Source organism: Lissotriton vulgaris, unplaced genomic scaffold, assembly GCF_964263255.1.
Source record: "Lissotriton vulgaris unplaced genomic scaffold, aLisVul1.2 SCAFFOLD_2054, whole genome shotgun sequence".
Lineage (NCBI taxonomy): Eukaryota > Metazoa > Chordata > Amphibia > Caudata > Salamandridae > Lissotriton > Lissotriton vulgaris.
Window position 1 is genome coordinate 296,211 of NW_028251103.1, and position 144,179 is coordinate 440,389.

The window sequence follows — 144,179 nt, forward strand, 5'->3', positions numbered from 1 at the left end:
ACAGAGAAGTGTGCCATTCGCTCTAAGTCTTTACTACTTAGGGAATTGTGCATAACAAGTGTAACAGTAAATTATGCTTATGTAATTTAAATTTCACCTGTGCCTAATTAAGAGTCTCTGAGAGGCCATCATTCAATGGAGGTAAGGGCCCAGATGTTTCTGGGCTAGGCAGCTGAATTTATGTCACACCATTTCTTTTTTTCTCGAAGGGCAGCTGTAAGTCTAGTACCTCAGCCTCATCCAAGCCTCTCTTCTGTTGGTGGCCCAAGTGGCAAGTCAAGCTCCATCTTAGGTGAGGTATCAAGCCCACTGGTGTTCTGTAAGTCAAGGTTTAAGGTGTCACCAGTCTAATGAGGGGGTGGCAAGTAATCCCTTCACCCCCTCATCATCAATATACTGGGGTGCACCTGCTTTGACAAAACATCAGAATCAGAGGCAAAAAGATAATGGAGCCTCTGTTGATAGCTGTGGTGGATTAGAGGCACAGGATTGGAGTCAGGGTGCAAGACGACTGGTGATCCCAGCAGGCCACCATCCCCTTGAGTTTAGCAATCCCATTGGGTCGCAAATTGCAACCTGCCTCATTAATATTCATGAGGGAGGTCGATTTGTGACCCACCAGGAAACGCTAAATGAAACTCATGGAGTTTATACATTAGGAATAGCAATGACCTGATTGGGATTCACAGTAAATCGCAATTAGGTAATGGCTATTTCCAATATTGACACATGTGTCCCTCAGTGTTCAAAGCTCATCTTGATCTCTCTCTCTGGTGCGATTGTGCAGGAAAGAAGTTTGTTTGAGAACAGTCATAGCACATAAGCCCGCCTCGTGGGACTGAGGAAGCCACTCCCATCTACGTCACAGACTTTACTCTCTCTGTGCTAATTTAGTCATCAACGCTCGAAGGTATCATATGTGTGATATCCTGCGGGTGTGGGTAAATGAATGAACAAATACAAACTTCGAGCAGTAAAACTGCTTCAGCAAGCGTGATTCTGCCTCCCAGAGCTTGGGGTCGTCGGATCCATCTCTCTACTCTTGTGGTGAGTGTTTCAGTTCTTGTCCATAACTGCCTGTAAGAGCTGTTTCTACTGATGACGAGACCCGGATATCTCACTCCTTCTTCCAAGACACAGGAAGGTGCAGCCCCATCCTAGAAGGTTATGGCTGAGTGGGGGCAGCTCCGACTTGCTCCAGTAGATGTGAATACCTAAGTATGCCCCAAACCTGATCACGTCACAGCACTGGTGCACAGGGCAGAGGTTCCCAAACTGTGCACCGCCGCACCCCAGTGCCCCTGCCTGACTTTGGCTGGATGAGCCCAGCTCCAGGCTGAGTGCAGAAAACAGCAACTAGATGCAGTGACCACACAGCCCGAGAGCAGGCACATATAGTGAAAAGAGAGAGTAGACATATCCCTCCATTGCACGCTCTATTCTCCATTCCTTCATCAGAACTTTCTTCAGGGATTAAAAATGTAATGGACTATTGGTCAAGGGATTTACAGTTCGATAACGTTTGGGAATCACTGCCATGAAGTGATCAGAGATTATAGGAAGTTATAATTGACGATCTTTTCAGCAAACACTATGCAGCAGCGCCGCCCAGTGGCAGAGATGGGTACTCTGCAGCCTCCTTGGTGCCAGTGATCAGACGTGGGGCTCCTTAGTGCAGATGTAAGGTCTCGGGAGTCCACACGAAGATAGCCACACGGCTCGGTATCCAATGAAAGCGCACTCCCCGGAGTCTGTTATTGAACATCTGGAAAGAGAGAGACAAGGTCCGCAGTGAGACTGAGGCGGGCAGAGGCGAGGATTCAAAGCAGCAAGTGAAAGACATGGAGACTTTAAAGAAAGTGGAGACAATGGAACATAAATCAGTGCAGGTCATGGGTAGGGAGGTACACAATGTAGTGGGAATGTAAATGTAAATGTATAGGCATTTATATAGCGCACTACTTACCCGTAGGGTCCCAAGGCGCTTCGACCGCTGCGAAACCCTTCCTGGCTTCCCTGAGAGATGGTCCCTTAATGGGTATCTCCAGGGTGAGAACAGGCATCCCCGGCGGTCTGGTGGGGCCGTTAGTGAAGATGAGGCAAGCTAATGCCCAGAGTTGCCGAGTGTGATCGCTGATCAGAGTGGGCACCGAGGCGAGAGAATTATCGAGTCCGCTGACCCTGGTCCAGAAACCTGCCGCGCATCGAACCCTGGTCCCGGGCCGTCCTCTGCTCTCGGGTCTGCCGCCTCTAACCAGTGAGCCACACTACTTCACTCAGAGGGAGGGACTCAGTATTGAGAATGAAGACATAAGTGAATACTTGTTCTTATATACACTGCTTTTAAACAACGAAGGGAATGACTGAGGAGAGGGGTAATCTTTCAAAAGAACTAAAATCCCCCTGGACCAGAAAAACATCATGACTTAAAACACATTCTGTATCTTGTTTCTTGTGCCCTAAAGTAACCATAACTCGTGCCCTCGCACTGCTTATGACCTCACATATTACATCACTCATGACATGTTCTGTGATATCATTAAGGACAACACTGTGCATGACGGAACTAAGTTACAGTTACTCTATTTAACTTTAACTGTTGAATTTAAATGGTTTAATTTCTTTAAAATGTTATTTTTTAACTAACATTTTCACCTAACCATAAAGTTCCTTTTAGTTTTTGCTTTAAAGTAAGATATTATTACCTTACCCAACAGTAGCATCCCCTTAATATTTGGTATTCGACTCAATATACGCACACACACAAACACACACACACTTCTGTCTCCCCCACATGGGAGTTACTCGTAATCAATTGAGTTTGAAGAACTCAGGATTAAGAACGAAGACTGATGAGTGAATACTTTTTCTTCATGTGTATGTTGACTGGGATGTAGAATATCTTGCTGAGATTCAGCTTTGAATTATAGCGGGGGAACATCATCTACCTGAGGCCACACATCATCCATGAGATGAAGCGTCACAGTTTCAGTGCTATAGCCCTTCCTGAAGACACACATTGTCCATGATATGAAGCATTGTAGGTCCAGTGTTAAATCCCTACCTGAAACCAGATATCATCCATGATATGAAGCGTCACTGTTCCAGTGCTATTCCCCAACGTGAAGCTAAACTCAAAGACAACTTGTAGGTTTTTTCCAAAATATGTTGGCTAAGTAAGTTACAATTTTGGCTAGAATCAGAAGGTTGGCGTCATACACCATGCTTTATTATATTTTACCCTCTTCAAGGCGCTGCATGCCCTGGGCCCCCCATGCATTACCCCTCTCTTCCAGTGGTACAAGCCATTGCGAGCTCTAAGATCAGCCGAGCAGTGGCTGGCTGTAGTCCCTAGAGTAAGGAAAGTCCGCTGGGGAGGCAGAAGTCTCTCCCGGGGTGCCGCCAAGGCATGGAATGCGCTACCGTTAAGCCTCAGACAGATCCCCGACTTGCTCAATTTTAGGAGGGCCCTTAAAACTTGGCTTTTCACACACTAACTCCCTTGCCCGTGCCCTCTAGCAATCAGTCAGCGCCAGGACACCTTCGGGTAACAGCGCGCTTTAAAAATTTCAAAAATAAATAAATTATATAAATTGCCTGCTCTCAAGTAAAGTCACTTATTACGCTGTGAAGATTTTCCCCTACTCCCTTCCTCCACCCCCTTCTTCCCCACAGTTGGTATTCTCCTAGAGTTAGACCAGAGGGTGCCTTAGCATGTTGGGGCGGGGGTATGTGTAGAGAAGCTTGTGGTGGACCATTGGAGAGCAGTGAGAGGCAGGAGCCTGGGTGTATGGTGGACAGAAGAGATCGAATAAAAAATGGAACTTACCTGCATGAAGTCTATTCTTTACAACAATGGCGACGACTGGTCTGCGTAAGGGAGCAGGGCAGATCTCCTTCCCTTCCATGTGCCTCAACCACCTCAGGTCCAGCTGTTCTTATTTATTGCCTTGTGGCTCACAAGGTCAAAGTACTCTTTTACCTATGGTGCTGCCTGCCTTCACTCTTTGATCTATGAGCCTTTTCGCCTCCGGGAGTTCCCTTTCTTTGGGAGCTAAGGCTGGACTCCTCTGTGGATCTCCTTGGATTAAGCTGTCCTCTTCAAACAAACCATCCCTTCTATTACAGTGACTCTGGATCTTCGCTCTCTCTTTTGCCCTCCCGGTGTGTCTTGTGGAGACTAGCTGTCTGTTTTTGAGAGGCCTCCCCTTCATTTGGTTTCATGCTCTTTCTGGCAGCTCCATTTTGTGACAACCTTGTTGGCCTGCAAGCTTCTCCCTCATCGCGTTTCTTGGGGGCGCTCCTCCATCAGGGACAAACTCTCTGATCAGCTTCTTGCATTGCTGTGGAGCACTCACCGACAAGTCCCGCCTGCATGTCCCAGAAGCCTCCTTTCCTCTTCGGTGATACACACACCTTCTGAGGCATTGCCGCAGCGGAGGTCAGGCAGCACGCCCCAACCAGACCTTTTCTGCTAAGTCTTCAGTGATACGCTCATCCTTATTTGAGGTGGGTCCTCATTTTGAGGCAGTTCTTCTTTAGCTTGTCACCAGTGCTTTCGGTGATATGCACACCTCTTCAGTGTCTCACCAGTGTTATTGGTGATACGCACACCCCTTACAAATATATATTACAAAGATTCTTCTATTTTGTGAGGCGTGTCTTCCCTACCTCTTCGGTGATACGCACACCCTATCGCGGTACAACAAAATAAAATAACCTGATTGTGTTATGTGCGTCAGCCTTGGGCAGTTCCTTCAGTTTCTGAGGTGTGTTACTAAAGTCCTTGTATTTTGGTGATACGAAAACCTTTAACTTAAGTACTTCTAAGGATAATAGTATCTCTGCCTCACCAATTACATATATAACTTTTCATTTATTTTTTGTTTTCCTTCTTCACTTTCTTTTGGGCCATATTGAGTGCTGTATTTAGTAACAATGGCTGCTAAAATGGCTCAACCTCCACCTTTCCTAAATGAGTTAGGAGAGCCTAACACTGCATGGAAGGACTGGGTAAAAATCTTCCAATCCTTCTCTATAGGAATTGGTGAGGAAAAGTTCAGCCCTATAAGGTAACCACATATATTGCTTCATAACCTAGGTATACCTGGAAGAAAGATTTTTGACACTCTACCAGATCCTATGCAAGGTCTTAATGCCGAAAATGAGGATAATGATGTATATAAAGTTTGCTTACTTGAATTAAAAATAAAAAAAACTTTGGTGATAAGATTAAAATAGTCTGTTGAACACCAAATCTTTTTCTGCAGGACCCAAGGAAAACAAGAAAGTTTTACCAGCTATGTAGCTATCCTAAGAGGCTTAAATAAATTATGCTAATTTGGTGAACTCAATGATTGTCTCGTAAGAGATCAGCTAGTACAATGCAGAAACAACTCCAAAATACAAAAAAAATTGTTACAACAACAACCTAATCCAGGCGAAGCTATTGAAATAGCAAAGTCCATTGAACGTACTGCCATGTCTTTCAAAGAAATAACATGCTCCCAACACAGATCTTGAGCAAGTTTCAGAAATTGCCAATCTGTCTATTGATGACACCGTATGTAAAATAAAACCAGACAGGAATGCCAGCCTCGTTCGTGAAGCAGAGATCAGTAAACGCAAATGTTGCCGCTGTGGAAGTAGTAGCCACTTAGCTAACTGTTAGAAATGGGATTTCTGGTTGGCTAAGGCTTGCGCCAAAGCCAGGGAGAAACCACTACTCTAGTCAGGGCGGGGAGTTACATGCTGAAGATAACCCCTGCTCATCCCCTTGGTAGCTTGGCACGTGTAGTCAGGCTTATCCCAGAGGCAATGTGTACAGCGTTTGCGCAACACACATACAGCAACAACATACTAGGCACACCATAAAAGGAACTCCACACAAGGTTATGTATAAAAATAGCCTTTGTATTATCATAAACACATTAGAGTAGTAATCACACAATATACACTGTGCCAACTGGCACTGGGCAATATTTACAGGGGATTATATACACATGACAGGGCCAATTGGGCCACTGTCAGAACCATCTCAAAGTGAACATATAAATGTAGAACCAATAATAAACGTAGAACACAACCAGTAATTACTGGCAAACACTGGACTCAGCATCATCCTGCAACATAAATCATATTATGCATTCAGTATCACATCAGGCGTAAAATAAATGATGTGCCAACCTCGTAAGCCTAAACACATTCGACCATAAACTCCTAATCACAAATCACATTAGAGGCATAATTCACAGTAGAAAATAACCTCACAACCACAACCACAGTATGCAAAGCCTCTTAATCATAAACCAGCTTAGAGGCATAAATCACATTTCCTGTGCACCAATTAAATCACATTAGCGCCTGGCGCCCTATCAGCCTAACAGTCCCCCTGGTCAACTGGCCTTCTCATAGGGCTCAAATATCCTATGTCCATAATGTCAGGGCAGCTGCCAATGCAGCAAAATCAAAAGTGTGCAATTGCGCTGGGGCAGAGGAGTGTACCCCACTCCTGTCTCACTCAAAATGGCCCCAAAGAAACTATGGCCTAAACATTCCAGCTGCCGCTAATTGCCATGCAGCTGTGATGACGAGATTAGGCACTGGCACCGGCTGTGCCCTGAGAGCCCGCCTGGGACTATATAAACAAATATGCTGCCAAACCAGTGCAGGTGCCCTCTATCAGGCGGGGCAGCTGTAAACAAAGTAAAGGGGCCCTTTAAACAACTGTGCCTCTAATATGGGAAATATGGCACTGGCATTACATGTGCCGCCTGAGCCCTTCTCTGTGACTCTCAGAAAACAAAAGTGCAACTGTGATGCAGCTGCCCTCCAGCAGGTGGGGCAGCTGTACAAATTGCCAAAACGGGAGAAACGCAGGCCCCCCTGGGCCCTCTGGACTTTCCCGGGCGCTAACAACAATGTAGCCTACGTCAGAGCGGCCCGCTCTCCTGCAGGTCCGCTCAGGACAGGAAATTACCGGCAATGTGCCTCGAATGGTACCCCAACGGGGTAGAAGCTCCCACTCACCGGGGATCCTCTTCTCCTCGGCTGATCTCCGGATCTTCTCTGGCCTCCTCTGGACTGGGGACAGGAGCCCGGGATCTTCTGTAGCCGGCTCGGGGCTCTGTGGTGTCGATTGGCCGCCACTCAGCAATGCTGCTCACTGGGGCTGCTCGGGGACGTTAGAGTGGAGCCAGCTACTTCACCCAGGCCCTCTCCTGGGGCTCTGGACTTCCCTTCTCAGACATGTGGGTCTCTCCCATGCTCAAGGGAACCCCGTTCAGACTTCCGTCAGCCCAAGGTAGGCCCTGCCCACAACCAGGCAGCTTGCATGGCTTTCGGGTCACCGTGCTCGATCGCGGTGGCTCCAGTGAAGATTTCCAAATGCGAGATGGGCGCCCGCTCGCTGGAGTAACATCAGTAATGTGGGGTGGGCACCTGCGAGGTAAATAAAATCCAAAGCGGGGTGGGCTCCCGCTATAAAATAACGATAATTTGCGGCATAAAAGCGGGACGGGCTCCTGCTACTCTCCCCAACATTAGGGGAAATCCCCATGTCGGAATTCCCTCTGGAAAGATTGCAGCTCAGAGCTTTGGAGCCCTTGTGCTCCTTTTCTTTGGCAGATCAAAATAAAGCGCAAGAGGTCCCAAAAAGTCCTTAGGGATCAAGGTGAAAATGCTGGGCCCAGGGAGGCACACCCTCATGGTAGTTCCTTCGGGGCCCAAGCAGAAGCATGCCACAGCAGGTTCAGCAACAAGCACCAGCACACAATCATGGGGTCACAGCCCCTTTACTTATACCCATATTCTCTTTGTTCTGCAGCACATGGCTTGGCGGAACCAGATGCAAGTGGTTCAGGGGGAATTGGAGCACTTTGTTTACCAAGCTCCTCTTCCCCTTTGTCATGTGGGGGCTCGGTGATCATACACACCACAGGGGCAGAGCCAGCATTGTCCAGGCTAGGCACAGATCTATTCAGGGTCAGGGGAGTACTCCTCCCACTACTCCCAATTTAGATGTCCCATTCAGCCTAGTGCTGAGTCACTCTGCCCCTTGTGGAGCCACACACACCTTCCAGCACCTGTCACTCAAAAGCCAGACGTGCAATTCACATCAGGCAGGTAGACACACAGCACACAGAAATGCCAACTTCTAAAAGTGACATTTCTCAAATAGTCATAAAAAATCTGCGCACACCATTGCACAGCATTTATTATTACAATTCCAAATATACAAAACTCGACCACGCTGCTCCTCCCATATCAGGAATTACCACTGACACACTGATCAGGGAATCCTCAATGCATTCCTACGGGAGGGCAGGCCAATCTCACATAATGTAACATAGAGAACACATGCATGTTACACTGGACAGCAGTGCTAAAGTGCCCAGAGGCCTAAAACCACCAACACCATGTCAGAAATAAGGTAGGGAGAAAGGCAAAAGTTTTCGGGGTGACCCTGCAAAAAGCGCCAAGTCCAACACTAACCATCCCAGTTGCCAAGCTAAGTCCAGTATCTGCAGAAAATGCAATAAGAGAGGACATTTAGCAAGAGTTTGTTGGAGCTTTTCAAAAAAGCACAATGATGTAGATAATTCTACAAAGGTAAAGTCACAAACTATAAAAAAAACAAATGGTGTTCCAAGCACAGAAGTGTAAGGATGTTAACCAATTAAGTACCCTGAATGTAAAGTAGGTTTAAATGGCAAACAAATTAAACTGTTCGTGGATTCGAGCTCTCCATTCACTTTTATTAATGTTACTGATTTCGAGGCCATAAATATTTACGAAGATGGAATCTTACTATCTGCAGACATTACCTAAGCTGTTACACAGAGAATCCTATTCCTCTTGAGGTATGATCAAAACCTATATCACATTTAAAGAACGATCAACCCTTGGGAAAGTATATCTAGTGGAAGAAGCGTTGAACCTTCTCTAGTGGCAATATCAAAAAGAAATAGGAATTAAACTAGACACTAACAAGCCAGAACAGGCCCTAACGATAGACTGTTCCATCACAGGCAAATCAGTGTGCATCCAATTCCCAGAATTGTTCACAACTAAACTAGGCCTACCACAAATTCTAAAATGAATTAAAATTGAGATTTAATGCCAAACCAGTTGTTCATAAAACCCATACCCCATCCAATGTGGGAACCCCTTAAAATGGAATTGGCCAGAATAAAGACCTTGATATCATCCAACCTATAGATTGCTCAGAATGGGTAGCTTCATTAGTTATAACTAAGAAAACCCAAGGGGAAGACATTAGATTATGCATTGACCTTAGAGACGTTAACAACAGCATTTTAATTGAAAGGCACCCGTTGCCTTGCAATAACGAGTTTCTAGGCACGATGGGGGAGTCAACCCGCTTCAGCATCCTAGACCTTACCATGGTATACCATCAAGTAGAATTATACCCAGATTCCAGGGATAGGTCGCATTTACCACACCCATGGGTACATTCATGTTCTGCAGGATGCCATTCGGGTATATGGGTTAGCCTCAGTGGCTGCAGTATTTAAAAAAATTATGCAACATATTTTACAGGGCATAGCAAAACATGTTTCCAAGATTACTTTTTAATATATTGTGCCACCACTGAGGAGCATGATGTACTGCTAATGCAGGTTCTGTCCAAGTTCAAAGAGATGGACCTAACTTTAAAGGAAGATAAATGCCAGATAGGTGTAGGCGCTGTTGAATACCTTGGGCACACCATCTCTAAGGATGGTTTCAAACCTAAACTGAGTCTACTTGACGAAGTAGAGAAAGCCCATGCCCCCAAATCCAAACAAGAACTTGTCTTTCTTAGGTCTTGCAAAATATATGGCGAAATATGTAAAAAGTTTTGCAGACTTAACAAGTAACCTCAAATAACTCACATAATACCATGCGCCATACAGATGGCAAAAAGAACACCAGTCCTCATTTGAAAAGATAAAATGTGCTATTCTCTCTGATCCTTACTTATGTAAGTTTGATCCCTGCAGGAAAACTATTCTTACCACAGACACCAGCAACAAATGACTTGGGCCCACATTATCTCAAATCATCAATAGTAAAGAACCCATAGTGACCTTTGCCTCGCGCACCCTTAGTAACTCTGAGAGAAACTACTCCGTGGTGGAGAAATCACTTTACATTGTATTTATGGGGGATCAAATTCACAGTTCCTACAGATGACAAACCACCTATGTTCATGTTCAGTCCTAAAGGATCCCTTAACAGCAAACCACGGGTTCCCAGATGGGTGCTGGGATTGGAACGTTTTTGCTTCAAATTAGAATATGTCTCTGGCAATCTCAACAAAGCTGCAGAGTTCCTATCCAGGGCGCCTTTACGGATAGAGGAGACACCTGAATACCCCATCTTGGAAATCCATTCTTCCGCGATAAGCCCAATAGAATGGGCAGACCACTTTGTTCAGGATGAGACCCTAGTTCAACTCAAAGCTTACGTTACAAGGTTGGCCAAAAGTACGTAGTGAAGTCAACAAGGAAATTAGTACATTTTGGAAAGTTTTCCATGAAATCAACCTGCACCAGGACTGTATACGGATAAATGACAATACAATACCTACCATAGATCTCGTACACAAAGGTCACCTAAGGAGAAGTTTGACGAAAACAAGACTCAGAGAACGCTAATGGTTTCCACACATGAATTCATTAGTGGAAGCTAGAATGTGGACCTAGAGGATCTCTAGGATCATCCCTTGTTGGGCACACTTTGCCATTATCTTTCTAAGAAGAAAAGATTTCCATTCTTTTGGTTTGTTGTTCATCAGAGTAAATTTATTGATTGTTGACGTATTTTATTAATTTTCCATGATTTTTCTACTTCTTGACATGTTTAAAGTACAGGCAATGTCATTCTGTCTAATCATATCCAATGCATTTCGGGCATTATGAGGTCATGCCCTTCATCAGGGAAATAGACACTGTAAAAACGAAAATGGGGTAACATTTACTAATCTAAAAAAATAAAAAAAAATTGCATCACAGTTAAAATAGTGCATCACAGTTAAAAAGGTGCATACAAGTCAAACGTGCAATGTGATCGTATGGGAGTGGTATACAGGCAAGGATATACGTGCAAGGGTACGGGAACGCAGTTACTTACATGCCTTTCTCCATGTAAGTTTCAAATCTGAAAGGAATGGGGAGGATACTGTTAGATTGTATCACAGATATTAGCGCAAACGTGGAAAAACGGGGGATTTGTACGCGAGTCAAAAAGACCGCGTGTGTATCTCATCGAAACTAACCTGGTGGAAGACAAGTTCGGTTTGATGTTTGTTGTTCTTTGCGCCGTAGCGGTTCAAACGTAGCAGCGGCTGCCAAAGGGTCAGTCCGCGCTTTCCTTATTTTGAAAAATAGCGGTCATGTGGGGTATCACGTGATACAAGTTAGTGAAAAAAAGACTACAGCGTTATGGCGCTCTTGTCAGACGATTATATTAATCGGTGTTTCAATCATTGTGGGAACTACTGGGAAAAATGCTATGGTGGTGTTTCTGATACATAGGGGAAAATAAAAATGAAAATAATATTAAGAAATACTATAAAAAAACGATCATAGGGGCCACGAACTTGTGGGGTCCTAATACCAGGATCGACACAGTGATCGGTTGTGCTATAGGTGGAGGCTAGGGAGAGTGGTGGAAAATGTGGTATGTGTGTACATATGTCAGGTATTATGGAACCTACAACAGTATACACAAGCAACAGTCTGCAGAGCAAATATTTTAAAGGTAACACGAAAATTCAATTCTTTCATTGAGACCCATTGGTTTTTGGGTAAACAATTTGTAAATCCAGTAATTCTCTCTTCTGAGTAAGAATTTCGTATTGTCTCTTCCCTCAATCTTCTGGATAGTCTCAAGAATGATGTACTTAATTTGAGAAGCATTGTGTTGCGCTTCTAAAAAATGTGATGATAGAGCTGATTTGGTGTTCTTCAGACGGATGTTAGATTTGTGTTCAATTAAGCGTGTCTTAATGCGACGCTCTGTTTTGCCCACGTACATTTTCCCACATGGGCATCTGATTCCGTATATCAGGTTGGACGATTCACAGGTGCCATTTACCTTTAATTTGATGGGGTAACCTTGTGTGGGATGACATATTTCGTTGCCTCTAATGATATTGTTGCAACTGCCACAATTCAAACAAGGTTTGGTGCCTGAGTATGTGGTGATGTCAGGAAGTTTGTTCCGGAGGATTTCCCCCAAGTTCTTAGCTCTGTTGAATGCAAAGATAGGTTTAGAGTTGAAAGATTGTTTAAAATCCGGTTCCATATTCAAAATTGACCAGTGTTTCAGGATGGATTGTTTGTATTTTTTACTTGCAGTAGAGTATTTGGATACAGCTACAATCCGTGTTTGCTCAGTTTTTTCTTTTGGAGTTAAGAGTTTGGATCTGTCCGTGTTGTCGATTCTGATTCTGCTTTCTTCCACTAGGGTTGGTGGATAACCTCTCGAGGTGAATTTCTTGGTCATTTGTTTGAGTCTAATTTTCAATGTTTGTTCATCCGAACTGATTCGCTTAACTCTAGCCATTTGCGAAAATGGTAAGTTCTTGATGAGGTTTGGTTCATGGAAACTTGTGAATAGAAGCATATTATTTCTATCGGTTGGCTTTGTATATAGATCCGTTTTGAACCCTTCAGGGGAAATTGTTATCTTGACATCTAGAAAATTGACCTCAGTGTCCGATATGTCCCATGTTAATTGGATCCTTTGGTCAATGTCATTGAATTTCTTCAATTGTGTATCTAGGGCTTCCTTAGTGTTAGTCCAAATTAGGAAAAGGTCGTCAATATACCTCACTATCATCTTGAGATTATCTGTCCATTCGGGTTTAGAGAAGATGTGTTGTTGTTCATACCATTGCATGAATATATTGGCATATACGGGTGCCGCCGAATTGCCCATTGCCATGCCCGTGAGTTGTTGGTACCAAGATTGTTCAACTTTAAAGTAGCTGTGGTAAAGAATAAACTGCATTAGTTCCATGAGAAATGTTTGGAAATCTATATCAAGATCAGAGTTCAAAAGGGCATTCTCCAAGGCTTCTATGCCCATGTCATGCGGTATGCTCGTATATAGGCTACGAACATCAGCTGTGCATAAGATTAGGTTGTCCGTTTGGTTGACTGTTATCTTTTGTAATTTCTGTAGAAATTGCGTAGTATCCTTAATATAAGTTTGCATTGATTGTACTGGTTTTTGCAAATACTTATCAATGAGTTGGCCGATAGGTTTATGGAGGCTACCTATAGTGGATACTATCGGTCGCCTCGGAGGGTCATAGGTGTTTTTATGAATTTTGGGAACCATCCTTAGTGTTGGACTTTTAGGGTTCAACGTTGTTAAGAACTGTTTTGTTCTGTCCGTGATGGTGCCTTTTTTATGGGCTTCGTCAATGATGATTTTGAGTGTTTTTGAATATTCCAGTGTCGGGTTTTGATTCAAAATTGTATAGGTTTGGGTATCTGAAATATGTTCCATCACTTTTGAATTGTACATCTCTGTGTTCATGATAACAATGACTCCCCCTTTGTCGGCTTTGGTGAAGATGATACTGTTGTCGTTGGCCATTCTGTGTAATGTATCAAGGTCGTTTTGCGTTATGTTTCTTTGTTTGGGTTTGGTATGTTTCAACTTCTGTAGATCTTGTCGTACTAGATTTTCAAATAAGTCTAATGTTTTGTGGCTCATTGGAGCTTGGAAAGAACTTTGGGGTCGTAAGCCCAATAGTTGGTCTTGTTCTGTTTGTGGTCGCTTGGGTACTATGTTATCGAAGAAGTGTCTCAATCTGAGTTTCCTCATGAATTTAAATAAGCTCACCTCTAATTCCAAGTTGTCTGTGCTGGTAGTAGGAACAAAGGACATCCCCCTTTGTAATATTTGTAATTCGTGTGAGTTGAAATTTTTGTCACTGATGTTAATCACTAGTTGTTCTGGGGTTGGTTCTTTTTCTTCATTTTCTCTTTCTCCTTGATGTTGGCCGATGTGCTTCGTGTGGTCGGTGGATCTCTTTCTTTGTCCTTTTCTAATGCTTCGCCTGGGTCTCCTTTTTGGGCTTGACCCTGTTCTAAAAAAGGATTCGGTTCCATAGGTTTACTTGTGGTGGGTTCTTCCATAGTTGTTTTTTCTTGGGTGGTTCAACTTGGTGGAGGTCTACGTGATTTTTGGGTGGTGTCACTATCCGTGGATGATGTGTCTGTATTCGAATTGTACGGCTTATTTCTTCGTTTCTGCGCATAGATGTCTGCCCATGTGTAGACTTCCCCTAAGCGGTAATCCAAAGTGTCCCTCTTAAATTTGCGAATTTTTCTTTCGTTGATCTCTTTTGTGTGACGGTCTATTTGGTTTTTAATTTCCTCTAAGGTCGTCTTTAATTCATCTTCCGACATCATTTTGGAAAGTTCTGATGAAGTTTTTTCTATCTCCATGCTCAGTTCCTCCAAAATTGTAGACAATTCTTGTATGATCAGAAGGATCAGGTCTAGGGAGCATTTATTTAAAATTTCATACCAGCGCTCCTGGAATTTTTTAGAATGTTTGCATAAGGATGGTTTCAAAGCGATTCTTAGGCCTCGTGGTATGCGTGAATTTCGATGGTATTTTATGAGAGTACTGGCGTGTAGTTGTTGATTCGTTTTCCTTTTGGAAAGGTACAGCAATTGTTTGATATTTTGCTCTTTAGATCGGCTCGTGGTTTCCTGTGTGAGTTCATCCCTGATTAATGAGTAGATTTGATCAGCATCTTTGGTTTCAAATGCGAAGGTGGAGGCACGGGCCTCTGTACTTTTAGAGATGTCCTCGTAGTTGCTCATTCTTGTGTTCTAGTTATGTTTATATGTGCGTGCGATCCTTCCTGTGGACACTCACTGGTTAAATTACAATTTAGAAATGGATGGATGCACAGCTGGTTATATGTAACAAAAAGTTCCTTTTGAATTGAAGGGTTGTTAGTAAGTTTTTGTAGGTGCTCCACAAGGTGGCGCCAGGGGTCCGATGGCGTCGAGTAAGTAAATGCTAGAATGTGGACCTAGAGGATCTCTAGGGTCATCCCTTGTTGGGCACACTTTGCCATTATCTTTCTAAGAAGAAAAGATTTCCATTCTTTTGGTTTGTTGTTCATCAGAGTAAATTTATTGATTGTTGACGTATTTTATTAATTTTCCATGATTTTTCTACTTCTTGACATGTTTAAAGTACAGGCAATGTCATTCTGTCTAATCATATCCAATGCATTTCGGGCATTATGAGGTCATGCCCTTCATCAGGGAAATAGACACTGTAAAAACGAAAATGGGGTAACATTTACTAATCTCAAAAAAAAAAAAAAATTGCATCACAGTTAAAATAGTGCATCACAGTTAAAAAGGTGCATACAAGTCAAACGTGCAATGTGATCGTATGGGAGTGGTATACAGGCAAGGATATACGTGCAAGGGTACAGGAACGCAGTTACTTACATGCCTTTCTCCATGTAAGTTTCAAATCTGAAAGGAATGGGGAGGATACTGTTAGATTGTATCACGGAGATTAGCGCAAACGTGGAAAAACGGGGGATTTGTACGCGAGTCAAAAAGACCGCGTGTGTATCTCATCGAAACTAACCTGGTGGAAGACAAGTTCGGTTTGATGTTTGTTGTTCTTTGCGCCGTAGCGGTTCAAACGTAGCAGCGGCTGCCAAAGGGTCAGTCCGCGCTTTCCTTATTTTGAAAAAATAGCGGTCATGTGGGGTATCACGTGATACTAGTTAGTGAAAAAAAGACTACAGCGTTATGGCGCTCTTGTCAGACGATTATATTAATCGGTGTTCCAATCATTGTGGGAACTACTGGGAAAAATGCTATGGTGGTGTTTCTGATACATACGGGAAAATAAAAATGAAAATAATATTAAGAAATACTATAAAAAAACGATCATAGGGGCCACGAACTTGTGGGGTCCTAATACCAGGGTCGACACAGTGATCGGTTGTGCTATAGGTGGAGGCTAGGGAGAGTGGTGGAAAATGTGGTATGTGTGTACATATGTCAGGTATTATGGAACCTACAACAGTATACACAAGCAACAGTCTGCAGAGCAAATATTTTAAAGGTAACACGAAAATTCAATTCTTTCATTGAGACCCATTGGTTTTTGGGTAAACAATTTGTAAATCCAGTAATTCTCTCTTCTGAGTAAGAATTTCGTATTGTCTCTTCCCTCAATCTTCTGGATAGTCTCAAGAATGATGTACTTAATTTGAGAAGCATTGTGTTGCGCTTCTAAAAAATGTGATGATAGAGCTGATTTGGTGTTCTTCAGACGGATGTTAGATTTGTGTTCAATTAAGCGTGTCTTAATGCGACGCTCTGTTTTGCCCACGTACATTTTCCCACATGGGCATCTGATTCCGTATATCAGGTTGGACGATTCACAGGTGCCATTTACCTTTAATTTGATGGGGTAACCTTGTGTGGGATGACATATTTCGTTGCCTCTAATGATATTGTTGCAACTGCCACAATTCAAACAAGGTTTGGTGCCTGAGTATGTGGTGATGTCAGGAAGTTTGTTCCGGAGGATTTCCCCCAAGTTCTTAGCTCTGGTGAATGCAAAGATAGGTGTAGAGTTGAAAGATTGTTTAAAATCCGGTTCCATATTCAAAATTGACCAGTGTTTCAGGATGGATTGTTTGTATTTTTTACTTGCAGTAGAGTATTTGGATACAGCTACAATCCTTGTTTGCTCAGTTTTTTCTTTTGGAGTTAAGAGTTTGGATCTGTCCGTGTTGTCGATTCTGATTCTGCTTTCTTCCACTAGGGTTGGTGGATAACCTCTCGAGGTGAATTTCTTGGTCATTTGTTTGAGTCTAATTTTCAATGTTTGTTCATCCGAACTGATTCGCTTAACTCTAGCCATTTGCGAAAATGGTAAGCTCTTGATGAGGTTTGGTTCATGGAAACTTGTGAATAGAAGCATATTATTTCTATCGGTTGGCTCTGTATATAGATCCGTTTTGAACCCTTCAGGGGAAATTGTTATCTTGACATCTAGAAAATTGACCTCAGTGTCCGATATGTCCCATGTTAATTGGATCCTTTGGTCAATGTCATTGAATTTCTTCAATTGTGTATCTAGGGCTTCCTTAGTGTTAGTCCAAATTAGGAAAAGGTCGTCAATATACCTCACTATCATCTTGAGATTATCTGTCCATTCGGGTTTAGAGAAGATGTGTTGTTGTTCATACCATTGCATGAATATATTGGCATATACGGGTGCCGCCGAATTGCCCATTGCCATGCCCGTGAGTTGTTGGTACCAAGATTGTTCAACTTTAAAGTAGCTGTGGTAAAGAATAAACTGCATTAGTTCCATGAGAAATGTTTGGAAATCTATATCAAGATCAGAGTTCAAAAGGGCATTCTCCAAGGCTTCTATGCCCATGTCATGCGGTATGCACGTATATAGGCTACGAACATCAGCTGTGCATAAGATTAGGTTGTCCGTTTGGTTGACTGTTATCTTTTGTAATTTCTGTAGAAATTGCGTAGTATCCTTAATATAAGTTTGCATTGATTGTACTGGTTTTTGCAAATACTTATCAATGAGTTGGCCGATAGGTTCATGGAGGCTACCTATAGTGGATACTATCGGTCGCATCGGAGGGTCATAGGTGTTTTTATGAATTTTGGGAACCATCCTTAGTGTTGGACTTTTAGGGTTCAACGTTGTTAAGAACTGTTTTGTTCTGTCCGTGATGGTGCCTTTTTTATGGGCTTCGTCAATGATGATTTTGAGTGTTTTTGAATATTCCAGTGTCGGGTTTTGATTCAAAATTGTATAGGTTTGGGTATCTGAAATATGTTCCATCACTTTTGAATTGTACATCTCTGTGTTCATGATAACAATGACTCCCCCTTTGTCGGCTTTGGTGAAGATGATACTGTTGTCGTTGGCCATTCTGTGTAATGTATCAAGGTCGTTTTGCGTTATGTTTCTTTGTTTGGGTTTGGTATGTTTCAACTTCTGTAGATCTTGTCGTACTAGATTTTCAAATAAGTCTAATGTTTTGTGGCTCATTGGAGCTTGGAAAGAACTTTGGGGTCGTAAGCCCAATAGTTGGTCTTGTTCTGTTTGTGGTCGCTTGGGTACTATGTTATCGAAGAAGTGTCTCAATCTGAGTTTCCTCATGAATTTAAATAAGCTCACCTCTAATTCCAAGTTGTCTGTGCTGGTAGTAGGAACAAAGGACATCCCCCTTTGTAATATTTGTAATTCGTGTGAGTTGAAATTTTTGTCACTGATGTTAATCACTAGTTGTTCTGGGGTTGGTTCTTTTTCTTCATTTTCTCTTTCTCCTTGATGTTGGCCGATGTGCTTCGTGTGGTCGGTGGATCTCTTTCTTTGTCCTTTTCTAATGCTTCGCCTGGGTCTCCTTTTTGGGCTTGACCCTGTTCTAAAAAAGGATTCGGTTCCATAGGTTTACTTGTGGTGGGTTCTTCCATAGTTGTTTTTTCTTGGGTGGTTCAACTTGGTGGAGGTCTACGTGATTTTTGGGTGGTGTCACTATCCGTGGATGATGTGTCTGTATTCGAATTGTACGGCTTATTTCTTCGTTTCTGCGCATAGATGTCTGCCCATGTGTAGACTTCCCCTAAGCGGTAATCCAAAGTGTCCCTCTTAAATTTGCGAATTTTTCTTTCGTTGATCTCTTTTGTGTGACGGTCTATTTGGTTTTTAATTTCCTCTAAGGTCGTCTTTAATTCATCTTCCGACATCATTTTGGAAAGTTCTGATGAAGTTTTTTCTATCTCCATGCTCAGTTCCTCCAAAATTGTAGACAATTCTTGTATGATCAGAAGGATCAGGTCTAGGGAGCATTTATTTAAAATTTCATACCAGCGCTCCTGGAATTTTTTAGAATGTTTGCATAAGGATGGTTTCAAAGCGATTTTCAGGCCTCGTGGTATGCGTGAATTTCGATGGTATTTTATGAGAGTACTGGCGTGTAGTTGTTGATTCGTTTTCCTTTTGGAAAGGTACAGCAATTGTTTGATATTTTGCTCTTTAGATCGGCTCGTGGTTTCCTGTGTGAGTTCATCCCTGATTAATGAGTAGATTTGATCAGCATCTTTGGTTTCAAATGCGAAGGTGGAGGCACGGGCCTCTGTACTTTTAGAGATGTCCTCGTAGTTGCTCATTCTTGTGTTCTAGTTATGTTTATATGTGCGTGCGATCCTTCCTGTGGACACTCACTGGTTAAATTACAATTTAGAAATGGATGGATGCACAGCTGGTTATATGTAACAAAAAGTTCCTTTTGAATTGAAGGGTTGTTAGTAAGTTTTTGTAGGTGCTCCACAAGGTGGCGCCAGGGGTCCGATGGCGTCGAGTAAGTAAATGCTAGAATGTGGACCTAGAGGATCTCTAGGGTCATCCCTTGTTGGGCACACTTTGCCATTATCTTTCTAAGAAGAAAAGATTTCCATTCTTTTGGTTTGTTGTTCATCAGAGTAAATTTATTGATTGTTGACGTATTTTATTAATTTTCCATGATTTTTCTACTTCTTGACATGTTTAAAGTACAGGCAATGTCATTCTGTCTAATCATATCCAATGCATTTCGGGCATTATGAGGTCATGCCCTTCATCAGGGAAATAGACACTGTAAAAACGAAAATGGGGTAACATTTACTAATCTCAAAAAAAAAAAAAAATTGCATCACAGTTAAAATAGTGCATCACAGTTAAAAAGGTGCATACAAGTCAAACGTGCAATGTGATCGTATGGGAGTGGTATACAGGCAAGGATATACGTGCAAGGGTACAGGAACGCAGTTACTTACATGCCTTTCTCCATGTAAGTTTCAAATCTGAAAGGAATGGGGAGGATACTGTTAGATTGTATCACGGAGATTAGCGCAAACGTGGAAAAACGGGGGATTTGTACGCGAGTCAAAAAGACCGCGTGTGTATCTCATCGAAACTAACCTGGTGGAAGACAAGTTCGGTTTGATGTTTGTTGTTCTTTGCGCCGTAGCGGTTCAAACGTAGCAGCGGCTGCCAAAGGGTCAGTCCGCGCTTTCCTTATTTTGAAAAAATAGCGGTCATGTGGGGTATCACGTGATACTAGTTAGTGAAAAAAAGACTACAGCGTTATGGCGCTCTTGTCAGACGATTATATTAATCGGTGTTCCAATCATTGTGGGAACTACTGGGAAAAATGCTATGGTGGTGTTTCTGATACATACGGGAAAATAAAAATGAAAATAATATTAAGAAATACTATAAAAAAACGATCATAGGGGCCACGAACTTGTGGGGTCCTAATACCAGGGTCGACACAGTGATCGGTTGTGCTATAGGTGGAGGCTAGGGAGAGTGGTGGAAAATGTGGTATGTGTGTACATATGTCAGGTATTATGGAACCTACAACAGTATACACAAGCAACAGTCTGCAGAGCAAATATTTTAAAGGTAACACGAAAATTCAATTCTTTCATTGAGACCCATTGGTTTTTGGGTAAACAATTTGTAAATCCAGTAATTCTCTCTTCTGAGTAAGAATTTCGTATTGTCTCTTCCCTCAATCTTCTGGATAGTCTCAAGAATGATGTACTTAATTTGAGAAGCATTGTGTTGCGCTTCTAAAAAATGTGATGATAGAGCTGATTTGGTGTTCTTCAGACGGATGTTAGATTTGTGTTCAATTAAGCGTGTCTTAATGCGACGCTCTGTTTTGCCCACGTACATTTTCCCACATGGGCATCTGATTCCGTATATCAGGTTGGACGATTCACAGGTGCCATTTACCTTTAATTTGATGGGGTAACCTTGTGTGGGATGACATATTTCGTTGCCTCTAATGATATTGTTGCAACTGCCACAATTCAAACAAGGTTTGGTGCCTGAGTATGTGGTGATGTCAGGAAGTTTGTTCCGGAGGATTTCCCCCAAGTTCTTAGCTCTGGTGAATGCAAAGATAGGTGTAGAGTTGAAAGATTGTTTAAAATCCGGTTCCATATTCAAAATTGACCAGTGTTTCAGGATGGATTGTTTGTATTTTTTACTTGCAGTAGAGTATTTGGATACAGCTACAATCCTTGTTTGCTCAGTTTTTTCTTTTGGAGTTAAGAGTTTGGATCTGTCCGTGTTGTCGATTCTGATTCTGCTTTCTTCCACTAGGGTTGGTGGATAACCTCTCGAGGTGAATTTCTTGGTCATTTGTTTGAGTCTAATTTTCAATGTTTGTTCATCCGAACTGATTCGCTTAACTCTAGCCATTTGCGAAAATGGTAAGCTCTTGATGAGGTTTGGTTCATGGAAACTTGTGAATAGAAGCATATTATTTCTATCGGTTGGCTCTGTATATAGATCCGTTTTGAACCCTTCAGGGGAAATTGTTATCTTGACATCTAGAAAATTGACCTCAGTGTCCGATATGTCCCATGTTAATTGGATCCTTTGGTCAATGTCATTGAATTTCTTCAATTGTGTATCTAGGGCTTCCTTAGTGTTAGTCCAAATTAGGAAAAGGTCGTCAATATACCTCACTATCATCTTGAGATTATCTGTCCATTCGGGTTTAGAGAAGATGTGTTGTTGTTCATACCATTGCATGAATATATTGGCATATACGGGTGCCGCCGAATTGCCCATTGCCATGCCCGTGAGTTGTTGGTACCAAGATTGTTCAACTTTAAAGTAGCTGTGGTAAAGAATAAACTGCATTAGTTCCATGAGAAATGTTTGGAAATCTATATCAAGATCAGAGTTCAAAAGGGCATTCTCCAAGGCTTCTATGCCCATGTCATGCGGTATGCACGTATATAGGCTACGAACATCAGCTGTGCATAAGATTAGGTTGTCCGTTTGGTTGACTGTTATCTTTTGTAATTTCTGTAGAAATTGCGTAGTATCCTTAATATAAGTTTGCATTGATTGTACTGGTTTTTGCAAATACTTATCAATGAGTTGGCCGATAGGTTCATGGAGGCTACCTATAGTGGATACTATCGGTCGCATCGGAGGGTCATAGGTGTTTTTATGAATTTTGGGAACCATCCTTAGTGTTGGACTTTTAGGGTTCAACGTTGTTAAGAACTGTTTTGTTCTGTCCGTGATGGTGCCTTTTTTATGGGCTTCGTCAATGATGATTTTGAGTGTTTTTGAATATTCCAGTGTCGGGTTTTGATTCAAAATTGTATAGGTTTGGGTATCTGAAATATGTTCCATCACTTTTGAATTGTACATCTCTGTGTTCATGATAACAATGGCTCCCCCTTTGTCGGCTTTGGTGAAGATGATACTGTTGTCGTTGGCCATTCTGTGTAATGTATCAAGGTCTTTTTGCGTTATGTTTCTTTGTTTGGGTTTGGTATGTTTCAACTTCTGTAGATCTTGTCGTACTAGATTTTCAAATAAGTCTAATGTTTTGTGGCTCATTGGAGCTTGGAAAGAACTTTGGGGTCGTAAGCCCAATAGTTGGTCTTGTTCTGTTTGTGGTCGCTCGGGTACTATGTTATCGAAGAAGTGTCTCAATCTGAGTTTCCTCATGAATTTAAATAAGCTCACCTCTAATTCCAAGTTGTCTGTGCTGGTAGTAGGAACAAAGGACATCCCCCTTTGTAATATTTGTAATTCGTGTGAGTTGAAATTTTTGTCACTGATGTTAATCACTAGTTGTTCTGGGGTTGGTTCTTTTTCTTCATTTTCTCTTTCTCCTTGATGTTGGCCGATGTGCTTCGTGTGGTCGGTGGATCTCTTTCTTTGTCCTTTTCTGATGCTTCGCCTGGGTCTCCTTTTTGGGCTTGACCCTGTTCTAAAAAAGGATTCGGTTCCATAGGTTTACTTGTGGTGGGTTCTTCCATAGTTGTTTTTTCTTGGGTGGTTCGACTTGGTGGAGGTCTACGTGATTTTTGGGTGGTGTCACTATCCGTGGATGATGTGTCTGTATTCGAATTGTACGGCTTATTTCTTCGTTTCTGCGCATAGATGTCTGCCCATGTGTAGACTTCCCCTAAGCGGTAATCCAAAGTGTCCCTCTTAAATTTGCGAATTTTTCTTTCGTTGATCTCTTTTGTGTGGCGGTCTATTTGGTTTTTAATTTCCTCTAAGGTCGTCTTTAATTCATCTTCCGACATCATTTTGGAAAGTTCTGATGAAGTTTCTTCTATCTCCATGCTCAGTTCCTCCAAAATTGTAGACAATTCTTGTATGATCAGAAGGATCAGGTCTAGGGAGCATTTATTTAAAATTTCATACCAGCGCTCCTGGAATTTTTTAGAATGTTTGCATAAGGATGGTTTCAAAGCGATTCTTAGGCCTCGTGGTATGCGTGAATTTCGATGGTATTTTATGAGAGTACTGGCGTGTAGTTGTTGATTCGTTTTCCTTTTGGAAAGGTACAGCAATTGTTTGATATTTTGCTCTTTAGATCGGCTCGTGGTTTCCTGTGTGAGTTCATCCCTGATTAATGAGTAGATTTGATCAGCATCTTTGGTTTCAAATGCGAAGGTGGAGGCACGGGCCTCTGTACTTTTAGAGATGTCCTCGTAGTTGCTCATTCTTGTGTTCTAGTTATGTTTATATGTGCGTGCAATCCTTCCTGTGGACACTCACTGGTTAAATTACAATTTAGAAATGGATGGATGCACAGCTGGTTATATGTAACAAAAAGTTCCTTTTGAATTGAAGGGTTGTTAGTAAGTTTTTGTAGGTGCTCCACAAGGTGGCGCCAGGGGTCCGATGGCGTCGAGTAAGTAAATGCTAGAATGTGGACCTAGAGGATCTCTAGGGTCATCCCTTGTTGGGCACACTTTGCCATTATCTTTCTAAGAAGAAAAGATTTCCATTCTTTTGGTTTGTTGTTCATCAGAGTAAATTTATTGATTGTTGACGTATTTTATTAATTTTCCATGATTTTTCTACTTCTTGACATGTTTAAAGTACAGGCAATGTCATTCTGTCTAATCATATCCAATGCATTTCGGGCATTATGAGGTCATGCCCTTCATCAGGGAAATAGACACTGTAAAAACGAAAATGGGGTAACATTTACTAATCTCCAAAAAAAAAGAAAATTGCATCACAGTTAAAATAGTGCATCACAGTTAAAAAGGTGCATACAAGTCAAACGTGCAATGTGATCGTATGGGAGTGGTATACAGGCAAGGATATACGTGCAAGGGTACGGGAACGCAGTTACTTACATGCCTTTCTCCATGTAAGTTTCAAATCTGAAAGGAATGGGGAGGATACTGTTAGATTGTATCACGGAGATTAGCGCAAACGTGGAAAAACGGGGGATTTGTACGCGAGTCAAAAAGACCGCGTGTGTATCTCATCGAAACTAACCTGGTGGAAGACAAGTTCGGTTTGATGTTTGTTGTTCTTTGCGCCGTAGCAGTTCAAACGTAGCAGCGGCTGCCAAAGGGTCAGTCCGCGCTTTCCTTATTTTGAAAAAATAGCGGTCATGTGGGGTATCACGTGATACTAGTTAGTGAAAAAAAGACTACAGCGTTATGGCGCTCTTGTCAGACGATTATATTAATCGGTGTTCCAATCATTGTGGGAACTACTGGGAAAAATGCTATGGTGGTGTTTCTGATACATACGGGAAAATAAAAATGAAAATAATATTAAGAAATACTATAAAAAAACGATCATAGGGGCCACGAACTTGTGGGGTCCTAATACCAGGGTCGACACAGTGATCGGTTGTGCTATAGGTGGAGGCTAGGGAGAGTGGTGGAAAATGTGGTATGTGTGTACATATGTCAGGTATTATGGAACCTACAACAGTATACACAAGCAACAGTCTGCAGAGCAAATATTTTAAAGGTAACACGAAAATTCAATTCTTTCATTGAGACCCATTGGTTTTTGGGTAAACAATTTGTAAATCCAGTAATTCTCTCTTCTGAGTAAGAATTTCGTATTGTCTCTTCCCTCAATCTTCTGGATAGTCTCAAGAATGATGTACTTAATTTGAGAAGCATTGTGTTGCGCTTCTAAAAAATGTGATGATAGAGCTGATTTGGTGTTCTTCAGACGGATGTTAGATTTGTGTTCAATTAAGCGTGTCTTAATGCGACGCTCTGTTTTGCCCACGTACATTTTCCCACATGGGCATCTGATTCCGTATATCAGGTTGGACGATTCACAGGTGCCATTTACCTTTAATTTGATGGGGTAACCTTGTGTGGGATGACATATTTCGTTGCCTCTAATGATATTGTTGCAACTGCCACAATTCAAACAAGGTTTGGTGCCTGAGTATGTGGTGATGTCAGGAACGTATATCCTTGCCTGTATACCACTCCCATACGATCACATTGCACGTTTGACTTGTATGCACCTTTTTAACTGTGATGCACTATTTTAACTGTGATGCAATTTTTTTTTTTTTTGAGATTAGTAAATGTTACCCCATTTTTGTTTTTACAGTGTCTATTTCCCTGATGAAGGGCATGACCTCATAGTGCCCGAAATGCATTGGATATGATTAGACAGAATGACATTGCCTGTACTTTAAACATGTCAAGAAGTAGAAAAATCATGGAAAATTAATAAAATACGTCAACAATCAATAAATTTACTCTGATGAACAACAAACCAAAAGAATCGAAATCTTTTCTTCTTAGAAAGATAATGGCAAAGTGTGCCCAACAAGGGATGACCCTAGAGATCCTCTAGGTCCACATTCTAGCATTTACTTACTCGACGCCATCGGACCCCTGGCGCCACCTTGTGGAGCACCTACAAAAACTTACTAACAACCCTTCAATTCAAAAGGAACTTTTTGTTACATATAACCAGCTTTGCATCCATCCATTTCTAAATTGTAATTTAACCAGTGAGTGTCCACAGGAAGGATTGCACGCACATATAAACATAACTAGAACACAAGAATGAGCAACTACGAGGACATCTCTAAAAGTACAGAGGCCCGTGCCTCCACCTTCGCATTTGAAACCAAAGATGCTGATCAAATCTACTCATTAATCAGGGATGAACTCACACAGGAAACCACGAGCCGATCTAAAGAGCAAAATATCAAACAATTGCTGTACCTTTCCAAAAGGAAAACGAATCAACAACTACACGCCAGTACTCTCATAAAATACCATCGAAATTCACGCATACCACGAGGCCTAAGAATCGCTTTGAAACCATCCTTATGCAAACATTCTAAAAAATTCCAGGAGCGCTGGAATGAAATTTTAAATAAATGCTCCCTAGACCTGATCCTTCTGATCATACAAGAATTGTCTACAATTTTGGAGGAACTGAGCATGGAGATAGAAGAAACTTCATCAGAACTTTCCAAAATGATGTCGGAAGATGAATTAAAGACGACCTTAGAGGAAATTAAAAACCAAATAGACCGTCACACAAAAGAGATCAACGAAAGAAAAATTCGCAAATTTAAGAGGGACACTTTGGATTACCGCTTAGGGGAAGTCTACACATGGGCAGACATCTATGCGCAGAAACGAAGAAATAAGCCGTACAATTCGAATACAGACACATCATCCACGGATAGTGACACCACCCAAAAATCACGTAGACCTCCACCAAGTCGAACCACCCAAGAAAAAACAACTATGGAAGAACCCACCACAAGTAAACCTATGGAACCGAATCCTTTTTTAGAACAGGGTCAAGCCCAAAAAGGAGACCCAGGCGAAGCATCAGAAAAGGACAAAGAAAGAGATCCACCAACCACACGAAGCACATCGGCCAACATCAAGGAGAAAGAGAAAATGAAGAAAAAGAACCAACCCCAGAACAACTAGTGATTAACATCAGTGACAAAAATTTCAACTCACACGAATTACAAATATTACAAAGGGGGATGTCCTTTGTTCCTACTACCAGCACAGACAACTTGGAATTAGAGGTGAGCTTATTTAAATTCATGAGGAAACTCAGATTGAGACACTTCTTCGATAACATAGTACCCGAGCGACCACAAACAGAACAAGACCAACTATTGGGCTTACGACCCCAAAGTTCTTTCCAAGCTCCAATGAGCCACAAAACATTAGACTTATTTGAAAATCTAGTACGACAAGATCTACAGAAGTTGAAACATACCAAACCCAAACAAAGAAACATAACGCAAAAAGACCTTGATACATTACACAGAATGGCCAACGACAACAGTATCATCTTCACCAAAGCCGACAAAGGGGGAGCCATTGTTATCATGAACACAGAGATGTACAATTCAAAAGTGATGGAACATATTTCAGATACCCAAACCTATACAATTTTGAATCAAAACCCGACACTGGAATATTCAAAAACACTCAAAATCATCATTGACGAAGCCCATAAAAAAGGCACCATCACGGACAGAACAAAACAGTTCTTAACAACGTTGAACCCTAAAAGTCCAACACTAAGGATGGTTCCCAAAATTCATAAAAACACCTATGACCCTCCGATGCGACCGATAGTATCCACTATAGGTAGCCTCCATGAACCTATCGGCCAACTCATTGATAAGTATTTGCAAAAACCAGTACAATCAATGCAAACTTATATTAAGGATACTACGCAATTTCTACAGAAATTACAAAAGATAACAGTCAACCAAACGGACAACCTAATCTTATGCACAGCTGATGTTCGTAGCCTATATACGAGCATACCGCATGACATGGGCATAGAAGCCTTGGAGAATGCCCTTTTGAACTCTGATCTTGATATAGATTTCCAAACATTTCTCATGGAACTAATGCAGTTTATTCTTTACCACAGCTACTTTAAAGTTGAACAATCTTGGTACCAACAACTCACGGGCATGGCAATGGGCAATTCGGCGGCACCCGTATATGCCAATATATTCATGCAATGGTATGAACAACAACACATCTTCTCTAAACCCGAATGGACAGATAATCTCAAGATGATAGTGAGGTATATTGACGACCTTTTCCTAATTTGGACTAACACTAAGGAAGCCCTAGATACACAATTGAAGAAATTCAATGACATTGACCAAAGGATCCAATTAACATGGGACATATCGGACACTGAGGTCAATTTTCTAGATGTCAAGATAACAATTTCCCCTGAAGGGTTCAAAACGGATCTATATACAAAGCCAACCGATAGAAATAATATGCTTCTATTCACAAGTTTCCATGAACCAAACCTCATCAAGAACTTACCATTTTCGCAAATGACTAGAGTTAAGCGAATCAGTTCGGATGAACAAACATTGAAAATTAGACTCAAACAAATGACCAAGAAATTCACCTCGAGAGGTTATCCACCAACCCTAGTGGAAGAAAGCAGAATCAGAATCGACAACACGGACAGATCCAAACTCTTAACTCCAAAAGAAAAAACTGAGCAAACACGGATTGTAGCTGTATCCAAATACTCTACTGCAAGTAAAAAATACAAACAATCCATCCTGAAACACTGGTCAATTTTGAATATGGAACCGGATTTTAAACAATCTTTCAACTCTACACCTATCTTTGCATTCACCAGAGCTAAGAACTTGGGGGAAATCCTCCGGAACAAACTTCCTGACATCACCACATACTCAGGCACCAAACCTTGTTTGAATTGTGGCAGTTGCAACAATATCATTAGAGGCAACGAAATATGTCATCCCACACAAGGTTACCCCATCAAATTAAAGGTAAATGGCACCTGTGAATCGTCCAACCTGATATACGGAATCAGATGCCCATGTGGGAAAATGTACGTGGGCAAAACAGAGCGTCGCATTAAGACACGCTTAATTGAACACAAATCTAACATCCGTCTGAAGAACACCAAATCAGCTCTATCATCACATTTTTTAGAAGCGCAACACAATGCTTCTCAAATTAAGTACATCATTCTTGAGACTATCCAGAAGATTGAGGGAAGAGACAATACGAAATTCTTACTCAGAAGAGAGAATTACTGGAATTACAAATTGTTTACCCAAAAACCAATGGGTCTCAATGAAAGAATTGAATTTTCGTGTTACCTTTAAAATATTTGCTCTGCAGACTGTTGCTTGTGTATACTGTTGTAGGTTCCATAATACCTGACATATGTACACACATACCACATTTTCCACCACTCTTCCTAGCCTCCACCTATAGCACAACCGATCACTGTGTCGACCCTGGTATTAGGACCCCACAAGTTCGTGGCCCCTATGATCGTTTTTTTATAGTATTTCTTAATATTATTTTCATTTTTATTTTCCCGTATGTATCAGAAACACCACCATAGCATTTTTCCCAGTAGTTCCCACAATGATTGGAACACCGATTAATATAATCGTCTGACAAGAGCGCCATAACGCTGTAGTCTTTTTTTCACTAACTAGTATCACGTGATACCCCACATGACCGCTATTTTTTCAAAATAAGGAAAGCGCGGACTGACCCTTTGGCAGCCGCTGCTACGTTTGAACCGCTACGGCGCAAAGAACAACAAACATCAAACCGAACTTGTCTTCCACCAGGTTAGTTTCGATGAGATACACACGCGGTCTTTTTGACTCGCGTACAAATCCCCCGGTTTTCCACGTTTGCGCTAATCTCCGTGATACAATCTAACAGTATCCTCCCCATTCCTTTCAGATTTGAAACTTACATGGAGAAAGGCATGTAAGTAACTGCGTTCCCGTACCCTTGCACGTATATCCTTGCCTGTATTCCACTCCCATACGATCACATTGCACGTTTGACTTGTATGCACCTTTTTAACTGTGATGCACTATTTTAACTGTGATGCAATTTATTTATTTTTTTTGAGATTAGTAAATGTTACCCCATTTTCGTTTTTACAGTGTCTATTTCCCTGATGAAGGGCATGACCTCATAATGCCCGAAATGCATTGGATATGATTAGACAGAATGACATTGCCTGTACTTTAAACATGTCAAGAAGTAGAAAAATCATGGAAAATTAATAAAATACGTCAACAATCAATAAATTTACTCTGATGAACAAAAAACCAAAAGAATGGAAATCTTTTCTTCTTAGAAAGATAATGGCAAAGTGTGCCCAACAAGGGATGACCCTAGAGATCCTCTAGGTCCACATTCTAGCATTTACTTACTCGACGCCATCGGACCCCTGGCGCCACCTTGTGGAGCACCTACAAAAACTTACTAACAACCCTTCAATTCAAAAGGAACTTTTTGTTACATATAACCAGCTGTGCATCCATCCATTTCTAAATTGTAATTTAACCAGTGAGTGTCCACAGGAAGGATTGCACGCACATATAAACATAACTAGAACACAAGAATGAGCAACTACGAGGACATCTCTAAAAGTACAGAGGCCCGTGCCTCCACCTTCGCATTTGAAACCAAAGATGCTGATCAAATCTACTCATTAATCAGGGATGAACTCACACAGGAAACCACGAGCCGATCTAAAGAGCAAAATATCAAACAATTGCTGTACCTTTCCAAAAGGAAAACAAATCAACAACTACACGCCAGTACTCTCATAAAATACCATCGAAATTCACGCATACCACGAGGCCTAAGAATCGCTTTGAAACCATCCTTATGCAAACATTCTAAAAAATTCCAGGAGCGCTGGGATGAAATGTTAAATAAATGCTCCCTAGACCTGATCCTTCTGATCATACAAGAATTGTCTACAATTTTGGAGGAACTGAGCATGGAGATAGAAGAAACTTCATCAGAACTTTCCAAAATGATGTCGGAAGATGAATTAAAGACGACCTTAGAGGAAATTAAAAACCAAATAGACCGTCACACAAAAGAGATCAACGAAAGAAAAATTCGCAAATTTAAGAGGGACACTTTGGATTACCGCTTAGGGGAAGTCTACACATGGGCAGACATCTATGCGCAGAAACGAAGAAATAAGCCGTACAATTCGAATACAGACACATCATCCACGGATAGTGACACCACCCAAAAATCACGTAGACCTCCACCAAGTCGAACTACCCAAGAAAAAACAACTATGGAAGAACCCACCACAAGTAAACCTATGGAACCGAATCCTTTTTTAGAACAGGGTCAAGCCCAAAAAGGAGACCCAGGCGAAGCATCAGAAAAGGACAAAGAAAGAGATCCACCGACCACACGAAGCACATCGGCCAACATCAAGGAGAAAGAGAAAATGAAGAAAAAGAACCAACCCCAGAACAACTAGTGATTAACATCAGTGACTAAAATTTCAACTCACACGAATTACAAATATTACAAAGGGGGATGTCCTTTGTTCCTACTACCAGCACAGACAACTTGGAATTAGAGGTGAGCTTATTTAAATTCATGAGGAAACTCAGATTGAGACACTTCTTCGATAACATAGTACCCGAGCGACCACAAACAGAACAAGACCAACTATTGGGCTTACGACCCCAAAGTTCTTTCCAAGCTCCAATGAGCCACAAAACATTAGACTTATTTGAAAATCTAGTATGACAAGATCTACAGAAGTTGAAACATACCAAACCCAAACAAAGAAACATAACGCAAAAAGACCTTGATACATTACACAGAATGGCCAACGACAACAGTATCATCTTCACCAAAGCCGACAAAGGGGGAGCCATTGTTATCATGAACACAGAGATGTACAATTCAAAAGTGATGGAACATATTTCAGATACCCAAACCTATACAATTTTGAATCAAAACCCGACACTGGAATATTCAAAAACACTCAAAATCATCATTGACGAAGCCCATAAAAAAGGCACCATCACGGACAGAACAAAACAGTTCTTAACAACGTTGAACCCTAAAAGTCCAACACTAAGGATGGTTCCCAAAATTCATAAAAACACCTATGACCCTCCGATGCGACCGATAGTATCCACTATAGGTAGCCTCCATGAACCTATCGGCCAACTCATTGATAAGTATTTGCAAAAACCAGTACAATCAATGCAAACTTATATTAAGGATACTACGCAATTTCTACAGAAATTACAAAAGATAACAGTCAACCAAACGGACAACCTAATCTTATGCACAGCTGATGTTCGTAGCCTATATACGAGCATACCGCATGACATGGGCATAGAAGCCTTGGAGAATGCCCTTTTGAACTCTGATCTTGAAATAGATTTCCAAACATTTCTCATGGAACTAATGCAGTTTATTCTTTACCACAACTACTTTAAAGTTGAACAATCTTGGTACCAACAACTCACGGGCATGGCAATGGGCAATTCGGCGGCACCCGTATATGCCAATATATTCATGCAATGGTATGAACAACAACACATCTTCTCTAAACCCGAATGGACAGATAATCTCAAGATGATAGTGAGGTATATTGACGATCTTTTCCTAATTTGGACTAACACTAAGGAAGCCCTAGATACACAATTGAAGAAATTCAATGACATTGACCAAAGGATCCAATTAACATGGGACATATCGGACACTGAGGTCAATTTTCTAGATGTCAAGATAACAATTTCCCCTGAAGGGTTCAAAACGGATCTATATACAAAGCCAACCGATAGAAATAATATGCTTCTATTCACAAGTTTCCATGAACCAAACCTCATCAAGAACTTACCATTTTCGCAAATGGCTAGAGTTAAGCGAATCAGTTCGGATGAACAAACATTGAAAATTAGACTCAAACAAATGACCAAGAAATTCACCTCGAGAGGTTATCCACCAACCCTAGTGGAAGAAAGCAGAATCAGAATCGACAACACGGACAGATCCAAACTCTTAACTCCAAAAGAAAAAACTGAGCAAACACGGATTGTAGCTGTATCCAAATACTCTACTGCAAGTAAAAAATACAAACAATCCATCCTGAAACACTGGTCAATTTTGAATATGGAACCGGATTTTAAACAATCTTTCAACTCTACACCTATCTTTGCATTCACCAGAGCTAAGAACTTGGGGGAAATCCTCCGGAACAAACTTCCTGACATCACCACATACTCAGGCACCAAACCTTGTTTGAATTGTGGCAGTTGCAACAATATCATTAGAGGCAACGAAATATGTCATCCCACACAAGGTTACCCCATCAAATTAAAGGTAAATGGCACCTGTGAATCGTCCAACCTGATATACGGAATCAGATGCCCATGTGGGAAAATGTACGTGGGCAAAACAGAGCGTCGCATTAAGACACGCTTAATTGAACACAAATCTAACATCCGTCTGAAGAACACCAAATCAGCTCTATCATCACATTTTTTAGAAGCGCAACACAATGCTTCTCAAATTAAGTACATCATTCTTGAGACTATCCAGAAGATTGAGGGAAGAGACAATACGAAATTCTTACTCAGAAGAGAGAATTACTGGATTTACAAATTGTTTACCCAAAAACCAATGGGTCTCAATGAAAGAATTGAATTTTCGTGTTACCTTTAAAATATTTGCTCTGCAGACTGTTGCTTGTGTATACTGTTGTAGGTTCCATAATACCTGACATATGTACACACATCCCACATTTTCCACCACTCTTCCTAGCCTCCACCTATAGCACAACCGATCACTGTGTCGACCCTGGTATTAGGACCCCACAAGTTCGTGGCCCCTATGATCGTTTTTTTATAGTATTTCTTAATATTATTTTCATTTTTATTTTCCCGTATGTATCAGAAACACCACCATAGCATTTTTCCCAGTAGTTCCCACAATGATTGGAACACCGATTAATATAATCGTCTGACAAGAGCGCCATAACGCTGTAGTCTTTTTTTCACTAACTAGTATCACGTGATACCCCACATGACCGCTATTTTTTCAAAATAAGGAAAGCGCGGACTGACCCTTTGGCAGCCGCTGCTACGTTTGAACCGCTACGGCGCAAAGAACAACAAACATCAAACCGAACTTGTCTTCCACCAGGTTAGTTTCGATGAGATACACACGCGGTCTTTTTGACTCGCGCACAAATCCCCCGTTTTTCCACGTTTGCGCTAATCTCCGTGATACAATCTAACAGTATCCTCCCCATTCCTTTCAGATTTGAAACTTACATGGAGAAAGGCATGTAAGTAACTGCGTTCCCGTACCCTTGCACGTATATCCTTGCCTGTATACCACTCCCATACGATCACATTGCACGTTTGACTTGTATGCACCTTTTTAACTGTGATGCACTATTTTAACTGTGATGCAATTTATTTATTTTTTTTGAGATTAGTAAATGTTACCCCATTTTCGTTTTTACAGTGTCTATTTCCCTGATGAAGGGCATGACCTCATAATGCCCGAAATGCATTGGATATGATTAGACAGAATGACATTGCCTGTACTTTAAACATGTCAAGAAGTAGAAAAATCATGGAAAATTAATAAAATACGTCAACAATCAATAAATTTACTCTGATGAACAACAAACCAAAAGAATGGAAATCTTTTCTTCTTAGAAAGATAATGGCAAAGTGTGCCCAACAAGGGATGACCCTAGAGATCCTCTAGGTCCACATTCTAGCATTTACTTACTCGACGCCATCGGACCCCTGGCGCCACCTTGTGGAGCACCTACAAAAACTTACTAACAACCCTTCAATTCAAAAGGAACTTTTTGTTACATATAACCAGCTGTGCATCCATCCATTTCTAAATTGTAATTTAACTAGTGAGTGTCCACAGGAAGGATTGCACGCACATATAAACATAACTAGAACACAAGAATGAGCAACTACGAGGACATCTCTAAAAGTACAGAGGCCCGTGCCTCCACCTTCGCATTTGAAACCAAAGATGCTGATCAAATCTACTCATTAATCAGGGATGAACTCACACAGGAAACCACGAGCCGATCTAAAGAGCAAAATATCAAACAATTGCTGTACCTTTCCAAAAGGAAAACAAATCAACAACTACACGCCAGTACTCTCATAAAATACCATCGAAATTCACGCATACCACGAGGCCTAAGAATCGCTTTGAAACCATCCTTATGCAAACATTCTAAAAAATTCCAGGAGCGCTGGGATGAAATTTTAAATAAATGCTCCCTAGACCTGATCCTTCTGATCATACAAGAATTGTCTACAATTTTGGAGGAACTGAGCATGGAGATAGAAGAAACTTCATCAGAACTTTCCAAAATGATGTCGGAAGATGAATTAAAGACGACCTTAGAGGAAATTAAAAACCAAATAGACCGTCACACAAAAGAGATCAACAAAAGAAAAATTCGCAAATTTAAGAGGGACACTTTGGATTACCGCTTAGGGGAAGTCTACACATGGGCAGACATCTATGCGCAGAAACGAAGAAATAAGCCGTACAATTCGAATACAGACACATCATCCACGGATAGTGACACCACCCAAAAATCACGTAGACCTCCACCAAGTCGAACCACCCAAGAAAAAACAACTATGGAAGAACCCACCACAAGTAAACCTATGGAACCGAATCCTTTTTTAGAACAGGGTCAAGCCCAAAAAGGAGACCCAGGCGAAGCATCAGAAAAGGACAAAGAAAGAGATCCACCGACCACACGAAGCACATCGGCCAACATCAAGGAGAAAGAGAAAATGAAGAAAAAGAACCAACCCCAGAACAACTAGTGATTAACATCAGTGACAAAAATTTCAACTCACACGAATTACAAATATTACAAAGGGGGATGTCCTTTGTTCCTACTACCAGCACAGACAACTTGGAATTAGAGGTGAGCTTATTTAAATTCATGAGGAAACTCAGATTGAGACCCTTCTTCGATAACATAGTACCCGAGCGACCACAAACAGAACAAGACCAACTATTGGGCTTACGACCCCAAAGTTCTTTCCAAGCTCCAATGAGCCACAAAACATTAGACTTATTTGAAAATCTAGTACGACAAGATCTACAGAAGTTGAAACATACCAAACCCAAACAAAGAAACATAACGCAAAAAGACCTTGATACATTACACAGAATGGCCAACGACAACAGTATCATCTTCACCAAAGCCGACAAAGGGGGAGCCATTGTTATCATGAACACAGAGATGTACAATTCAAAAGTGATGGAACATATTTCAGATACCCAAACCTATACAATTTTGAATCAAAACCCGACACTGGAATATTCAAAAACACTCAAAATCATCATTGACGAAGCCCATAAAAAAGGCACCATCACGGACAGAACAAAACAGTTCTTAACAACGTTGAACCCTAAAAGTCCAACACTAAGGATGGTTCCCAAAATTCATAAAAACACCTATGACCCTCCGATGCGACCGATAGTATCCACTATAGGTAGCCTCCACGAACCTATCGGCCAACTCATTGATAAGTATTTGCAAAAACCAGTACAATCAATGCAAACTTATATTAAGGTTACTACGCAATTTCTACAGAAATTACAAAAGATAACAGTCAACCAAACGGACAACCTAATCTTATGCACAGCTGATGTTCGTAGCCTATATACGAGCATACCGCATGACATGGGCATAGAAGCCTTGGAGAATGCCCTTTTGAACTCTGATCTTGATATAGATTTCCAAACATTCCTCATGGAACTAATGCAGTTTATTCTTTACCACAGCTACTTTAAAGTTGAACAATCTTGGTACCAACAACTCACGGGCATGGCAATGGGCAATTCGGCGGCACCCGTATATGCCAATATATTCATGCAATGGTATGAACAACAACACATCTTCTCTAAACCCGAATGGACAGATAATCTCAAGATGATAGTGAGGTATATTGACGACCTTTTCCTAATTTGGACTAAAACTAAGGAAGCCCTAGATACACAATTGAAGAAATTCAATGACATTGACCAAAGGATCCAATTAACATGGGACATATCGGACACTGAGGTCAATTTTCTAGATGTCAAGATAACAATTTCCCCTGAAGGGTTCAAAACGGATCTATATACAAAGCCAACCGATAGAAATAATATGCTTCTATTCACAAGTTTCCATGAACCAAACCTCATCAAGAACTTACCATTTTCGCAAATGGCTAGAGTTAAGCGAATCAGTTCGGATGAACAAACATTGAAAATTAGACTCAAACAAATGACCAAGAAATTCACCTCGAGAGGTTATCCACCAACCCTAGTGGAAGAAAGCAGAATCAGAATCGACAACACGGACAGATCCAAACTCTTAACTCCAAAAGAAAAAACTGAGCAAACACGGATTGTAGCTGTATCCAAATACTCTACTGCAAGTAAAAAATACAAACAATCCATCCTGAAACACTGGTCAATTTTGAATATGGAACCGGATTTTAAACAATCTTTCAACTCTACACCTATCTTTGCATTCACCAGAGCTAAGAACTTGGGGGAAATCCTCCGGAACAAACTTCCTGACATCACCACATACTCAGGCACCAAACCTTGTTTGAATTGTGGCAGTTGCAACAATATCATTAGAGGCAACGAAATATGTCATCCCACACAAGGTTACCCCATCAAATTAAAGGTAAATGGCACCTGTGAATCGTCCAACCTGATATACGGAATCAGATGCCCATGTGGGAAAATGTACGTGGGCAAAACAGAGCGTCGCATTAAGACACGCTTAATTGAACACAAATCTAACATCCGTCTGAAGAACACCAAATCAGCTCTATCATCACATTTTTTAGAAGCGCAACACAATGCTTCTCAAATTAAGTACATCATTCTTGAGACTATCCAGAAGATTGAGGGAAGAGACAATACGAAATTCTTACTCAGAAGAGAGAATTACTGGATTTACAAATTGTTTACCCAAAAACCAATGGGTCTCAATGAAAGAATTGAATTTTCGTGTTACCTTTAAAATATTTGCTCTGCAGACTGTTGCTTGTGTATACTGTTGTAGGTTCCATAATACCTGACATATGTACACACATACCACATTTTCCACCACTCTCCCTAGCCTCCACCTATAGCACAACCGATCACTGTGTCGACCCTGGTATTAGGACCCCACAAGTTTGTGGCCCCTATGATCGTTTTTTTATAGTATTTCTTAATATTATTTTCATTTTTATTTTCCCGTATGTATCAGAAACACCACCATAGCATTTTTCCCAGTAGTTCCCACAATGATTGGAACACCGATTAATATAATCGTCTGACAAGAGCGCCATAACGCTGTAGTCTTTTTTTCACTAACTAGTATCACGTGATACCCCACATGACCGCTATTTTTTCAAAATAAGGAAAGCGCGGACTGACCCTTTGGCAGCCGCTGCTACGTTTGAACCGCTACGGCGCAAAGAACAACAAACATCAAACCGAACTTGTCTTCCACCAGGTTAGTTTCGATGAGATACACACGCGGTCTTTTTGACTCGCGTACAAATCCCCCGTTTTTCCACGTTTGCGCTAATCTCCGTGATACAATCTAACAGTATCCTCCCCATTCCTTTCAGATTTGAAACTTACATGGAGAAAGGCATGTAATTAACTGCGTTCCCGTACCCTTGCACGTATATCCTTGCCTGTATACCACTCCCATACGATCACATTGCACGTTTGACTTGTATGCACCTTTTTAACTGTGATGCACTATTTTAACTGTGATGCAATTTATTTATTTTTTTTGAGATTAGTAAATGTTACCCCATTTTCGTTTTTACAGTGTCTATTTCCCTGATGAAGGGCATGACCTCATAATGCCCGAAATGCATTGGATATGATTAGACAGAATGACATTGCCTGTACTTTAAACATGTCAAGAAGTAGAAAAATCATGGAAAATTAATAAAATACGTCAACAATCAATAAATTTACTCTGATGAACAACAAACCAAAAGAATGGAAATCTTTTCTTCTTAGAAAGATAATGGCAAAGTGTGCCCAACAAGGGATGACCCTAGAGATCCTCTAGGTCCACATTCTAGCATTTACTTACTCGACGCCATCGGACCCCTGGCGCCACCTTGTGGAGCACCTACAAAAACTTACTAACAACCCTTCAATTCAAAAGGAACTTTTTGTTACATATAACCAGCTGTGCATCCATCCATTTCTAAATTGTAATTTAACCAGTGAGTGTCCACAGGAAGGATTGCACGCACATATAAACATAACTAGAACACAAGAATGAGCAACTACGAGGACATCTCTAAAAGTACAGAGGCCCGTGCCTCCACCTTCGCATTTGAAACCAAAGATGCTGATCAAATCTACTCATTAATCAGGGATGAACTCACACAGGAAACCACGAGCCGATCCAAAGAGCAAAATATCAAACAATTGCTGTACCTTTCCAAAAGGAAAACAAATCAACAACTACACGCCAGTACTCTCATAAAATACCATCGAAATTCACGCATACCACGAGGCCTAAGAATCGCTTTGAAACCATCCTTATGCAAACATTCTAAAAAATTCCAGGAGCGCTGGTATGAAATGTTAAATAAATGCTCCCTAGACCTGATCCTTCTGATCATACAAGAATTGTCTACAATTTTGGAGGAACTGAGCATGGAGATAGAAGAAACTTCATCAGAACCTTCCAAAATGATGTCGGAAGATGAATTAAAGACGACCTTAGAGGAAATTAAAAACCAAATAGACCGTCACACAAAAGAGATCAACAAAAGAAAAATTCGCAAATTTAAGAGGGACACTTTGGATTACCGCTTAGGGGAAGTCTACACATGGGCAGACATCTATGCGCAGAAACGAAGAAATAGGCCGTACAATTCGAATACAGACACATCATCCACGGATAGTGACACCACCCAAAAATCACGTAGACCTCCACCAAGTCGAACCACCCAAGAAAAAACAACTATGGAAGAACCCACCACAAGTAAACCTATGGAACCGAATCCTTTTTTAGAACAGGGTCAAGCCCAAAAAGGAGACCCAGGCGAAGCATCAGAAAAGGACAAAGAAAGAGATCCACCGACCACACGAAGCACATCGGCCAACATCAAGGAGAAAGAGAAAATGAAGAAAAAGAACCAACCCGAGAACAACTAGTAATTAACATCAGTGACTAAAATTTCAACTCACACGAATTACAAATATTACAAAGGGGGATGTCCTTTGTTCCTACTACCAGCACAGACAACTTGGAATTAGAGGTGAGCTTATTTAAATTCATGAGGAAACTCAGATTGAGACACTTCTTCGATAACATAGTACCCGAGCGACCACAAACAGAACAAGACCAACTATTGGGCTTACGACCCCAAAGTTCTTTCCAAGCTCCAATGAGCCACAAAACATTAGACTTATTTGAAAATCTAGAACGACAAGATCTACAGAAGTTGAAACATACCAAACCCAAACAAAGAAACATAACGCAAAAAGACCTTGATACATTACACAGAATGGCCAACGACAACAGTATCATCTTCACCAAAGCCGACAAAGGGGGAGCCATTGTTATCATGAACACAGAGATGTACAATTCAAAAGTGATGGAACATATTTCAGATACCCAAACCTATACAATTTTGAATCAAAACCCGACACTGGAATATTCAAAAACACTCAAAATCATCATTGACAAAGCCCATAAAAAAGGCACCATCACGGACAGAACAAAACAGTTCTTAACAACGTTGAACCCTAAAAGTCCAACACTAAGGATGGTTCCCAAAATTCATAAAAACACCTATGACCCTCCGATGCGACCGATAGTATCCACTATAGGTAGCCTCCATGAACCTATCGGCCAACTCATTGATAAGTATTTGCAAAAACCAGTACAATCAATGCAAACTTATATTAAGGATACTACGCAATTTCTACAGAAATTACAAAAGATAACAGTCAACCAAAAGGACAACCTAATCTTATGCACAGCTGATGTTCGTAGCCTATATACGAGCATACCGCATGACATGGGCATAGAAGCCTTGGAGAATGCCCTTTTGAACTCTGATCTTGATATAGATTTCCAAACATTTCTCATGGAACTAATGCAGTTTATTCTTTACCACAGCTACTTTAAAGTTGAACAATCTTGGTACCAACAACTCACGGGCATGGCAATGGGCAATTCGGCGGCACCCGTATATGCCAATATATTCATGCAATGGTATGAACAACAACACATCTTCTCTAAACCCGAATGGACAGATAATCTCAAGATGATAGTGAGGTATATTGACGACCTTTTCCTAATTTGGACTAACACTAAGGAAGCCCTAGATACACAATTGAAGAAATTCAATGACATTGACCAAAGGATCCAATTAACATGGGACATATCGGACACTGAGGTCAATTTTCTAGATGTCAAGATAACAATTTCCCCTGAAGGGTTCAAAACTGATCTATATACAAAGCCAACCGATAGAAATAATATGCTTCTATTCACAAGTTTCCATGAACCAAACCTCATCAAGAACTTACCATTTTCGCAAATGGCTAGAGTTAAGCGAATCAGTTCGGATGAACAAACATTGAAAATTAGACTCAAACAAATGACCAAGAAATTCACCTCGAGAGGTTATCCACCAACCCTAGTGGAAGAAAGCAGAATCAGAATCGACAACACGGACAGATCCAAACTCTTAACTCCAAAAGAAAAAACTGAGCAAACACGGATTGTAGCTGTATCCAAATACTCTACTGCAAGTAACAAATACAAACAATCCATCCTGAAACACTGGTCAATTTTGAATATGGAACCGGATTTTAAACAATCTTTCAACTCTACACCTATCTTTGCATTCACCAGAGCTAAGAACTTGGGGGAAATCCTCCGGAACAAACTTCCTGACATCACCACATACTCAGGCACCAAACCTTGTTTGAATTGTGGCAGTTGCAACAATATCATTAGAGGCAACGAAATATGTCATCCCACACAAGGTTACCCCATCAAATTAAAGGTAAATGGCACCTGTGAATCGTCCAACCTGATATACGGAATCAGATGCCCATGTGGGAAAATGTACGTGGGCAAAACAGAGCGTCGCATTAAGACACGCTTAATTGAACACAAATCTAACATCCGTCTGAAGAACACCAAATCAGCTCTATCATCACATTTTTTAGAAGCGCAACACAATGCTTCTCAAATTAAGTACATCATTCTTGAGACTATCCAGAAGATTGAGGGAAGAGACAATACGAAATTCTTACTCAGAAGAGAGAATTACTGGATTTACAAATTGTTTACCCAAAAACCAATGGGTCTCAATGAAAGAATTGAATTTTCGTGTTACCTTTAAAATATTTGCTCTGCAGACTGTTGCTTGTGTATACTGTTGTAGGTTCCATAATACCTGACATATGTACACACATACCACATTTTCCACCACTCTCCCTAGCCTCCACCTATAGCACAACCGATCACTGTGTCGACCCTGGTATTAGGACCCCACAAGTTCGTGGCCCCTATGATCGTTTTTTTATAGTATTTCTTAATATTATTTTCATTTTTATTTTCCCGTATGTATCAGAAACACCACCATAGCATTTTTCCCAGTAGTTCCCACAATGATTGGAACACCGATTAATATAATCGTCTGACAAGAGCGCCATAACGCTGTAGTCTTTTTTTCACTAACTAGTATCACGTGATACCCCACATGACCGCTATTTTTTCAAAATAAGGAAAGCGCGGACTGACCCTTTGGCAGCCGCTGCTACGTTTGAACCGCTACGGCGCAAAGAACAACAAACATCAAACCGAACTTGTCTTCCACCAGGTTAGTTTCGATGAGATACACACGCGGTCTTTTTGACTCGCGTACAAATCCCCCGTTTTTTCAACGTTTGCGCTAATCTCCGTGATACAATCTAACAGTATCCTCCCCATTCCTTTCAGATTTGAAACTTACATGGAGAAAGGCATGTAAGTAACTGCGTTCCTGTACCCTTGCACGTATATCCTTGCCTGTATACCACTCCCATACGATCACATTGCACGTTTGACTTGTATGCACCTTTTTAACTGTGATGCACTATTTTAACTGTGATGCAATTTTTTTTTTTTTTTTGAGATTAGTAAATGTTACCCCATTTTCGTTTTTACAGTGTCTATTTCCCTGATGAAGGGCATGACCTCATAATGCCCGAAATGCATTGGATATGATTAGACAGAATGACATTGCCTGTACTTTAAACATGTCAAGAAGTAGAAAAATCATGGAAAATTAATAAAATACGTCAACAATCAATAAATTTACTCTGATGAACAACAAACCAAAAGAATGGAAATCTTTTCTTCTTAGAAAGATAATGGCAAAGTGTTCCCAACAAGGGATGACCCTAGAGATCCTCTAGGTCCACATTCTAGCATTTACTTACTCTACGCCATCGGACCCCTGGCGCCACCTTGTGGAGCACCTACAAAAACTTACTAACAACCCTTCAATTCAAAAGGAACTTTTTGTTACATATAACCAGCTGTGCATCCATCCATTTCTAAATTGTAATTCATTAGTGGAAGTACAGGTAAAGAACTGCAACACATGTGGCAATAGCGACAAAACTAAAAGTACCCATAAAGTTCCTTTATCTCCAGTTTCTATTCCAGACAAACCTTGGGAAAAACTCACACTCGCACATGGGTCGCATCAACAAAAAGGGCACCAAGAGAAGATTCGCTTTTGTATCACCTGATTATCATTCCCATTGGGTGGGCCTTAGGATGGTGAACCAAACCACTACAGAGACACTAATTGACTTCCTGAGGGACACTTTCAACTCAGAAGGCATCCCACAGTTGCAGGCAATGGAGTGCAATTCACTTCTTCAGCCATGACAGACTTCTTTTCAAAACTGCCCAATACAAACCTCAGAACTGCTCTTTCTCCAGGTCAATGGCTTAGTTGAAAGAGTCAACAAGATGATTAAAGAGAACATCCAACTTGAATGTGTCAAACTTTTGACAGCAAAATGGGCCGTTCAAGAAATGTTGTGGGCGTACCATACGACCCCCAACCGGGTCACAGGAATCTCCCCATTCTCTTCTCTCAAACGAAGGAAACCCAGTGCCAAATTCTTACCCAGCTGGATCGGAGGAGAAGATGTGGAACATGATTTAAATAGGGCGAATCCAAGATTGCTCCTCACCAAACCAAGTACAAGTCTTACTATGACTGCAAACAGTGGAAGTGATTCCAAGTTTTATGAACGCAAAAGGATTGTAAAAGTCAAACATAATGTGGTCGTTCTGGAGAATGGACAAAGTTGGAGCGTGGATAGACCAGCTAAGTGTCCATGTCTGAGCGACAATGCCTCTGGGAGCACCATCACCGCACCAGCACCAGATGGAATCTCTGTCAACCACCGAGATCAAACCAAAAGACAAGCAGTGACAACTAAATGGCACAAAGCCCATGGAATGAAATGACGTTACCCTTTTCTGTATCACGTTATCTTCTTCACGCTGTTTGTGGGGAAGAGGGTTTATATCCCATGATTTATTATATTGTTCCCTCCTATATAAATTGCCAGCTCTCAATAGTCACTTATTATGCAGTGTAGACTTTCCCTTGCCCCCCCCCCCCACTACCCCACTCTTGGTATATCCCTACAGATTGACTAGAGAGTGCCTTAGTATGTTGGGACTGGGGTATGTATTGAGAAGCTTGTGGCGGGGCATTGGAGAGCTGTGAGAGGCAGGAGCTGAGTGCGATGATGGACAGAGGAGATTCAATAAATACTGGAACTTACCTGCATGAAGTCTCTTCTTTTCTATTGGATCCCGGGCAGAAGCTGTACTGGTATTTTAGGTGAAGCATCCGGGTTTCTCAAGAGGGCAGTAGCATGTCCCATATTCAGACAGTCCAGGGCATCTCTGGGCCTTTGAGGCTTTGGTCAGCTGAGTCTGGTGCAATGTCCCCTTCTCCATGCCTTAATGGATGCAGAGGGATCTGAGTCTGGAATGTGTGCGGTATATTTAATATTTGCAAGTGTCCTTTTGATTTCATTACCATTGACCTCTCTGAACACGGTCTGTACTGTTATGGTGTTTTGGGGTTAACGGGATGCTTGGTGGGGCGGCTGGAATGGTTGGTATTGACACTTCTTTCTGCTTATTCTTCTCAGTGGAGATATCTCCAAGCTCCTTGCCTCTCTCTTTGGTAGGGATGATCACCTGTTTTGTCATCGGGCTGATCTGATGCGATTTAATATTGAATGCTTTGTTCATTCTGTCTCTTGCTTGAGCGAGCTCTGTTCTGATGTAAGGTGCTTTGACCTTGCAGAGTTTGACCTTGAAGGTCCTTCTTCTGGAGCAGAACAGGTTCCAGGTTCTTTTTTTCCACCTCCGTTCAATCCCTCTCAGTTGTCTCTTTACCTTATTTAGGTTTTCATTACATTATTCTGCATGGACTTTTATTCTTTGTCTCTTCCGTTTTAAGGGGTCTTTTTATCTTTTATATTGGGCATGGGGTCATTGTAAAGAATGGTAAAGTGGCCTGAGGTTAGCGTCTCAAGGTCAGGAGCTCCTATTCTATGCAATAGTTCTTTGAGAGGGATCTGACTCGCGCCCCTCAAAGATGAGAGTGCCAGCTTGGCCCTGCGCACTGACTCCCGGAGGGAGTCACACGCCTCCCTGCAGCAGCGGCGATACGAACTGGAACAGGGGGTAATGACGGATTCACCGTCAGTCCACCCCACTGCAGGTCGGCTGCTGTAGAGTGACCTGGAGAGGAGGCAGCGGCCTCCCTCCCTGAGATGGAGAGTGTCTGACCCCCTCTGACCGTCAGGGCTCGGCGTGCACCCCTCTTCTGTCAGGGCTCGGCCTGCACCCATCCCCTGTCAGGGCTCGGCCTGCACCCCTCCCCTGTCAGGGCTCGGCCTGCACCCCTCCCCTGTCAGGGCTCGGCCTGCACCCCTCCCCGGTCAGGGATCGGCCTGCACCCCTCCCCTGTCAGGGCTCGGCCTGCACCCCTCCCCTGTCAGGGCTCGGCCTGCACCGCTCCCCTGCCAGGGCTCGGCCTGCACCCCTCCCCTGTCAGGGCTCGGCCTGCACCCCTCCCCTGTCAGGGCTCGGCCTGCACCCCTCCCCTGCCAGGTCAGGGCTCAGCTTGCACCCCTCCCCTGTCAGGGCTTGGCCTGCACCCCTCCCCTGTCAGGGCTTGGCCTGCACCCCTCCCCTGTCAGGGCTCGGCCTGCACCCCTCCCTTGTCAGGGCTCGGCCTGCACCGCTCCCCTGCCAGGGCTCGGCCTGCACCCCTCCCCTGTCAGGGCTCGGCCTGCACCCCTCCCCTTTCAGGGCTCGGCCTGCACCCCTCCCCTGCCAGGTCAGGGCTCGGCCTGCACCCCTCCCCTGTCAGGGCTCGGCCTGCACACCTCCCCTGTCAGGGCTCGGCCTGCACCCCTCCCCTGTCAGGGCTCGGCCGGCCTGCACCCCTCCCCTGTCAGGGCTCGGCCTGCACCCCTCCCCTGTCAGGGCTCGGCCTGCACCCCTTCCCTGTCAGGGCTCGGCCTGCACCCCTCCCCTGCCAGGTCAGGGCTCGGCCTGCACCCCTCCCCTGTCAGGGCTCGGCCTGCACCGCTCCCCTGCCAGGGCTCGGCCTGCACCCCTCCCCTGTCAGGGCTCAGCCTGCACCCCTCCCCTGTCAGGGCTCGGCCTGCACCCCTCCCCTGCCAGGTCAGGGCTCGGCCTGCACCCCTCCCCTGTCAGGGCTCGGCCTGCACCCCTCCCCTGTCAGGGCTCGGCCTGCACCCCTCCCCTGCCAGGTCAGGGCTCGGCCTGCACCCCTCCCCTGTCAGGGCTCGGCCTGCACCGCTCCCCTGCCAGGGCTCGGCCTGCACCCCTCCCCTGTCAGGGCTCAGCCTGCACCCCTCCCCTGTCAGGGCTCGGCCTGCACCCCTCCCCTGCCAGGTCAGGGCTCGGCCGGCACCCTCCCCTGTCAGGGCTCGGCCTGCACCCCTCACCCGGTCAGGGCTCGGCCTGCACCCCTCCCCTGTCAGGGCTCGGCCTGCACCCCTCCCCTGCCAGGTCAGGGCTCGGCCTGCACCCCTCCCCTGCCAGGGCTCAGCCTCCACCGCTCCCCTGCCAGGGCTCGGCCTGCACCCCTCCCCTGTCAGGGCTCGGCCTGCACCCCTCCCCTGCCAGGTCAGGGCTCGGCCTGCACCCCTCCCCTGTCAGGGCTCGGCCTGCACCGCTCCCCTGCCAGGGCTTGGCCTGCACCCCTCCCCTGTCAGGGCTCGGCCTGCACCCCTCCCCTGTCAGGGCTCGGCCTGCACCGCTCCCCTGCCAGGGCTCGGCCTGCACCCCTCCCCTGTCAGGGCTCGGCCTGCACCGCCCCCCTGCCAGGGCTCGGCCTGCACCCCTCCCCTGGCAGGCCAGGGCTCGGCCTGCACCCCTCCCCTGGCAGGTCAGGGCTCAGCCTGCACCCCTCCCCTGCCAGGTCAGGGCTCGGCCTGCACCCCTCCCCTGTCAGGGCTCGGCCTGCACCCCTCCCCTGTCAGGGCTCGGCCTGCACCCCTCCCCTGCCAGGTCAGGGCTCGGCCTGCACCCCTCCCCTGCCAGGTCAGGGCTCGGCCTGCACCCCTCCCCTGTCAGGGCTCGGCCTGCACCCCTCCCCTGCCAGGTCAGGGCTCGGCCTGCACCCCTCCCCTGTCAGGGCTTGGCCTGCACCCCTCACCCTGTCAGGGCTCGGCCTGCACCCATCACCCTGTCAGGGCTCGGCCTGCACCCCTCCCCTGTCAGGGCTCGGCCTGCACCCCTCCCCTGCCAGGTTAGGGCTCGGCCTGCACCCCTCCCCTGCCAGGTCAGGGCTCGGCCTGCACCCCTCCCCTGCCAGGTCAGGGCTCGGCCTGCACCACTCACCCTGTCAGGGCTCGGCCTGCACCCCTCCCCTGTCAGGGCTCGGCCTGCACCGCTCCCCTGCCAGGGCTCGGCCTGCACCGCTCCCCTGCCAGGGCTCGGCCTGCACCCCTCCCCTGTCAGGGCTCAGCCTCCACCGCTCCCCTGCCAGGGCTCGGCCTGCACCCCTCCCCTGCCAGGTCAGGGCTCGGCCTGCACCCCTCCCCTGTCAGGGCTCAGCCTCCACCGCTCCCCTGCCAGGGCTCGGCCTGCACCCCTCCCCTGTCAGGGATTGGCCTGCACCCCTCCCCTGTCAGGGCTCGGCCTGCACCGCTCCCCTGCCAGGGCTCGGCCTGCACCCCTCCCCTGTCAGGGCTCGGCCTGCACCCCTCCCCTGTCAGGGCTCGGCCTGCACCCCTTCCCTGTCAGGGCTCGGCCTGCACCGCTCCCCTGTCAGGGCTCGGCCTGCACCCCTCCCCTGTCAGGGCTCGGCCTGCACCGCTCCCCTGTCAGGGCTCGGCCTGCACCGCTCCCCTGCCCGGGCTCGGCCTGCACCCCTCCCCTGCCAGGTCAGGGCTCGGCCTGCACCCCTCCCCTGTCAGGGCTCGGCCTGCACCCCTCCCCTGTCAGGGCTCGGCCTGCACCGCTCCCCTGCCAGGGCTCGGCCTGCACCCCTCCCCTGCCAGGTCAGGGCTCGGCCTGCACCCCTCCCCTGTCAGGGCTCGGCCTGCACCCCTCCCCTGTCAGGGCTCGGACTGCACCGCTCCCCTGTCAGGGCTCGGCCTGCACCGCTCCCCTGCCAGGGCTCGGCCTGCACCCCTCCCCTGCCAGGTCAGGGCTCGGCCTGCACCCCTCCCCTGTCATGGCTCCACCTCTGACCCTGCCTGCTGCTCTGAGGTCTGAGTAAAGAGAACCAGTCCTGGCCCCCGCTCTGTCCTGACTCTGACTGATCCACGGCTCATCTGTAGTTTCCCCCGCCTCCAGGCGCTTTACGCAGTCTGGGCCGGGGACTTATGGTCGCCAACTTTCCATGATCACTCCACAGGGCCCTTTGCAGGAGCGTGTGGAGGCCCCTGTCATGCAGAGACCGCAGGAGGGGGGTGGGGGTGCGGGCGGGGATACTCTGAGGCATGTGGAGCATTTGTGAGGTTTAATTCTAAGGTTTCCTCCTCTGAATCCGGCCACAGTGAAAGCTGCAGCTCGGCCTCAGAGTGAGTTCCTTGAGTGCGGTCACCCCTCAGGCTGTATCTGAGCTCTAATCCTTTGACCACCCCCTGGAGGAAGCCCTAACTGCTCTCCGATCCGAGAGACAAGTTTAGAGAATGATCCGCTGCGGGATCCAGATGGAATGAAACAATCTTCAACTTTGAAGCTCTAATGGTAAGTATCAGTGTTTACTGTGAATAAGGCCCCGCGTCCACAGACTGCCGCAGGCCCTGGTCCAGGGGGTGCGTTTTATCGATATAGCTAGGTTACTTGAGATCTGATCTCAGCTTCACCCCCTCACCTACACATGCTGGAAATAAACACTGTATTCAAAAGGGAGGAGGCAACAAAACAGTGACCTTTCACTGGGAAGGGCAGCCCTTCGACCTTGCCAACAGAATCACTGCCACCCAAGTTGTGGTCTTGTGGACTAGTTTGAAACCTAAAACCACGTGACAACTTTTGATCCCGGCATCCCACTTGGCCAAATTGTGTGATCCTAAGAAATCACTTTTGAACTTATTTCCATGTTTGTGGTTTTCCAACATTGGAAATATTTAGAAGCAACATAAAAGCTGCTAGAAAGTGTGGGGTTAAAACTAAATATAGACTGAATATGCCTTGGGGGAGTGGAGAAGTGCCCAGCCTCATGGTATAGTCACTAAAATGCAATATGTCAGTGAATGCAGCAAGTAACAGTGTGAAACCTTCTCTAGTCTAGTATTTTAACAAATGGTTTGATCCTGGGCAGATGATACTGTCCTTGTGCCTCTGTCCACTCATCTGACTGAATGTAGCAGCAGTCGGAAGCACACCTAGCACAAGAAATAAACACAATGGGCATGGGGATATAGATTTCAGAACCAGACTCCATTGTAAAGTGTACATTGTGTTAGCCTGACTCTAGCTGTTCCCCTTCATGAGCTTCAAATGTGATATTTACACGTTTTCCTGACCTGAAGGTACATTCAGCTTCAACAAGGTTTGCCTGTTAGTTTATCAGCAGCATCGAGACTTGAGTCTGGCCAAGATGCCGGAGAATATCTCTGGCTCAGGGTCTTCCGGTACAAAGACAAGATATAACTCTGATATGTGCACAGAGGTGACACATCTAAATATTACTGGTTCTGGCTGGATTCTTCCATTAAGTGTCAGTCCTGCTTGACATCCACAATCAGTTTGATCAGATAGATTACACGTGGTCAGTTTATTATATAAAAACTGAGATCTGACCCTTCAGGTTAGAGAGGTCTCCGCCCGAGCTCTCAAGAGAGGAGTCAGATCCCAGATCACCGCCTGCTGTCCTTCCTAGGCCGACGTTGGACACGCGGAGCAGTAACTGAGTTCAGCTGAACTCCACTCACAGAAGACGCCCTCCTCTTTGCCAACCCATTATATTCAACAACAGTGGTCCCCAGAAAGTGAGATGGAAACCAAAGAATTAATATAGACTCAATCGTAGCTATATTTCGTGGATTTATCCAGCGGGACAGAGGTTTAATATTTACTTGTAGGTTTTAACATAGTAATACCAAAAAGACATAAACTGGGACACAGTCCTGTATCCTACTCAGCAGATAGAGTACAAAACATGGGAAAGAACAAACAGGGTGCTCAGGCAAAGCTTGGTTTGTTTCACAAAGAATATTCAGTGTTACAAAAACAAATCATTACAAACACCTTTACTTCAAAATGAACGAAGGTTTCTGTGCGTGTAAGGTGTATTAAGGTGTCGATGGCGTTTCGATCCGTTTAAAGGAATGAGCGGATCATCATCAGGACATAAATTCCATGCCTGTGAATAGAGATAATTACCAGGTCAAGTACGAGGGGTGATTCCTTATAGTGTACTGTGATCGGCACAATCGCCGTTTCAATGATTATCTGGTGCTCCATAGCAGAGTTCCTTACCGGGTGATTCCTGGCCAGAGCCATCACAGCAGCACCCGTCTCACCGCGCAGCTACCTCGACTTAAGTTCTGCTGCTAATGAGGCTCTAATTCACAGTTAAAACCTACAAGTTAATATTAGACCTCTGTCCGGCTGGAGAACTCCACAAAATATAGCTATGATTGAGTCTATATTACTTCTTTGGTTTCCATCTCACTTTCTGGGTACCACTGCTGTTGAAAATAATTGACTCCCAAGGTCCCTGGCCGACTTGTTTGGGTTCCCTTGTTGTACAAAATATATTTGGCCCAAGTCTGACAGCACACAGGCCCTCCGTGTGGCAGGCATGCAGAGAGACAATTCTAACACTTCCCCTATAGAAAATGTTACTCTAGGTGTCACGCTCTCAGAGTAGTGAGTGATAACAGTGGGTGCAGGAAAGAGGGAACTGGGTGCTGAGTTCAATGATTGATTAATTTGTTGGATTCATGTTCATAGTAAGCCTAATAATGGCATCCAACCGCATATGTTCCGTGGTCATAGCTCGTGTACTAATGCATAGAATACTGCAATACATGTTTTTAAACATACATTGTGTCATTGTTAGCACAGATGCTCGAGTGTGACATTCTAAGTGTGAACGGTGTGCTTCGTGCTCACCACTGCGTCCTGGGGGAGGGTCTGGTTGGTTACCAGCACGCGCATCCCCTCTCGTAAGACTGGGCAGAGCGCGGGTCTGCAGAAAACTAGAACCCCCTCTCTCATGCATAGTGGCCGTGATCGCCCAATGCAGTGAAGGCAGAAATGTGTTAGGGGATGAAACACTCTGGACACTCATTTTTTGAGGTGGATGTTTTTGTGTGTGCTTGACTTGGGGGCGGTATGTCCTTTTGCAAACAGACCAGTTAGGTACAATGACTAGGATATTATATGGCTTGCTTTTTCTTGATATTTGTGCTGTAACATACCCCATGTACTTACCTTTTTCAAGCAAAAATCTTAGTAGATGTGTGCTGTAAAACCCACCATGAGATTCAAGTTTTTTTAAACAATTCATGTAGGGGGCAAACTCTCTTACCCAACACCCGGATCTATGACAGAATTTCGACAGACAGAATTTCGACCTACACAAATATCGGCGTAATTTTATCGATAGCAAAAATATCGACGCCCTATGTACAACATGGTAAGTACCAAAATATCGAAAAAATAATATCGATGTTAAAAATATCGTTGTCAAATATATCGATTTTTTTTGGATTTAAAATAACATAAAAAATACTGTAAATAATACTTATTAATTACTTTAACTTATTTAAATATATGTAATAATGGTAAAAAAAGAATAATACATATTTAATTAAAAAAATAAATAATTAAAAATCATATATAATATATACTTACTTAACAATAATTACTATTCCCACTCCAGTGAGTGCAACAGTAGGGAAAACTGACCCTGAACCCTAAAAATACCCCTTTACCCAAAAACCTAAAACTGACCCTGAACCCTAAAAATACCCCTTTACCCAAAAACTGAAAACTGACCCTGAACCCAAAAAATACCCCTTTACCCAAGAACTGAAAACTGACCCTGAACCCAAAAATACCCCTTTACCCAAAAACTGAAAACTGACCCTGAACCCTAAAAATACCCCTTTACCCAAAAACTGAAAACTGACCCTGAACCCTAAAAATACCCCTTTACCCAAAAACTGAAAACTGACCCTGAACCCTAAAAATACCCCTTTACCCAAAAACTGAAAACTGACCCTGAACCCTAAAAATACCCCTTTACCCAAAAACTGAAAACTGACCCTGAACCCAAAAAATACCCCTTTACCCAAAAACTGAAAACTGACCCTGAATACTAAAAATACCCCTTTACCCCAAAAACCAAAACTGACCCAGAACCCTAAAAATACCCCTTTACCCAAAAACCCAAAACTGACCCTGAACCCTAAAAATACTCCTTTTCCCAAAATTAATTATTAAAATTAAATTACTTCCCACCCAATTCCCCTATAAACCCACAACCCGCTCCAGTAGTAAAACATATAATTTAGTTAAAAATATACATAAATTATCAATTAATTATTCTATTAATCAATTAAAATAATTAATTGCCAATTAATATTTAATAGCAAAATAAATTAATCATTAAAAAATAATTATTTAATTAGAAATACATTACTTCCCACCCTATTCCCCTATAAACCAACAACCCGCTCCAGTAGTAAAACATATAATTTACTTAAAAATATACATAAATTATCAATTAATTAATCAATTAATCAATTAAAATAATTCATTGCCAATTAATATTTAATTGCAAAATAAATTAATCATTAAAAAATAATTATTTAATTACAAATAAATTACTTCCCACCCTATTCCCCTAAAAACCCACAACCCGCTCTGGTAGTAAAACATATTATTTACTTTTATATATTTTTTATTTATAAAAACATATTAAACACATATTATAACAATTAATTTAAATACTTAACTAAAATTTCTAACACATATTAGTAAATCGAAATTACTTACATCGATATATATGCTATCGATATAAGTAATTTCGCTATTACTTACCTTAGGGTCGATATTCTGGCCATCGATATTCTGGACATCGATATTCTGTCCCATCGATATTAGCAACTCGATATAAGTGTAAGTCAAAATTAAAAATTCGATATTTTGACTGTTTACCCCAACACCCACCTCTTCCAGTTCAGGTTAGTTTGTGTTTTATACACAGGTCTAAAACTTCCACTCACCACTTTTAAAATTCAGCAGCTGCCACTGGGATCAGTCAAACCCAATGCGTGCTGGAGAATATGTTTTCACCACTTTTAAAATTCACCAGCCGCCACTGAGATCAGTCAGACCCAACGTGTTCTGGAGAACATGTTTTCACCGCTTTTAAAATTCACCAGCCGCCACTGAGATCAGTCAGACCCAATGTGTGCTGGAGAACATGTTTTCACCTCTTTTGAAATTCACCAGCCACCACTGAGATCAGTCAGACCCAATGTGTGCTGGAGAACATGTTTTCACCACTTTTAAAATTCACCAGCCGCCACTGAGATCAGTCAGACCCAATGTGTGCTGGAGAACATTTTTTCACCACTTTTAAAATTCACCAGCCGCCACTGAGATCAGTCAGACCCAATGTGTGCTGGAGAACATGTTTTACAAAAGTGCATCCAGTGCTCACTTCGTATGATACGGGCACTTGGGGCAAGTCCGCGGTTGGTGGTCACGGCTTCCCAAGGGAGCCGGCTGAGCCCATCGTGATGTTTATTACTCACTCATGTCTCTAAATCAGAGATCACAACCAGTCTAAATACAAACACAATGTTCCTGAAAAAAGTGACAGGCTCTCACAGGCTGCTGCTGCAGGCGGTCCCGTTCGCCCATTGGATTCCTTCTCCGCTTTTCCTCAGACCGACCCATGGATGGTGCTCCCTGGAAATGTCCAGCAAGAAATTCTGCAGGAAGGAAAAAGGATTCAGCGCTGTATTTTTTTTTACAGTTTTTAACAATTTAAAATGGAAGGAATTAAACAATCAATATTTATCTCGAGCAAATGTCTTCGCTCATATAGTGGGAATAGAGTGAAAACATGTCTGATTAAACACATTTTATAACAATACTTGATTCACAGTTTTGTCGTCAGTGGGGTGGGTATAATTTAGTTTTATCATTTTGTGTTTCTTAGTTGGCCTAATGGCTAGGGCGGTCGGCCTCAAATCTGGGGAACCGGGTTCAAGTCTCAGCAATGACGCTCAACATCTTGTGATTCTGGCCAAATCACTTAATCTCCCCGTGCCTAACAAAAAATTAATGTGTCCTCGTGTAGCCCAACTGGTGCTTTGTAAAGCGCTCTGATATTCGACACCTTCGGGTCAAGTTTGCGCTATATAAAACTCTGTTAAAAAATAAAATAATAATAATTTAAAAAAAGACAAAACAGTTGAGATCTATTGGCTTTGCCCATGCTTGTTCAATTACTTGATGAAATGGACAACCAGAAAGATGGGGTATAAGCATTCCTAGCATCGCCATCACATCAAACGATGAATGGATTAAAAATCAAAAGTAATTGTGCTCCGCAGCATTTCTGTCCAGCCATATAGTGTCTCTTACGCTGCCTTGCTGCTAAGAAGGTATTGTGTAATCGGTTGAAAATGAAGAGTGAATGCTGTTCTCAAAGTTGCTTGGGTGCAGCAGAAAGCATGGTACACCTCTCATTGTCCTGCGTCAGCCGTAGACGTGCACGAGACCAAACCCGTGAGCCTCTTTCTATGCCGTTGCACCGTCCACAGCAAATACAGCGAACTCGGAACTTGCCTGTGTGAACGCTCGAGTGGATTCACAGCTCATGAACACAGCTCTGATTACGTCTGCGCGGTTATCATTGTTTCTGAGCTCGGCTCTCTGCAGGTCGTGCACTAACTCAGAGGAATTACCAGTTAACTCATATGAAACTAGGCCCACGGCTGAGTCCTCCGTCACTGAACACCTTCGCAATGAGGCTCCTGTTTTCAGTGGCGCTCTTGGAGTAAGGAGAAAGGCAGACGTTTCACTCCGAATGTTTCTGTGTTATTGCATGAGTTGCAACAGCGCTGCTTTGAAAGAGGGATACGTGATTGCCTCTCTGTTTCTGAGCTGTGTTGCCTGCAGTCCACCCACAAGCGAGCTAGGAGGCATTGTACATAAATCCCACAGGTGCACATCTGTGCGCCCACGTGATTGCACACTTTGATAATAGGACCTATAGTCCAACAGCATATATTTTCGGGCAGATAGCATTGTATGTTTTACTCAGTTTTTATTTAAATCAGCCAGAATTGAATCTGTCTACGTGTAGCATGCGTGTAATTTCAACTACTCACCTGCAAACATACGCCTATGCAAAGGTGTAAATGTACAACTTTTCATAATTCACTTACTAGGTTCTATGCTTGCAAAGCCAGGCGAAATATAACAGCTTTCCAGGCATACCACGGATACAGTCATGAGGCCTCTGCCAATTCACAGCAGCAGCTGATGTATTGCATATAATTCATTATTCTCAAATCCAGTGTTCATACCCCTTGTCCAATTTTGAATACACTTTATAAAGGTCCCTTTACTGGTGCAATCATTTCTGGGTCTGCTGCTCCCAAAACCCCACTTGGGTCAACATGTGAATATTTCCAAAATATTTCCAATCTTATGTGCACTCAGCAACTCCAATCAGTAATAATTTAAATACCTTTGTATCATAATATTGCTGTATCCAAACACGTGTTCAGTTGAGATTCAAAATGTTAAAAAAATCTTATCATTCAAGATTGAAACATCCATTACATGCATACTTTAACCATCATATATCTTTTTTTAGAAGCACAGCGTACGCGTTCCGTTTCCTTTAGAAAGGTCATATGCCCTGATCCCGGAGGAAGGAGATGGTATGTGGCCATATACATGAAAATCTGCCTTTCTTCAATGCCAGTTGAGGATGCGGGTGGAGCTAGTGGAGGAAGTGGGTGGAGCCGGTAACAGTGGGTGTGGCCTTGGACAAACATTTCAGCACCTGGACTTCATATTTTACAAATTAAGCACTGACGTTATTGGGATTTCACAGCTTGGGTTTGTCTGGTCAAGGAGCCATATGCGCTCATACCAGGAACTTCAAACCACATTTTTTATTTTTATTTATTTATTTTGAAAGTTTTATATAGCGCGAACAAGATCTTTGCAGATATCAGAGCGCTTTACAAGGACAAGGGGGTCATAGAATAATTGACTGTAATAGTTGAGGTAGTTAGGTACAAGGTGCATAGTTACATAGGTAGGTCAAATACAAGAGGTAGGTCAAAGGTGAGGTAGTGTCTTCTATCATAGTGTAGGTACAAGGTGCATAGTCAAACAGTTGCGCCAATAATATAAAAGTACAAAAATAAGGAGCATATACTTGGTTAAGCGATCTTAAAATGCTTAGCATGAAGATAGGCATAGTTGAGGTAGGAGATGAGTACAGGGTGTATAGTCACACAGGTGCATCAAAAGTACAAGAGTAGGGATAGTTGAGGTGGTGTAGGTACAGTATGCAAAGTCAGACAGGTGCATCAACAATATAAAAATGTACAAAGAGGGAACGTATACAATCAAATAAATCGATAATACAAGTAATACAAATAGTCCAAGGGGGCAGGTAGTACAGAGCGGATTCTTGAGAGATGGTTTCAGGAAGGAGTGAGTTCCAGTTCCTGGGTGCCATTCATGAGAAGGAGCGTTTATAGGTTTTTTCCTACCGAAATCTTTAAGGCTTCAGCAGAAGATTGTTTGTGCTTCTAGTAGTTCTAGAGCCACCAGAAATTGTCAGCTTTTGAGTGAGGTAGGCGGGTGAGTTCATGTGTACAGCTTTGTGTGTCATGCAGGCTATTTTCAGATGTATTCTGGCTTCAAAAGGTAGCCAGTTCAGGGATTTAAAGTCAGGGGAGATATGCGAGTGCTTTTTTGAGCCAGTGATGAGTCTCGCTGCAGCGTTAAGGGACGCTCTTAGGGGTGCCGTTGTAGTTAGGGGGAGCCCGCAGAGGGCGGTGCTACTGTATTCTATGTGCGGGATGACTATAGATTGTACTGCAGTTTGGAAGTCTTTGGCTGGAAGGAAGGGTTTAAGTTTTCTCAAGGTATTGATTTGAAAGTTCGCTCCTTTCGTTGCCTTGCTGATGTGCTGCTGCATGTTGAGATTGGCGTAGAGTGTTATGCCTAAAGATTTTGCTGAGTCTACGATGGTAGGTTGTACATTTAGAGCCGTTAGGTGCTTAAGCCATGTTTGAGCGGTAGAGATTTTTGCGGTAGGTGAGATCAGGAGGAACTCAGTCTTCAGCGCATTGAGTTTGAGGTGATTCTCTGCAAGCCAGGATTGGGTGTTTCTAATCGTGGTGTTCAGAAGCATGATGTCCTTGGGAGATTGCATTTTGAGATAAAGTTGGGTGTCGTCGGCATACATGTGAAAGTGAACATTGGATGCTTGTAGCAAAGTAGTGAGAGGTTCCATAACTAGGTTGAACAGTGTTGGGGAGAGGGAGGATCCTTGAGGGACGCCTAGCGATACAGGTACCGGAGAGGACATCAGGTTGTTGCTTTTGAATCTTTGAGACCGGTTGTGTAGAAAGGAGGTGAACCACTTGAGAACAGTCCCAGATATGCCCATTCTTGTGTTTAACAGATCGAGTAGGTTCTCATGTTTAACTGTGTCGAATGCTGAGGAGAGATCCAGAAGGATGAGGAGGCAGGTATCGTTTTGGTCTAGGATTTGGAGGGCGTCGTCAACTATGTGAGTCATGGCAGTTTCGGTACTGTGCCCTGCTCGGAAGCCTGATTGATGAGCGTTGAGGAGATCAAACTTATCTATGTGTTTAGTCAGTTGAGCTGTACGCAATTTTCCAACAGTTTAGCGAGAGTGGGAATATTTGTAATAGGACGGTAATTGTTTAGATCAGTGGGGTCTGCTGTTGTTTTTTTTAGTAGCGGTGTGACTTGTCCGACTTTGAGGGCGTTAGGGATTGATCCTTGTTGAAGAGAGCTATTGATAATCTTAGTCCAGAGTGGGAGGAGCAGAGGGGTAAAGTCTTTTACAGCGTTAGCAGGAAGAGGGTCAGTGAGGTGATTGGATGGTTTCAGGGTGACAATATGATGATCTGACCAGTCACAAGGTTGGATTGACTCAAGTTGAATAGCGTCCTCTTTGGAGATGATGAGGTCGAGGATAGAGCCTTTCTCATGGGTCGGGCTATTGCATATTTGGGTGAGATCAAGGGCGTTGAGGAAGATTTTGAGGCTATTTACCACTGTGTCACTGCTGTCATTCCAATGGAGATTGTAGTCGCCAAGGAAAATTTGGGTGTTTTGCCGTCCTGAGTTGGTTGAGATTGTGTCCATGAGTTGTTGGAAGAAGGAGAGCTTGTCCCCAGGTGGGTGGTATATGATGTGTAGTGAGCATACCGATTTGCTTTCGCTGATGACTTCAAGGCAGAGGTATTCACAGGAAGTAAGAGAGGGGCGGACGCTTTAAAAACTGAGAGGTTGCTTCTGTAAATACAGGCAATTCCACCGCCTGTCTTTTTGGACCTGTCAAGTCTAATGATACAGTAGTTGGGGGGACTAGGATATCCATGATAGGTGCAGAAGATTCAGACAGCCATGTTTCAGTCAGAATGGCTAGATCCGGTTCCAGAGAAATGATGAGATCGGCGACCCCCGCGGAGTGTCTTTGGGCCGATCTGCAATTGAGAAGTATGCATTTGAGGCTAGGGGTGCAGAGGGTGGAGGAAGGTTCTATAGTGAGGGGTACATTTGTGAGGTTGTTGGGGACGGAGCCTCTGTTGTTATCCTTTTGGTGCCTGAGGGGGTTAGAGATAATCGTTGGGATGGACAGTTGGTTGGTGTCTAGGTGATTTTGGGGAGCCAGGACGTAAGAGTGGAGAAGGGTGTGTATGTCATGATCTGAGATCGTATTGGTAGTGCGTCTGGGGCGATTGGTGGTATTGCGAGAGGGGATAGAGGTCCAGTGTGGGGAGTGTTGTGTGATAAGGCGAGAGGGAGGTGAGGAGGAAGTGTTGTTAGGTGTAAAGGGATTATTGCGCTTGGTGGTATTGCAATTGCGATTGATGTTGCGATTGGTGGTATTGCGAGAGGGGATAGAGGTCCAGTGTGAGGAGTGTTGTGTGGTACGGTGAGTAGGAGGTGAGTGGGAAGTGTTATTAGGTGTAAAGGTGGTGATGGGAGGAGGGTGTCTGGGGTGTGTGTTGAGCAACTCTTTGATGGAGTGTAGTTCTTCTTTCATTTGGAGGAGGGTGGACATAATCATGTCCAAGGTGGTGTTGGGCGCGGATTTGGGGGAGGGTACTGGCGGTGAGCAGGCGTATAGGTTGCTGAAGAAGGGGGGGCATCGGGGAGGAGAGGTGGAGCTGGTGAAGGGGTTGGAAGTGTTAGAGAGAGGATTGGTGTTAGGGGTGGTGTTGGCGTTATTGGGAAGGGCATCAGTGCTAAGAGGGGAAGGGTGAATGGGGGCGGTGTGGAGGTTGGGGGTGGGGGTGGAGGTGGGATAGTGGGGAGTGAGAGTGGGGGGTGAGAGGTTGCAGGAAGGGTGAAGGCTAGGCGTGACGGGAGTGCTAAGTGTGGGGGGGGAGATAGGCGGAGAGAGAGTCATGTTGTGTGGGGTGCAGTTGGGGGAGGAGGGGTGTTCTGAGAAGATTGGTGTGAAGGACGGGACGGGAGTGCAAAGTGTGGAGGGGGATATGGGAAGCTGAGCGGAGGTACGAGGGTTGGTAGGGGGGATGGGGGAGCGGGTGGTGTATGAGGGGGCTGTGTCTGTGATTGAGGGGTGGGGAGGGGCAGCTGCAGCAGGTGGGTAATTGACTATGGTGCTGGGTGTGAAGGTGAGATGAGTGTCGTTCTGGTGCTGAACTGGGTTAGGAGGGTTGTGGGTGGGTGCTGTGACGTCAGGGGTGGTAGGACCGGGGGTGATATGAGTGTAAGTCCGAGGATTGGATAGGTGCTCTTTGAAAGTGGGGAACAGGTTGTCAAGTAGTTCCAGGTTCCTGTCTGTCGATTGAATTAGGACAATCCCGTTATTGTAAATAGTGATGGTGGTTCTGCCTGGGAAGAGATGGGATGGTGTGATGGTGAGTGTTAGGCCATGGGCGGATTTCCTGGTGGTGGAGACGGTGAGTAGGGTGACAAACGCTTTTTTCCATTGAGCTCTGCGTGTGGTGTGGAAGATGATATCGGTGTTCAAGGGTCCATTGACCGATGAGAAGTAGGTGTCGGCAAAGGGGGTTTCTGGGTGGGACCTAAGGAGGTCGTGTTTAAAGCGTTTAACGGCTTTTTGGTGAGCAAGGGTGGGTAGTTGATTTTATATGTGTGCTTGCCGATGGGATCCATGTTGGTATGGTGGTATAGGTAGTGCGGGAGGGTGAACAATAATGATATGCAGGAGCAGGATGCAAATGCAAACACGACAGGTTACATGGATCAAAAATGGCACTAGTGGGCAGAAGTGCCTCTAGTGAGCAACCAGCATATAAGAGGTACCCTAGGGAGCAAAGGTGACACTAGTGAGTGACCAAAATGTATGAGGTAGCAGTCGGTGCATTACAGGAGAGAAGAGTGAAAATGGGTGCAGTTGCAGAATTGTGCAGAGTAGTGCAGAATACAATTGGAAGTATAGTACTCATAAAATATGAGAACAGAATACAAATGCAAACAATCGGTTACATGACTCAACAATCAAAAAGTGACATTAGTGAGCAACCCAAAATATATGAGGTAGCAATCTGTGCAGTAAAGTGAACTGAGTATAGGTTACAGGAATGTACAAAATACAAGTAGGAGTATAATACTACAATAAAAGGCAAACATTCTGGCACAAAATGCCAGTAGGAGTATAATACTGCAATAAAAGGCAAACATTCTGGCACAGGAAGGTGTAGATACAGAGCTGCGCAAAGTACTCGGTATTTGAGATTAGTCTAAAATGATAAGTTATTAGTGTATGTTCAGATAATGAAATTGACTAATCCATGATGGCCGCCCAAGAGAGAGACTAGTCAAAGATGGCCGCCAAAAACATATGCCTTGACCAGCCTCGGATTGGTAACGAGGGCACTCGGGCAATGCCCGAGGGGCTGGTGTCTAGTTCGAGCTGTGGGCTGCTTTTTTGAGCATCCTGGGGACCGATTTTGGCCGTTTCTACATTGTTCGATGCCGCCAGTGGCCCAGTGGGTGCCTGAGTGGCTTTCTGGAGGTAAATGGGCATCCATTATCGCCCTCTTATCAACAGCATAGGTGTCAGTCCCTTTCTCTCCCTGGGCCGGCCCATTAATATATGTATACTGAGTGGGGCAGGGGGCCTGAGCAAAAGTGGCCTCACTTGTTTTCAGGTGTTTCATCAGTGCAAACTAATCCGTGCATTTTTTTACCCCCCCCCTTTTTTTTAATAACATTTCGCTGAAGTAGTGTTTTGCAAGGCAATATGCAAATGTGGGCCACTTTTTTTCAGGTTGCCCGGGCCGATTTTTAATCCCAATCCAACCCTGGCCTTGACCCATGCACAATTGTATAAATACCTCCAACTAAGTCTTGCACTTCAGCCATATCTCTCTCAAATTGACTCACTCCCGGAGTTCAGTCCACGAGAGACTATGCTGTTGATGGGGGATTTGGGCAAAGGGGGAGTCACAAAAATGTATCGAACCTTGATGATTAGTACACAAGGCCCCCTAGACCACATCAGGGGCCAATGGGAGGCGTGGCTGGGGCCTCTGAAGATGACCAATGATGCAACGCACTGATGGACACAACCTCTTTCAACGTACGTCTGGTCCAGAGATGCTACTTATACAGTGCCTATCATTCGCCAGCTAGTCTCCACCAGGCAGGACTGCTTCTGGAGCCCTCATGCCCTGGGTGTGGTGATGCTCCTGCAGATTTTTACCATGTGGTTTAGCTGTGCCCTTTAATTCAAAGATTCCGATCTGCAGTAGTGGGAGAGTTAATGGAGGTGCTGGGATGGGAGGTCGCCAGGGCCGTTTCTGCCATTAGGCAGGACTAGGCAGGACTAGGCAGCCGCCTAGGGCGGCAAAAGGTGGAGGTCGGCAAAAACATGCAGGCAGCAGCAGCACCACGAGCCAGCAGTGCATCACGAGCCTCGGAGCCTGAAAACTGTACATCCGATTCCAGGGTCTGTTCTGCTAGAACATCATCATTCAGGCCTGCTGCGTGTGACTGCGAACATTTGTAATGAGTCCTTACTTGTAATTTTAAAAGAGTCCTGTGATTGAGTCTATGAACTCATCTCGGTCCTCATGGCCCCAGAGACGGGTGCACAACTGTGAGGGATATGGATGTTGGCGTGGGTTTCATTTGTTTGTTGCAGAAGCAGGCCCTAACCCTGCTTATACTTTTTAAAACAAAAGCCAGGAATGGAAACATGGAGGCAATAAGGCGAAGCTGCTCCTAGCTTGCACTAAAGACGTGCGTGGAGGCATCCGAAAAAAATAAAAAGAAGATAGCGAGCCTCTGAGCCACAAGCTTTGGCAAAGCCAATAGAACTGATGTTAATGTGCAAATTATTTAAACTGTATGTGTGAGTGCCTGTGCTTCATGCAATGCCAGACCTATTCGTTTAGCCAATGCTATTATATTTTAGATTCCGGGGCTGTTTGGATAGAAGTTTTTGAAAATATGTGTGTTTATGATCACGCACATTTCCTGACAAAAAGAGCAAAGAAGCCTGATGCACAGAAAAAAATAACGATTTTCTTTCTGTATGCAATGCACACATAAAATGAAAAACATAATGTGCAAGAATTCCCTGTGCTTTTGAGATGTACAATAATCCGTCCTGCATTGCAACGAAAGCAGGAGTGGTGCATTAAACATCCAGTAGCAAGAGGTGGGAGAGGGAAATTCTCCTCCGGGCTACTCTGTGGATATTTTGTAGACTTGGCTACAATAGGTCTTTCCGAAGCTGCTGTGTTTAGCCAGGCCTAATAAATAAAATAAGGTAGACATGGAGACATTGAACCAATAGGGCTTAGAGAGTAGTGATTGGTGCAAAGGGTGGGCAGAACGGTGTCCCTGGAGATCTCACATGAATCGACCTTCTACCAGAGCTGGAAAGGGTTCCCTCTGGCTGGTTCGTCTACAATGATGCTGAGAGAGGAAATGTATGTAGCAGTGTCTGTTGCCTATACATTATTCTCCAGGTACATTGAATAATTCCTCTAGCCTGGATGATGGGGGCGATAGAGTTCGTAGTAAAAGGGAGGGGGCGGCATTTTTCAATTCTCGCCTAGGGTGGCCAAACACCTAGAAAAGGCCCTGGAGGTCGCCCTCTCCCTCCTCATGCTTTTACTGGGGGTCCTTGAGGGCTAGGAGGGTACAAGGGCTGACCGATCAATCCTGGGGATGGCCCTTATGGTCTCTAAGTGAGTTACCGCTGCCTGTTGGAGATCCCCCTTCACCTCCCACTCTCTCACAATGGCGCCGAGGGGTGGATTGGTGTGCACTGCAAGAGAAACACCTCAAAGAAGCTAGGGGCAGCCCCCTTGAACACGGCTGAGTATGGGCGAAGTGGCCGATAACTCCATGGGACAGCTTAAGGGTGGGAGTGTCATTGTCGCTGCTGCACTGCAAAATGTTGCATCGATTGAATGTCAATGCTTTGCAATCGCATTATGTCATTTTCTCGGATAAACCAAATGTGGATCACAATGTTCTTTTCTCTCATGGCATGAAACTCAATCAAATGTGTTTACCACAAAAAAAACTGACAAGGGGATCACCAGCATAAGGAAAACAAAATTATTCATAAGCGAGCGTGCTACCCAATTACTGGTAAGGTGGGAGGATGGGTGAGCAAGGTGTGCATAGGTGAAGCAAAAAATTGTTACTACATAGGGGGTCAACAATTAAATTAATTAAATACAAGGTAAATAGTCCTAAATATATTGTTTGCTTGTTTCTTGTCCTTACCAGATCCTCCTGGGTGTCAAAGAGCGCGAGGGACCCTTTCTGTGAGGAGCAGTACTTCTGGCTCTCGTCCCAATCCCCTTCCTTTCTGTACATCGCCGAGAAGTAGTAACATCTGTTTCTACTGTAGAGCCAGTCCAGGGGGCAGGTCTCTGAACAAGGAGGCGTTGGAGCGTCTTGTGATAAACTGTGCCCTAAAAGCAGAAAATGTGGAATAAACAGGATTGACAGTGCAAATCAATACGCGCAGTGTGCACGCAAACAGCAACATGCAGCACTCGTTTGTAGTGTGTGGCTTCTACATGAAGCCATTAGCAAGAACAGATAGATATGTTCCAGTTATTCACTGCAGTGAAGTCTCAGTGTTGCAAAGCTGTGCAGTGCCCTCTCTCCCTGCCTCCTCCTACATCCCAGGGCTGGAGACAGGGGAGGGATGGAGGAATGTCAGGCAGTGATCCGCTGCCTGCCGCGGGCTGACACTTACCTTCTGGAAGCCGTGAATGGTCAGACTCTCTTGACCTTCCCTGCCTCCTCCATCCTAGGTGTCTCCATAAACCTGAGAAGAGCCATGAATTGACCCGGAGGAAGCAGAGGATTGTTGGATCAAGTGTTGGTGAGACATAAGATCTCTGCCATCATCGAGAAGTCTGTTCTGTGACCGAGTCAATGCCAAGAACTCTGTCTGCAGTATGTGTGGCAATGGACAGGGATTGAGAACCCATATGGACGTGGGAATCTGGGATACCAGATGTTTATAAATATGTGGGAAGGGCAGGGGAAGGGAATACCTGAGAAACACCAGAGGGCAGAGGACATCTGAAATCCTGGAAGGGACTGGGAAAGGGTTGAGGCAGCTGCTGAAGGTAGGAGAGGCTGGAAGGGCATCAGGGGCTGTGTTATTGAAAGTGCTCAGGGTGCACAAGTGTTTGATCTTGCTTTTCCACTCACTGTGGCACTCTGGTGTTATAAAAGAGGCCGCCATCACTTGTGTAGTCCTCTCTGTGATACAGATTCCACTGGTGCACGTGCAGCACTGATTCAAACTCAAATGGGAAGTTCCTCATTTGCACTGAGGTCTGACTCCATGCAAATGAGGGGCATTCACCCCTGCACCTGGGCTGTGTTATAGACACTAGCATAGAGGCCATCAGAAGGCACACAGACTGTGCGTTACAGGGAGTCAGTGCATGCCTCCTGGGACACCCCTTGGAAGGGGTGGAAGGAGTACCATGGACTCTACAAACATCTCTTTGCAGGTGGACGCATTCGTTCACTGCACCGCTCTGCAGGGGATCCGGGCCTCCCTTTCAAATGCAGGCCAGCTGCCACCTGCACAGTGAAAGGCGGTCTGATGACTTCAAACAGCCAGTCCACCTTTCACTCCTATACCTCCACCGGGAAGGTATGAATTCATGACTGTGGTGGGGGGAAGAGCATTAACTCTAATCTAGCGCACTGAGTCTGTCTGCCCCCAGAGTCCCCAGATGTGCCTTGATGCTCCAGGGCAGTGCGCCCTGTCGTTAATATGGCCAGGTATCGCTAATATATTTAATGAACAACCCTGGGGGAAAGTATATTATGAAATGGGACATCTACCTTTCTGTTTTTTTAACTGGCTACAGAGCAAATATAGGTTACAAAAAAATTAAGAAATGCCAAATTTGATCCTAAGGGAGACCTCAAAAACCGGTGGATTTGGGTTTTTCTAAGGTTAGAACCCTTTCTCTGGGCACACACCCGAGAGACAAACCAGTCAGTACCTGTGGTTTCTGTGGTTCATACTGGACCTTGTTTTGATGGGGTTTACTTTATGTCATGAGCATTCCAGAGTTCTTATTGTGTGTGGTATGTGGACTTCTGGAATGACCGAGTTTGGGTGGACAGTTGGGTGGACAGTGTTTTGGTCGGATAATGTTTTTTGACGCTGCCATTATTCTTTTGAATAAAACTTCCCTCTTGAGGACTCCAGTGCCAGCATCTTTATTCTTCGCTGTAACACTGGTGATGACCAGAATGCCCATGCGTGTGGTGCTTCATAATTGTATTGAGAACCTGCAGGAATTCTGCCCCAATGGATTGGAAGGTTACTTTAAAAAAGTGTTAACTTTGTGCTGGGACAAGGAGCACCAACCTGCTTTTGATTTGATCAACTCCTTTTTGCTGCATGCCCCAGGTTTGATCTCCTACATTCCTGAAAAAAACTCTGTCACTGTTGGCTAAGGCTACTGGGAGATTGGTGTGATTAAGTTTGGAACTTTTGGAACATCAATTTCAAGTAGAACATCTACCTGGCGGTAGGAACATGAAAGCAGACTATTTTTCTGGCCTTCCTAGTAATGCTGGTTCTTTGTGTTCCCATGAGGACGATGAATGTTTTCTGGTGAGTGTGCCCTGGATGTCTATTAGGCATGTAAGTGAGAATGAGTGGAGAGAAGAGTTGTACAAAGATTGTGAATTTACCATGTTGAAAGGTTGGCTACATGAAGCTTTGCTGTCCATTCACTTTCAAATGTAGAGTAAAGTTCAGAGTGAGCTCTCTTTGGGAAAGGGTTTGTTACTTTGCAACAACAAGCTAATTCCTCCCTGCAAGAACGGAAGAGATTGGTAGATTAATCTCAGGAAGGGCATCTGGGAAAGACGGCTAGCAATAGGAGTTTGTGAAAAAAGTTTTGTGGCCCGTTATGGATAGAGATGTTGAGTAAATGATTAAAAGAAGAAGTACAGTGTACAGTGTGAGAAGGTGGCCTGATATGCAGTGCTCACTATTCTAGTGATCACTATGTATCAGTCCAACAACCCTTATTGATGATTGGTTGTAAGTCAACCTTATAGACCAGCTATCCTAGTAGCGTGGATACGAGCAGTCTTCGGGCTAAACTCTAGAGGGCGTGTTAAGCCAGCTGTTATACCATCACATATACCCCTTGAACACCAAGTGAAAGGACACCACACAAGTGTTATGAAAATAAACAGTGTATTTATTAGAATCACAACAGCCCTGAATGAATGAATGAATGAATGAATGGCGATTTATAATGCGCAAAACAATAACCCGCAGGTATCAAGGCGCCTAAAAAATGATCAGAGAATGATCAAAGAGGAAGACAGGAAACCTTACATATATGCTTGCCGAAAGAGAAGAGTTTTTAGAGCAGTGCGGAAGTGCTGTAAAGACGGGAGAGATCTCAGGTCCAGGGGCAGGTCATTCCACCACTTAGGAGCAAGAGTGGAAAAGGCTCTGCCACCCCATTTGGCTCTTCGTACGCGGGGGGCTGTCAAACGCAATTTCCCAGAGGAACGCAAATTCCTTCCGGGGATATAGTGGGAAATGATGGACCCAATTCCTGTGTCGCTGTTTTTGGCAATGGCTCTGTAGGTCATGCATAGAACTTTGAACCGGATTCGGTGTTCTACCGGCAGCCAATGCAGCGTTTTCCTGGCTGCAGTGGCCGAAGAGCGTCTGGGAATATCCAGGACAAATCTGGCTATGGCGTTTTGGACTACCTGTAAGCGCTGCAGCTGGCCTTTGTTAAGCCCAGCATACAGTGCATTACAGTAGTCCAAACGCGAGCCGATGAGTGCAACAGCAATTTGTTTTCTTGCCTGCAAGGAGAGATATTTCCTGACCCTTCGTAGGGTGTGAATCAAACCCCAGCAGGTGGAGACGGTTCTGCTCACCTGGCTGCCTAAGTCAAGGGCAGGGTCTATCAGCACCCCGAGGTTCTTGGCAGATGTTGTAGGGGAAGGGCATGTTCCTAGTGAGTCAGGCCACCAGTTGGCTGACCAGATGTTTTCTTTCCCCCCGAACACCATCACCTCAGTCTTCTCCCCATTCAGTTTTAGAGAGTTCTGAATCATCCAATGACCAACCGCCTCCATACAAGATCTAAACTTGGAGGCGATTAGTTCATCTGAGTGGGGAAGAGAGACGAGGATTTGAGTGTCGTCTGCGTAAGAGACTACCTCCATCCCGAACGATCTTATTAATTTGGCTAGTGGGGTAACATAGATATTAAAAAGGGTCGGGCTAAGTGCTGACCCTTGAGGGACCCCACATAGCACTGGTCGGGATGGAGATAGGAACTCCCCCAGCTTGACTCTTTGTTCCCTCCCCGTGAGGAAGGAGGTCAAAAGATCCAGAGCTGCGTTCTTCACCCCCACCTCCCTCAGCCGAGATGTAAGGACTGAGGGGGAGAGGGTATCGAAAGCCGTAGTTAGATCAAGCAGGACCAGGAGAGAGGTCTGGCCCTCATCTACTGTCGTACGGATCTTATCGAGCACAATGGTGAGGGCTGACTCGGTGCTGAATTCTCTCCTAAATCCATGTTGGGAGGGGTCTAGGCATCCCGAGCTTTCCACAAAAGCAGCGAGATGCTTGTTAAGATGTGCCTCAAGCATCTTCGCTGGGGCAGGGAGCAGAGAGATAGGCCGGAAGTTCTTTAAGACCCCCGGATCCAGGGAGGCCTTTTTCAACAGAGGTTTTACTACCGCCTTCTTCCATTCTATAGGGAAGATACCGTCTCTAATGGCTAGATTCATTACCTCTAGCAGCGGAGGTAGAAGGGTATCCCTACACTGCTTGATGACTTTCAGTGGGCAGGTATCCAGGGGAGAACCAGACTTGGTCTTAGATAGCAGTAGCTCAAGATCTTGCAAGACCAGCGGGGGAAAAGAGTCCAGGGTGCTTAAAGGGGAGATTTCTGTGGTAGTTAGACTCATCTCTACCCCGGGTGTAGATGCACTGAGATCAGCTCTTTGTTCCTCGAGGGCCAGGTGGATATCCTGGATTTTAGTGTGGAAGAAGGAGGCAATCTTATCACATAGATCCTGCGAAGGAATAACAGGGTCAGGGGCTTGCAGTTTCACCAAGGAATCAACAGTTTTAAAGAGCTCCTTCGGGGAGGAGAGCGAGGTGGTCACGGTAACAAAATATTCTTGTTTAGCCTGCACAATTTCAGCTTTATATTTTTTAACAAGGAGTTTATGAGCTTCCTTGTTCTTGAGGTCCCAACTAGCATGCCAAAGCCTCTCCTTTCTCCTCACTTCTTGCCTAAGGAGCCTAAGGGAGTCGGAGAACCAGGGGGCAGATGGTCTCTTTCTGGCTCGTCGCCGAGGTTGTACTGGGGCCAGTTTATTCAAGGCCTCGGTGGTGACCTGTTCGAAGTGAGCTACTGCAGTCTGAACGTCATCTAGGCCTGTGATAGCAAGGCTTGCAGCCCAGGGCCTGAAAGAATCACTGTTGATATTCCTGAAGTTTCTGGCAGTCTCCATTAGGTGGTTCCCTTTTTTACTGGAATCCATCCTATGATGTTTCAAAACAAAAGGGACCGCCAGATGGTCAGACCAGGATAGATGAATCGGGTCCTTAGTAGTCAGACGGGGGTCATTGGAAAAGATACCATCCAAAGTGTGTCCTGCACGGTGTGTGGCTCCGGTAACACGTTGCGTGAGCCCACATGACTCCAGGGCCTCAGTGAGACAGGAGGTATCAGAAAGGTCAAGCCGTTCTAGGTGGTAGTTAAAATCACCCAAGATGGAAAAGTTATCTCGGCCAAAATAGGGTTCAAGGGACTGGAGGAGGTTGTGCGTAAAGTGGGTTCTCGAGCCGGGAGGTCGATAAACTAAGATACCGTTGAAGAAGGGGCGTTGCGCTTCCTTTATTGAAAAATAAAGTGCTTGAAAACTGTCAGGAAAATCGGGTATGGGAACGATATGGCATTGTAGGTGATCTTTGTGAAGGATCGCTATCCCCCCTCCCACTCGTCCCTGTCTATCGAGTCTGGCCAGGCAGTACCCTTCAGGGACCGCCTCGATTAGATCAGGGTCGGATGAATCCTTAGCCCATGTTTCGGTCACAAACACTAGAGTGGGCGTTCTATCCAGTACCATCTCCTTGAACATAACCTTGTTCTTGACAAGGGAGCGGGCATTAACCAAGATGCCCTCTATTCCTACTGTGTTAGGACTGGATATGACGGGGTGTTCAAAGAGAGGATGGATGGAGGCGGAGTTAAGAGGCCTAGACGTGGAATAACAGCCACATCGTAATGGGAACAAAAAGTCATCCGGTTCATAGGAATGTGAGCAGCGTTTTTTACGAGGTTTTAGGGCCAGCATTTGGCTGAAAGAGTAGCTGCATGGGAGAGAGAACATTTTACCAGAGTCCAGGGGCCAGCCGTCCAGCGCGTCCTCAGCGCGGACGGGCGCAGACGGGCTGGACTCTGGCGTGACTCCGGCGGGCGTCCGGCGCATCCGCTAACGCATCCGCAGCCCTGTACTCTTTATGAGGACAGGGTACTAAGCACACAACAAAACTCTTATGAAAATACTTGAGTTCGCACAATTTACACAAATGCCCGAGGGGCACGGAAAACCATATACTACAAAAGTGGAATGCGAAATTACTAGCAGGTAAGTACTGTACTAATAGGCTTTGGAATCGCTAGGACTTGACTACTGAACCTTCAGATTACTAATAGGAGGCCTAGGGGACTCGGGTGCAGAGTGTGCACTCTCACGCAGGATGCGGGACAAAGTCTATGGTAGCTAGTAAAGACAAAGTTAGTGTTCTTGGGCGAACCCGACCTGGTAGGAGGAAAACGAAAGTGGATTCTGACCCTTGGATAGTGAGGCTATGCTGGGGCACCGAAATGCCGAAGTTACCTAGCCCAGGGGCTGCAGCTGCATATGTCTCAAAAGACGTCGGGAATCCTCGTAGACGGACCAGGAGCCTGAAGAAAGAAGTTGCTGGCAGGCGACCAGTGAAGATAGTTCGAGTGATCCAAGCCTGGATAGAAGATGGATGACACCTGAAAGCAGAGGGGACCAAGTTCGTGACTACTAGCCAGTAGTCAGGTGGCACCAGGAGGGCACCGGATGGTAGTCACCTCGACTAGGTGAGTGGGCGACGTTGTGCTCTGCAGATCTCACGGACCAGGAGGCGTTGTCGGCGACCAGGATGGAGGTGCGAGCTGTCCCACGATGGATGAAGCTGTCGGCGTTGCTGGACCCAGGATTGGGCAACAAAGCCTTGGCAAATTCAAGCCCACGCGGTGGACTCAAAATGGCGTCTGGAGTGGAACAGGAGGGTCCGGGGTGCTCCTCTTTTGGAAGGGAGCAAGGGCCAGTCTGGAGCAACCAGACCAGCAGCAGTGATGTCGTCGGGCGTCGTTAAGAAGGCCACAAGCCAGCGGGCTAGTAGCCAAACAACGCGGTGAGCAGCAAAAAGCAGAAGGGCCCCAAGCAGATCGTGGAGATGCTGGGGGGATGAGCTTCTGGGCTGGAGCTGCTCAGGGTCGGGGCTTCTCGGAACCCAAAGCACTCACCAGAGGATCCCTCGGCGGTCGTGCTGGAAAGAAGTCGTGCAGTCTTGAAGATGGCCGGTCCCTCGAGGTCTCGTCGCACCCACGGTTCTCAGCTTAGCTGTAGAGGTGGGTAGAGGTCAGAGGTGCCAGGGAAGCCGGTTCTCGTCGAGCTGGGCAGTCGGATTCCGGAGGAAGGACTTACAGCAGACCGCAGTGTTCGCAAGATGGTGCCTGCGGATGCAGGGTGACTACTCCTTAGTCACAAGGGAGAATCTTGAAGAAGAAATCTTGAAGTCCTTTCGTAGAAGGTCGTGTCTTGATTCCAAAGGTGATCTAATTTGGAAGGGGGCCCGCTCCTAACTTTATACTAGGAAAAGGGGCTGACCCGGTGACTAGGTCCTGCCTATGGGTGGGACTAGGAGGGGGGTGGTTACACCCCTTTCCCATGCCGGACTTTCCCCAGGCCAGGGGCTGGTGTGCCCCTGGAACTGGTTCTGGCCGGCCTATGCGTAGTGAGCACCGGGGTGCCACTCTGCAGTCACCTTCCTGTAAAGCCCTGCCTACCCAGGATACACAAAACCCTGTCTGGGATGGTGCTAGCACCGCCCCTGACAGGAAACCCTTTGTCCAAGCTCCCCTCGCTGGAAGGACTCCCAGCTGTAGGGGGTCAGACTTGTGTCTGTGGTAGCAGCATCCATTTTGTGATGCTGAGGCTCGAGTTAACTTTAACCGGGGTTCAGGGTTACATACATGTCGTGTCCCTCTAGAAGGGTGGAATGCTAACCCCGTCGCCAGAATTGGCGAGGGGTTAGTATTCCAATTCGTATGACACCTTACTCGACATGGTTTGATAAAGCAATACCAGAGTTGGCATATAACCGCGAGGATTATAATGCACTTAAGAGTATATGGTATGCAATATTATGTAACAGCTATTAGGACTTGGTTCCGCAAGCTGCAAACGGGCTCAGCTCATGCCAGAGCACCATCTCACATGATTCCAAGCACTCTGCCTTCAGGATTGTTAAGGCCTGCCATAGGAGTGACTTATAGGAATCTATGTGTCAATTTTAGGGTTAGATATAGGTATACTATATCTACAGCAAGGGGTGATTACACCACCTTGCCCCAGCTGTCGTGCAGCCAGTTGTGTCAGATTTTAGATGGCCATCCAGGGGTGGCATAATACATGCTTCAGCCCCTGGTAGGCCCTGGGTACACCTATGCCCTGAGTTACAGGGTCTGATAAAGTGGTCCCGTCCCAATTGGAAATGTACCTAAGGTACATGGAATCCATTTTAGAGAGAGAGCAGTGGGCCTGGGGTCCTGATTGGCAGGGCCCCAGTCAACTAAGTCGGAAAACCAGCAAAACACCAGGCAAAAAAGTTGGGGGTAACCATAGTCAGGTATCTACCTTCCTACACAACCCCCCCCCCCCCCCCAAACGAAAGGAGATAAGGCTATCCTTGTCCAGGTAAGCCTATATTGCCTGAGTGGCCATATGAGGTGGTACATGCACTGGCATGGTTACCCCCTGTATCATGGTCCACTAAGCAATCCCTCACCCTAAGGGTATCTGAGGGTCTCCACCATAGGGAATCACTACCTGTGGGGTGCTTTGGCAAAGGAAAAGGCTGGTGTGGGAATGGAGCACTGAAGTGAGACTCCACTACTGTTGGGCTCAACTTCCTCCAATCACCATCCACCATATGTGCCTTTCTTTCCAGTACTGAGTTGCTATGAGCTCTCAGGGTCAACCTCTGGCTACCTAAAGCTGGAGGCTGAGTCCCTCTGATTGTCCCAATTGGAAATGTACCTAAGGTACATGGAATCCATTTTAGAGAGAGAGCAGTGGGCCTGGGGTCCTGATTGGCAGGGCCACAGGTCAACTAAGTCGGGAAAACCAGCAAAACACCAGGCAAAAAAGTTGGGGGTAACCATAGTCAGGTATCTACCTTCCTACATACAGAGCGAATAATTAGGGTTTGTAATGAGAATACCTCCCATGGGAGATGCAGTATGTCCTAGTGATGTTTAGTAGAGGTTGAGCATTGATTTTCTTGGTCCTTTTCAGATGAAGCTACCATAGCAAATGTATCTAATGGCCTTGGTAAAATTATGTGGTCAAGGCATATGAGCTGCAGATCTCGCACTTAGCATTATATCACCATCTGGTGTTGGGCTTGGATGCTTGCACGTTGTTGTTGTCTTGGAAGAAGTCTTTGTAGTCACGAGATAGGCGACTCCTCCCTTGGACGATAGTGAGCATGGGCATCGACTCCATCCTTAGATTGTTTTTTTTCTGCCATTGAAATCAGATGCAACCTTTGTACTCTGGTTCGAAATCTCGATTTCAAACTACTTCAATGCGAAAAACTTTCATAAACTCTTTCGATTGACTTTGAACATCATCAGCTTTGACGCAACTTTCATCAGCTCGATTCCGGTCGTTGACGCGGGCTGTTAGGCCTATCCACGCCGTGAGCCCTTCGGCTCATGGAAAGGACGCCATTCAAGAAATGCCCCAGTGTGGAGCAAAATTCCCGCAGGTGATAGGCACAAGGTCTGCAACCTGTGCCTATCACCTGAACACGACGAGTCCAGCTGTCCAGCCTGCACATCCTTTCGATGGAAGAAGACCATTCGAGATCGAAGGGCTCGGTGACACATCTTGCAGAGATCAGCTTCGGAACCAGTGGACATCTTCGACGAAGGCCCAGATGTCCCAGAAGAAGATTCCGAATATCTCCAAATCGTATCAGAGGCAGAAGACTCAGATGACCCCATCACTCTTGGTCAACGAGTGAGTAATACTGCTCCTACGCCAACCCTACCACCAAAACCAAAGGCAATGGTCAAGACTTCGCCTGCTGGCCCCAGTCGTGACCAAAAACACACTTCAGAAGCCCCGCCTCCGGGCCCGGCTCCTAGGAGAAAAGAAAAGCCTTCTGGTAGCTAGTGACCGAGCCAACCGCATGTACCAATCCCACCTGCACCTTTGGCACCAAAACCAAAAGAACTCTCTGCTCTGAAATCGGTTCAGACGCCTTCCCCCTTCAAAGACAAAATCGGCCCGAAAACCTCAAGGCCCGTGGATAATCCGGCTTCAAACGTTTCCAAGCCTAAAAATCCTGTTTCGGCTTCGAAACCAAGAGCCTTCGAGCCAAAAGTAAGCCTTAGGACTCTACCACGCCTTCTATGGCAAAAGACAATAAAAGTCAACACCAACCCCGCTCTGAAACTAAAATAATCGGCACCGAAAGCAGTTCCTGAGGAAGAGGAACTTTTTCAGCCGGATCCTGTTGATCCTAAACAGAAAAAGATTTATATTGATCCAGAAACAAGACTTGTCACCACTGTGCCACAGAGGAAGAGGAAGTTAGACACAGCACAGGCTCCTCCAGTGCCTGCTCCTCCAGTGCCTGTAAAGAAAAAGGACTCAGCCACATCACCTATGCATCCTTCTTCTCCCATACTTCCTTCTAACACACTTCCTCTCCCTAAATCTATTACACCACCTCAAACTGAGACCTCTCTACCTCATACACCCCCAGATGATGAGGATGATGAGGACCTAGGGGTGGGTGGTGACCCAAATGACCCTTTCACGTATCCAACCGACCCACATGATTGGGAGTACCCTATCCCAACAGATATACCAGACGCCCCAAGCCCACACACATACCCCTCAAAACCATCTACCCCAGACGATAATATTGGTTTTGGACAGTTGATTAATAGAACTGCCATCTATCATGGCGTCACGATGCACTCAGATGCAGCAGAAGAGGATTTTCTGTTGGATACATTTGAACAGTCCCAAAAGACAGTGCAAATATTTCCAATGATTAAGGGAGTCATTAAACATGCCCCAGAAGTGTTTAAAGATCCCGGACGTGCCAGGATTCTTAACCCTAGAATAGAAAAAAAAATATAGACCTGCCCCTGCAGATCCTGCTTACATTAAGGGACAGTTGCCTTTGGATTCTCTAGTAGTTTCCAACGCGAGAAATCGTGCCAATTCCCAAACCTCCGGGGAAGCGCCACCCCCTGATAAAGAATCAAAATTGCTAGAAGCCGGTAGGCGTGGCTTGGAGAGCCAGCATGGCGGACGCGCTCTAGACGAGCTCCGTCCGGCCCGCCGATTATCCTGGTCCCCACAACCATTTGTTGCTCGAAGTGTTGCCTGACCCTTGATGTTTCCCGGCCCGGGGCTACGGTGGTGTTTTTCGGTGCCCTGTACTTGTTTCCTGGAGCCTGTGACCCGGGTGCGGAGGAGCCTAGGCGCGGCTGGTGACGCCAGGGCCTGGATTATTGTGGCTGCCCAGCCTGGTGAGGGGACGGACCTGGCCTCGGGGCACCTTCCGGGGCCCAGACTATTTTGGCTGCGGCGCGTCCAGTGAGCGGAGGCCCCCGCTTCGCTTGCAGTGCGTGTTGGGACCCCCCGGCTCACTTGCTCCTGTCGGGAGTGGGCAGCGTGGGGGACAGGCCCAGTGGAGGGCCGGGAGCCGGGAGCCGAGAGCTGCGGCACTGGTGCGCCTGGTGAGGCGGTGTTGCGGAGCGGCCTGCTCTGATCATCGGCCCCTGCGGCGGTCGCGCTGAGAGCGCCGCCGCCTGGCGGAGACCACGGACACAGGGCACAACGAGTCCCTGGGGCCATTTGGTGGATTGTGGCACCGGTGCGCCGGGTGAAGCGGTGTGGCGGAGCGGCCTGCCCTGATCTTCGGCCTCCGCGGCGGTCGCGCTGGGAGCACCGCCGCCTTGAGGAGACCACGGACATGTTATGCGGCGGATCCCTGGGGCCTTTTGGTGGATTAGCAGCGGAGCCAGGATCGGCGTGGGAAAGCCGGCTGGGGCCCATTGACTCTCCTGAAGATACCTGGGGCCGTCCCTGGGAGGCCTTCCATTCCCTGGTGGGGGGTGCGTTGGTGCCTGGCTGTGGTGGGCCCTTCCCCGGCTCAGCTAGACTCTCAGTTGCACCTGCTGCGTGGCCACTGGTGGTGGTGGTGGCGTTCGAGTGGGTGCCCCCTCTCCACGTGAATGTCAATTGGAACAGTGCCTAGTGGAGTGCCGGCCTGAGACCGGCGGCCATGACGAGAGGGAAGGGTGGCGCGGCGCACCATGGGCCAAATGACAAATACACTGCGCCTGGTGGGGGAGCTGGGGCACCTGGGGGACGGCAGGAACCCGGGCCAGACAATGCGACCCTAATGGCGGCGATCACGCAGTCCCAGGACACGCTTCAGGCGGAGATCGGAGCAGTGGGGGCTGATGTGTCGCTCCTGCGGCAAGACCTGCGTAATGCAGTTTCCCGCATCGCGGAGGGGAGACTCTCAGGAGTTGAGGACGACGTCGCTGCCCTGAAACGGCAGGTGGCCAAGATGGAGGGGGTCCAGAAGGGGTTGGCCCTGCGGGTCGAGGATGCAGAAAGGTGCGCGCGGTGCAATAATCTGCGCTTTGTTGGATTTCAGGAGGGCTGACATGGAAGCCTTTTTGAACCGCTGGTTGGAGAGCTGGCTTCCCCCTGATGCTCTGTCCCGTTGCTTTGTAGTGGAGTGGGCTCACCGGGCTCTCATCCAGAAACCACCGGAGGGGTCCCGCCCGCGACCGGTCATTGCGAAGCTGCTGAACTACCATGACCGCAATGTCATCTTGAAGCAGGCTAGGCTTCGGGAACCGATCTTTTTTGAGAACACTCGCATTATGGTTTTCCTGGACTACACACGTCTAGTTCAGCAGCACCGCCAGTCCTTCCAGGCAGCTAAGGCCCGTCTTCGTGAACTTAAGCTCCCCTATGCTCTCCTCTTCCCGGCCCGACTGAGAGTGGTGTTCCAATCGGGCACACATTTCTTTGATACACCGGAGGAGGTTTTTCAGTGGACTGACAAGACCGTGCGGGTGCGGCTACATACACTGCCTGGACTGCATGCTGACTCCTCAGCTAGGGGAGCTCCATCTGGGAATGCTCGGGGCTCCCGCCGAGAAGGGTACTGGCGGTCCAGATCGCGGCAGTGCTCCGGCCCTGGTGGGGCAGTTGATCCAAGACCCCCGGCATCCGAACATTGAGCAGTGACTTTGGGCTTGGCTTGCTATATATGCTCTGTGCTGCTCTGCTTAGGCCCCTTCTGCAGACATGGTTTGGCTCTGACTTTGAGTTGTTGGCTGTGGGGAAAGGTTTCTGATGTAGGACGCTCTCATTCCCCCCCCTTTCTTAGGGTTTGGTGGTGTGAGGGGGTAGGTCTAGGAGGTATAGTTTGTTGGGAGGAGATCAATTGGCGTGGGGGACCTCGAGACCCGCGTTGGGGCTGGGGTACCCACCTAGCCGCGACAGATACTTCAACAGTTTTGAGGTATGGGGGTGGGGGTGGGGGTTGGGAGTTTCTGGTTGGGGGGTGTCTGGTTGGGGATGGGGGGGTTGCACAGCTTGGGGGGGGGGCCCGGAATTTCACTTTTTGTTCTGTCCTTTTGTCCGCATGTTCATGTATTCCTTGAAGCGACTCTCAGATGATGCCTTGCGTTGATACGCCCCGGGGGGCCCTGGGGACCCTGCGTGTCCTTAGCTGGAACGTTCGGGGTGTTTTGGATAAAAGCAAGCGTGGGGCTGTGTTACGACAGGCAAAGCGTCTAGGGGCTGACATCCTTCTGCTCCAGGAAACACACATGTTGGGCACTAAGTTACTGTGCCTGCAGAGATTTGGCTACCAACAGGTTTACCATGCTGGGTTTGCGCGGGGGTCCAGGGGCGTTGCTATCCTGGTTCATCGTAGGGTCCCTTACACCCACACGAAGCTCTGGCAGGACACGCAGGGGAGATATGTAGTGATAGAGGGGGTGGTGGGAGGGACTCCCATAGTCTTGGGTTGTGTATATGCCCCGCCGCCTTTGCAATGGTCCCTCATAGAGAAGCTATACACTGTGTGGGCTGATGTCCCGGATGTGCTGATGGCAATTGGTGGTGACTGGAATGATGTTATGGATGCTGCTAGGGACAGGTTCCGGCGGGGGTGCGAGGTGCCGGTGGGCCGCCCCACAAAGCTGCAGGGTTTGGTGGCTGGTATGGACTGGATTGATTCATGGAGGCATACTCACGGCGCTGCACGTGAATATACATACGTTTCGGCGGTGCATGGGTCCTTCTCGAGACTTGACTACATTTTCATTCCCAGGGCAAGGGTGGGCTGCCTGGAGTCGGCGACGATCCATCCCCGGGGTCTCTCCGATCATTCCCCGGTGTCAGTGGAGCTGCAGCTAGGTTGGGGGAGATAGCTGTTTCGGTGGCGCATGTCGGTGTTGCATTTCAGCAGGAGGACTATAGGCGACATATGCGGGAGGCACTGTCCGCCTACCTTACATTTAACGTGGGCTCTGTTGAGGGGGCCACTACGCTATGGGAAGCCCTGAAACCTACACTGAGGGGAGTGGATATCGCCTGGTGTGTGGAGGCGCGGAAGCGCAAACGAGAGGCATTGGTGCATGCGGAGGCTGAGGTGGGGGCCTTGGAGTTCAGTAGTAGACAGACAGGTGAGGCTTGTGATGTGAGTCAACTCCTGCTGGCGCAACAGTCTTATGCTGCGTTACTTATGGACGAGGCTCATCAGATGTGGCTTGCCACACGTAGTAGAATCTGTCAGTGGGGAGATGAATCCAGCAAAATGTTGCATAGGCTCTGTCAAGGGGTCTTTCATGCGCAGCAGTTACCAGGGCTAGTCACGTCGGACGTTCTCCCCTACTATCAGGCCTCTCATTTATTGGTGTTGAATGAATGGTGGTACGGTGACCGTGCGGATCCGGCTTATGCCATGGAGCGCTTCTTGATGGGTTCCAATACGCTTCATACTATCCTTTACTCTGCGCCCCTGCGTAGTGCACTGCCCAGAGTTACTCGGGTGATATTTCTCATCTGGAATCAGGCCCTGCGCCGTGTGGGGTGGTGGAATGTCCTGACAGCAGAGACGCCTTTATGGCACAATGGCTGCTTCCCAGCTTTGGTCTCCCTACAAGGTTTTGCAGGGTGGGTATCTCGACCTTAGGGGATGTGATTCGCGCATATACCAAACACTGGTCATTCATAGTTCTCCTACACTTCAGAAACTCAGGGAACACTGGGAGGGAGATGTGGGGGAGATGGAGGAGGAGGACTGCAGGGAGGCACTGGCTTCACCTAGGGGTGCTGCTATTGCGATGCGCCTCCGCTTGGTCCAGTTCAAATACCTGCATAGGGTCTATTATACAAGAGTTTGTCTGTTTCGGGCGGGCCTGATTGTCTCGCCGGTTTGTCTTCGCTGCCAGAGTGAGGAGGGGACATTCCTTCATACTGTATGGAGTTGCGGGATTGTAGCGCATTTCTGGAGAGGGGTTTTGGCCTGTTTAGCGGAGGTGTTGGGGTGGGAGCTCCCGAACATGCCACAGTTTGCCTTATTGCATGTCATGGATGGGGTAGGGGGAAACATATACAAGAGACACTTGATATTACTAGGCCATACCACTGCTAAGAGAGACATAGCCAAAGGGTGAAAAGATCCCATGCCCCTAAGATGACGGTCTAGAAGAGGGGCCTAGAATTTTATATGGGCCTGGGGCGCCCAATCTTTTTAGCTAGGGGTTGCCCTCGGAAGCATTTTAAAATTTGGAAACGCTGGGCAGATTACAGGGGGGTGTGGTTGGAGCCTCCAGCAGAGCAGGGTGATTTAACTCAGGATGGGTGAGGGGGGGTGTGTAGGAGAGTCTGGAGTATGGTGGGGACGGGATGCATGGACTACATGTGTACGATTATATGTATGGTGTAATACATGTTCGGTGTGGTTTTCTTTTCCTAGCTATTTTTCCCTGGTCCTATTGAAAGCTGTGCGACTGCGGGGGGAGGGGTGGGGGAGGGGGGCAAGGGGGGAGTTGGGGAGAGGGGGGGTTGTGAGGGGGGAGTGGGTGGGGGTAAAGTTGGGTGGGTTGGGGGTGATTCATGTTTTCTTTGTAGTGTTTGTCTATACAGTGGAAAAGTCAAATGCTAATGATATTGTGATGTTTATTTTGACAGGCTCCCCTGGGAGTCAGGGCCCTGTGCTGCATCTGCAACTATGACAATAAAAATTTTGTTAAAAAAAAAAAAATTGCTAAAAGCTTCTGGCAAAAGGGTAGCTGCGTAAGCAGCCAATCACTGGCGCATAGCCAACACGCAGGCACTGCTCGCAAGATATGATAGGGCTCACTATGACCAGTTAGAAACCCTACTACAACATTCGCCTGATCAATATAAAACACAAGCAAATTATCTCATCCAAGAGGGCAAGCTAATTTCAAACGCATCAATAAAATGCGCACTTGACGCGGCAGACACTGCCTCTAGATCCATCAATACCAGTGTGCTCCTTAGGCGAGATGCCAGCCTGCTCATCTCAGGCTTTAAGCAGGAAGTCCAGACTACTATCCTCAACCAGCCGTTCAACCAACAACTACTTTTTGGCCTGGCTATGGACACTGCACTTGAAAAAAAGAAAAAAAGAGACTGAGACTGCTAATTCCATGGGAGCTTTACAGTCTCCACAAACATGTGGCTCTTTTCGTCACTCCTTCTAGAGGGGTGTTGGACTTGGCCCGCAGGGCAGGTTCACCCCTAGACTTTTTGCCTTATTTGTGACCCTGTGTCAGTGATTTTTGGGTCCCTGCGCACTTTCCCCTGAGTCCCAGAGTGAAAGTGCGTGCGTGTAGTATGGCTGGCCTGCCCTCCCATAGGAATGCATGGGGAATGTGTGTGTCCCTGGTAGTTCCTGATGCGTGGGGAGTGCAGGCTCGAGTTTAGTATGTATAAACTCGTGAGAGTGAATGCTGCAAGATGGTGTCTGCGGCATGTTTGTGTCTAGTTGGGAAGTGCTACTTCTGGACATTGAGATATGTGTGCATGTGCTGTGAGGGTGCTGGAGCGTGATTGGCTGGAGCTGGCTGGCATGCCAGGCTCCAGGAAGTCTAGATGGGTTTGCCCGGTGGTGAGTGGGAGATTAGCATGAGTGATGTGGGGGAGGAGTGTACCTGTGTCCTGGATGGGCTGGGTTTTCCCCACACAATGCTGGCTCCGCCCCCCTGTGGTGTGTCTAACGACCCTAGCCTCCCCAGTGAATGAAATGGGTGGTTGGGCCATCAAGAGTACTCCAGAACCAGCTGCGACTGGTTTTCCCCCACCCTGCACATTGTAACAAAGGAATTTACAGTATAAGAAGGGGCTGTGTCCCCACTGAAATTGTTCTACTTTTGAATCCTGCCAGAGGGGGCTGTGGCTGCTGCTGGGGCCAGGAGGAACCGCCACTTGGGGAGTCTCCCTGCCTGGAGACCCAGTGTGCTGGCTCTTGGCCCAGCCTTGCCCCCCCTGCCCCTTGATAGGACTTTTTGCTGGGCTTGTTGGCCCCTAGCGCTGGGAGCGCTGAAACCGCCTGCCTAGCGCTTGGGAGCGCTTCGTTTTCCTTCTAGCGCTTGGGAGAGCTTTTTGATTGCCTTAAGCGCTTTCTTTTGCTTATAGCGCTTGGGGAGCGCTGTATTTGTGTTTTAGCGCTGGGAGCGCTTCTCTCTCATCCTTAGCGCCTGGAAGCGCTCTGTGTGCTTCAGCCGGTGCCCACCCGGCCTTGCCCCGCACCTTGCTGTATTTATTGTGGTCAGGATCGCCGCCGCCGCCCGGCCGGAAGTCAGGCAGGCCGGGGGCGGGACGAGCGGGACACCAGGAAGCTGACTGAGTTCCCCGGGCCGCGCTCTGATTGGCTGCCGGCCCGGGACCTGCCTGGAGAGTGAGGAAGCCGGAAGCTGCCTGCCGGGGCTCCCATGGGAAGGGAGAGCCCCGGGGGGAACGAGAAGAGGCCTGCAGCAGCTGTCCTGCCTCCAGCGAGGCCCCAGTGAAGAGGAGCAGGGCCGAAGAGGAGTCCTGTTCCCCTGTGAGGAGAAGCCTCGCCCGCCGCACCCAGCCGAGGAGCAGCCTCGGGGAGAAGAGCTGCAGCACCAGAGACCGGTGAGTGCCCGCCCCTCCCCTCCAGAAGCGAGTCACTTGGGCTGAGAGGCCCGTGGGGCCTCAAGTGATTCCCGAGTCCCCAGGAGGGGGACTCCAACGACGTGCCAGTACTCCCAAGGCGCCCCACGTGTTCGTTGAGCCCGGAGAGGCTCTAGACACGGCGCACTTTGTGTTGAGCCTGAAAGGCTCTTAGGGGGCATTTGTGAGTGACCCGAGTCCCCAAGAGGGGGACTCCAACCCGAGCCAGAGAGGCTCCAACGAGAGGAAGCACCTCCGCGTTCCTGTGGAGCCCCGAGGTGCCCCGGGGGCACCAGTGGAATTAGAGCCCAGCGTGGCTCTTGGCAACATCATTGCTTTGGGTCCCCAGAGAGAGGGACCCCACAGCCCAGCGAGGCTGCACCGTTCGTTGCTGGAGCCCTGAGAGGCTCAGCAGCCCCCCCCCTTTACTGGTGAGAGAGCCTAAGAGAGGCTCACCAGTGCCACAGTGGTGGTTCTTTGAGCCCAGAGAGGCTCCAACTTTGCGCTAACTTTCCCTGCTCCAGTTGTCCAGCACTTAGTGGACAACTGCCACGTTTAGGCCCTGACATTGGGACACCGGGACAAGTCACAGGTGGTGACTGGTGAGTTTGGGGAGATAGTTAGTGACCTTTACACCTCTGAATGTTACGGCATCATGTGTTTTGCTTACACCTCTGAATGGGTAGATTATTCATCATGTGTTTCGCTTTAGCACCTCTGAATGTATTGTTGATGCGTCATGTGCCTTTACACCTCTGAATGTTACGACATCATGTGTGTTGCTGATTCTGCACCTCTGAATGTATTGTTTATGCGTCATGTGCCTTTACACCTCTGAATGTTACGACATCATGTGTGTTGCTTTTACACCCCTACAGGTAGTGTGACGTGTAGGTGGTTGTTTTCTCCCTAGTACAGGTGGTGCTAGTGAGGCCCTGTTACCAGTGATTACTGGTGGCATACTCTACTTTTATATGGTGTGCTAAAGTGCTATTACTGAAAGTATTGCTTATTACTGAGTATATTGCTGAAGTGCTATTACTGAAAGTAATGCTTATTACTGAGTATATTGCTAAAGTGCTATTACTGAAAGTATTGCTTTATTACTGAAGGTATTGCTTTAGGGCTGAAAGTATTGCTGCTAAAAGTGTTGATACCCTTGACAGTGGTTCAAGTGGCCCTGTCCTGTACAAATATCCCTTGTAAATTCCGCCCGTGCCTGATTGGCACAGTGTAATAAGATGTGTGTTTTATCTGATGTATATTTTTATAATACAAAGGCTATTTTTACATAACCTTGTGTGGAGTGTTTCTTTGTGGTGGGCCTTGGGTGTTGTTGCTGGGGTGCATGCGCAAATACTTAACTTACATCGCCTCCAAGTTTAGCCTTGACTGCTCGCGCCACGTTACCTAGAGGGCGAGTAGGGGTTGCCTTGGTGTGTGACTCCCTTGCCCTGACACCTAGAACTGGCGATCCCTGACTGACCTCGACGCGAGTCTTGGCCGGCCAGGGTCCCGGTTCTAACAAGGGGCCTCCAAAAACATGGGAGCAGACAACTCATCTTCATTTAAAGCCACTACACAAGCATCCCCCAATAGAGGATACTTTAGAGGCGGGTACAGAGGAAGTAACAATAAAGAAAGAGGTCAAGGTAATAACACTCGTGCCTCCCTGCCACTAAACAGTGACTTCCCTCCGCTTCCCCTAGACCATCACACTCCAGTCGGGGGGAGCTTATCACAGTTCCTTCCTGTCTGGGATTCCATCACAACAGACAAGAGGGTGAGACAAATTATCCAGTATGGTTACTGCCTAGAACTTACAGCTACCCCCCCCCCCACACATACCATCCAAGCAGTGTCCCATGTCCACAGAACATCTTACGCTCGTAAAACAAGAGGTTCTCTCACTGCTTCAAAAGCACAAAATAGAGACTGTTCCTTTACAACATCAAGGAACAGGGGTTTACTGGCTGTACTTCCTAATACCCAAGAAAGACGGGACTCTAAGACCAATACTCAATCTCAGGCCCCTCAACCTATATATACACTCAGATCATTTTGATATGATCACTCTCCAACAAGTGCTCCCGCTGCTGCAACAAGGCAACTTCCTTGACACACTAGATCTCAAGGACGCCTACTTCCACATTGCCATACATCCTTCTCATAGGAAGTATCAAAGGATTGTAGTAGATGGATGCTGGACTTGGCCCTTTTTGACAGGTTCACCCTTAACTTTTTGCCTTAAGCTCTGACATGGTGGTAGTAATTTTAGGCCTCTGCGCACTTTAGCACTGTGGCCCAGTGTTAAGTGCGTGCACTCTCTGAGTGCGTGTGGTGAGACTGGCCTGCCCTCCCATGGGAATGCATGGGGGATATGGGTGTCCATGGTAATTCCTGGTATGAGGGGAGTGCAGGGCAGAGATTAGTATGTGCGCACTCGTGTGAATAAATGCTGCGCAATAGTATGCGCAGCTTTATTGTGGTTATTTTAGAAATGCCACTTTTAGAAGTTGGCATTTCTGTGTACTGTGTGTCTGCCTGCCTGATGTGAATTGCATGTCTGGCTTGTGAGTGACAGGTGCTGGATGATGTGGGTGGCTCCAGGAGCCAGGATGAGTCTGCCCAGTGGTGAATAGGGAGATCTGCATGTAGATGGGAGAGAGGAGTTGCACCTGGGACCTGAATAGGACTGTGCCTTCCCTCCACAATGCCGGCTCCGCCCCCTGTGGTGAGTCTGATCGCTGAGCCCCAACCAGACAAAGGAGAGAGGAGCTAAGCAAAACAAAGTGCTCCAAAGCTCCCCTAAACCAGTTGTATATGGTTCTCCCATGCCTTGCTTTTTTACACAAAGGATTTAGTAGTATAAACATAGGGGCTGTGACCCCATGTAAATATTCAGTCTTTTCAGTCTTCTGGCGTGCTGTTCCTGCCAGGGCGTGCTGCTCCTGGGGCCCGGGGGGTGGGGGGGAGGGGCTGCCATTAGGGCTTGTCTCCTTGGGCCATGCTTTGCCCCTGAATACCTCAAGGACTTCTTAGAGCCCTTTTGCCTTTTTCTTCCCAGCTTCCAGAACGTTAAAGGAGCTTGTCCTGATCCTATCGCCTGGTGAGTGCTTTATTTTAATTTCCACAGGAAGAGGAGCGGGGGCTGTGCAACGTCACGCTACCTAGAGAGAGAGAGAGGAAATCCCCAGATTAGGTATTCCTTGTGACACCTGCAGCGCGGGTGCCCAGCCTGATTACTTCTTATCTCATTGAGCAGGTGCTCACCCTGCGTCTTCGTTTTCATTTAATTAATGCGCGGGTGCCCACCCCACGACTTGGCTTTTATTACAGAATAGCGGGTGCCCACCCCGCTTTATATTTTTCGTGAAAAGAGAGTCTGCCACTCATTATGACAGGAGGGAAGAGATCCCCGCTGCGGCCCCGAGCGTCCGAAGCGGAAGTCAGGCAACAATGTGCCTGGTGGCAGGCGGGACTTCCAGTTTTGCGGAGGAAGTCCAGCGCACTCTCTAGCTGCCTGATGAGATGTCGGGAGCCCCGCAGGCTCCATGCTGAAGTGGTGCCGGTCCCAGAGGCCGGAGAGGAGACCAGAGGAGTCTGGTAAGGGGAGCTGGTGCAAAGGGGGCACGAGGCACATTGTCGGTGACTGCTCCTCTGTGCCGGATATCAGAAGTCTCCAATCAGCCAGGTGAGTGGGGCTGAATTTTACCATGTTTGGGGGGCGTTAAGGCACGTAGTTGGTGCCCGCCCCAGTGTAGTGCTAGTTTTCACGGTGGCGCCGCAGTTGCGGGCCACCGCCACATCTTGGGCATATTGGTGTTAAGGGCCAGAGGGCCCCGTGTCCACTCCAATGCTTTGGGGGCACAAATCCTGAGCGGCCCTGTTTTGGCAGTGGGCCGCTCAAACTAGGCCATATTTGTTTTAAAGGGCCCCAGAGGGGGGCCCGTGGGCCCGTGCTGCCCCATATGGGCCATTGTTCCCCAGCTGCCCCACTTTGCAGGGGTCAGCTGCAACGCTTGGGGGTCATAATAGTTTTAGGAGCCTGCGCGCTCCAACAAGGGCCCAATAGTTTAGGGGCCCCTGAAGGTCACCATGCTAGGTGCGTTATTTACTTCCAGAGCCCCATGTGACTCCAATGTTTCGCTATTTGTTTTCAGAGCCCCGTGTGGCTCCAACGAAGGGGGCACATTTGTTTTAAGGGCCATTTAGAGCCCATGCCTCATTTTAACTTTCCCAGCTGCCAGCAAGTAGTGGGAAGCTTCACTGTTTAGGTTGTTCTTTATTTGGGGACATGTCTTCTACGCTGGGAGTGAGATGCACTCCTCTGCCCCAGTACTTTCCTTCACAGCTGCGCAGCACTTAGTGCCAGCTGCAACGTTTAGGTTTGCGCAATTGCGCACCCCTGACTCCTGCTGCATTGGCAGCGCGCCCTGACTTTTGGACAGAGGGCATTTGAGCCCTTTAGAGATTGCCAGTTGGCCAGGGGTACTATTAGGTTTGTAGGGCGCCAGGCCCTTATGTGATTTATATAGGTGCTAGGAAATGTAATTTATATAGTATGTTTCATGCACCCTGATTTATGCTCTAGATGTGATTTTAGGATTATAAGGTTTTACCTACTGTGTTATGTTTTATGTTTATCTTCTACTGTGATTTAGGTATGATTTATTCCCTACTGTGGTTTATGTTAGTAAGTTTATTTTCTAATGTGAATTATGTTTAGGAGATTAGAGTCTACTATGTTTAGGCTAATGAGGTTGGCGCAGAATATATTTCTCGCCTAATGTGGTACTGTGCATGATATGATTAATGTTGGAGGATGATGCTGAAGTGTAGTGCTTACCAGTAATTACTGGTTGTCGTCTACGTTTATGATATGTTCTTACTTTTACTATTTTTTACCAAGTGATGACTTGGGCAGTGGCCCATGTGGCCCTGTCATGTGTAAATAATCCCCTGCAAATATTGCCCAGTGCCAGATGGCAGTGTATATTGTGTGATTAACATCTAATGTGTTTTATGATAATACAAGGGCTATTTTTATATGTGGAGTTCATTTTGTACTGTGCCTACTATGTTGTTGCTGTGTGTCTTGCACAAAGACTTTAGACATCGCCTCCGGGATAAGCCTGACTGCTCGTGCCAAGCTACCAAGGGGGTGAGCAGGGGTTATTTTTGGCTTGTAACTCCCTTGCCCTGACTAGAGTTGCGGTTTCTGCCTGGCTTTGGCGCAAACCTTAGCCAACCAGAAATCCCATTTCTAACAATGAACAACACTATCGGTTCACAGTCCTTCCATTCGGAGTCACAACTGCACCCAGAGTGTTCACGAAGTGCCTTGCAGTAGTACCAGCACATCTCAGAAGACAACAGATCCATGCTTCCCATATCTAGATGACTGGCTAATAAAAGCCAAGTCATTCAATCAGTGTGTTCAACACACTCATCAAACCATTCAGATATTACACAACTTGGGGTTCACGATCAACTATGCCAAGTCGCATCTCCAGCCCTCTCATACACACCAATATCTGGGGGCCACAATAAACACCTCCACAGCTCTAACACATCCCAGTCCAGCCAGGATAGCCAGCATACAAGCCCTTGTCACAAAATTTCAAGTCCAACACTCTCCCAGACAGAGTGTTCATGCAGCTCATAGGCATGATGGCATCTTGCATTTTAATTGTACAGTAAGCAAGACTTCAAATGCGTCCATTACAGAAATGTCTAGCACATCAGTGGAATCAGGCTAAAGGACAACTTATAGATCTGGTGTTGGTGGACAGCCGCACACATCGCTCTCTGCAGTGGTGGAACACAAAAAACGTGTCCAAAGGGCAGCCGTTCCTCAAACCTGTTCCACACATAGTACTCACAACAGACGCATCACTCACAGGATGGGGAGCCCATCTCCTCGGACATACAACTCAGGGCAGATGGACCACTCAACAAAAAGTGCTCCACATCAATCACCTAGAGCTACTGGCAAAATTCCTAGCACTAAAATCTTTCCAAGTGCATGTACAAAACAAAGCTGTCTTGATCCGGACGGACAACATGACAGCCATGTACTACATAAAAAAAGGATCACTGAAATAATATAGACTGCCAAAATATCGACCTGCAAAAATATCGTTGCCAAAATATCGACAGACAAAATATCGACTTTCTATCTACAAACAGGTAAGTACAAAAATATCGAGTACAAAATATCGTTAACAATAATATAGATGTAAAAAATATCGACTTTATTAAAAACAGTGTTAAATTAAATTAATATTAAATTTTAATTACTAAAATATACTTAAAAATACTTAAATTAAATTATAATAATTAAATAATAAATGAAAATAATAAAAATATTTTTTTACAATCTTATTTATTGACCCTGAACCCTAAAATATACCCCTTTACCCAAAAACCCAAAACTGACCCTGAACCCTAAAAATACCCCTTTACCCAAAAACTAAAAACTGACCCTGAACCCTAAAAATGCCCCTTTACCCAAAAACAGAAAACTGACCCTGAACCCTAAAAATGCCCCTTTACCCAAAAACTGAAAACTGAACTTGAACCCTAAAAATGCCCCTTTACCCAAAAAACTGAAAACTGACCCTGAACCCTAAAAATGCCCCTTCACCCAAAAACTGAAAACTGACCCTGAACCCTAAAAATGCCCCTTTACCCAAAAACTGAAAACTGACCCTGAACCCTAAAAATGCCCCTTTACCCAAAAACTGAAAACTGACCCTGAACCCTAAAATTGCCCCTTTACCCAAAAACTGAAAACTGACCCTGAACCCTAAAAATGCCCCTTTACCAAAAAACTGAAAACTGACCCTGAACCCTAAAAATACTCCTTTACCCAAAATTTATCAATATTATTTAATTACCAAATAATTATTAATTAACAATAGCAATAAAGTAAATATATTAGCACATTAGCTGTAATTATTTTAATAATTAATATTATTTTTTCCCAATTAATTACTTAACAATAACACAAAATTATATATATTTAAATGTACTCTAATTAATGTAATTAACTAATTACAATTAATCAATTACCAATTAATTACTAATTCAAAATATGTACAAAATTATATTAATTAATTAACTAATTATTATTAATTATCAATTAATTATTAATTATAAATATTTACAAACATATATTAATTAATTAATTATTATTAAATTACTTCCCACCCTATTCCCCTATAAACCCACAACCCGCTACAGAATTACATAACGCAATTATTAAAAAAACAAAATCCATTTAATAAAATATTTTATAACATTAATACACACTTTTCACACATATTATTACATAAATAGACACTATAAAATATTATTTATTATTAAAAATTCGATATTTATGCTATCTATATTTTATACAGTCGATATTACTTCACTTACCTGAAAAACGATATTTTTGTAGTCGATATTATGTCCAGTCGATATTTTGTCCAGTCTATATTTAAAACTCGATATTATGTCCAGTCGATATTTTGGAGTCGATATTTTGTCTGTTCACCATAAAAAAACAAGGAGGCACACATTCTCTGCAACTGTCCCAGCTCGCACAGAACATTTGGAAATGGACCATCCCACAAAATATATATCTACTGGCCGAACACCTTCCAGGTGTTCACAATCAGATTGCGGATCTGTTAAGTCGACAGAGACAACAGATTCACAAATGGGAACTACATCCCCAGGTTCTTCTTCCATTTTTCCACATATGGGGCCAACCAGACATAGATCTGTTCGCCACAAACGACAACGCAAAATGCCCAACCTTCGCCGCCAGGTTTCCACACCCGATGTCCAAGGGCAATGTGATATGGATGAACTGGTCAGGCAGATTTGCGTATTCTTTTCCGCCACTCCCACCGATTCCACTAGTGGTACGTAAGCTCCGACAACAGTCTCTCAAACTAATCTTAGTGGCTCCCACATGGGCACGCCAACCGTGGTTTACAACGCTGTTGGAACTATCACTAGTTCCGCACCAAAAACTGTGCTTTTCCCCATCCGTGCTAACGCAGAACCATGGAGAGATCAGACATCCAGATCCAGGTCAGCTGAATCTAGCGATGTGGCTCCTGAAGTCCTAGAGTTTGGTTACCTTAACCTACAACCGGACTGTATGAACATCATTAAAGAAGCCAGACAACCTACTACTAGACGATGCTATGCTGCAAAATGGAAAAGATTTGCCATTTACTGCACCAATAATCATATTGACCCACTGGATGCTTCCATCCAAAATATCATTTGCTATCTACTGCACTTGCAGAGATGTAATCTAGCATATTCATCCATACGTTTATATCTAGCAGCACTTGCTGCTTACTTACAATAATACAGACAACACTTGTCACTATTTAGAGTCCCTCCAATTAAAGCCTTTATGGAGGGCCTAAAAAGAATCATTCCTCCTAGCTTACTACCCTCTTCAGTGTGGAACCTAAATAATGTTCTCACCAGGCTCATGGGATCCCCATTTAAACCTTTACACAAATGCGAACTACAGTTCCTCACATGGAAAGTAGCTTTCCTTGTTGTCATTACCTCTTTTAGAAGAGTAAGCAAGATCCAGGCTTTCACCATACAGGAACCATTCTTACAATTACATCGTAACAAAGTGGTCCTCAGAACAAACCCAAAATTCCTTCTTAAAGTCATCTCTCCATTTCATCTTAATCAATCAGTAGAGTTACTGGTGTTTTTTTCAAAACCCAGACTCAGTAGCAGAGAGAGCTCTACACACCCTAGATGTTAAAAGAGCCCTACTTTATTACATTGACAGAACCAAATCCTTTCACAAAACAAAATAATTGTTTGTAGCTTTCTCCCCACCGCATAAGGGGAATCCCATCTCTAAAGCTGCGACTGCAAAGTGGATCATTAAATGTATCCAAATATGCTACCAAAAAGCGAAACGCACATTAACAATTCCTCCTAAAGCGCACTCTACACGCAAACTAGGAGCCTCTATTGCTTTCCTATGGAACATTCCCCTAGAAGACATCTGTAAAGCAGTAACATGGTCTACAACACACATCTTCACTAAACACTATTGTGTTGACGTACAAGCCAAGCAGCAAGCTGCTGTAGGCCAAGCTGTTCTTAACACTCTCTTTCAAACTACTGCAACCGTTACAGGTGACCACTGCTGGGGGTGATACTGCTGTATAGTTTCTGCTAAGTGTGAGATCTGCAGCTAATTTGCCTCGAACGGAAAATGCTACTTACCAGTATGCATATGTTCTTGGCATGTATAGCCGCACATTCTCATACGCCCACCCGCCACCCCGGGACCTGTATCTGTTCCAGTTCTATCTTAATTAGATATACATACATTGACATCTTCTTTCTTTCTACTAATTCCATCATTTCCCATCATGGAACAAAAACAATCTAAGGATGGAGTCGCTGCCCATGCACACTATCGTCCAAGGGAGGAGTCACCTATCTCGTGACTACAATGACTTCTTCCAAGACAACAACAACATGCAAGCATCCGAGCCCAACACCAGATGACGATCTAATGCCAAGTGTGAGAATCTGCAGCTCTACATGCCAAGAACAGATGCATACTGGTAAGTAGCATTTTCCTTCCAGGTGGTTAGAAGAAAGGTTTTTGGAAGAGCCAACTACAAGACTGAGGATTGAATTTACTGATGTTTTCTGCATGGAAGATTTTTCATCTGACATTCTGTTAGACAATGGGATGTAATTCACTTCTTGTGCGATTAAATTGTTTGAATTATGGTGGTATTAAGCACAAAAGGTATAGCTTGTATCATCCCCAAAGCAATGGCCACATAGAAAGGATAAATAGATTAGTAATTGGAGTAGCACTCGACCCTTGGTCACTGTGCCCCGCCCTGTTGCCGCTGATAGCTCCATGAATCTGGGACTGCGCTCCCAGTCACCACTGCCTCCAGTTCAATCCTGCTGGTCGCAGATCCACTTGGTATTTTTGCTTGCTGTAATTTTAGCTCTAATTTAATTTTATTCTCTTATTTTATTGGCAATAATTTTATTGACTTCATTTCTTTTCTATTTTCCTTGGTTGATTAAATCTCACTGGTTATTTGATTGGCTCTTTTGGGTTTGTGTCCTCCACTGCTGTTGCCCCTCTCGTTCTGGCTGCTTTTTCCCACTCCTGTCACTTTTCCCGCTCCCTCGCCTCCCAACAGCAGCGCCTTGAGACCCTCACGGGTGAGTAGTGCGCTTTGCAAATGTTCTGATTGATTGACTGATTGATCAGCTCCAACCACCTCCCAGGACTACTTATAGAGGCCGCTGCACGGCGACAGTAGTATCCCTTGCCCCTTGATCACTGCACTTCTCCCACGCCCCCTCCCAGGAATACTGGACACGCTAAAGGCAAGCCCATCTGTGCCTGTATGTGCCTGGACCTCGCTCAGCGCCAGGACCCCTGGCCCTCCCACCATCTGCTGCTACACCAGCAAGAAGCTCCTGGCCTTGGACCCCGGACACCACAAAAACAGCTGCTTCACGTCCTCCACATGATCATCCAAAGGACACTTCACCTGTCGCCACTGCCGCTTCTCCTGCTACACAAGACCACCAGCCCACACTGGTACCTGCACCGCCACCTCAGTGCACTACAAACAACCTGGAACTGCTCCAACGTATCTTGCTCAATGCCCGCTCCCTCTGCAAACATGCCACAGAAATCTGGGATACCATCTCCAACCATTCTCCTGACGTGGACTTAATCACCAAAATATGGGTTTACCCCTATTGAACCCGGACATCGCCACCACCACTGTCGAAGTCTACAAGATGATATATCAAGACAGCATCAACAAAAACGACATGGATATTGCCATCATCTTCAAGGAAACCATCTTATGCACCATCATTAAGCAACGCCTCTCAAGGAACACCTCAACTTTAGGACCGATGCAAAGACCACAGAAAGAGGCACCATTCCCTACAGACCTCTGGGAACTCAACCAGTTTTCTGCAATGCCATCTACAACCTCATTGCCCACATTGCCATGGACTCCCACCACTATGTCCTACTTGGCCATTTCAATTTCCACGTTGATGACCCCAATGACACCAACTCCACCATCCTCCTGGAGAACTTGAACAACACCGGCCTCACCCAACTCACATAACCCATACACAAATTTGGGGGGGCACTTGATGTGAATTTGACCTCCAGCAACAGAATCAAATTCACCCTACATCAGAAAACTCACCTGGACTGACCACTCCATGGTTCACTTCACCATCTCTAATGACAGCCTGTGACATTCCTAAAGCCCCTCCCTCTTCCGCTGAACATATTAACGTTAAATTGATAGACTTGTATTTTCAGAATTGGAACATTTACAATACCAACTATTCATAACAAACTCATTTTTGCTGTTCATTTAGCTTGTAGGCCAGGCTTGTTTGAGGTGCATGTGTTGATTGCTGTGTGAGATGTCTGGATGCGATAACATAAAACTCACAGCCATGCACCCAGACACTGGTCAGATGCACTGCTGAGTGAAGCACAGGATTGTAGGTTACAACTTGTAATTTAAATCCTTACTTACACAGGCCTCTCTTCTCGGACAGGAATCCTACTTACACATAATTGTCCTCGCCCCTTTTAGAGAGTCCACCCTATCTTTTTCATCCCCCTTGAAGCACTGCCCAGAAGACCACTGGGCCCAGATGGCTTTCCATAATTGCTTTAAGCCTGCCTTCCCTATAAACAGACCTATCCCCCACACGCAGGTGTTTAGGATCCTCATCTAACACGAAGCCCTCACTGGACTGGGCTTTGGTGGGTGTGGACTATAAAGGTATGTACAGACCTATCCGCTACACACAGGTGTTTAGGATCCTCATCGAACATGAAGCCCTCACTGGACTGGGCTTTGGTGGGTGTGGACTATAAAGGTATGTACAGACCTATCCCCTACACACAGCTGTTTAGGATCCTCATCTAACACGAAGCCCTCACTGGACTGGGCTTTGGTGGGTGTGGACTATAAAGGTATGTACAGACCTATCCCCGCACACAGGTTTTTAGGATCCTCATCTAACAAGAAGCCCTCAATGGACTGGGACTTGGTGGGTGTGGACTATAAAGGTATGTACAGACCTATCCCCTACACACAGGTGTTTAGGATCCTCATCCAACACGAAGCCCTCACTGGACTGGGAGTTGGTGGGTGTGGACTATAAAGGTATGTACAGACCTATCCCCCACACGCAGGTGTTTAGGATCCTCATCTAACATGAAGCCCTCATTGGACTGGGCTTTGGTGGGTGTGGACTATAAAGGTATGTACAGACCTATCCCTCGCACACAAGTGTTTAGGATCCTCATCTAACACGAAGCCCTCACTGGACTGGGCTTTGGTGGGTGTGGACTATAAAGATATGTACAGACCTATCCCCAGCAAACAGGTGTTTAGGATCCTCATCTAACACGAAGCCCTCAATGGACTGGGACTTGGTGGGTGTGGACTATAAAGGTATGTACAGACCTATCCCCTACACACAGGTGTTTAGGATCCTCATCTAACACGAAGCCCTCAATGGACTGGGACTTGGTGGGTGTGGACTATAAAGGTATGTACAGACCTATCCCCTACACACAGGTGTTTAGGATCCTCATCCAACACAAAGCCCTCACTGGACTGGGAGTTGGTGGGTGTGTAATATAAAGGTATGTACAGACCTATCCCCCACACGCAGGTGTTTAGGATCCTCATCTAACATGAAGCCCTCATTGGACTGGGCTTTGGTGGGTGTGGACTATAAAGGTATGTACAGACCTATCCCTCGCACACAAGTGTTTAGGATCCTCATCTAACACGAAGCCCTCACTGGACTGGACTTTGGTGGGTGTGGACTATAAAGATATGTACAGACCTATCCCCAGCAAACAAGTGTTTAGGATCCTCATCTAACACGAAGCCCTCAATGGACTGGGACTTGGTGGGTGTGGACTATAAAGGTATGTACAGACCTATCCCCTACACACAGGTGTTTAGGATCCTCATCTAACAAGAAGCCCTCAATGGACTGGGACTTGGTGGGTGTGGACTATAAAGGTATGTACAGACCTATCCCCTACACACAGCTGTTTAGGATCCTCATCTAACACGAAGCCCTCAATGGACTGGGACTTGGTGGGTGTGGGCTATAAAGGTATGTACAGACCTATCCCCTACACACAGGTGTTTAGGATCCTCATCTAACACGAAGCCCTCAATGGACTGGGACTTGGTGGGTGTGGACTATAAAGGTATGTATGGACCTATCCCCTGCACACAGGTGTTTAGGATCCTCATCTAACACGAAGCCCTCATTGGACTGGGCTTTGGTGGGTGTGGACTATAAAGGTATGTACGGACCTATCCCCTGCACACAGGTGTTTAGGATCCTCATCTAACACGAAGCCCTCATTGGACTGGGCTTTGGTGGGTGTGGACTATAAAGGTATGTACGGACCTATCCCCCGCACGCAGGTGTTTAGGATCCTCATCTAACACGAAGCCCTCAATGGACTGGGCTTTGGTGGGTGTGGACTATAAAGGTATGTACGGACCTATCCCCCGCACGCAGGTGTTTAGGATCCTCATCTAACACGAAGCCCTCAATGGACTGGGCTTTGGTGGGTGTGGGCTATAAAGGTATGTACAGACCTATCCCCTGCACACAGGTGTTTAGGATCCTCATCTAACACGAAGCCCTCATTGGACTGGGCTTTGGTGGGTGTGGACTATAAAGGTATGTACGGACCTATCCCCTGCACACAAGTGTTTAGGATCCTCATCTAACACGAAGCCCTCACCGGACTGGGCTTTGGTGGGTGTGGACTATAAAGGTATGTACAGACCTATCCCCTGCACACAGGTGTTTAGGATCCTCATCTAACACGAAGCCCTCATTGGACTGGGCTTTGGTGGGTGTGGACTATAAACCTATCCAGAGAACTCCTTTCTGCAGTGACGTCAGCAGTGAAGGTGCCTTCACTCTGAAGTAATGAGCGCCACGAGGAGGAAGGGTCATTTTTATCACATTAAATAAATATTTAATGGAGGTAAATAAAGATCCGACCTTCCAAGGCTGCGACAGGGAGACCTGTGCATGATCTTCACCTGGAGACAGCCCCCCCTGGCTGCATCACAGGGTGGTACACACAAACTGCTTGGACTGAGGCTAGAGGGGGAGTCAGTGGGGTGGGCACCCCCTACAGACAGCGATCACACAGGGGCTCTAATGAGAGACTCTATCCTCTTGGCTACTAAAGGAGGGGGAGACGATGAGAAACTTCTGTACCCCAAGCACACCTCACCTGGCACAAGGTACACATAGGAGCTAGAGCCAGATCAGACACCTGAGGAGGGAGTGAGGGGCTGAAGGAGGGGAGATGTGAGAGGTGCCTGAGGCACCAAAACCTCATGTATACTGCCCCTGGCTCAAGATACATGTGTGACAACACCTGACACTGGCTGTACATACATGTGTGACAACACCTGACACTGCCTCTACTTACCTGTGTGACAACATCTGACACTGGCTCTATATACATGTGTGACAACACTTGACATCTCTGAGTGTTTGTGTAACAGCACCTGACACCTCTGTCTCCATTTGTGTGTGACAGCACCCAATATCTCTAGCACTGGTTCTACGTGTGTGTGTTTGTGTGTGTGTGTGTATATGTGTGGCTGTGACAGCACCAGACATCTCTGGCACTGGTTCTACATTGTGTGTCTGTGTGACAGCATCTCAACTGCTGGCACTACATATTTGTGTGACAGCACCTGACACCTGTGGTACGGACTCTACTTGTGTGTTACAGCACCTGACACCTTTGACACTGGCTCTATGTGTGTGTAAAAGCACCTGACACCTCTGGCACTGGCTCTATGTGTGTAACAGCACCTGACACATCTGGCACTGGCTCTATGTGTGTGTGTGACAGCACTTGACACCTCTGGCACTGGCTCTATGTGTGTGTGTGACCGCACCTGACACCGGCTCTATGTGAGTGTGTATGTGTGACAGCTCCTGACACCGGCTCTATGTGTGTGTGTGTGTGTGACAGCACCGGACACCTCTGGCACTGGATCTAGGTGTATGTGTGACAGCTCCTGACACCGGCTCTATGTGTGTGTGTGTGTGTGTGTGTGTGTGTGTGTGTGTGTGTGTGTGACAGCACCTGACACCTCACCTCTAACACGGTCTCTATGTGTGTGTGTGACAGCTCCTGACACCAGCTCTATGTGTGTGTGACAGCCCCTGACCCCTGTGGGACTGGCTCAATGGGTATATCTGTGACAGCACCTCACACCTGTGTGTGTGTGTGTGTGTGCGTGTGTGTGTGTGTGTGTGTGTGTGTGTGTGTGTGACAATACCTGACACCTCAGTACTCAATCTATGTGTATCTTTGTAACACACCTGACACCGCCCCTACATGTATGACGTGTGTATAAGGAACGAGGGAAACCAAAATAAATCGGTCAGGGACCTTGGAAACGAACTTATTGCACGAGACAGTGGTCCCTGAGTTAGAGGAGAATATAAATATAATAAATACAGCCTCAATCAGTGCTATATTTTAGCCATTATCCAGCCGGACAAGGGCTGCTTTAATATGCAAAATGTTTGAATAAAACGGGAATGCGAGTTCCATAACAGTGGGATACCAGCTGCATGTATGACAGCACCTGACACTGACTTTAAGAGCAATCTCTGACCTCGTGCTCTGTATGAGAGTGGTAGACTTACCAGTCAGTCGAGCCAAGATCAGCCCCAGCAGTACCAGCAGCAGCAGCAGCGAAAGTCCACAGACAGCCCTGAGCAGCACTCGGGAGGATAGAGTCACTGCAAGAGAGGAGGCAGGACAAGGGGTCAGAGAAGCTTCTGGTCACAGGATGCAGTGAGAGGATCTCTACAGGATAGGGGGTGGTGGGCCTGTACTGGCCGGGGCAGGTACAGGGGTCTGCTGGGTGTCTCTTACTGGGCCTATATAATGTCTGACGCCATATGTGAACTTCAGACACCTGTAGGCTTCTAGGCGCTCAAGATATTGGCTTTCAGTACTGCTAGGCTTAGAGAATAGGACTCTATAGGCTAGGACAGTGTCAAGATTTAAAGCTTCTGTCCTTCACTCAGAGAACCTGGAACCTCTAATATCTGACACCACTTGGTGGATTCAACTCCTTGGGCTTCATGGCGCTAGAAAGGAGGATACCGGCGCAGGGTTCCCCCCCTCAGCAATGTTGAGAGTTTTACCATGGTAGGAATCACTGAAGGTTTGCAAAGAAATAACCAGCTTTTCTGCTAAAGAGGCCTCAAAATGAACTTTTATTATTGAATTTGGAATCCAGGTTCAAGGTGAGATGAATTCTCAGACTCATTTCATGAAATGACTCCTCAGCAGTAAAACACGTGCAGGGGGGACATTAATGTACATCACAGCACATGCTCTCTCCTGCTCCTCAGTTTGATGATCAGATAGAAGTGAATACATTCATTATTATTCTTGCTCGTTTTGTCCCAGGACTTATTCGCTTCTGAGGTCACTCTGGTAAGTCACAGTTTCGAGCCAAGGTTACAGAGAGCTTCAAGGTCACCAAGCTTTGGAGCTGTTGATTTACTCCTCACACAGCTCCGACAGTCAGCAGAAGACTTTACAGAGACTTACTCCTGCTCCGAAGAATGTTCAGAAGGAGAGCAGATGAGAAGGGGCACTGCCGTTAGTTTTACCAATGCTTGTGCCTCTATTCTGCAAGCATTGAAAGTCAATACTGGCAGCCAGCAAGCACTGACAGAACCAATACTGGAGCCAACAAGCACTGACAAAAACAATACTGGAGCCAACTATCACTGACAAAACCAATACTGGAGCCAACAAGCATTGGCAAAACCAATACTGGAGCCAACAAGCATGGATAAAACCAATACTGGCATCCAACAAGCATTGACAAAACCAATACTGGCAGCCAGCAAGCACTGACAAAACAAATACTGGCATCCAACAAGCATTGACAAAACCAATACTGGCAGCCAACAAGCACTGACAAAACTACTACTAGCATCCAACAAGCATTGACAAAACCAATACTGGCAGCCAACAAGCATTGACAAAACCAATACTGGCAGCCAACAAGCACTGACAAAACTAATACTGGCATCCAACAAGCATTGACAAAACCAATACTGGCAGCCAACAAGCACTGACAAAACAAATACTGGCATCCAACAAGCATTGACAAAACCAATACTGGCAGCCAACAAGCACTGACAAAACTACTACTGGCATCCAACAAGCATTGACAAAACCAATACTGGCAGCCAACAAGCACTGACAAAACTAATACTGGCATCCAACAAGCATTGACAAAACCAATACTGGCAGCCAACAAGCACTGACAAAACTAATACTGGCAGCCAACAAGCACTGACAAAGCCAATACTGTCAGCCAGAAATCATTAACAAAGTGAGATCTTTGCAGTGCTTATGAGGGGCTGTTCTTGCCCTTCTTCCTCTCTCTCTGCTCCTTCCACTCACCCACCTTCCTCTATTAATTATCCCCTTAGCACCACCCCACATAGAGGCTGCTGCCCCACAACAGCACTCAGCCCCCTCAGGCTGGCTTCTGCGCCCTCAGCTTGTGACCCTCTTCATATGGATTTGACACAGTTTCTTGTCGCCGCCTGTGGATGTGCAGAGACAGAGACACTGACACACAGGGCACATTCAATGGATTGTGTTAATGCTTTACCATAATAATTGTAATTATTACAAGCAGGGATGTTTACACCGCCGTCACAACTGTCTTTAGGTAAAGCATTCATTAATTAAGATAGCCACCATGAATGCAAGAACACCCAGGAAATCTGTCTTAGCCTAGCCGGAGCAAATAAGCATTGGGAAAGCCTTTAGATTTATTAACTTTTGCACGTGCTTGTTAGTTTGCTGTAGTATGTCAAGCAGATACATTCCCGTCAGAAACAGTGAAAAAAAGAAAACAGAGGCAAACACCTCTCCCTGTTTCCGCGCTGTGCTGTTTGCAGCTCAGACACAAACTGGAAGAATTTCTGAGTAAAATGGGGATTCCCTCATTTGCATGGTGGCGGGGCAACATCTGAATATGGTTACTCCTTTGCTTCCAACGTCTGCTCCTGCGTCTGCATCACTGTGGGCCACTCAGAGACTGACCCGAAGCCTCTACAAGTGAGGTATCACAGCGAGCTGAAAGTAAACTTCCAGAGTGACATGCTTTGTCTGTGCTACCTCCTTCTGAGCACGAGGTTCACTGCACCTGTGGTACAAGTCCCTGCACTTCCCACTCCTGCGTCTTCATCACTGTGAGCCAATCAGAGGCTGGCCTGAAGCCCCTACAAGTGAAGTATCACAGCGAGCTGAAAGTAAACTTCCAGAGTGACATGCTTCTTCTGTGCTCCCTCCTTCTGTGCATGAGGTTCACTGCACCTGTGGTACAAGTCCCTCCACTTCCTACTTCTGCATCTGCATCACTGTGGGCCAATCAGAGACCGACCCGAAGCCCCTACAAGTGAGGTATCACAGCGAGCTGAAAGTGAACTTCCAGAGTGACATGCTTCTTCTGTGTTTCCTTCTTCTGTGCATGAGGTTCACTGCACCTGTGGTACAAGTCCCTGCACGTCCCACTTTTTCTCCTGCATCTTTATCACTGTGGGCCAATCAGAGACTGACCTGAAGCGCTTACAAGTGAAGTATCACAGCGAGCTGAAAGTAAACTTCCAGAGGGACATGCTTCTGTGCTACCTCCTTCTGTGCATGAGGTTCACTGCACCTGTGGTACAAGTCCCTGCACTTCCCACTTCTGCATCTGCATCACTGTGGGCCCCTCAGAGGCTGACCCGAAGCCCCTACAAGTGAGGCATCACAGCGAGCTGATAGTAAACTTCCAGAGGGACATGCTTCTTCTGTGCTCCCTCCTTCCGTGCACGAGGTTCACTGCACCTGTGGTACGAGTCCCTGCACTTCCCACTTCTGACTCTTCATCACTGTGGGCCAATCAGAGACTGACCTGAAGCCCTTCAAGTGAGGCATCACTTTACAACTGTAAACACACTATAAAACTCTGGTGGAACAAATCCAGAACTTTGCATCAAATACCCTGGTTCTCTTTCAAGTGAAATTTTAATTCACATCCATTTTTTATCCACAGATCTTTCTACATGAAATAAGCATTTGCAAAGAAAACAGGCCTGGTACTCTATTTTAGGTGCGCCTTCACCGATTGGTGAGCTGCATGTGTGTGTTGTTGTGGATGGATGAGTGGATGAATGCAACAATAGGTTAACAGGGCATGAGTGCAAGCATCAGTGACCTAGTGCAGGGGCGAAGAGTCACCGAGTACAGGCTTGGACACTTGAACGCAGTGAAGAGGCATTTCCGTTTATAAACCAGACCTATTGGCTTTGGCTCTGCAGTCTGAGTATGTAATGGTGAACGCTTAAAATTGGGCATACAGAATTGCAGATTGACCTGGCGCCTAAAATACATCCTGAGTGCAGAGTCCCTGTAGGCGCACTCGAGGCGCTATAAAGACACACATGACTGCTGCATGTGACCACTACACCCAGGCCCAACAACAGCAGGATTGTTGCATTCAGACCATTGAGTACCTTGCATGGGGTGTGAATGAGGGGGACACATGTGAGTCCGCTAAAATTGCCGTAGATAATGCAGCAAGTATCAGACAAGTGCAAAGGGCAGCTTTTTAAGAAAAAGCACTGGCAAAGCCAGTAGGTTTCACCTACAAGAAAGCTATTAGCTTTGAAATTGTCTTTTAGCGTGGCTGCTGCTCACCATGGCTTAAAGTTAGTGGTGTTATGTGGAGGAGAGTAGAGTGGAGTGGGGACCACAGAGTGGAGTGGTGGAGTGGAGTGGACTGGTGTAGAGTGGCGTATAGTGGAGTTGCATAGAGGGGAGTGGTTTGCATTGGAATGAAACAAAGTTGAATAGCATACAGTAGACTGGCATAGAGTAGAGTTGCAAAGAGTGGAGTGACAGAGTAGAGTGACGTAAAGCAGAGTGGCGTCAAGTGGAATCGAGTGGCATACAGTAGAGTGCCACCTAGTGGAGAGGCGTATAGTAGGGTGGTGTAGGATAGAGGGGCAGAGTGGAGTGGCCTAAAAGAGAATGGTGTAGAAAGAAATTGAATTATGTGGAGTGGAGAGGGGTAGAGTGGAAAAGGCGTACAGTGGAGTGGTGTACAGTGGAATTAAATGGAGTGGAGGGAATGGAGTGGTGTAGAGTGAAGTGGTGTAGAGTGAAGTTATGTTATGTTATGTTAATTTTGATTTATATAGCGCCAAATCACCAACAGGTCTCTTAGCGCTTGCTTTGGGAACCCGTCCTGGCTTTCCCTGCGAGATAACCCCTACTGGGCATCCCCAAGGTGAAGACCAGGCATCCTATTGCGGTAGGGCCGTAGTGGAGATTAAGCAAGCTATTGCCAAGAGTTGCAGAGTGTGAACCCATGATTTGAGTAGGCACCGAGGCGAGAATTATCGTGTCCGTGGACATTTTGAGCTCAAGACCCTGCCGCGTCGGGAATTGAACCCTGGTCCCGGGTCTGACCTCTGCATCAGGGTCTGCCTCCTCTAACCGATGAGCCACACTTCTCCAAGTGGCATTAAGTAGAGCAGTGTGGAGTAGCAAAGAGTGAAGTGGCATAGAGAAGAGTGGCGTAGAGAAGAGTGGCGTACAGTGGTATAGAGTGTTGTGGCCTAGACTGGAATAGATTGGCATGGATGAGTGGCGTGGAGTAAAGTGGTGTAGAGTGGAGTGGTACATAGTGTCAAAGAGTGGCGTGGCCTAAAGTGGAATGGATTGGCATAAAGTGGAGTGGTATAGAGTGGAAATGTGTAGAGTGCATAGAGTGTAATGGTGTGGAGGGTGTAGACTAGAGTGGAAAGGCGTAGAGTGCCACTGGATGGCACTGAGTGGAGTGGCATAGAGTGGAGTGGTGTAGAGTGGAGTAGATTGGCGTGCCGTACATTGGAGTGTTGGAGAGTGGAGTGGCGTACAGTGCGGTTGGATAATATTGTGCCGAGGGGCGTATAGTGGAGTGGCATAGATTGGTGTGCCATATATTGGAGTGCCACAGAGTGGAGTGGGATACAGTGTAGTGATGTGTAGTGTCATAGATTAGCATAGCGTGTATTGGAGTGCTGCATAGAGGAGTGGCCATTGTGTTGTTGGATAACATTGTGTGGAGTGGAGTGGCGTATATTTGAGTGGTGTATAGTGGAGTGGCATAGATTGGCGTGCCTCATATTGGGGCGCCGCATAGAGGAGTGGCGTAATGTGTTGTTGGATAACATTGTGTGGAGTGGAGTGGGATATAGCGTAGTGATGTGTAGTGTCATAGATTAGCATAGTGTATATTGGAGTGCTGCATAGAGGAGTGGCCATTGTGTTGTTGCATAACATTGTGTGGGGTGGAGTGGCGTATAGTGGAGTGGTGTAGAGGGGAGTGGCATAGATTGGTGTGCTGTGTATTGGAGTGACATAGAGTGGAGTGGCGTATAGTGGAGTGGTGTAGAGTGGAGTGGCATAGATTGGCGTGCCGTATATTGGTGCGCCGCATAGAGGAGTGGGGTAATGTGTTGTTGGATAACAGTGTGTGGAGTAGAGAGGTGTAGAGTTGAGTGGTGCAGATTGGAGTGATGTAGAGTAGCATAGCGTTGAGTGACGTAAAGCAGTACAGTTGTTAGTATAAGTAACAAAAGAGTCAATAAAAATGGCACAAAGAGTGAAGGCAGTGTGAATAAGAAGCTGTATGTCTGTGATTAAGGTGAGAAAGCGCATTGTACATTCAAAAACACGACTGAAATGCTTAAATAATAAAAACAATGCGTTGAAAAAAGACACAGAAGGGCAAAGACGAGGAAGAACACATGCACTTGGTCCGTGCTCCAGGGAGGAACTGACACAAGAAAGGAAAGGAATCCTATGGGAGCTAAGCAATGGAATGATCACTAATGAGAGTGACAATGAAAACAACGAATGGCAAGCTGTGGGCGGGTTCTAAGCACCTGATTGTAACCAATGAGCTGTGCAGGCGTGACCTAACCTGGGGGGGGGCATGCAAATGGCACATCAGCTTCAAGGCCTTTTTTCCACATGTTGTGTTTATTTAAATCTCGTGTCTCTGCCAGGTGCTGATCATCGATATTTAGTCGAACTGAGTATTCAAAATGTACAAGCATTGGCAAGAGCATAGGTCTGAGATGCACTCTGAATTACAAGTCAAATCGATGTGTATTCAAAACAAGCAAGCACTACTTCCTTTACCAATGCTTGTTTTTACTTCACTTGACACCCCTAACTCCTGGTGAAATTCCCGCCATCAGGTCTTTAGCACAAAAAGTTGTAAATTCCTGCTCCCCTTTCACTGCTGATCCCCCCTCCCCCTCGGGTGTCATTTCACCTTCTTACCTGTAGGTGGCAGGTGCTTCCTCTTCCGGCTCCCCGCCTCTCCATGGGGTGTCTGTGTGGACCCCTCGGGTCCTGTCCTCGGTATCAGGCCCTGCTGCTCTGCCCCCGACCTCCTCTCCTTCGGGGCCTCTCTCCTGTCCGGGCTCTCCCTCCCCAGCAGCATCTCAGCTCCTGACTCCACATCTTCTCCCTCTCTCCATGTGTCTTCTCCCTGTCCCTCTGACCCAGTCCCCTCCTTCAGGGACTCTGGGCTCTCCCTCCCCGGCAGCCTCTCACCTCCTGACTCCGCATCTTCTCCTCCTCTCTCTGTGTCTCGGTGCAGCCCCAGGCCTGAGTCCCTCCTCTCACCCCTGTCTGCATCCCCCCTCTGCCCCTCTGGTCCGGCCCCACCCACAGCCCCCGGCCTCGGTCCTGGGCTGTCCTGGCCCCCGGGCTCTGGCGGGGTCATGGGGGTGTCGGGCATTGTATAAGCTCTGGTGTCCTCTTCAGCCCTATCTCAAGCCCCGTCTCAGCGCCCCCTGATACTCCGGACCCTCCATCCTCTCAGCTCCTGCCTCTGGTAGAAATGAAAGCTGCTGCTCCCCCTCCTGCTGTAGATACATCTCTCCTGATGTTACAGGTGTGTACAGAACAGCGCCCTTTGCCCTCGGCCGCCAGGTATGGGTGGGGCCCCTCACCTGGCATCAGACGCCCTGCGGCCCTCACTGCGGGTTACCTGGAGCTGAGCTGGTGATCATAAAACTTTATATCCTCCTCCTCCCAGGCGGGCAACTAGAGCCTGATTTCATGGGGCTGATAAATATTTCTCGGGGGGGTGGGGGGCGGGGGGGACACAACAAAAGCCTCATTTACAAGTAAATGGTCTTTTAAAGACCTGTTAGGTACTCGGGTGCGGCTGCAATGAGATGCTCGCCAGCCCGGGAAGCTGTCTCCGACCGGGCTGACGGGCACGGTGGGGAGGGGGGGGCGTTGAAGCCCCGTGAGCCCAATGGGTGTGGCTCCTGCCTCCTCCCATTCCTTTACAAGGCATTCAGGGGGGGGGGGGGGGGGCACTGGATTCACCCCCGAAGCAAAACATGTCAACCCTGAACCCAGGGGCGCAACTAGGTCTTAATTTCGGGGGGGGGGGCTAACATGGTAAATGAAGGGGCGTGGCTAATGTTAATCAATGGGGCGGGGCTAAAATGGCAGATAATCATGATCCATTAACGCTCAGGTCAAGCGGAGAAAACATGCAACCCTAAAATTACCATCCTGAACCCTGAAATCATCCCCCTAGAACCCCAAACCCCATACCCGCGCTGATCCCTAAAATTACACCCTTACCCCCCAAAACCCATACCCACCCTGAACCCTAAAATTACCTCTGGCACCCCAAAACCCATACCCGCACTGATCCCTAAAATTACACCCTTGCCCCCTCAAATCCATTACCACCCAGAACCCCAAAATTATCCCCTAGCACCCCACAACCCATACCCACCCTGAACCCTAAAATTACCCCCTGGCACCCCAAAACACATTACCACTCTGAACCCTAAAATCAAACCCTGGAGCCCCCAAAACTCATACCCGCGCTGATCCTTAAAATTACACCCTTGCCCCCCAAAACCCATACCCACCCTGAACCTTAAAATTACCCCTGGCACCCCAAAACCCATACCCATGCTGAACATTAAATTCTCCCCTGGCACCCCAAAACCCATACCCACCCTGAACCCTAAAATTGCCCCCCTGACACCCAAAAACCCACACCCACCCTGAAACCTAAAATGTCCCCCCTCACACCCTAAAACCCATACCCGCACTGAACCCTAAAATGAACCCCATGGCACCCCAAAACCCATTACCACCCTAAACCCTTAAATTACCCCCTGGCACCGCAAAACCCCTACCCACCCTGAACCCTAAAATTGCCCCCTGACATCTGAAAACCCACACCCACCCTGAACCCTAAAATTCCCCCCTCACATCCTAAAACCCATACCCACCCTGAACCCTACAATTAACTCCATAGCACCCCAAAACCCTTAACCACCCTGCACCCTAAAATTACCCCTGGCACACCAACACCCATACCCACGCTGAAACCTAAAATTACGCCCTGGCACCCCAAAAACCAAACCCACCCTGAAGCGTAAAATTACCCCTGGCACCCCAAAACCCACACCCACCCTGAACCCCTAAATTACCATCCTGGCCCCCAAAACCCATACCCGTCCTGAACCCTAAAATTACCCCCTGGCACACCAAAACCCATTACTACCCTGAACCCTAAAATTACCCCTGGCACCCTAAAACCCATACCCACTCAGAACCCTAAAATTACCCCCTGGCACCCCAATCCGTAACCCACCCTGAACACTAAAATCACTCCCTGGCACCCTAAAACCCACACCCACCCTGAACCCTAAAGTTACCCACTAGCACCCCAAAAAATGAACACTACAAACTTACACTACATTTGCATATTCGGAGGGAACTCTCCTCTTTGACGTTTCCATGTAAGTCAAAAACAACATTCACTTAGAGTAACCTAGATATGCAGGCAGTAGGTAATGCTGTGCTGAAGAATGCATTAAAGTTACTGAAACTTACATAAAAAACGGCTACCTGCTCTTCTGATACTGTTCAGTTGAGTGGGGCTGATCAGCAGCACTGCGTCCTGGCATCCAGCCCCTCCCGAAAATCTCACAGTGTGGACAGGTGTGGGTCAAATGTTTCCTGTTTTCTCCTTGCCAGGGCCTCCTCTGCTTCTGCGTCGTTGGTGCCCTTGGATGCAAAAAGAGAAATGGCCCTGTTCACCATTTATCTGGTGAGCAGCGCCCTGGATGTGAATTCCCTACAAGTGCACAGACAGCAGGGGGAAAGGGATGTCCCGTGCAGGTGAAGCTTTCCTTTGTAAATTAATTCCTGCTGGCGTCATAGCCCAGGGTTTGCTGTCTGTGCACTTGTATGGAATACACATCCATACAAGTGCACAGAAAGCACACCCTGGGCTATGACTCCAGCAGAAATTCCTTTACAAAGGAAAAGCGTCACCTGCACTGGCCGTCCCTTTCCCCCTGCTGTGTGCATCTTCCCACTCCCACCCCATGCTGAACACATCAAGTGCTTAGGTGAAATGCCTGCCTTCAGGCAAGGATATCACCTTGGGGCCAGTAAAGGAAAACAAGAGGTGGGGGCAGGGGGTTCACTGAAACTGTTCAGAGGCTGGCTGGCTCGGGCTGCTGGGCCTCTCAGAAAGCATCATAAATATGACATTCTCAGCTCCATGCAAGTCATTTCAGTGCGTGTCAAATTAGCCCGGGCTGAAGAAGACGACGGGGGGAGGGGGGGCTGAAGCCCGGTGAGCCCAATGGGTGTTGCGCGCCTGCTTCAACCCATGTATTGGAGGGCAGGGGGTGAAGTCACGCGGTGCGGGGCGTTAAACGCAGAAGCTGACAGACAGAATATTTATTTCTCTATTTTGTTTGCATATTTATGTAGCGCGAATCCGACCAGAAGGTATAGGGGCGCTTTACATGAGCACCGGTGACGTTACGCAAGGACACATTCAGGGAGGGGGGAGGGGGATTATGTGATTTGCCCAGAATCACAGGATGTGGACGCGACCCCGACACTCAAACCAATTTCCAGCACCAAAGTCGGCAATCCAGCCGACATACCACATTCTCTCTCTTTATATAAATTATACTTGTATTAAACAATAAACTGCAGCAAAGACACTGGCACCGAGGCCTACACGTGCAGGGCCGGATTGGGACCCAAATGAGGCCGGCTCTGACATGAAATAGATCTTTATTGTTCAATTAATAACAATTGTTACAATATTTTACCAATAAAACAAAAACTTGTTTAAAATCTCACACAATTACCTCGAATCCCTCTTCCCAAACAATATATGGCTGATAAAGGGTGATTTCAACGCCAACCTAATGGAAACTGATTCCACCCTACCTTCTCAACCATCCTCAGTTAATGAAATGTGGGCAATTCCGGAGATAAAATCTCAGTATCAATGGAAGAAAGCCAAAGGGATAAAATTAGCAACAAAATTAAATCAATTAGGCTTTCGCATCTTAAACGGAAGGATTGCTTCGGACCAACCAGCTGCATACACTCATGTATCCTCCTCTCGAATGGCCACCCTGGACTATATATGGATATCAGTAACCCACTTCCAGCTGGTACGACAGTTCTTGGTAACTCCATCTCCAGATAGCGACCACGCACTTTTAACGTGCAAGATTTGCCTTTGGCAGTTCCATCATCTTCCATCCCTGATTGGAACGGAATCGAACCTACAGAGCGTAAGAAACCTGAGATGGTCCGAGGATAACCGGGAAGTAATAGAAGCGGAAGTGGACAATCTTCTGACCAAAATGGGCCCCGGTTGGCATTAGTCACTTGACGGTACCCTCATGGGAAATTATACTGACCGATTTCAGAGAACAATTAGCCCCAAAACTAACAAAAAGTATAGTCAAGGACTTTCCGGCTCCAACTACTCTGCTAGAGCAAAAACAACATACAACCATCATAAAAAGTAAATTAAATAAGCTACAGCGAATCAATGCCAATAATGAAAGTGAATATAAATCTCTGCGGAGTGAAATATCAGCCGTCAGAAAAGAGTACAGGAAGGCTAGATTCATTCTAAAGAAATTGGAAGAAGAACACCATTGGGCAGCAGCCTATGAGATCATAAAATCTAAAGACCAAAGAAAATTATGGAGCTGGGTAAATAAGGCCACTAAAACCACAAACCACCTACTGCAACTAATATCTCTCCTGCTGACTGGGAGGCCTATGTCAAAGTACTTTATACAGCACTGTACGCTACCAACTGCATTAGCCTTTCCATCTTCGAACAACCGATTTCCCAGGATGATACAACCCCACCCGCCATGATAACCCCAAACCAAATAGCGCTAATAATATAGAAAATGCGCTCAGGTGGCGCTCCAGGACCCAACGGAATTCCCACTCAAGTATATAAAGCTTCCGCCCAGAAATGGGCTTTGATGTTGACTCCCCTCTTTGAGGCTGCAATACTGGGAGGTCCCATCCCGGTCTCTTGGCAAGGATCGCTACTCGTTCCCATCCATAAAAAAGGCTTGCGCTCCAATCCTGACAATTATCGGATGATAGCCCTCCTTGACGTGGACGGAAAGGCATATGCAAGCGTCCTTTTAACAGCACTAACAAAGTGGGTGTAAAATAGCACCTTAATCCCCTTTACACAAACCAGCTTCCAAAGGGGCTGCCATATTGAAGATAGTTTGATCTGCATAGCCCACATGATGGAAACCACCTTAGCCACAAAAGGCAAATCATTATACCTGGGCTTCATAGACTTTCGCAAAGCTTTCAATAGCGTGATTCGGGCCAAACTCTGAGAAAAATTGGCACAATGGGGTATTCCCCAGATGATACTGAAAGAGCTAATAGCTCTACACAAAGATATTTGGGTTAAAATAAGAGTTACATCGAGATGGTCTTCCACTAATAAAATCTATACCAGCAGAGGTCTAAAACAAGGATGCATTCTTGCACCTCTACTTTTCAACTTGTACCTCGCAGACCTCCCTGAATGGCTGTCTCGCTCTCGAGTCTTTACCCCAGGAATTGACCAAACAAAAATCCAAACCCTGCAATATGCAGATGATACCATTCTCCTAGATAAAACCCAGGTGGGCCTCCAAAGACTCCTTGAGTCATTGACTCCCTTGCCTTGTACTGAAACACAAATATGCTAGAGATAAATGCCACCAAGACCAAAGTAATGGCAATATCTTCCTCGAAAAAAAAAAAGAGCACGTGGTTTATCGAAGGGAAGGCATTGGAAAGAGTTACCGCTTATAAGTACCTGGGCGTTTGGATTGATCATAAAGGGAGATCGAGTGTGCATATAACTGCAATGCAGGCAGTTGCTCGTAGCCTGGAGGGGGCTTTTATAAGAACAAAGAGAGTACTCCATTCCCCGGACTTTGCCCCACTAATAAAACTGATTGTTGCAAAATTCCTTCCTACAATATCCTTCGGCGTAATAATCTTTAAAGACAAAATCATCAATTGGTTAGATAGAGCTCAATCATTATGCTTCCGTAGGGTATACCAACTGCCAAACTCGACCTCTCATGCCCAAATCCGACAGGAATTCTCTTTATCTTCCCAGCAATGGATCATGAGTGCGAGATTCATCGCTTACAGCCAAAAAACAAAACAAGCTAGCTCCCACACTTTAAAGAGCTGTATATGGTCATTGCTTAGCAACCCTGAAACATTGTGGATTAAACATTTGATCTTTTGTCTTGAAACCCTTAAAGCAAAGGACATATGGTCAACTTCGCTGCCCATTGAGGCGAAATCGAAGCTTTTAACCAAACAATCAAAAATTCTATCCAATGACCATGACGCAAAACAAGTATTAAAGCTTTCCACGGCACCTGGGCCTGGAAACTTTATGTCCCAAAAATATTACCGCTCTATCTTACAACTCCCATGAAACCTCATGCAAAACTACAATTAATGAGACTACGTTTTGGCCTAATTCCACTGATGGCATATAAGTTTGGCCAAAGGTACAAGAAAGCTGCCTCCACCCAATGCCGCTTCTGCAACCAGGAAGAGGAAAACCGGATTCACATCTTGTGCATTTGTAGATGCTTACTAGCCCAACAAACCTTTTGGCTTCGTCCAATTTGGGTCTTTCTTAACATCAGGACATGCCAAGAAGCACTGGACGTATGCATGAGGGGTGACTCACCTCAGATGGCGACGCGCTTTGTAAAATTTATTTCTGAAATTAACTCCCTGATCCCACCAGATGACCAAGCCTGAGCTTTAACTCCCCTAAGTGGCACCTTTTCATCCCACATACTTACTGTCATTTTATTAGAATTGAAAATTGTCTTTTTTAACTGTTAGCTACGATTGTGTATATTGCAATGATTTTAATTAATTGTGCAGATAAACGTTTACTCACACAATTAGTTAAGAATGAAGTAGTCCTTTAAAAGATTTTAAATAATTAAAATGACTGTTATTGGCAATATTGCCCTATCCAGCAGTGAGGTGTTGTGCGTTGGATTTAAGGACATTTTTTTATCGTAATCTCTCTTGCTTGATGGCCGACTAAGTACTGTTATAATTCAGTTTTCAGTATCAGTTTGGCTCGGATTGCGTCTGTGAATTTCCCTGGTCGGGCCGCAATTTGAGGTGTTTTAATAGAGAAGCACGGTTTGGAAACTTCCCTGCAACTTTGTAGGCCAAGCAACCTACAGATGGGGAGAACCAAGCATTGCCGCTCAGTGACTAGCTTTGGGCAACAGCACAACAAATAGAGCCAAGACTTACGGTGGTAATTGCAGAGTCGGCATGCAACTGAATTATCCTGCCCGGCCCAAGTTGGGTAAAAATCTGTAATGGGCAAAGCGAGAAATCTCAAATGGGCAATTCTTCCCCGAGCCAGGACTGTCAGAGCTTGCTCCAGGTAGGGCTGTGGTTTCCCCATGGTGTATCAGGAGTCCAGCGAGGGGAGATTCAATTGGTGATGCAGGCTTTCCAGGTCCCTTTCAAAAGATATTCTCTTGGCCTGAGTATTCACTCTTTTCCTCCCAGCTGTTAGCGGGATGTCAGGGTTATGCAGATTTTGGATGTTTATGTCCAATAATCTAATGCCTGCTGCCAACTGCACCTGCCATGGGGAACCCTCCTCTTCAAAGAGCGCTTTAATTTGTCTTTTTAATTACAGTTCTGGTGCTCGTGTGGTCCTGATGAGGTTCCGTGACGATTTGAACCCGTGTTTTCAACATTGTCGTAAACTCATAATTTTGGTACCAGTGAACCGCAAATGATCCATTTAGCCTATCCTGGTGTTTTCGCCATGCTACAAGCAAGAGCACTCTTGCTATAAACACATTTCTTATTCACCCATGGCATCCATCTTAGATTATGGCAGCCATTTTGTATTCTTGCCCTCACATAGTCAATGGACACACAGTGACCTCTGATTAATGCACTTCACTTAAGGACACGTAAGCTTTAGCCGGCGATTCACCTTGCTAGTGACACGTGCACCTTAGGACAGAAACGCTGTGGCCGCATGACTTGGCAAAAGCTGCCTCCCCGGCCTGAGGCCAGTCCTGCTATACTGGTTCTCGTGTTCGTTGGCCTGATCATGATTAGGCGGCCGAAGCTGGTAGCCTTGCCCATTTACGAACCACAAACATCTCTTATCCTGCTTTTCTATCTTCTGCACCTGGCTCTGCTCCTTTCCTTCTGGGCCTTTATTAGGGGGAGGTAACGAAATTTACGATGAGGCGGTCCGGCTCTTGAATGAAAAGTTGACATGGGATTATGATGGAACAGTGGGAACCCCTCGTTCGTAATGTTTTGACATCAGATATTGTTGACGATTCTTGCGTAACGCCAAATATTTATTGTTTAGGACATGAAGGTTTAGAAATGTACTAGCATGTGAAGAATGTTGCCCCAAGCTGAATAATTCGTATTTAAGGAGCAACCCACTTTGTACAAGTCGAACAGGCTCCTAGATTCTGCCCGTGTGTAGTTTCTGGGACTTCTGTGTCCCTGCAGTAATAAACCTTTGGTCTTTGACGCCACCATCGAGAAGCCCGTGTTTCTGTTTATTTGTGCACCGAGACAGGTAGAACTCTGGACAGTACCAAAAAGTCCAGAACTCCACTGATATAATATTTTATTAAATCACCTGAACAAGTGGTGTCCGGACTGGTGAGACCCAGCTCCAGCCTTACTCTTGCTCTCCTGGCCTGTCTAGGGAGAGCTAGGACTTTTTGTAAGCCAACATTTGATGGTTCACAAGGAACTTATTGAAGGCACCGGGGAAAACCAAATGGCCATAGGTAAGAGAGGAGACTAGTTTTGCCTCAAGAACTTTCAAAATGGGTTCAGCAGTTGGACTGTGAAGTCGCTGATTAAGGCTTTTCAAAGAGAAAATGATGCCGGCCGCTTTCCTTCTCAGATGTTTCTGATGGGCTTCAGGTTTTGCCCCTTCAGATAGCCAGAAGCCCAAATAGTTGTAGCTCATACTTATTTTAATTTGCAGAGCCCCAAGTTGCCAATGTGAGGTCTTCTTACGAGGGTAGGTCCCGAAAATAAGTATCCTAGTCTTCTCCTGGTTCACCAGGAGTTTGTTCTGTTGGTTATATCCATGCAAAGCTTTTAGGGCCTTCTGTAAGCCAGTTCTCATGTGGTCCATAATTACAACGTCATCCGCATAATGGAGTATGTGAAGACGCGTTTTCCCCAGTCTAGGGGGCATTAAGCTTGCCCCCTCCAGCGCTTTCCCCAGAACTGCTGTGTACAGATTGAAAAGTATAGGGGCAAGTACGCACCCTTGTTTTAACCCATTATTAGTTGGTACCTTAGCAGTGACCAATGGTTGACTGATTTTAATGCGGACCCAGGACCCCTGATGAAGGGAAATTATGGCTTTTAGCAACTGTTGCGGAATTCCCTAAATATGTCGTTTTTCCCACAGCTTCCCACGATCAACCCTATCAAAAGCTGCACTGTAATCCACAAAGCAACAGAAAAGTGGTAACTGAGATGTCTGGCTAGCGCGCTTGGACAGGTGGCCCAGTACTAAGATGTTGTCTGTGGTAGAGCTTTGGGCCCTGAATCCTGCTTGAAATAGGAGAAGATTGTTATTATCTTTTACCCAGGCTTCCAGTTCTTTCAAAAGTATTCTGGCATATGCTTTAGCTTCAAAGTCCAATAAAGCAATGAGCCGGTATTTTCCGGGTTTTGTGCTGTCCCCTTTTTTGTAAATTGGGGAAAGTATTGAGCCTTTCCACGATGAGTAGAGGTGGCAAAGGTGTGCTTGAAAAGTTTTGTTAGCTGCTCTGCCCAGAATCCCTGTGAGGCTTTAAACACAGATGCGCGAACTCCATTGTGTCCTGGAGCTCCATCTGACCTCATATTTTTGATCAGGGTAATTACCTCAGCCACTATGATATTGGAAGTTTTTATGACTTTATCTTTTGTTGGAGATTGTTGATGGGAGTAAGTTTGGGTGAAATTCTTTTGGGTTGAGTACAGCTGAGTTGCATGTTTAACCCACTCCAGGGCAGCCACTCAATTTTCTTTTGTCTGGCCGGTGTTGGTAAATTGCTTAATATATCTCCAAAGTTGTATGTGTCCCCTTTCTTTGAGGAAGGTAAAATTTTTCACCTATTCTGTCTCGATTTTCTTATAGCATATTTCCCAGACTTTCTTCCTGTGCGCTGCGCGGAGAGCTGTTATTTCCTGAGGTTTAGGGTTTTTGGTGTAGCCAAGAAGTCTTTTTAAGCCAGCTACATTCCAGGAGATCATGGACAGCTGAATGTTATTTCCCGTAGTTCTGGGGTTAAACAGTTGGCATGCAGGCGGGCACTGAAGAAACAAGGGGCCACATTCGCGGAGAGGGGCCCCTCATGAAGTGTTGCTTGATATCAGGAGTCATCGAGGGAGAAATCTGTGATCAATGAATCTTTCTAAGCTTGTGGGGTCGGAAGCATCGATGCCCCCTGCAGCTCCCCCACAGCTCTGCTCGCCTGCATAATCTGCAGGCCTGTACATTTCCTCACTCCAGGTGCCTAAATCATCACCTGTTGGTCCTTAGTCTGTGCCCCCCTCCTAAAGATCCCCGTCTTTCCTGCATTGTATCAGGCCATGAGCCAGAGAACCACACACATCCTTCGTGTCACCCTCGAACATCCTCATCCTTACACCTCCACCTTTCCTTTCTTTCTCCCTTCATTTCGTTTTCCTATTCCAATATTATACTCATTCTTCCCCTCTGCTCTCACTTCTCCATCTCTCTTGCTTCACATAGGTCTCCTCGCTCGATCCATATTGTTACTTTCCTGCCATGTGTCTACTCTTCCTTCCCGTTGTTATTTTGAACCAGAGTACACGTTTTTCACAGTGATGGTTTTTGTGAATCATTTTGTGTTGTCAAAATTTTTTTTAGGTCCTGCGTCTAGCGGTGTAGTGCGCAGCATTGCTCGTGCAGCGCGAGACATTTAGTAGCTAAACATGGGGTTTAGGAGATTGACCTAGGAATCGCACACGTTTGTGCATGTGCTTTTCCTTTTGTGCCCCGCTATTGGCCACTGCGTGCATCTTTTTTAGCAAGAGAGCACGCAATAGGCCAAAGGCGGGCGCATTGCTCCGCCCTTGGCCTATTGGTGTCTATTACGCGCACCAAAGGCCATGTGGTTTCAATTATCGTGCTCAGACACGGGATCGATATTTGAAAGCACATGTCTCGCTGTGGCACGCGTGCACGCGCACACTTGCGGGATTGTTCATTTTAGGATCAATTTCTCAGGGAAGCAACTAACTGAAAGAACTGCTGACGTCTTGTTTGCAAGGTACCTGCTTCTATCTGTGTTGCAGATTTCTGGCGCTTATGTCTGAGAAGGTTTGAAGACTCTTTTAGACAAGCAGACTCTGAGCTGGTGAGTATAATGTATTCCACTGCGTTCAATGTCAGATTTAACTCCGCCCCTCTGCAGAAATATGCAGTTAGATCTACCACCGTAAGCCACCAGGCCTGAACATTGTCTGACAAACATCATCTCCTGTGGTACCCCTTCCACCGCTCCTGAGAGATGCAGAGTGCCCGTTGTGTACGCAGGGCTCAGGCTGATCTAAGCATCTCCCATCTGCAGGGTGGCCCTATTGCTTCTGCAACCCACGGCCGGGGACGCACCTTCTCCAGGTATCACTACCAGTACGGTGAGTGTGACACGCGCCTGCCACCTGCAGCGATGGGCTTCCCCCTTGCTCCACGCCTTCCGTAGTTTGTGGATTGGCTGCCGAAGGCTCCAATTATTTCGCTTCTGCTCAGTGTGCGTGCTTTCGAGTAGGATGGCGCAGCTGCCTCTGCTTATGGGGCGGCTGCTGTGAATTCAATAGCTCCGGCACCCATATCAGACTGTCTCTGCATGCCAGTGGGCCGAGGCAGGGCAGGGCTATGAGTTGACTGCGATGACAAAAGGCTTTTTTGGTGCTTCTTACTTCTGTTTAACCAGTCGTTTTGATATTTGTACGATATGCACCTGCTGCACTTTGCTTTCCGTTTGCAAGGTTGTTTTACTTGTATTGCTTTCACTTATGGGGTAATGCAAAAGCCTAATGGCATGCTTTATGCAAATGAGCGCTGTCTCAATACCAGTGCTTCCTCACATGATGTGTGTGCACAGGACTGGCACACTGCGTTGCATTCTCACACATCACATATGCATTGCTTCATAACTGCTCCTGTAGGCATGAGCTTTATACGCCTTTTAATTCATAGCTCAAGGAGTTCTACTGTGCCACGATTGGTGTAATGAGTTTTCCAGCAATTAATAAGGATGTGCTTTATAGAGGATACTTGGAATGTTCAAAGACGACTGGAGCGCGGTTCCCAAAACTGCAATATAACAGCATTAACATTGGCACAAATATTTAGCATTGCTGCTTTATTTGTAGGTTGAGGTACGTACAGGTACTACATGCCAGTAGGCCTTCGGGTTCAGTGTTGGTTAATGTATGGGGTATAGCAATTTTATGGGGTACAGGGACATGTTGTTTTGGTTTGTGTTTATGGAACAGTCATTGTGTTCCCCACTGTCTTGTAAAGCGTTATTCCTGACATACATGTATTGGAAAGTGAGTACATTTGCGAACTCCTCTGTTGCTGTCATATGTTGCTTTGTCCGAGACTGGTATACAGTGAGAAAGATCTAAGTGGGTGCTTGGCCTTGCATGGCTAGTATGCAGGATTGTGGTGGCCGCTATTGACTGTAGGCATTCCAATCCGTCCAGATACAAAACAGTGGTCACGTCAAACCAGGGACACAATACAGAATTGGTGACACTATACTTAGTGAACTTTAGCTCTTACTACATGGACTTTGCTGATAGTTACGTGCTTATTCTCTGCTAACAAAACACCTTTGGTTTCTCTTTAGAGAAATCAGAGTTTACCAACATTTCCCAGTGTAATATTCTCGTTAATTTAGAAAGGAATTCTCGCTTCCCGAATGGGTTTTGCCAGAAAAAGAGCTTTTGAAAAAGGGGCCAGTTTTCTGTTAACCCATATTTATTTGATTTTTAATAACATGCTTATTTTAGGTCTCTAAATCACCTCGGTCTTTTGAGCAAAACTATTGATAGCTATTTCATGCACGTGGTCTGTACAAGTAAAATCTTGGTTCTTCTACCTAAGAAATGCCTATAAATATCTGGTGTGGTTTTAATCATATATTACTTGCAATTGTATTCAATCTTATTTCTGTGTTTGTGTGCAAGTGTTTTGCATGCCTCACAATTCTTTTGACTTTAATTCACAATCGGATATATTCATAATAGTTTTGTTATAATGATGTCCTTTTAAAGTTGTCTGGCTGTTCTGTCTTTGTTGGAAAGTGGGTTATTGATAGGGGCAAATGTAGGTCTGCCACTGGCAATAAGGCCACTAACACATGATAGGACTCAGCAAAGGTCCTAGAAAGTTATTCCTATGCTCAGCCCTTGGTAACGTGGCGGCGAGCAGACAGGCTCAACTTTGAAGACAGGTATGTAAAGCATTTAAAAACGCAATTTCAGTAAATAATTAAGACACAACACAAATAAAAATCCAACACCAATTTATAAAAATAGGTAATATTTTTATCTTTTAAATGACACCAACACTGTAGGGAACCAGAGATATGAATTTTTAAAGATTAGTCACTTTCTAGTGCTTAGAAACCAACAGTGCCCCTTTAAGTCATTTTGTTTTCTCTGATAGGGAAACAGCTTTATATATTGTTCTGAAGAACTTTCTCACCACTGTGGTGTGCCGCCTTCTTCAGCAAGCGGGGTCCAGTTAGAAATCCTTCCTGGAGTACTGCTTGCGGGTCCCAAAGTATCCAACACACAATCTAAGGTTCTGGAATCTCCAAGAGGGTCCTTGAAAGTGTGAAACTTCAATCCCGCAATCCACTTGAACAACACCCTTACAAATCCACTAATGGGTCTCCAATGTGTAGATTTAGTTGTTGATATACCAGTTGAGCTCTTTTAACCTGTAGCCTTCTGGGAGTCCACTCTTTTTAGTTCCTTTTGCAGCAAGGTAATCCGCAGGGCTGCAGTTTCATTTGGTGCAGCCTTCAGCGGTCAGGCCGTAGAAATATTTGACCAGCAAAACTTCTCAGCAGGGCACTTCTTGCTTCAGAAAGTTTCAAGCAGCAGATCTGGAGGGCTCTGCCCCTCTCATATACTTATTCAAAATTCTCTGGGTCAAGCATCAGGTCACTTCTGACCAATGAGAGCAGGGCAACTCCTCATAGTTATGACCACAACCTGTAGAGTGAGGCATTATTTTGTCCCAGAGTTCACCAATCTTCCAAATCCATAATGGCTGATTTTCCAGCAAGGAGGTATGAGCTGACTAAACACCCCCCCTGGGATGTCTTATTTCCATGGACTCTCCCCCTACCATCTGCACATACCTTCCTTAAGCCTAGCCCTGACTCTGGGCCAAGAGTGTCAGAGTGAAACTGAAACCCAGGCCTCCCCTCTGTTTTTGAAGCACATGGTTTACGACTCCACCCCCTGGCCTGGCATTCATATAGACCAGCACACTGCCCTCCCAGCAGAGTGGCTAACCCTAGGGGTTCTTCATCACCTCTTTAAAGCAGCCTGACTAATCCACTTAACCCTGACCCATCAGGGCAGACCACTGGAAGGCTGAATTTTGAATTACAAACAAGAAATGTAAGTCCAAATTCAGCCTTCTTAACTTCTTGTATGTACACTTTAGGAGAAATTCTACAATATAATATTGTTGGATTAACTGCTGCCACCATTCTGGGAAGTCTTTGAATGGTCTGGCTAGTTCTCTCCTATCCACATTTATTAATCAACAACTTCCTACCATGTTAACCTATGGGCCAGAGGGTTTGCAATGAGGAAAATGACTTCGAAACACTTTCTAGCTTGGAAGACATAGATTGACTTATTCTTACCATAATACAAGCAGATATTTGAGGGCCTGCTACAAATAAATCCCCTTGCATGGCGCAGCCATCCATGGTCCCAAGGGAGGCTGTACAGAATCCTGGAGTATTAATTGATAACTTTACCTTACAATGACCGTGACTAATGCTTAAAGTACAGCCACATAATGAAGTGGTGCATCATCCCCTGGTTGCCCCAGCTCTTGTAACTCCACAAGGTCCAAAGGGCTCCCAATTGTACAACCTAGACTCATCCCAGAAATATATTCCTTGTGAGAACCATTTAGGGTCCCTCGTGGTCATGTCCTGGAATATTGCTGGCTATAATCGAAAGAGGCTCAACATAGAATGGCTGACCATGTTGACAACTAAAGACCTGGTGTGTCTCCAAGAACCTTGGGAGGTTGACCCAATATATGTGAATGGATATCGTTCTTTGTATATTCCCGCAATAGCATCACCTGCAGGTTGGGCAAAGGGTGGGTTATTGACTATGCTCTCCAACGATTTCCCTTTTAAGGTGTAGAGATTTCTTAATACGTCGCCCTTTTACCATGTCATTTTGATAGAAAATTCTGTGGATTCTTGCTGGCTTCTTATTAATTTGTATAATAATAATTTTGGGATTTATCAGGCAGAAGTCCTGTTCCTATTAGAAAGAGATATTAATGTTGTGCAAGCAAAATCCCATAAATCATATAACATAATTTGGCTTGGGGACTTTAATGCCCATCCCTGTGACAAGAGTAATGCCTTGGTGTGTGGAGTCCATGATGATGAGGGGGAGAGTGTCCTTCACTTTAACCATCCAGAGTATGGTAATTGTTAGAGTTTTGAGGCGCGGGCCGCCTCGAAGACCTTGACATGTGTTTAGCCTTGATCACCCCTCTGTCCTTCCACACGCTCCCTGACTTGTAAACACCACGCGATGCTGTTCTTTTGAGACACTCCCGTAGTCATGTAAAGGGACGCGTCTAAACGTAAGCCATTGCTTGGCTTACTGTTCCGGTACCACGCCCCTTCCTTGCTTCCTGGTTGTAGAGCAGCGTCTCTTTCCCGGCGTCTCTGCCCCGTTCCTGCTTATTCTCGTTGCCTGGCGGATTCCGCTCTAGGTGGAAGTTGGGTGCCTTTTCCTGCTTTCCGCTATCGATCCCACAAACGGACAGCGCTGTGGATCCCCTTCAGCATATTGGGCTGAGAAGCCTTTCTTTCCCGCTCACTCACGAGCCCCCGCCAGAGTCCCATTCACAGATGGCGTAGAGAGTCTCATAATTCTCCCTCCACAGCGGTCCTCAATTTATATGCCCTCAAGGTGCCTTGGAGGTTATTCCGCCAGTTTATGAACACGGCACTTCACGTTCCTTGCATTTGGGCCATAGTGTTGACCGGATGGTCCTTTCTGTTTAGTGTGGATTTATTTTTTGCCCTGTTGTGAGTGTGCTCACTCCGCTTGGTAATCACTTCCCGGGCCGGGTGGCACACCTCTTGAGCGTGTGGCTGCTCCGCTCTCCCTCCCCCTGGAGAGCCAGTCAGCGCACCTTAAATCCATTCCCCCATTTGGTTTGTTTGAGTGTCTGGTGTGTGAGTGCGTCCTTTTTACGGTCCTGCCCTATCAAACCTGGCCTCAGACTTCCCAGGTACATCTTGCCTGCAAAGACATCCAGTTAAGGCGCCATTGGACTTCACTGGGGTAAGTGAGCCTATCAACTAAGCACATGTCAATTTAAACTAATTGGTTGAGTTAAAGATTGTTTAGTAGTGTATCACATGCCCTGTTTTCTTACAGCGTGACCCTACTAGACAGACTAGCATCCTCTTTACTGTTACCCCCCTCGTATGGGGAGAGTGGTGGACACTCCTTGGGTTTTTCCCCCATACTTTTAAGGAACAGCTGGCAGGAGTGTGTCTAACAGTGCATTCCTGGTACTGTTTTTTGGAGGTTAGGAGGATTTATCTTCGCTCCCGTGGAATCCCGCTTGTATCGTTTTCAAGTCTGACAGAAAGCCAAGCCCACGAATATTTTTCACCTGAGCGAATATGAATCCTGACAATACTGGCGTGCCCTTAGAACAGTGTTTCCACAATACACGCCCATCCCCTACAGTAGAGGAATTAGCGGCCGCCTGGTAGATCTCCAAGCAGAAGTAGGGAGGTTACGTAATAAAAATCAGAGATTACAAGCAGAAGTTCTACAACTAAGATCATCAGATTCAGTAGAGTATAGGGAATCAGGAACTATTCCCAAGGTCAGAAAAAAATGATATTCAACCAGCCCGCTTTTCTATGCCGTCTTCCCCTACTGGGGCTAGAGGAGAGGGCGATGTACCTCCAGTACAGGTTACTGTTCATACCCGCAGTCCTGTCCAGTTGGCAATGCCAGAACAATTTTCAGGAGATAGTGCCAAATTTAGTATTTTTATAATTCAATGCCAACTGCAGTTTTTATGTAAGGCTGCTGCATTCCTAGATGATGCAGCGAAGGCCGCATTCATCATATCGTACTTATCAGGAAACGCGGCGGAATGGGCCGTTCCTTTGGTAGAAAATAACGATCCATTGCTATATAATTCCTCTGTTTCAGGAAAAAATGAAGAGTTTATTCACGAAACATACCTATATGAAGGCCAGCGAAAATGCCCTCCTGAACCTCAAACAAGGATCAAAAGACCTCCTGTCGTATATTACCAGTTTCAACAGATTGGTAGCTGAAACACATTGGCCTGAGAATAAAAGAACCTCATTTTTTTTATAGGGGATTATGTGACGAGTTGAAAGACTTGTTATCACAAATTGTTAATCCTCCAGATGATTGTCCCTCTTTTATAGAATTAACTGTGAAGCTTTATCACTGGTTACATGAGAGAAGAGGGGAGAAGGCTCATGTAGGTGTACCTAAATATGTCCTGTTATGTGCCGAGAAAAAAGAACCCAAGGACACTTCTGAGCCTATGCAGAATGGAGGATTAAGAGGGCCTTTATCTGCGGAAGAAAAAGACAAAAGGAGAAAAAACAATTTTTGTTTATATTGTGGAAAAGGGGGACATTACACCAAGGAATGTCCAGTACGTCCTAAGAACCCTAAAAACGTGGCTAGTGGCACCTTGGTCCAGGAAAAATAGCAAGCTTGAAGAACATTGAGATCGATTCTTCAAGTATGGAAAAACATCAGATCAACACAAAGTAGACATAATATGTCAATTTTTTTGGATTCAGGAGCCACGGGTAATTTTTTTGATTTACAACTGGCAAAAAGAATAGGGATACCTTTTATTCCTAAAGAATATCCTGAGCCTATACGAGCAGTCGATGGATCTGAATTGTCATCTGGGTTATTAACCAAACACCCCCTCTGATTATTGTATTTAGTAATGGTCATTCGGAGAGCCTTATTTTTGACTTAATTGATGCTCCTAATTTCGGGGCCCTACTAGGGGTTCCATGGCTACAGGTCCATAATCCTCAGATCAATTGGGCTAGTAGAACAGTAACTTTGAAATCTTATTACTATCTACTTCATTGTTATAAAGAAGCAAGTGAAGGCATTATTCCTTTATACTGTGCCTTGCAAACGGCGGCTGCAGCCTCTTGTGTTCCAGAAATCTATGCAGACTTTCAAGATGTGTTCAATGAAATAGAAGCCACTAAATTACCACCGCATCGTAGTTATGACTGCCGCATTGATTTAATACCAGGAGTGGAACTACCTTGTACTCGCATCTATGCCCTTACCCCAGTGGAGACCGAATATTCAAAGAACTATTTAGATGACATGCTACTCAAAGGTGTCATAACACCCTCAACCTCCCCAGTGTCATCTCCTCTGTTTTTCATAGACAAGAGAGAAGGGGGTCTTAGGGCTTGTTTGGATTATAGAGCCTCAAACAAGGTGACTATAAAAAACAAATATCCGCTCCCACTCATTCCTGTTCTTTTTGATCAAATCAAAGGAGCTAAGATATTCACAAAGATAGATCTCCGGGGTGCATACCATCTTATCAGAATCAAACAGGGGGATGAGTGGAAAACTGCATTTCAAACTAAATTTGGTCTTTACGAGTACTGTGTCATGCCATTTGGGCTTTGCAATGCTCCTGCTGCTTTTCAGTATTTCATCAATGACATTTTAAGAGAATATTTGGATATATTTGTAATAGTGTACATTGACGATATTCTCATATATTCTCAAAATGAACAGGATCATATTGTGCATGTAAAAAAGATTTTGAGTAAGCTGCAGGAGAACCAGCTGTTTACCAAGTTGGACAAAAGTACCTTCCATACCACCAAAATAGACTTTTTAGGGTTCATCATCAAACCTGGAGGCATTCAAATGGATCCTCAAAAGGTTAGGGCATTGATTAAATGGCCTAGCCCTACTTCTGTTAAGGAAATACAGTCCTTCTTAGGATTTGCCAATTTTTACCGAAGGTTTATAAATCATTTTTCTGATTCAGTGGCGCCCATAACTAAGTTATTAAAGAAAGGTGTGCCATTCCTATGGTCTGAGGAAGCAGAGCAAGCCTTTTGCTCGTTAAAGGACAAATTTACAACTGCTCCTATAATCAAACATGCTGACAATACACAACCCTTCTTCGTTGAGGCAGACACTTCCCAATATGCCGTAGGGGGTGTATTTTCAAAACGAGACAAAGTATCTGGTCACATGCATCCCATAGCCTACTTCTCCAAGACCCTGTTATCTGCTGAACAGAATTATACCATTGGAGAGAGGGAATTGTTAGATATTAAGTTTGCGTTCCAAAAATGGAGACATCATTTGTTAGGTTCCCCACATATAATCACTATTTATTCTGATCATAAGAATCTCCAGTTTTTTAGATCTGCACGTGCACTCACTCCCAGGCAAACGAGATGGGTATCTTTCTTTAGTGAGTTTGACGTCATTATTACCTACCGTCCCGGGCCCCAACATGGCAACATGGCAAAGCTGATGCGCTATCACGGTTAGGACATCCTGCAGAGATGACCAGATACAACCCGCTCCCTATCATACCAGAAAATAAGACCATAGGAGTCGGAGACAAGAATAAGAATTTCTTGGATGACCTAGGATATCAATATAACAACATCCCTAAAGAGGAGTGGGAAGAGACACCTGTAAATGATACCAGAGATGGGTTGTATTACCATGACAATAAGTTGTACTTACCTACTCCAGACCTGCAACAACAAATCATGGATTGGTGTCATGCAAGTTCTTTAGCTGGACATCCAGGTAGTGCAAAAACCATAAACATGTGTCAAAGATGGTTTTGGTGGGAGGATATGCTAAAAGACATTGTCACATTTGTTCAAGCATGTTCAACTTGTGCTAGACAGAAACCTTCCCTTTGTGCGCCCACTGGGTTATTGAAAACCATAGCGGTCCCTCCACCACCCTGGCATTCCATTAGCAAGGACTTCATTACCGATCTTCCTAATTGTCAAGGCTATCACACTATTTATGTTGTAGTAGATATGTTGTCCAAGATGGCCCATATTGTCCCATTGAAGAAAATCCCTTCTTCTAAAAAACGAGCTCACGTATTTTTTGAACAAGTAGTACGTCTTCATGGTTTGCCCTCTGTCATAATTTGTGATAGAGGCCCCCAATTTGTGTCAAAATTCTGGCAAGGTATGTGTTCAATTCTAGATATTGACCATAGACTTTCCACAGCCTACCATCCTCAAACGGATGGTCAAACCGAGAGAACCAATCAAACTCTTGAACAATGCCTACGTTGTTTATTGACCACTCTTCCCTCCACATGGGTGCAGGCTCTTCCATTAGCTGAGTTTGCCTATAATAATTCTCAACACTCAGCTATCGGTATTTCTCCTTTCTTTTTTATCTATGCCCAACATCCAAGAATGCTACCCATTGTGTTGTCCCAAACAGAGACCGACATACCTGCACTGGAGGAACATCATAAAAAGATAAAAGGGGTATGGGAGACAGCTAAAGGAGAGTTAAGTAAAGCTAAAGAAACCATGAAAATACAGGCAGACAAACATCGAAGAACCGAACCAACATACACCATAGGAGAGAAAGTATGGCTTTCCACCAAGAATCTGGGTCTAGAAAACTGCAACCCCGATTCATAGGACCCTTTCTGATACAAAAGATTATAACTCCTGTTACCTTGAAGTTACAACTACCCCCTCAAAAGAAGATACACCCTGTCTTCCATTGCTCCTTGGTCAAGAAATATATCCCTCCTCTAAAAGCCGACGAACCACCCCCACCCTTGATAATTAATGGAGAGGAAGAATATGAAGTACATGAAATATTGGATTCCCGGAGACATAGGGGTAAACTCCAATACCTCATTGATTGGGTGGGCTACCCCCCTGAAGACAGATCTTGGGAACCAGAAGAAAACATCAATGCTGCTAGGTTAGTCAGAAGGTTTCACGCATTATATCCAACTAAACCGGGTCCAGTGAATAGGCCTTTGAGGAGGGGTACTGTTAGAGCTTTGCGTCGTGGGCCGCGTCGAATACCTTGACATGTGTTTAGCCTTGGTCACCCCTCTGTCCTTCCACACGCTCCCTAACTTGCAAAGAGTAATGCTCTAAATAGAATGTTGTCTATTAATGATCTTGTATTTTTAAACGCCTACGAACCCTTAACTGGTCATTTTGGAGATACCTGTTTAAATCATTCTTTTCTTCTACCCTTGATTATGTTTTGGTCTCAGATTCGATAAGAGGGCTCTTTAATAGTTTTAAGACTGATTTCTACTCTTATAGTGACCTTTCTGCAATAACTTTTCTTGTTCCCACATCAAAGAAAAATGAGTCTGTTTTCAAACTCAAGGTAGACCCTGTGGTTGCAAGAAAGAATGGTATCACCCTGAAGTGGGAAAGAGTGGACCCTAAAAGGTTCTTGGCCAATTTACTTGCTAAATGCTCTGGAGAGATAATGCACTGTTTAGACCCAGCCTTTCATGATTGCATGGTTTCGGTCTTTAGCTTATACTATCTAATGCTGAAGAAATGTAACCCATATTATAAGTAACGACCAACAAAAAAAAGTAGCTGGTTTGACGATGAATGCGAAAAATCTTTAAAAAATCTTCACACAGCCTTGAAGTGTAAGCTCCGTAATCCACCTTTAATTAAGTCCTTGCGCCAAGATTATAAAACAGCAAGGACTATTAGATTGAAAACACTAAAGGAAGCATGGTGGGAAAATCTGCAGAAGGCCACAATATTAAAAAGCCCACAGATGTTTTGGTCACTGATTAATGCACCATTTCTAAAAGACCCAGAGGCTTTGAGTACAGACACTCACGTTGATCAGACAAAATGGGTGACCCACTTTGAAGGCCTATTTGGAGCTGGTGAGACTTTACCCACCCAGTCCTGTCCTAAAATCTTAGGAGCAGTAGGGGGTGCTCTTAGTTTTAGACTTGAGGAAGTGAAGTACGCTCTAAGTCAGTGTAAACAGGCAAAAGCACCAGGACCGGACGGAGTGTCTATTGATCTGTTTCTGGAGAACCAAGAATTATGGGCCCGCTCTTAACAAATGTTTTTAATAAAATTGCCCAAACATGAGCCCCTCCTTCATGCAAAACAACAGTAATCATCCCCATTTATAAGAAGGGAGATAGGTCAACTCCGAAGAACTATAGACCTATCTCACTGATAGATTTGACTGCTAAGTTAATGGGTCGCCTTCTTTTAAATAGGCTGGAGGAATGGGCCTTGGACAAGAATATTATAATCCCCTGTCAGTTTTGTTTTTAGAAAAGGGAAAGGCACTGTCGATCAGTGCCTGAATCTGAGCCTAATTATAGCGAAATATACAGTAGCTAAAAAAGGCCATCTCTAGCTTGCCTTCATGGATCTGTCCACAGCTTTTGACTGCGTGGCACAGTCTAGGCTGTGGCAGATCATGGTGGCAATAGGGATTGACAAGAATAATATTAACATCATTTGTGACCTATACATAGGTGCTTCTGCTTGTGTTCGATATGGTAAGAATGGTGAATTCACTAGACATTTTAAAATCATGAGAGGTGTTAGACAGGGGTGCATTCTAGCCCCTTTCCCTTTACACTAATAATGGAGAAGCTGCTCTGAGGGAGTCCACCCCAAATGTTCCTTATATAAACTCCAAACCGATACCTATATTACTGTATGCGGACGACGCAGTGCTCATAGGAAGTACTAGTAATGCACTGCGTCATTTCATGCTGGATTACACGCAATATATGAACTCCCTGGATATGAAAGTTAATTATTCCAAATCGTTTATCCTTGTGGCCTGTACGAAATTGCGGAAACAACCCCAAGTTGTAACTGGTCCGGGGAAAATGGGAGTCGTTGACTCTTTTAATTATTTAGGGATCATGTTTGATAGGCAAATTAATTGGCAAAACATGATTACAAATAGAGCGACCCAGATGGAAAAGAATATTGGGGCTTTAATTAAGTTTATAAAAAAACAAGTCTAAACACGCTGGATGTTATAAAAACAGTGTATGAAGCAAAGACGGTGTCTGCTACCACTTATGGAGCGGCCATCTGGGGAGTCAGAGAATGTACAAACCTCCAATCAATTGAAGTAAAACATTTTTTACAAGTTACTCTCATTACCTAAGTCTTGCGCCAATTTTAAATGCCATATGGAAATGACAGCTCCCTACATTTCTGAGAAAATCTCTTTGGTGCCAATATTACTGTCACACTCAATATGGCGAAAGGAGACTCTCACACTGACAAGAGATATTATAAGTGATGTCCTGAAACTTGATGGGTGGAGTAACATAACCTGGTTACGATATGTTGAATCTACTTTAAAAGCTAATGGGCTGCATCACCTTTTTTTTAGATCCTATAAGCTGTTGTTCTATTTCCAAGAACGATCTGAAAGCCCAGCTATTATCTAATATGCAGATTGGAAGGGAAATCTTAAACACCAAGTTGTCAACAATTAAAATATATCTAACTGTACCGAGTAACTCACAAATGGGAAAGAAAAAAAACAACGTACCTAACTTTTGTAACTAATCTACAGCATAGGTACATCCTGGTGAGATTCCATCTAAACTATATTGCTCTAATGTTGGGTATCCCTGGTAATGTTTATGTTGCTACCAATCCCCGTCTCTGTACTTGTGATAATCAGTCACTACAGAATGGTATGGATTTTTTGCTTTTTTGTAAAAATTACCATAATGAGAGGAAAAGGTTTATCATCCCCATTCTGCGAAAAAATGAACTTTAGACAATGTTGTGTGGCCTATTACTATTTGCAGCTATTGTCTGACCCCTTTATTTGTTTCTCTGTGGCATCCTTTCTTTTAACTGCTCTAAAAAAGAGAATTTCAATCTGCGGATCCAATTAATTGTAATATGAACTTAATCAAGTATGAATTGTTATCATAAATTTTGAAATTGTATAGCTATTGTATCTTAAAAATTATCGTACTGTAAGTATGCGGAATGTTTTTCATCTTTTATATATGCAGTATACTTTTATGCCTTCATCATGTCGGCGAAATAAATGTATTCTGACTGTCTGACTTGGGCCAGTTTTCTAGCGCCAGGGCTTATAAAAACATATTTTATAAGTATTTCCCTAACTTCTACAGGACCCCCACCGCCTGTGCAACTAGGGAAGACTTTAGGGTTTCTGAACCGGCAGAAATATTGCAGATCCTCCTTACCCAGTGCTTCTAGCATTAAAGTCGAATTTGAGCAGCCTTTAAAACAATGTGAGGAGTGAAATGTGAAATTTCACCTTACCCAGGATACAAAAACTCATTTTTATAAGGGTGTACCTTATAGCTAACAGACCCCCACCCCTGTGATACCTATGGGAGACCCTGAGGGGGCATAATATGCCATAACATTGTAGGTTTTTCATGTTTAAGTGCCCCTACCACTAAAGTCGAGTTTGGGCACAATTTAAGGTTTAAAAGCAGTCCTGACAACCAGTACTGCTTTTAAACTGACCTCAGGCTTCAGCACTTGACACATGCTGGTGCAGAAAATCTGCTGGCCTCTAAACTGCCATGCTCCAGGATACTGGGGACTTCTAGGTAGTTTCAATCCCCTACCCCATTATATACTAGGGGTTTATGGGGTAGGTCATGCCAATTACAGGGGTACCCCACCATACCATAGTGTACCCTAGTGTTTGTTGGGTTTCTTAACTGTATTCTCATGTTTTCCCTTTAGCTTGGCACTGGACCTGTGCCTGGTTAAACAGAGTCCTGGGTCAGTCAGAGTCAGTTACCAACAGTTCCAGTCAGCAAAAAGTTGGGGGGTGCCCAGGGCTCTGGATGACTTTGCAACATAACCCCCAAACGAAAGGTGATGGGTTACTAACTTACACCCTGGTAGTCCTCATCGGCTAAGTGGAAAAACCTGGAAAGTCCATCTGCATTGGCATGGGCAACCCCAGGTCTGTGTTCCACTGTAAAGTCCATTCCCAGTAGGGAAATGGACTACCTAAACAGCTTGGGATTCTCCCCTCTCATCTGCATGCGCCACCTGTGAGGCCTGTGGTCAGTTTCAACATGAAAGTGTGTCCCAAACAAATACGGTCTCAACTTTTTCAGTGACCACATCACAGCAAAAGCCTCTCTCTCAATGGCACTCCACCTCTGCTCTCTGGGACAAAGCCTCCTGCTAATAAAGGCAACTGGCTGATCAAGGCCCCCTTCATTTAGCTGTGACAACACTGTCCCAATCCCTTGCTCTGAAGCATCAGTCTGAACTACAAATTATTCTGTGTATTCAGGGGCCAGTAACACTGGTGCTGAACACATAGCAGCTTTCAGAGTGTCAAAAGCCTTCTGACACTGGGGTCCAAATCACCTTTTTGGGCCTCTTTTTAGAAGTCAGTTCTGTTAGGGGCCCCACAATGGTCCCATAATTTTGAACAAACCTTCTATAGTACCCTGTCAATCCAAGGAATGCCCTGACCTGCGTCTGGGTACCAGGAGCTGTCCAATTCAAAATAGTTTGGATTTTCGCTTGGAGAGGCTGTACATGGCCCCCATCTACCATTTGGCCCAGGTACCCCACAGAACTCTGCCCTATTTGGCACTTGCTTGCCTTAATAGTCAGTCCTGCTTGCTGCATGGCTTGAAGCACTTCCCTTAGGTGGTTTAGGTGATCCCTCCAGGTAGATCGATATACAGCTACATCATCCAGGTAAGCTGCACTGAACTGTTCCAACCCAGACAAGACCCTGTTCCAACCTTTGGAAGGTGGCAGGTGCATTCTTTAATCCAAAGAGCATTACCTTGAACTGATAATGTCACTCTGGGATGGAGAATGCTGACCTCTCCTTTGCTCCATCAGTGAGGGCAATCTGCCAGTAACCTGAAGTCAGATCAAAAGTACTCCGGCACTTAGCAGCCCCTAACCTATGAATGAGCTCATCAGCTCTAGGTATAGGGTGAGCATCAGTCTTTGTGACTGCATTCAACCCTCTGTAGTCCACACATAATCTTAACTCCTTGGGTCCCCCCTGAGGATTAGGTTTAGGTACCAGCACCACTTCGGGCCTCGCCCATGGACACTCAGACGGTTCAATTATTACTAGTTCCAGCATCTTAGCAACCTCAGCTTTAATGCTGGCTGTGACATGGTCAGACAACGTGTACAGTTTATTTTTGACAGGTAGGCTGTCACCAGTGTCAATGTGGTGCACACACCAATCAGTGATGCCTGGGGTCAAAGAGAACAGGCCAGCAAACTGCTCCAGCACCTGCTTACAGTCTCTGTGCTGCTGGTCAGTCAATTTTGGAGAGAGTACAACTCCTTCCACTGGCCCATCTTGCACATTAGTGGAGAGGAAGTTGGACACAGGCTCAGTTTCCTCTTCCACACCCTCATCAGTGACCAGTGACAGGGTCATGTCTGCCCTGTCATGGTGGGGTTTCAATCTATTCACATGCAGGACCCTGTGAGGGTTCCTGGGGGTGCCAAGGTCAACCAAATAGGTAACCTCACCCTTCTTTTCTAAGATTGGATAGGGCCCACTCCACTTGTCATGGAGGGCCCTGGGAGCCACAGGCTCCAACACCCATAGCAACTGTCCTGGAGTATTCTCAGGCATGGTAGCCTTTTGATCATACCAGTGCTTCTTGAGCTCCTGGCTGGCCTCCAGTTTCCTGTTTGCCTTGTACATGTACTCCGCCATTCTAGATCTCAGGCCAAGCACGTAATCAAGCACATTGTCCTTACCTTCTTTAAGAGGACTCTCTTAGCAGGCTCAATGACCCCCTCACAGGGTATCCAAACACCAGCTCAAAGGGACTGAAACTTACCCCTTTCTGTGGCACCTCCCTGCAGGCAAACAGTAAGCATGGGAGGAGAACATCCCATCTCCTCCTGAGTTTCACTGACAACCCATTTATCATGCCCTTCAGGGTTTTGTTTAATCTCTCAACAAGACCACTTCCTTATGGGTGAAAGGTGGTGGTGAACTTGTAGTTGACACCACACTCATCCCACATAGCAGTCAGATAGCGGGACAGGAAGTTCGTGCCCCTATCTGACACCACCTCTTTTGGAAAACCCACTCTGGTGAACACACCAAGCTGTGCTCTAGCCAACACAGGTGCATCAATGGTTCTAAGAGGTATGACTTCAGGGTATCTAGTAGCATGGTCAACTACCACTAAGATATACCTATTCCCTGATGCAGTAGGAGGGTCCAGGGAACCAACAATATCCATCCCCACCCTTTCTAAAGGAACCCCAACCACTGGCAGTGGCATTAGGGGAGCGTTTGTCTTGCCCCCTGCCTTGCCACTGGCCTGAAAGGTGACACAGGAGCTGCAAAACTCCTTTACCTTTTCAGACATATGGGGGCCATTAGAAATAGTTCACCAACCGGTTCCATGTCTTTGTCTATCCCAAATGTCCTGCCAAGAGGATATCGTGACCCAAAGTTAGGATGAACTCTATCACCTTTAACGACCATGAAAAGACTACAACGGATTCAGAACTTGGCTACCAGACTACTCTTGCATATCAAACCGCGAGATCACATCTCCCCTGCCTTGAAAGCCCTGCATTGGTTACTAGTTGCCAGAAGACCATCTCTCTTTAAGCAGCCATGGAACTCTTTACCCCCCCCCAACATAAGGTCCGCCGACAACCACCTTATCTTCAGGAAACTACTCAAGATTTGGCTCTTCCCCACATAAGCACCATAAGCAAACAGAAATTTACAGCATATCCCTCTGTATACAAGCATTTGTTTTCAGTATAGATATGTACCTATCTTTGTGCATTACTTTGTATAAACATGTAAAATAATTATATTGTTGAGAGAAAAAATAATTATAATAAATAAATTAAAAATAATCTCTGGTCAACCTGTACGTATTTCCATTGTGCATCTATGTACCTTCCATGTACTTGGATCTGTGTGTCTGTAACTTTTCTCCTGAAAAAGCATATCCAATGCACTACCATATTTCTCATCCTGTGCCTCTATCAATATCTTTAATCTACATATACTTACCTCCTTTATGTATCTATATACTTTCAATGTAATTATGGATCTATATATTTATCATTTTCTTCTAATTTAGAATTTCCAATGCACTAGCCTATTTCTCAGTCTATACTTCGCTCTATATATCTTCTAGCCCAACCTTCTGACTCATCTCAAACTTCTTTACTACTCCTTCCAATGCACTACCCTATCTCTCATCCTATACATCTCTAAATAGATCCTCTACATCAACTCTCTCTTTTATCCCTAACTCCATACCACTACTATGATTGCCAAAATAACCCTTTCTAGACTCTCTCCTACTCTACCCCTCCTTGCATCATCTGACACCTCTTTTACTATAACGATCCCCTAAAACAAACCTTTCTAAACTTTTCCCTCTGAGTCCTCCCCTCCAAAACTCCTTTTTACTAATCCAAAAGCCTCCTCCTGCTAAGACCTAAAAAAAATGTTTAATCTTTCACTCTTTTATCCCTCCACTATCCTTTTCCAATCGAAATTAACAGACTAACATGTTCACTTCTCAAATTCCATATTAAACTATAGTAATATACTACCCAAATAACTGAATAACCTATCCACTACTCAAATTACTTCATATTTTTTACTATACTAACTTTCAACAGTAATTCTTTATGGGTTCCGGAGTGGCGTGCTACTAGCCAGAAAAACAATTCAAACACCCATCAGGGGTAACAAGTGCTAAATTAATGCAAATCTTTCTTCCCCTTTTATCTCTCTGCTATCTGTCTCACTCCAAGTAACTGACTAATATCCACCACTGAAATTACTTCATATTTCACCATATTAATTCACCACTAATCCTTTGTAGGCTTCCTGAATAGCGTGCGTCAACACGCGCTATATAAATACAAACCTTTGTCCTCCTCTATCCTGCTTTCATTCCAAATCCAAATAACTGACTAACCTATCCACCACTTAAAATGTACTTGCATGTTTCACTATACTAATTCAACACTAATCCTCTATGGGTCCCGGAGTAGCGTGCTTCTCGCCGAAAAAGCGCTTTGACGCCTCGTCAGAGGTAGTAAGCGCTATATAAATGCAATTACAATACAATACAATAAATCACAAGTCAGCATGTCACCGCGCTCAAGTGTTAGGCGAGTGAGTGGAAAATCGCCCCCAGCAGAGGCCGTGTGGAACGCTGAAGCAATCAAAACAGCGCTGATTCAAATGGGGCACAAAGGGGCAATTTACCAACATGCAGGCTTAATTAAAAAAACCCAGAGGAAATGGAGAATTAAGCAATGAATTAACTGGAGCTTTCCAACAGCACAGGAGATGATCGCTCAAGAAGTCAAGAACATGCGGTCACAGCGCGCATTGCAGTCAGCTGTGACAGTGCCTCAAATGAAAGAGAAATCACTGGTCCAAAAACAATATGTGTGCCCGGGGGAAGTTAGAGAAAAATGTACTCATGGTTAACCTAAGAACACACACTAGGTTCAAACCGGTAACTCGCAAAGCGTAAAGAAGCGTCTTCTGATGCCAGCGTATCTTATTTCACTGTAACGAGGAATACCCCATCTTCTGTCGCCACTGAAATGATAATGAAAGGCACATCAACATAAAGACAGTCTTGAAGTTTATTATCTGATACAGAGAGCCATCCATGCTGGCAGCTTACCAGGCACATACAGCAACTGCCAAAGAAGGAACACTCAAGGCAGAAGGCACCTGACGACATTCCAGGTGACATCACACACAGAACTCTGCCAGCATCACCGCAGCCCACTCAGCTGCCTTCGCTTTGCCCCATTATTTAAAGTCATCTTCATTGCAATGCGTCAAGGTCTTCCTAGTCAGAGTCAGGGTTCCCTTTAACTCTCAGCCCCGGGGGCATTCTGCTCCACATGGGGTTTATTTTTTTATAGGGCTTGTATTACAGGAAGGGGGGTGGGCCAGTTTCCTTCTTATGCGGGTTATAGGATGGTAAGTCAGCCATATTAGAGGGAGGGAAAACTAGTACATGTTTTTTGCTTAGTGATTTTATGTCCTGGTGAGCTTGCGCTCATTGTAAAATGACTTTGACTAGGAAGACCTGGATTCAGATTAATTAAGATTAAAAGCAAGTAACCGGAGGAATCCCTTCAATGTAAAGAGACAGCCCATGCCTGAACTTAGGAAAAAAAGAGATGATTATGGTTTGGAAGAGAGCTGGTAACAATGTGCCATTTACTTCAGTCATGGTTTACTGCTGACTCCACCTTGGCTTCTTCTCACTTGCTTCCCTGGTGACAGTTTTCCTTTTTCCTTGGCATCCCCATGTTCTCTCATAGTGGTCCCTGTGTTGCCATGGTGTTCTCAGGACTCTTGTTGGGTGGACATCCTAGGTTTGTTTCGGGTGCTAATGTGGAATATGACTCCTATTGTTTTTCCCTTTTAGGTTCAGGTTTCATAATAGCACTATGGGCATGGGGCACGCTTCCTTGTTGCTGAGGACTTCAAGTCCCAAGCGGCCCAATGTTCTAGAACACGTCCCTCATCATGGGCGGGCACCGCTATGAAATGAGGCCCGCCCAGGTTATGGTACCTGTTGTTCTTAAACGGTTCTAGCAGCCTGCAGTTGGACGGCCGGGCTCTGCGTTGTAATGGCTGACAAAGCAAGGACCGCTTGTGGAGCCATCGGGAAAGGTTGGACAGGCCCAGAGTTGCACCTGACTTTTCTACCAGCGCCACTGGTATTTTAATGTCCCTGCTGGTATGAAAATAAGCAAAGCAATCAAAAGCCAGTATTTTTAGTCTTCATCTGTACATAATTCAAACCAAAAAGATGAATATAAAACAATTTAAAATGTCTTCTAGAGGTGCCCTAATGATCCATGACTAATAATTAAAGTAAACAAACACATACAAGTGCTGTTACAATAGAATACCCAAAATATTGTTAACAATCCTATTTAGAATCACACCCAGGCATTTGCAGACTCCTAACAACAGATGGCCAATATCATTCTCTTGGAAAGATGTGAACCCTAGAAAGGCCTAATAGGAAAGAGAGCAAGTGCACTCTCATGTTGATTTTGCTTATTTGTCTTTGGAGAAAAATGGGAATACAGGATCGCGTACACTTTTCTTTTGTCTTGATGATGCAGCACCCGAGACAAGTGGAATAACACACTGTGTGTAGTGTTGTATGATCATGTGTAGTAGGACCCTTGTGGTCCTCATCGGACTCCTTACAAAGTTACATAATCCTTTGGGAGGTGGTTAGGTATATCTGGGTGCAGTCAATAAAGTTTATGACATAGTGAGTTCAATTAACAGTTGCATGTCAAAGAATAAAGATATTTGGTACTGCGTTCCATGTGTGGCATGGTCATTTACATATCCCGCCCTGGGGAGCATGCTACATCTGGTGACGAGTAGGAAATAAAAACACCAAAGAAACAAGATTGGTTTCCCTGAGGGCTTGCTAATGCCCAGCAAACTGCTTGTGCCTGCCACATGTGCCTCAAGAAGCAGTTTACTGTTGGCGTATGTGGAGTCAAAGCACTCCTCTAGCTCATACAAGGCCATCGAAAAAGGTGAAGGCCCTAAGGAGGAATACAGTCAGAAAACCTGCCAGGAACCTACTGGTAAGACAAAAAGAAGTAATGCTGCAACACTGAATAACACAGAGCCATTGTCCTCACAAAGTAGAAATGCTAAACGCAGGAACAGCTAGGAGTAAGAAAGTACTAAAGGCAGAGATGGCCAGGTGCAAATAAATGGAAAAGGCAACAATAACCAGATAAAATGCACAAAGTTAAGAGCAGTGAGTTACATGTTCAAGAGACAATTCTGTTACTCACTGTCAGAAAGAAGATGGTGCCTCACCACATCCGCCTCAATGTGACAACCTAGATGTAAGCATATGGCTGACGCTTACAGAAGGTGCAGGTCCAAGTGAGCAGCGACCGTCGTCGGAACAGCGTATACTCTCGATGTCAGTAATTCCCAACACAAGGTATAATGCTGCTGCAATTTTAAAACCACCTCTGCCATTCAACACCGCCAAGAGGCAGAATCTTGGCGCCAGATGTACTGATTGGATCAAAACATTTGACAACTTCATAGATGGTCTGGAACAAGTAGATGACAAAAAAATTATCAAATACATAAAGAAACTTGCAGGTGATGGAGTAAAATAAGTGATAAAGAAAATATCACATGCTGATGAAGTGCTGTACTGTCAAATCAAAGAAACTTTAGAAGCCAAATACAATCTAATGCCGAATGTTGACTATAAAAGGTACATTTTAAACCAGGCAAGACAGCAAGTTGGTGAAATGATGAAGGAGTTTGTCGAAAGACTTAATACACTCATTAAGCACCACAAGGTCAGTGAATTCAATGATGAAGAAGCCATGCGGTGGTTGCCTCTTCAATTTAATCAGACAACTCCTACTCAGAGAGACACTCAGTCTAGAAAAGGTACTTATGCTGCAAGAGCTGAAGAATAGGCAGATCGACATGATGCTGACATGGAATCTGGAACAGCCCAGTATTAGTCAGTGTTGACCATTAAAAGTAAGCAGAAACACAAAATTGAGTCCCATAAAATGATGTCTAAGAAGAAAAAGAAATTGTGTTTGCAAAGTGGATTTTCATTTGTACACAAAGGTAAATGTCCTGCTATCAGTCAGATTTGCAAAGGATGTGGGAAAGAAAGCCATTTCATATCGGTCTGCAAAGCAAAAGAGAAACCAAGTGTGTTTCGAAGAGAAGAGAAAATGGATGCCAGAAAGCTCCAGAAGTATTCCAGCCATGCCCCCAAGGCCAAATGCAACATCATTTGTGGCAAATAGAGACTTAACAAAATCAGTCGTTATTAAATTCATTTTCCAAATGCTCAATGTCATCATCAGGCAACATTTAAGAAGATGGATGTGCAATGGTGATGTCAATCACACATTGACGTGCAAATAGATTGGTTGCTTGGAAAGAAGTGGCCAAAGTAATATAAAATTGTCCCCAAAAACAGTAGGGCTACAACTTTTATTATAGACAATGTTGTATCGATCAGTATCATGCTAGGAGAGAAATACAACAAACTGTCTCTGATACCACGTCTAACACCATCAAAAACAAAGGTGTATACATTGGCTGCTTCAAACCCATTGCAAAGTCAAGGGTCATTCATAGGGACCATGAGGCATAAGAAAACGATAGCTACAAGCACCAATTCATATTCTCCAAGGTACTTCATTGAGTGTGTATTTACTCAGTTTCAGTACTGCTGCTGATGTGGGATGATATACAATGAACTACAACCTCAATTCACATTCTGAAATAGTAAGTCATTTCTTATCATTATTTCATAGACTAGGGATTCTCAAGATAATGAAGGTGCAACTTCACATTAATTAGAACATTCCTACTGTTGCTCAGTGCTCAGTCAGATTGCTTTTCATTTACAGGGGGCTGTTGTGAAAGAATTAGAAACACTTTTAACGCGTGACATGATTGAAGCGCTCTACTGGTCCAACAACCTGGGTCTCACCCACAGTGGTAGTGCCAAAAAGGACAGCTCTAGGTGCAGTGTGCATTTGTGTTGATATGCACCAGGCCAACAAAGTGATTGAGAGAGAAACACATCCAGGTCCACACACGGCGGCCATGATCACACAGCTGAATGGTGCCAAAGTTGTGTGTCTCCCGTCTTGAGTTGAACAAAGGATAACATCAATTCAGGCTGTAAGAGAACTGTAGGTGCATTACTACTTTATCAACTCATGTTGGTTTGTTCAAGTACAAAAGTCTCATGTAATGATGTGTCATTAACTGCAGAAAACTTTCAGGATGTCATTCACAGAGTCATTTAACCTATCACCCATGCTTTTAACTACATTGATGAAATACTAGTGTTTGGCGCCACACAAAGGGAGCATGGCAATGCTCTTATACAAGTATGCCAACTTCTCGCTGATGTAGGCCTCACTTTAAATGCAGACAGGTGTGAGTTTCACAAAAGAAAACAAGTTTGTTGAGCATATTGTATCTGAGAGGGAAATGACTCCAGAATCTGTAAAAATACAAACATTGTCATCCACTTTACTTCCACAAGATGCCACTATCCTTCTTAGGCAAGGCCAGCTATTGCTCCAGATACATTTGTGATTTTTCCACGGTGAATGCCCCATTAAGAGAGTTGACAAAGAATAAATGTCCCATCTAGTGATCCTCTGAATGTGACCGAATCATCAAGAGAATAAAACATGCAATTAAAAATGCAACTGAAATGGCTCATTTTGATCCAAAGTTACATACTGAGATTGTAGTTGATAGAAGCCCACTGGGGTTGTGTGTGATTATTGCTCAACACAATGGTCCTACAAATGCTCGGAGATGCATTGTGGCTTATGCTAGCAAAAGTCTAACTCAGACTGAACGGGCCCGATTCTCAGAACTAACTTAAGACAAAATCCTAAACTTACTGCTTTTGGTATTCACAGAATGCACTTACTTCTGGCTTGGGGGTGGAGCTTGCGGCCCATAGGCAGAGCTTCCGGCTTGGGGGCGGAGCTTGGGGCCCAGAGGTGGAGCTTCCGTCCCAGAGATGGAGATTTCAGCCATGGCTAAATCCCCGCCTCCGGGTCGCAAGCTCCGCCTCAAAGGGCCGCAAGCCCTGCCTCCGGGCCGGAAGCTCCGTGTCCGGGCTGGAATTTCCAGCCCGAGTGTGGACGTAAAGTTAGTAGTCGTAAATCCATTCTGTGAATACCAAAAGTAGTAAGTGCATTCTGTGAATACCAAAAGTAGTAAGTTTAGGATTTTGTCTTAAGTTAACCCCTTCCCTGCTGGCCCGATTCCGCCCCCGTGCGGTAAACAAACGAACAGGGGCGGGTCATGACGAACCCCAGCCGTCATCAGCACACGAGCACCGTAGTGCATGACGGCTGGGGTTCGTCACCAGCATGGAAGGGGTTAATTCTGTGAATCGGGCCCAATGTGCCTACTCTCAGATAGAAAAAGAGAGACTAGCTGTAGTGTGGGCTTTTGAACATTTTCATGTGTTTCTGTACATAAAGCATTTCACTCTTGTCACTGTCCACCTGGCATTGCTCACCATCTCCAAAAACCAGAAAGCCAATCTGCCCCTTTGCATCGAGACGTGGGGGTTGTGATTGCAAGAGTATGATTACACTACTGTGCATAAATCACAGAATGATCAAAACCCCGCAGATTACTGCTCACAAATTCGGTTACAGCATCACAGTGCAACACCTAAAGCGGCTGAAGAATATATCAATTTAATATCAAAGTCTAGCACCCCTGCAGCTCTACCCTATCCATTGAGCAGATCATTGCTGCTACCAGCACAGACAAAGACATGCTCACACTCAAGGATATGATTGTGACGCAATCATAGAGAAAACATACTTGACCCTTCACAGATGATATTGAATATCACAAATTCAAAAATGTGCAGAAATAACTTTTCATCACTCAAGAAGGCAGTGCACTGAGAGGGTTGAGAATTGTCATACCTGGGACCTTGAAGCAACAAGTCATTGAACTGGCACAGTAAGGACATTGTGGCTTTATAACCACCAAGGGAGCCCTCAGATTTGAGTGGGGTTTCCTCACCTTGATGAAAGAGTCAAGAAGGAACTGAAAGCATGCCACCTGTATAACTGCTTATCTCCCAAGACAACACAGCATCCACTAAATATATCTGATCTTCCGAAACAAGTGTGGGAGTAAATTGTGATTGATTTCTTTGGACCCTTAAAGAATGGACATCACCTCATGGTAGTTATTGATGAGTACTCACGTTTTCAGAGTGGAAGATTTACCATCAACCACCCATCATAAAGACATTGAGAGGCTGGATGATATTCTCACATTCTTAAATCTGCCAACGGCCCCCCCTTAAAAGCAGAGAGTTTAAGGACTTCCTTAGTCATTTGAATGTCAAACATCAGAAAAGCACATCTCCATGGCCACAGGCAAATGGTGTTGTTGAGTGATTTGTGGGCACCCTGAAGAAAGTGGTTCAATGTGTTGCGCTCAAAGGAATCAATCTCAGGTCAGCCTTATGTCCGGCCCTACGTGTCTATTGGTCAACTCCCCATTCTGCAACAGGTGAAAGCCCTGCTACCTTGCTATTTGGGAGAGCCATTGGAGCAGAACTACTACATTGGACCACAAGCCCGATAATAGACACTGATGAGATTCATGTCAGGGACTCCTCTTGCAAACGCAAGATGAAGGCATGCGCAGAATGAGCCCAGAGGCACTTGAGACATAGTTTTCAAAGAAGAAGACAGAGTCCTAGTCAACAAAAACAGAAATGTAAGACTGATGCTCTGTTAGATGCTGATCCATTGAGAGTCGTAACATGTAATGGACAGATGGTCATCTCTCAACATCCCGGAAAGTTGATTACGAGGTACTCATCACATTGCAAGCATCCGTCTCAATGCTTGTCTGCTCCAGACCTCTTGAGTGAGACAAGTCCACCGAGTTCCACAGTCAAATATCTGAGTCTACATCCACGATGATAGATGACTCGATCTGCAAAAGCAATGCAAGCACCTCAAAGAGTCAGGGAGGAACTCTAATTATATATGTTGTTCGTACATTTTATTTAACAAAGGGGGTTTGTGTTGTGTGATCATGTGTATAGGGACCTATGTAGTCTTCTGCAGACTTTTTATAGTGACGTGATTCGTTGGGAGGTGTTTGTGTGCGGTCAATAAAGTTTATGACATAGTGAGTTCAGTTAACAGTTGCATGTCGAAGAATTACGACATGTGCTACCTTGCTCTGTGTTGCATGGTCATTTAATGCTCCTGGACTGGGGAGAACACTACAGTGTGCACAATCAAATTGGGTTTAATGTTTTTGATTTCCTGCTCAGTTGATAAAGAATATTATTTTGTGAGCTTGCACCTTCTTGGAATTGAACAGCCCGTCTCCAGTTATAAGTATGACAACGCAGAGAGCCGCATAACATGACAACAGAAAGAGTTCCAGAGTGTCTACCCTACTCCATTACAGATGTTTTTGCTGGCCATGTCCACACCCTCCTCTTCTCCCCGGAGGACCCAGCAGCAGTCCCTATCATGGCACTGATCCAACGCTGGAGCTCCTGAGAACTACAGAAAGAGGGAGGAGAAGCCAGCCTTTGGACAGGGTTCAAGAAGCTGTCAACAGCCTAAACTTCTGGGCAATTACCTCCCAGGGAGGCTGTGCGGGTCACCAGAGGGGCACAGGGCGAAGCTGAACCCTGCCAGGAGCTGCAGATCACAGGGTGGGGGCAGCGGTGCCCTGCACCCTACCGCGGGGAGAGAAGATGGGCCCTGCACTAGTTGCTGCAGTTCACATGAGGGGCAGGGGTATCCTCAGCAGATACAGGGAGAGAAGTGCAGCAAATCACACAGGAGAGGCAAGGGGTGCTCTGGGAGCCGTCCCAGAGACAAGAGGCACCCTGCACCCTATTCCGCTGATCAGACTCCCACAGGGAGAGAAGAGCGCCCTTCCTCAAGACACCTGGGTCCCCAGAAGGGTAGGGGAGCCCTGTTAGTGGATCTGGACCGAGACCCGATGAGCTGTGCCAGTAACACCTCCAGCAGAGAGGACAAGGAGGTCTATTGCATCGGGATAGCTTCCAGAGACCCTTCACCAGGCGCTCCCGTATAGAGGCAGCAGAAAGGCATTGGGACGCTTGGAGATCACTCACCGGGGGCCGGACAGACTACCTGGCCCAGCAGCGGCAGGAGGGGCCGCCAACGCCGTTTCTCCATGCCTGGAGGCACAAAAAATTGGCGCAGCACTCCCACAGCCCGGGACGCTTTGAGATCCCTCACCAAAGACCAAGGGACTACCTGGCCCAGCAGCACTCGCGGCAGGAGGGGCCGCCGATGCCGGTTCACCATGCCAGGGGGCACAAAAGGGCTGCAGCACTCCTGCAGCCCGGGACGCTTTGAGATCCCTCACCATAGGCCAAGGGACTACCTGGCCCAGCAGCACTCGCGGCAGGAGGGGCCGCCGATGCCGGTTCACCACGCCACGGCGCACAAAAGGGCTGCAACAGTCCCGCAGCTCAGGATGCGCCCGTCAGCGGCTCCAGATAAAAGAAACAAGCAGTCGTGACTCAGAGAATTACCTGGCTCCAGGTAAGTGACCCATCATTTTTATACATCTACAAAGGAACACAAGGTTCACTCAACTCATTGGGTAGCATTTGGTTTATTTTAAGAATAGTAGGTATACTGCCCTGGTAATAGTAGGGGCCTAATTGGACCATTTCTTTTAGAAGATCAGTGGTGACCTTACAGTACTCGTAGTAATCTTTTAAAAATGGACAAACAAACCTGCATCGCTATGAAACAACCCCCCCACGAAACCGAAGCCTAAAAACTAACCCACCTCTATTGATAGGATGTTGGAGAGAGCAATAGGAGTGGTTGCAACAGAAATTGAACAAACTGAGCTACGCTGTCACTTACTCCAAATTTGGTTCCTCCGTTGACAGATCTGGAAACTTCCCAAGCTTCACAAACCTCCAGCCCGCTGATTAATAATACCCCTGGGGCTGTGACATTTACTG

At 45.5% G+C, this 144,179-nt stretch overlaps 1 protein-coding gene across 1 annotated transcript; it reads right to left on the reverse strand.

Moving 5' to 3' along the window:
* Positions 1 to 204: 204 nt before the first annotated feature.
* Positions 205 to 105,524, reverse strand: LOC147663027 (C-type lectin domain family 2 member B-like). Its single transcript, XM_086950719.1, has 5 exons — positions 105,104 to 105,524; positions 98,392 to 98,487; positions 64,294 to 64,484; positions 54,148 to 54,251; positions 205 to 1,765 (listed from the first exon to the last, which is right to left on the reverse strand). Exons 1-5 carry the CDS (start codon positions 105,264 to 105,266, stop codon positions 1,654 to 1,656), a joined length of 666 nt encoding a protein of 221 aa, XP_086806845.1. The 5' UTR covers positions 105,267 to 105,524; the 3' UTR covers positions 205 to 1,653.
* Between the last annotated feature and the right edge of the window lie 38,655 nt (positions 105,525 to 144,179).

What these genes read in the sequence shown, in the direction of transcription:
- LOC147663027 (XM_086950719.1), bottom strand. Translation starts at nt 105,266, where the DNA reads ATGCTGCTGGGGAGGGAGAGCCCGGACAGGAGAGAGGCCCCGAAGGAG. An exon ending in TTGACACCCAGGAGGATCTG is followed by an intron (nt 54,252 to 64,293) that starts GTAAGGACAAGA and finishes TCCTTCCTGCAG; the next exon opens with AATTTCTTGCTGGACATTTC. An exon ending in ACCGCCTGCAGCAGCAGCCT is followed by an intron (nt 1,766 to 54,147) that starts GTGAGAGCCTGT and finishes CTCTCTTTCCAG; the next exon opens with ATGTTCAATAACAGACTCCG.